Here is a 144,179-nt window from a genome sequence, read left to right as displayed (position 1 = left end):
CCGCGCCAACAAAGATTACTGTTTGGCGCCATCTTGTGACAAACACTGGACAACCACAATTAAGAATGGACAATTTTGACATTAATTTTAACATGTACGGAAAAACAAAAAATTTAAACACTGGATAGAAGAACGAACAATGACAAGACACAGAGAGCTTACTGAGACTGTACAAAATAGAGCATGACAGCTACGAAGCCAACACCAAAAAAAAAAAACACTGAAAAAAACAGAATGGGCATTAAAACTTCTCAAAGACTGGCAAAACAGAAAAAAAATGGAGACAGACAAGTATGAAGCAGAGGATCTTAATAAGGTATTACGATCATTTTATGCATCTGTGCAAAGTTTCGCGGAAGGATAAAAATGTTAATTTAAAACAAATATGCCAATAAAATGTTTCAAATTCATATTCATGTCCAGTTTATTTTCTTATGTGGCAAGTAGCCGTGTAATAAGCGGGATAATGTAGAGGCAGCCGGTAGTTATCGCGAAATAAGCCCCTTCAGTGTGATACAAGACTGATCACACTGTCGAGGCTTATTTCCCCATAACTACTGGCTGCTTCTACATTATCCCTTACATAGACCATAGGCACGTCAAAATATGTGTCTATATACATTTAAATCGAAAACTAAATCGAGGTGACATCTAGCCCTAAACATATATGGCCAGATTTTCTACTACATAATTTTGGCATTAAATAACGACTGTCTGGATTTCCTAAAGATGTGCAGTGGATCATCATCATCATCGGCGGTCACTCGAATCGAGTATGACTGTCCTCTCTTTTGGGTCTACTTGTGGTTCTTCAGATGGCTATAAAGGCCAGTCTGCGATCTGCATACTTTGGTGCAGTGTGGGCAGGGGTAGGTAGTGATTTTTAATGGTGGTTGAGCCTTTTCTTCTTTCTCCTTACGAAGCTGTCGCTTTGTCTCTGCGGCACGACGAAGTTCTGTTTCATGATGTACTGCACCATCCTGCAAGGAGTTTTTCCAGGAGCTTTTATCTAGTGCAAGGTGTTCCCAGTTGCTCGATGTAATGTTGAATTTCTTCAGAATGGCCTTGATGTTGTCCTTAAAAAGTTTCTTCGGCCCCCCTGTTGCTCGACTACCTTCTTTTAGCTGAGAATACAAAATTTGTTTAGGAAGACGTGTATTGGGCATGCGAATGACATGGCCTGTTCATCATAATTGGTACTGCATTATTGTGGTGGTGATTCTGGTCATGTTTGCTTCCTCCAGGACGCTGATGTTGGTGCATCTGTCCTCCCAACTGATCCTCAGAATCTTTCGCAAGGATCGTTGATGTTATTGTTCCATGGCTCTCAGGTGCCTGCTGTATGTGGTCCACGACTCTGCTCCATACAGCAGGGTGGGGAGGACAACAGCTCTGTCGACCAGGAGTTTTGTTTGGACAGATAGGTCTTTATCTTCAAAGACTCTTTTCCTGAGCCTGGCATAGCTCCACTGGCACAACTCACCCGGTGGTTAACCTCAGAGTCTATGTCAGCTTTTGTGGAAAGAAAGCTGCCGAGGTAAGGGAAGTGGTCCACGTTTTCAAGTGTGGTGTTACTCACTTTTATGGTTGGCCTGGTTGCTGACTGGTTGGGTGGAGGTTGATATAAGACCTGGGTCTTCTTGATGTTTAGTTTTAGGCCCAGGGCTCTTTACGCCTTGGCAAAAGCATTCAGAATGCCCTGAAGGTCTTTTGCGGAGTGTGCAGCAATGACGTTATCATCTGCGTACTGAAGCTTTGTAACGGTGGTGTGGAAGATTTTACTCTTGGCCTTGAACATATTAAGGTTAAAGAGTCTGCCGTCAGTTGTATACACGATTGGAATCCCCTGTGGCAGCTCCTCACTAATGAGGTGGAGTATGGCTGCAATAGGATGGCAAACAGGGTGGGTGCAATAACACATCCCTGTTTAACTCCTGTTTCCACTGTGAAAGGCTCAGACTCAGAGCCACAGTTGGCATAATTTTGTAATACATAATTTTGGCGTTAAATAACGACTGTCTGGATTTCCTAAAGATGCGCAGTGGATAATTAGCGCTGAAAAGGTGTGGTCTAGTTATTTTTGCAACTGACCTTATTGCATACGCATTTCTAGGAGTTTCCCTTTCAGATTCAACATTTATGGGAGGAGAATATTTAAATGATTCATGCAACACAATTTACTAATGTTTGCGTGTGTGATGTTACTTGTATTTGTGCCATTATTTAACACTGGAAAATGCATGTCTTAAATGATTTTGTGCTTCAAAAATCCTCTGCCTTTTACCACAAGCTTTCTGATCTCTGCCAAGCCTTCTCTTATCTGCAACAATTGCAGCCCTTTTTTCCAAAATGATTTAACACATGTTTTTTTCAATTTTAAATAATAGCACAAACACCAGTAATATCACTTACGCAAACATTAGTACATTGCGTTGTAATAGTAATCTTCCCCATAAATTTTGTGTTTGATAGAGAAACTCCTAGTAATGCATATGCAATAAGGTCAGTCGCAAAAATAAGTAGGCCACACTTTTTCAGCGCCAATTATCCACTGCCCGTCTTTAGTAAATTATAAAAAAATATTTTGCTTGTCGTTATTTAATTATGGTTTGCGCTGGCGCAAGCTGTTAGTAAATCTGCCCCTTTATCTTTATCTTTTTTTCTACATTGTAAAATCATTTTAAAAAGCATTTTTGTCACATCAACATACAACCCCAAATCAGAAAAAGTTGGGACACTGTAGAAATTGTGAGTTAAAAAAGGAATGGATACTTTACTAATCTCATAAACTTATATTTAATTTACAATAGAATATAAATAACATATCAAATGTTGAAAGTGAGATATTTTGAAATGTCATGCCAAATATTGGCTCATTTTGGATTTCATGAGAGCTACACATTCCAAAAAAAGTTGGGACAGGTAGCAATAAGAGGCCAGAAAATTTAAATGTACATATAAGGAAAAGCTTAAGGACTAATTTGCAACTTATAAGGTCAATTGGCAACATGATTGGGTATAAAAAGAACCTCTCAGAGTGGCAGTGTCTCTCAAAAGTCAAGATGGGCAGAGAATCACCAATTCCCCCAATGCTGCGACGAAAAATAGTTTTCTGAGTTTCTCAGAGAAAAATTGCAAAGAGATTGAAGTTATCATCATCTACAGTGCATAATATCATCCAAAGATTCAGCAAATCTGGAACAATCTCTGTGCGTAAGGGTCAAGGCTGGAAAACCATACTGGATGCCCGTGATCTTCGGGCTCTTAGACGGCACTGCATCACATACAAGAATGCTACTGTAATGGAAATCATAAACATGGGCTCTGGAATACTTCCAGAAAACATTGTCGGTGAACACAATCCAACGTGTCATTCGCCGTTGCCAGCTAAAACTCTATAGGTCAAACAAGAAGCCATATCTAAACATGATCCAGAAGCGCAGGCGTTTTCTCTGGGCCAAGGCTCATTTAAAATGGACTTTGGCAAAGTGGAAAACTGTTCTGTGGTCAGACTTATCAAAATTTGAAGGTCTTTTTGGAAAACTGGGACGCCATTTCATCCGGACTAAAGAGGACAATGACAACCCAAGTTGTTATTAGCGCTCATTTCAGAAACCTGCATCTCTGATGGTTTGGGGTTGCATGAGTGCGTGTGGCATGGGCATCTTACACATCTGGAAAGGCACCATCAATGCTGAAAGGTTTATCCAAGTTTTAGAGCAACATATGCCCTCATTTAGACGTTGTCTCTTTCAGGGAAGACCTTGCATTTTCCAACATGACAATGCCAGACCACATACTGCAACAATTACAACGTCAAGACTGCGTAGAAGAAGGATCTGAGTACTGAAATGGTCAGCCTACAGTCCAGGGGCCGTATTCACAAAGAATTTTAAGGCTAAAAGTAGCTCCTAACTGGCGAATTTAGGAGCAACTCCTAAAAATACTGGGCGTGTCACTCCTAAATTTAGGACTCCTAATTTTTTTCACTAAGAGTAATTCACAAAGCATTTTAGCCCTAAAAGTAGCACCTAAGTCTGGGACAGCTTAAAAGAAGTCGAGAGGACTCCTAACTCACTAAGACCTATTCACAAAGGATCTTAAAATGTCTTAGGTGCTGATCCTCCTTAACATGGACAGTTTCAAAAGCATTGCACATACTTAAAAGCACACTTTAATGTAAGCATATTGTTTATAACATTTGTTTCATAATTCATTACATTCATGGCAAGCAGGAAGTTTTTTTGAATTACATGAAACAATAATGAAATTAAATATTTAAAATTATAGGCATATCTGTTTAAAGACTGCAATCTCAACCCTCTACTGCGATTGTAATGCATACCACCGCCTCTCGCAGTCGTCCGGGGTCCGCAACACGGGAATGCTGCATTGATCTGCAACAAATCCTCTCCCATCAGTAATGCGCGGGTTGATCCGAAATGAGCGGATGCCTGAGGTCACCCGCGGATTTTTTGCGGTCCGACTTGCGGGCGGGTTAGTTGAAAACGTTGGTCGGGTGCCGGACTGCCGGTTGTTTTGTACATTGACCCGCGCATCACTTTCTCGCATGTCTCACGCTTAGTTTTGCTTGATATATCAGTGCCGAATTTCCCTTTTATTACGTTTCTTTTTTCCAGCACCAACTGGAACAGCAGCAGTAACTGATCCTGCATCCAGTTGGGCTTTCTTTTCCGTTTTGGCGAGTTCATAATCCACCGTCATTTATTTATTACATTAGGATTCTTCAATATGGGCAACATTTACTTGCTTTAAGTAGTCTATTTAGGCTAATAGGATGCCAATTAATCAAGCAAGTGATAATGTAATGTCGTTTTTTATTATTAGGCAATTGACGGTTTTCATTTGGGTATTAGGCCGGCCATTCCCAAACTGTGGTCCGCGGACCACTGGTGGTCCGTGAGGGTACTGCAGGTGGTCCGTGTAAAGGCTAAATTAAATATAAAATTTTTTAAGAATATGTTTTAAGAATCTGTTGTACTGATGTGATGACCAGTTATAGTTTTAGTGATAGTAAACCTATTTAGAGGTCCAGATAAATTCAGGACATATTTTATTATGAGTATTATAAGGTGGTCCGCGAAAATTCTTGATTACAAATAGTGGTCCACACACACAAAAAGTTTGAAAACCCCTGTATTAGGCTACCTTGATTTAATTTAATTTCATTCACGACTTTTCTTTAATATATGCATTTTGATGGCATTACTATTATTATTTTGTGTAGGACACAGACATATTTCAATGTTGTAATTCCTTGATTTGGTGCGTCTGTGTTATGTTACGCATGACAGCTGTCATCTAACAACCAATCACCGTGGTCATTGCGAGGCAGCTCGTGCATGAGAACTGACGTCATCCGTAGCAACGAAGACTCACTCTTAGTTTAGGAGTTATCATTTTTCCTTACTAAAAGTAGGTCTGAAAGGCGTTGTGAATAACTTTTAAGAGAAAACTCTTAGCTAAAATCTTTTAGTGCGATTTAGGAGTACTCTTAGTGGTAAGATAAAATGCTTTGTGAATACGGCCCCAGATCTGTCACCCAAAGAAAATATTTGGCGCATCATAAAGAGGAAGATGCGACAAGGAAGACCTAAGACAATTGAGCAACTAGAAGTCTGTATTAGACAAGAATAGGACAACATTCCTATTCCTAAACATTGGTCCTCCTTCAGCTGTTCCTTATATTTACATTTTCTGGCCTCTTATTGCTACCTGTCCCAACTTTTTTTGGAATGTGTAGCTCTCATGAAATCCAAAATGAGCCAATATTTGGCATGACATTTCAAAATGTCTCACTTTCTACATTTGATATGTTATCTATATTCTATTGTGAATAAAATATAAGTTTATGAGATTTGTAAATTATTCCATTCCTTTTTTTACTCACAATTTCTACAGTGTCCCAACTTTTTCTGATTTGGGGTTGTAGATTTTTATGTTACTTTAACTGAAAATTAAGTTAAACAATTTCAACTTGTTTGTATAAGTTATGCAAACTTATCACAGGTCAAAACTTAAAATAGTAGGTTGAATTGACTTGCAAAACCAAGTTGTTTTAACTTCATTCTGTATCTTATATAGTGCACATAATAGCAAACTCATCAAAACTATGGAATAACACAAATGTAAATGTAACTACAAACATATTTTTAAACATTTGAACACTAGTGTTTCTCAGCTTTTATAGGGTAATGTATAAATTTATTACATTTCCGTAACCACTTGAATAAGCATTAAATTGCTGTCAGTAAATTGTAAAGTGTTTAGTAAATCATTAGTTAAAGCTGTATTTATTTTGGGTCTCTATGTAGGCTGAGAGTCTAGGTGTGGAAAATCTTTCGGTGAAATTTTACTGTTATGTTGTTGCAGAACAGTAAAAGTATGGAAAAAAATAAGATAAGGATGCACGACAGATTCGATAAAGAAAACAATCTTGATTTAAACTTGTGCTTAGCAATGCTGTCTTGATTAATGGATAAGTCAAATCGCGCAACACTTGATTATATAATGCTGTTGTGTTTCGCTCTCATTTTGTTGATGTGCTTGATGAGGCTTAATCAGACGTCCTTAAATCAATGGGCTTAAACACACATGCACGCACACGCACACACACACAAACACAATTACTTCCCATGCACATCAGGGCGTTTTGAGCCACTTCCGAAATAAATACAGACTTCTACAAAGAAATGTAAACAGCTGAGGACATGTAAGGCCATTGAGTGCTGGTGGCAATATGTCACCATTTATATCTTGTAAACTTTTTTGATAAAACCACAGATAAATAATTTCAGCATAATAAATAAAGAAACCAAAAGAGCCATAGTATATCTAAATAACTAAATATCTAAACAAACTGGTTTTAAACCATTTAAAGTTCAAAACTGGGGCTGGCAGCCTAAACTTTTCTAAACTTGGTAAAAAATGTCTATGTTAAAATTTGCTACCATATTTTGTATCAAAATGTCACTTAAAAACTTCTTCAACCCTGAGGACCCTGTCCTGGGTCCAGAATTTCATATTTTGACTTAATATAAAATATTCTTTTAATCTTTGATGCTCCGTCATGGACCCCAGTAACACATATGAGATACTGTTTGAAAGCTTAGAGTCTCTACTTTCTGCAGATATGCATCACTTTGACATATCTTTTACTGTAAGAAAGTTATTTACACTTAATTTACACTATCACCCCCCCCCCCCATATTTTTTATATCATTTAATATTCACATATTTCATATTTGTCAAATATGACAAACATGGGCAAGTCTTATATCAAATGAAAGCTCTCATTCTCAGGAATAAGGCTACAGCGTTATTTTTGTTCTATTTTCAACACATATCCAACAATCGTCGAATGAATAATGAGGTAAAATATGGTCTTTTGTAAACATATGGGAAACTTGAATGTGAACTGCCTCAGATTTCACATATTGCCACAAATGATACATCATCTTTTATTTTAGGTCCTACTCTAAACAATGAATCCATTCACACCATTTTCTTTGGTTGTGTGCATATATAATCCCTTGCTATTTATTATATGTGCAGAACAAAAAATTAATATTTATATGAAAAATGTATTTTCACACCCTTTAGTAAAATGAGAATAACTTTTGAATGCGACATGCTAAAGAGTTCATTCTTTTTTTGGGTGTTTACTGTCTGCTGCTGGTAACAACCAGAACTGTCTGCAGTCTGCTAGAGCACCCAGAACCAGAGTTATACACTATCAAAGACAGTATTTACAACATAAAAAAGAAAATTTGGTGTTTCATCATATGAAAAACAACATAAATAACAAAATTTGTCACAAACAGCAGCTTTTTATGTAACCTCAAAGGGTTTTCTTTAAAATGATATAAAGAAATTGCATTTATTCCACTGTATGTGGTTATGGGAGCACTTCAAATGTTTTTAGGCAGAAATTGTATACAAAAAGGGTATTATTCCTCCCTTCAGTTGGAGTAAAATAACTTTTGCATAGATTATGATAGAGAAAAACTTCCTTTTTCCTCTGTAAGCTGACAATTGCTGGAATCAAACAAAACTGTCTGCAGGGACCTGAGATACCCAGGGCCAGAGTTATATACTTTCAAATAAAAACTTTAGAAAAAAACATCAAAAAGCGCCTATTTATTTTTGTGTTTATTAGAGGACTGATATCACATACAACCATGTTTAGCACTTTCAACAGTGTTTTATGTAATTTCAAAGGGTTACCTGTAAAATGATACCAAACTTTTGTATGTAAACCTCTGCATGTGGGTATGGGATGCGTTTGAAATTGGGTAGGCCAAATCCAGGCAAAAATCCCCAAAATAGCTTCAGGGTGTAAGAAGTTAAATATTTACTTTAACAGTTTCAAGTAGCTGTGAACTCTGTGGCAAACCCTCGGACTTGGCAAAACTGCGCACAGCGCCTATCGCTAAGGTCATGTTTTATCTCTGGATGAAAGTCAAAGTTGGGTTGGAGAATTTTTTTAAAAAAGTGTTCAGATATGTGCAGTATAAACAATTTTTGAATTATATGACACTATTTTGTTGCTTAATGAAATCTTTTGAAATAATGAACCTACAGAATGTACAGTGTTGCTAGTGCCTTGCTATTGCATGGATTTGTGTTGAGTATCATGTAAATAAGACATAAACATAAGCACAATTCTAGTGCAAGCATGTGCATAAAGGTATTGTTTTATATTCGATTGAGAAAAGGCTATACTCATGCATTTACATGTTTAACTCTTTCGCCGCCATTGACGAGTTATCTCGTCAATTATGAGTTAATATTTAACTGATAAACATGCCTTTCTGAACAAATTTCAAAGTGAAAGTGTAATACCGAATTTATCAAAAACGGAAGTAAAAAAGATTTAATGATTTATTTAACTGCCTTTATGTTTGATAGTCATTCTGAGTCTGATCTCTAACATAAATTCCTTTACAAAAACGCAATTTTTAAGCTTTTTGCTCAAAATGTTGTATTTTTGAAGAGAAATATCCATATTTCAGTGGTTAAATTAAGTTGAAAAGGTAAACATATAATGAAAGTTTTTTCCCCATTTTGTTTGTTTGTTTGTTTATTGTTTGTTTGAAAGCAGATGGTGTGTTCTTTCATTTGATATATTTGTATGTTTATATATTTATAGAAGATAATTTTTCCAAAAAGGCTGGCGGCGAATGAGTTAATTTCCTTCTGTTTAGACTGCAGATCAGTCCCAGGATCCCTTTAAATCCAGTCGAAATTTCATTCAGAATCAACCTCAGTCAGATTAATAAAGGTGTTTACATGAATACTTTTCAGTCAAATTGAACCATAAAACAAATTATAAATGGATTATTTCGTAGCATTTTAAATATGCTACTGTAACAATTTGAATCAGTAAAGACATTTTCTTTAAGTACAGTATAACAAATGTGTCAACTTCCCCAAGACTGTTTGTTATATCCAACTGATGATCTTCTTTTGTTTGGCACACTATTTAATTGGGTTCTTTTAGCAATACAATCCAACACTTTCAAATCACTGTAACTCAGTCATTATAGACTTGTTCTGGGTTCATGACTTTCCTAGTTTCTAAATGATCACATTTGAATACTGAGAAAGGTTTATGCCTGCTGGTTCATACTGTAAGATTTGAGAATTTCAAGGCTCTTTGATAAGCCTTTCCTCTCCGGCTGAAGCATCGTTTGACGCCTGAATGAGAGCAGCACTGCTCAAGGTTATACGCGTGTTGCCTCGAACATTCATTAAACTTTAACGAGAGCTACAATGCTGAAATAGCAAAGACAAGAGGCTTTCTGAGAATATCACACACAGCTTAACACCACCTTCTTGTGTCTCTTGTTGATTTGGATCTAACCAGTCTTTGATAAGTGGGATGCCTGCTGCTTTTACACAGCATTTGTTCAAAGCACATGTAGACTTTGGGGATTCTCAATTGGTGGGTTGCAGGTCTGAAAGCGGGTAAAAACAATACGATAAAATGCAACTTGCCATGTTATTGTGCAAATGGTAAAGTAAATGAGTCCTATAAATGTAGTTGTTGACATGAAAGGGTTTGCATCCAATTATATTTTGGTAAAAATTGGTTAATTGGTGAGACCCAATAGTTTACAAATAGCTTGCATGACAATAGTTTGCAAGACATCCATAAGCAACGATTTACACATGTAAGTCATTAGTTCAAGTTTTGAACTCTCAGAGAGCCCGTCTCACATGTTTTCTTGTAAACTAGCATTTTTATCAGGCTTTTATGTTTAGGCTTAGAAATGTCACTTTAGTCATTTAATTGGTATTCAACAATTTTGCTTGTCTTTTGCTTCAAAACCATCTAAGGGCATGCTTGCTTTTTTGGCAAAAACTAGAAAAAATATAGCTGCAGGCAGCAATTACCGGGGTTCAAGCGGTTTGGACCACAAGACCTTTAAGGATATGCCCGTGTAGATATTCTGCATTGTAGAAAATACATGATAAAAAAAGCATTAAAAAAATGACATAAAAAGGAATAATCCAAGATGACTCATGATTGTAGATGTAAGGTTGCAGTATTTTTAAGAGAAAATAACAAATAACTACTAGGTGGCACTATGACAAACTCGTGCATGTAACCTCAGGTCATGACTGTGTTACATCTAGCTAGTACCATGGCTATACACTTTAGTTTAGTGAAGAAAGAGTTGTATGCCCATTAGGCTTGCTCAATGTCTCAGCAACAATTCCGGACTCCAAGGAAAAAAGTTGCAGTCAAACTCAGCCTAAGTTATAAGCATTTAAATGATTTGTCTGACCACTAGGTGGCGCTGTGACGAAATTATGCATGCAACCTCAGGTCATGACTCTCATCACAAGTACCAAGTGTCATGTTAATATTTCATTCCTGTCCCCAGTTATAGCCAATAAAGTCCAAGTGGCTGCGCACACTTCAGACGTTTGCCATGGCATGTCGACCGTGAGTCGAAAGTTCAACTTTTTTATAATTATTGATATTCGAACTCCAAGGAACATTTTAGCACTAGAATGGTTCCGATCGGGTGAAAAACCAAGGACTAGTTTTTTTTTTTTTTTTTAGACAAAATAAAAGATTTTTAATGGTGGAAAAGAAATCGGAAATGTCCACTTGACATTTGCACAATAATTGTGGGAGTTATAAGCATCAACACGTTTGCTATAGGCCGATTGGGGTCATACTCTGTCAACCTCTCCCCAAATTGAGACTTTGGGCCCTATTTTAACGATCTGAAACGCAAGTGCGAAGCGCAATGCGCAAGTGACTTTGTGGGCGGATCTTGGGCGCTGTTGCTATTTTCCCGGCGGGAGAAATAACTCTTGCGCCAGGCGCAAATCAATAAGGGGTTGGTCTGAAGTAGGTTCATTATTCATAGGTGTGGTTTGGGCGTAACGTCAAATAAACCAATCAGAACGTCATCCAACATTCCCTTTAAACGCAAGTGCGCAAGTTCCATGGCAGGTTGCTTTTATTATGACGGATTTACCAGGCGCACACCAGGAGCGATTCACAGCCAAGGAGACCGACGTTCTTGTAAGAGCAGTCAAAGACAGAGAAGTTGTTTTGTATGGGGATGGGAGAAATCCGCCTAAATCAGCGTCGGTTAAACAGGCGTGGGAAGAAATAGCCACAGTTGTCTCATCAGCTGGCATCCCCAGGACGTTGCGCCGCAAGCGCTACAATGATGTCAGGAGACGGGGGAATCCCAAGCTTGCCAGCATAAATCAGGCACGCCGTGTAACGGGAGGTGGATCTGCCTCTACACAGCACCTGACGCCAGCAGAGGACATCGCTGCGTCCACCCTCACCGCTGAAAGCTGAGAAACGCAAGCAGTCCAACCCCAAAGTACACTTACAAATCAAGTTCACATACATTAAGGTTTCTTATAAAAACATTTAAATTATTATTTACATGAAAAAAACGTAATACAGCCACACAACAAACTGATGAAAATATTTTAATCGTTATTTGCATGAGAATTTTTTAACACAGCCACACAAAATAAATAAAAACTATCACCACAATGCTCACCACAATGATTTTCCTTATCTCATGTGTTATGATTTATGATTTGCAAAAATAAATGTTGCATCTGTGTAGATTAGATAAGCAAAGTGTGTGCGCGTTGTGCACGCTATACATTATGGTCAAGCTTGCGCCCTTAAAATAGCATAATGAACAATGCGCAACGCGCCACTGACTTTAGACTAGTTTTTTCCGGTCAGTGGCGGAATTGTTTTCTGAAACTGCAAAATAGCATCAGGGATGGTTTGCGCCAGAACACACCTCCTTTTTTGCGCTGAACCGCCCAGGGAGCGCAAGTTCATTCCCTAGTTTGCTGACGTGCGTCTGTGGAGGGAAAAACCCGCTGTGAAAAGGTGCAAAATATGAATGATACATGCATCACTGACAAAGTCAATTGCGCTGGGTGCAAGATAGGGCCTTTGGTCTGCATGATCTGTTTTATGGCATAATAATAATAATAATAATAATAATAATAATAATCTTGGCAATTACAATAAGGTTTCAGCCCTATGGGCTTGAACCCCTAAAAATCCCCTTCTTTGGACAAAACATAGTAAGTAGTGGCTGAACTAATAACTGAACTAGAAATATTGCAAATAATAAAAGTTAGAATTTAAGAGGTAAAAATGAAGAAAGTGAACCACACATTATGGGGCGTTGTGATGCACGTGGCTGCCACATTCGGGTTGCATTTATGTCCACAAGTTTAAGTTTAATTTTGTTTCCTAATCCCACGCTTTATCCCTCCAGTCAATCTTAACTGTCCTTTTAAATAAAAGTAAAAGGCTAAAGAATTTGGTTAATATAACTAATATATTCAAAACCCACTGAGTACCAATGCACTACATTAATGTTTTAGATATAAGCACAATCTGTAGACCCATTTAGAACTCAAGAGTGAATCTTTGTCTCATCTCTGGTGTAATATTTTATTAATATTTTAAATATTTATCTTGTTTTATCAACCAGTATATATAAAACAGGTTTTTGTAATCAAAGAGAGATCTCCTTGTTGACAATTTTCTCCAAAGGAGACACTCAAACAGCTCTTAGTGTTTTGCAGTAGACTCTTATCATCAGCAACCAAAGGGTGGACAGCAGATGGAATGACTTGCCATGCCGCTGGCCATGCAAGTACAAGAGGCTCTCGTCCCAGCACTTAAAGGCCAGGGTGGGCAGTGGATTGTTGTGAAGGGGAACTGAAGAGTGTGCAGGCTGCAATCAAGAAAACAGCAAAGCTAATGAAGGTTTACAAGCCCGGTGTTTTGATAGTGAAGGACATGGTAAATATAAATGAAACCTGTGTCATTTGTAAAATGGGTAACACCTTACAATAAGTTTCCAATTGTTAACTTCATGATCTGCATGATAAATAGGAACTGATGTAGCTCAGTTGGTAGAAGGTTTGATGTGATCATGTGTTTAATCCCAGAAAACATACATACAGTACTGTTACAAAGTATACTTTTAATGCACTTTAAGTTGCTTTATCTATATATATATTTTTAAGCGTATAAATGTACACTCTAAAAAATGAATATCCAGATGAAAACATTTATTTATACAGCTTCAATAAATGTGTTAAGTGTGGAGTGGATTTATTTTTTTTTTTTCTTTTTCGCTTGACACCAGTTAGTTCTGTGCTTTAATTTGACAGACCAATATAGATATTAATAATATTTTTGATCTGTGTTCTCAATTTGTTTACTGACTACAGCATCTGTTCCACTGGTACTCAAAGCCCATAAACAGGATCTCTAATATAGTCTGGTTCATGTAATGTTCACGGAAAAGTGTTTCAAGTCCCTCATTACCATGGCCCATCCACGGTGGTTTTTAGGCCCACGCTGAGGCAGAAATAAGCCTCCCATGATGAGGGAAATAAGAAATTTTGGTAAAGTGCCCAGATTCAATTAGATCTCCGTAGAGCTTGATAGTTTGTTTATGGGCTGGCAAAACAAATGCACTGACGCTTTACTCTTCCATTCCCTGATCGATTTATATTCATTTGTTACTGCTTGAAAATAATTACCATGTTTTATTGGCACAGGTCATATATTGATCTCCAATGTGTTAATTCCTTGTCAGAAATAATCCAGGGTAGGATCAAGAATTACTAATGCAAAAAAGACAACACATTATTTTGTTTAAACACTTGATAATCTCACTCCTTAATGCAATGCTGTGCATACTCACAGGCTACTTTGCTGTCAGGTCTCGTATTGTTTTCTTAAACAAGTAGTCCATATGAATTCTACTCCATATTTCAAGTCTTCTAGGGCCATGCAATAATTTAGTGCAAGAAAGGGATCCTTACGCTTTGAAAGACTCGTGCGGACCACTTTAATCATACTTTTATAGTATTTTTCCATCCTTTTATAAGCTTCAAAGCCCATTCATTGTAATTGCATTGAAAAGAGACACTAGCATCATTCTTCAATTCTTCTACCATTTGTGTCCTACAACATACATGCAGGTCATTCAGATTCGAAAGAACATAAAGGAGAGTAAAATAATAACAACATTTTTATTTTTGGTTGCACTGTTTTTGCATCAGATAGTCAGTGAATGTGGGCTGTCCATGGGTGTGCAGTCAAGGAAGGCTAAGACCATTACTGGACAGGCCGAATTGCTGGGAACAATACGATTTTTAATGTGGGAGAGCATAATTTATTATTCTGTCAGTGTTCAAAATATTGTGAAACTTCAGAATGAGTTGTTAATGCAAAAATGAATCATAAGGATACAATCCTCTTGGAAACAACCCTGCATCTTCAGTACGCAATCTTTCCAATCGATACACGTCTTCTTGTGTAATAATGGGTTAATCTGGGATACAGGATAACATGCTCCCTCACTATCACATACTCTCCCTTTTCGAACTGAGAGGCAGCATAGCACATAAAGAATGAAAATTTGCATTAAATAGGACATCTCTTCCAGCTCTCACACTCATGATGAAAATAAAAGACACAAGCAGACACCATCTTTCACATTGCCACAGACGAGGAACGTAAATTTTGAGTGAGTGGGAGAGACATGTGTGCTTATGGTATATTTGGAATCCAATCCGTTCCTGTTTCTAAATGCATGAGAGTTCTTCCTAAGTGATGAATTCAAGATGACAAAGGAAGCAATTATTTGAAGTAAGGACAGCAATAAGCATTCACTTGGCACTATTTTAAAGATATTATTCATTGTAAATGCATTTTCAATTGTTATAATATCTTTAAATGGCACTCTGCTAGTGTTCTGCGCATGCATGGTGCTTAGCAACCAGCATATATCCCTGCACTGGCATTTTTTCTTTCAGTCATTATAGTGAAGATGTCTCGTTCAGCTGAACTGCTTTTGGCTTTTAGCAAACCTAAGGGAAAATGTTACTGCTAGAGAGGTTGCATTTTTTGAAGTATAAATATTGTTTTACTGTACATACACTGAAGTATGCATACTTAATGTGCATATAGCTCAGACTATTTAGTCTTAAATAAGTTTAATGTTTTTGTTAATGTTGTAGTCTCTGACTTTAATCTTGGTAGAAATGTGGAGATCTGTTTGAAAACTAGTGGAGACTAGTGGGTCTCTTTCTGATGGGAAAATGCAGATGCAGACTCATTTTATTTCAATTTTTTTCCCATAGAGTGTCAGTTGAAAAATAAAAAAGCTCTAATTTGCGAATTTCCCTTTTTTAAATAAAGGTTGGAGTATTGAAAACCCAGGGCCAGTGTAAGTGAAAAAGAAGGGCAAATTTATATATGTATATATATATATATATATATATATGATTCACTCCTTGCATTTGTATTATTACAGTATAATATCATTATGCTATTTTCAATTAAATAAGATTCCTCGCATAGAAAAGCATAAATTCAGAGCATTTCAAACCTCTAGGTCTGTAATTAAAAGATAAGCTATTTATGCAAATGTTTGTTGTTTATTCTTTCATTTGCAGCAGTTCAAGCAAAGCTGGTGTGTGCAAATTTGGGAAAGGTGATCTTGGGAAAGTTTGATTTCACTTAATTTTCACTTTAGACCTTCAACTTACTTTACATAACTTTGCAACTTCATGTCAACTAACTCTCATTAATTTGCAACTACATGTCAACTACCTCTTATTAGAACATTGGTTGACTAGAGGTAGGGGTTAGGGTTAGTAGAATAAGTAGTTGGAAAGTAATACCCAGCTAACACAAATACGTAACTGTTACGTAACTGTCACAGGTGGGAGCGGACCGCCCCTGTCGTGGGTCATGCTCCTCCTTCTTTTCCCACCCCGAGGAGGTCAGGTCGGGATGCAGGTAAGTACACTAGGCTCATGGCTTCGGGCGTACAGGGATGCAAACAGGTGAGTACACTGAGCTTTTAGCTTTGGGCGTACAGGGATGCATACAGGTGAGTACACTGAGCTTTTAGCTTTGGGCGTATAGGGATGCATACAGGCGAGTGAATGGACGGGAGTACAAACTGGGCATAGGCTGGCACTCTCCACAACCACGATGCCACCACCAGGTGGAAAGGAGATTAACAGGTCTCGGTCGTGTATGTATATAAGGCAGCCGTCCAACGCCACCACTCCACTTTTCTAACACAGGGCTCTTTCTTCAGCCTTGGAGGTGATCACTGACAACACTGACAACAGCACAGCACTACAATTGTCCAAGTGAACACATTTCAAAAAGACTCACCCACAGCACTCCACACACTCAGTGATATAGGGTCAGAGTCACAACGTTGGGCCAGGTTTATAGTTTTGAATAGTCGAATGACTGGGGACAACCATATGTAAACGTCGAGGCCACGATCCTTAAGCTCCTCTTTCCTCTTCTCCACCGGTTCCAGCACGCCCACAGATCCTCACACGAAAGGGGGTGGCTCACACACTTCCCACGTAACACACTGTTCCTTTAACCACTGAGTACTTCCCTCTTTTGTGCAGATGTCCCATGCATCCGAGGCCTTGTTGACACCAATCGCTTCGTTGCTTTCGTCGTTAATTTCTCCCCTTAGGTCCATTTCCTTCGAACGTACACGATCTCTTCAAGATAAACAGTCACATCAGTAACAATTACTTCAGAATGAATGATTGAACACTTAGCTCCGTCTCTGTTTCAGCCCAATTCTCCGTCTTGTTTTCGCCCAGCCTGCAAATCCACATCAATACACACACTGACCACTTCCGTCTCACCCACAGCGCTCTTCAGACTCGTCTCTTCAGCCCCGTAGTCTCTCCGCTTTGCTTCTCCGCGAACACCGGATCAACGTGGCTTTTCAACTCCTTCTTTGAAGGTTACTTTTCATCCGCCATTGCCTTCCTTTTCTCCAGACGTCTTTACTCTGGGTTTCGGTTTCAGTTTTGATTTCCAGCTTCCCCTCACCCGTCCCCCTTCCGCAACAACCCAGCGGGCTCCCACAGCAAACTCACGGAACAGAGCTCTGCACCACTGCTGCCCTTTCGTTTCTTTAACGCCCTTTTTATGGGCCTCCTCTCCAACGCCCAATCCTCGATCGCCACACTCGCTTAACACACCTGATACAAATTTGTTGTGATTACTACCTTCCCCCTTTTCGTTCGGCCCATAAAAGTCACTCCATGACATAACGTCGACGTAATATGTTGACCGTGATGATTGTTGCCTTGGCATAATTTTACAACGTAATCTGCCTGTCGAGGTCACGTTATGTGAATGTCTATGCTGCACACATAACAGATCAACTAAGCAATATGACTAGGCATGTGGGCTATGTGTCATCGCGCACCAAATGACTCCGAATAAAAAACACAGACTTAACATTACAATGGGTTCCAGTGTTAAAGGCAGAATAACAGATTTGATCCTGAAACATTTTTTGTTATGCTGGTTAAAAGTCTCCTCACATCCTGATAGCAATCACTGTGATAAGTTGTTTAAATGTATTTGTAGAAATGTATGTCATCTGTGAAAGGCGTAGGACCAAAAAATATTCAACAAATCATAGATTTCGGTCCGAACAGACGTTTCCATTTTTGTCCCTCGTACGTAAGCGTAATTTGAATGCCCACCGCGCAAGCGAGTCCACGCAGACACCATACATCATCGGCGCATTCACGTGCGCTCACCTCCTGGTGTCTGTAAACAGTGAGAACAGCAAACTTTTCTGCTGAATTGACAACCAACACAGGAGGCACACAATGAAAGACATCTTTTATAACAACAACAGCAAAAACTGCCTGGATCAGCAAGAGCAAAAACCCAAATTAACATCAGTAACTTTACTGCTTTACCACGAGATGAAACAGCTGCAGGAGGCAAAGGGTCTGAAAGGGTCGTTGCCCTGTTTATTTTGGTAAGGTAGGTGCGCGATATGTTTGTACTGAGATGGATTCAAATATTCTACTTTGATGAAACGTTGTGTTGCTTATGAAATTTGTGTTCGTTTATGGATTAGCGTAACGATATAGTTACTACGTCTACACAACCGAACGTGTGCTAAACTAATTCTGATGTAAACCAGTTGTTTGGTTATTTTGGAAGTGTTATTCACTTTGTACTGCAAAGTTTTCTCACTGCTGAATGAGACATGAGATGTGACCGTCTGATCTGTGCGTGTTCATGTGTTTGGAAAGAGGCGTGACTTTGGATGGCGATTTGACTTGAGGGTGGGATTGGGATTTCATTGCTAGGCGGCTACCGTTAGCATTTTTCAAAATGTGTTACCCTGCCTTTAAGAGAACGCTTTACTTCTTGCTTCATTCAAAACAATCGCATACTAATGACGAAAGCATGCCCGGGCTCAGATTGATAAAAGTGAGTGGGTGCTTCTGTGGGAGTAGGGAGGGGGAGACAACCGTCCTGGGGCATGGTTTGGTTTGGATAGTGTGAGTGCGCCTTAAGAGCTGACACAAAATCAACTTCACCAGAGAAGTGTGTTTTTGTTTGTGAGGTAAATTTAAGCTTGTTCATCTTCCCAATGAACCCATTATGGGATGGATATAGTTTGTTTATCCAGGGTAGCAGCGAAGTTGTGCGTGTGTGTTTTTTTAAAGCTGGATTTCTTTAGAATTGGAAAGTCCCAACCGGGTCATCACAGGCGGTAAGTAAAACTGCGTATAAACAGCCAATATAATGTAATGTAGTAAATCATAAGCTGTCCAGAGATAGTAAGATAACGTTTTGTGTGTGTTTCTTGCTCGTGACTTGCTCTGCCTGTGGTATGCCTCCAGGAGCTCGTTTTTTACAGGAAAGCAGTACAGCTGATCTGTCTCTTATAAATCTGATAAAACTAAAGACTCCTCTGAGATATGAAGGATGCAATACTACTACTTTATAGGTACTCAAGATTAACTAGAGACTAGCAGAAAAACTGTGTTTTGTGACCTTTAAGCAGACAGTCTAATGACTGATATTGTTGACAAGAAGTTGACAAGTTATATAGTAAGATGTCTAAAGTGGACTATATCGAAATAGTGTTACTGATGTTTTTTCTTGAGTTCAGTTAAAAAAGAAGTCCAACCAGGATTAAAGAATTTTATGTTTTCAATAAATGTATTTGCATTTTTTTTTTTTTTTTTTGCATAAAAATGTCAAATGTTTCAATTTGTCCATTGTTGAACAGTGTTGCATTGAGGCAACAAATGCATAATTTTTTCAATCTATTTTAATTTAACAAATGTATTTGTTGATATTGTTATAGTGTTCAATTGTAAGCAGGAGAAACGTCAAAGTGTTTTTAAGGAAATCGCGTCACTGTAATGCCAGGTTTGCAATGGCTCCAGGTCTAGATACTACCCATGCGCAAAGTCCCTAACCCAGGAGGATGTCATTTTTTAATGGTTGACAAGTGGCTCTTTATACTGGAAAGTGGGACTAAAGCGGCCGTATTGACAGCTGCGATCTCCCTCATTCATAGCAAAACCAGTGATGCATCTTGGGTAAGATCAACAACTGATCAAGACCAGCATAAATTCTCTGACAGCTTTCTTTGTTCACAACGTTTTTGCACTTGTCATCACAAATTACTGTTTTACTGACCAAGTCATGATAATATGATGTAAATTCTAATATTTTTTAGATATAGATATGGATTTTACCTGCAGTGGTATCTGGTTCAAATGACATGATATACCTTAAGTGCCATCTTTAGTTAAATGAATGTTTAATTACTGAAAGTATCTGTTAAATAGTTGCAAATTGTATATTTGCACCTGCTAACAGTCTAATTAATTTTTTTTAAATCACGTTATAATGCAGACTGATCTCACCAAAAGTTGTGTTATAGTCACGCAAAATTTGATTAATTTATTTGTGTCACTGGCAAGAAATTCATCTTTTTTCGTGTCTTGAGCACAAATGTCTTTTTTATAGCACGAATTTCTATAAATATTTTTTTTTGTCCGTGGCACGACTTTCTTCTTCGTTTCATTTTATGTATTGTTTTCTCATAGTTTTTTCCTATTTTCTTACAATTGTCGCTTGGGGTTGGGGTTAGAAACACTTTCTGTTACATTTTTAGATATCCAAACCCCAACTCTAATCCCAACTCCAGACGAGAATAGTTTTAAAAGCAAAAGAAAAACATGTAGAAACCAAAACATATAATTACATCCAAACCCTAAATCCCAACCCCAAGCAACAGTGATTTAAAAATAGTGAAAAAAAATAAGAAAACAATACATAAAACGACACAAAAAAGAAAGTCGTGCCACGGACACGAGAAACTATTTATATAAATTTCTGCGAGTGTAATAAAATTTTGCGGACTAAAACACGCCTTTCCGTGAGATCATGTTGCATTATGTTAAATATAAAGTTTTAAGTTACAATCCTCACGAAGAAACACACTCACAAACAGAGGTGGTCTTAACATAGAGGCATAGGTAGGCAGCTGCTTGGGGCCCCCTACCAGCAGTCATATTGGGGGGCCCCCAAACAACAAATAAACCCTTATCATTAAAGTTTAAATTAGTAGTTAAAATGTATAGTTCATGTTAATCTGTCACTACACACATACACCCCCTTCTTTCACAATGAAAAGGACAGAGTGACAGGAAGTCTGGGAAAGTACAGGAAAATTCCTGAGTCAAATGCCTAGTTCTGCTAGTAATAGCCATAGCCCTACACTAATAAAAAATAATTTTGTGATTAAGTAAATAACATTACTAAAGAAAAAAACTTAATTGAACCCGTACAGTATGTTATGTTGGGGATGTCTTCCTCCACTATGGGGTGCTGTTGAGTCTTAATTTGGTGTTTCAGCAAATGTATAGATTTTTTTTTGTGACAAATCTTATATGTGTCTTCTTTGACACATATTTTGGGAAACATTCATATTGGAGTAAAAAAAAAAATTCTCTCTTAAAGATCGGATAGGGGGTCCCCATAAATACCTTCGCCTTGGGCCGCCAATTTGCTAAATCCGCCACTGCACACAAATGTGTGCATGCAAAAAGATAATACAAAATGTTCAAAGTTTGAAGATATTTCTGCACAGAATAAAAGCATGTCATATCACTTATTTCAAATGGGTAAATTATCTGAACCCCTGCTGCTGAATTCCGCTATGTTCACTACACAACAACACTTGCATTCTTACATGAATATTTTAAGACAACATTCTTCAGTAAAGCTTCTGTCACAGACATTGCGATAAAGTCATATTTCATTTAAGGCTCCCTAGCTTTTAATAATCCTGGCCCTTCCATCTAAAAAAGCCAGAGTTTTTGCTCATCATTCAAACGGCATTGATAATTCATGTGATATCTCTGGTTGTAGTTAATGGCAACCGTAGCGGCATACTTTATATGAATAGTAAATTATTGTAGTCTCATACACTTTATGTGTAGGAAGTAGTCCAAAGGCAAAGCCTGTGCTGTGGGACGGCACATTAGCATGATTTATCTGGCATGATTGATGGAGATGTTGGGGTTATTGGGTTGTTCATAATCTCCAAAACACATTTATATAGTTTTATCCTGTTTATCACGGCAGAATAATTAAACCATCAGAGCAGTTTTATGATACATTTTCCACATTTGAGTTGAATGTGTTAGTTCTGAGTTGGTTTAATCGATAGATGATTGTTGGGGTTTGCCAGGGTGTTGTTAGGCTCTTCATCGGCCCCTAGATGAGGGTCATACTAGGCTTAAATTGAAGTCTACAATTTAAAAGCAGATGTTTAGGGTTAGGGAAAGTGAAAAAGTATGATCGCATGTAAAGTATTTTACAATGACGATATTCCAGTTTTGTTGCAAAATATCAAACTGACAGTTATCAAAAGAACAGATGTCTCCGTTTGACGCGCTTCCCCTTGTCCGCGTTACAGATCCTTGCTTATGTGTATTCTGCTGTCTGTGTAAATAATAGACTCTCCATCTCTGTGATGGCTTGGTAATGGGTTGCACAGCTTCTGTTGTACTATATCATTCCAGCTATGAATAGAGATTAGAGTGGGCCGACTTCAAGCACCGCGATGCCCTTCCACATCTGCGTGCCGCAGTTTTACAGAGGTAAGACTGCAGCTGTCAAGTGGAGGTTTTCAAAATGAAACGCTGGCATGGCTGTTTTTGCTTTGAAGCCCCATTGCACTAAAATTGAACCGGTGACACTGACAATCAGCATGCGTGTTATCAGAGAGATAGCTTGTGCGCTCTTTTGTCGAGCCGGAAAGCATTTGAGGTTCCCCGCTGTACCGAATGGCTGAATCAAATATGCCCTGGCATCCAATACAATATACAGTACAGAGCTTTACAATGTAGCCGTTTTTGCCTTTCTAATTAATTGCAGGGCCAACCTGCCTTCGCTCCTGTGTAATGTGCCGCCTCAACATTCCGGGGATTGCGAGACGTTTCGGGCGTGATGCTTGCGGAGTTGGCATTGAGTATTGTCGCTGTCCTGACTTGAACCGAATATTTTCTCAAACCTCGCTGTGGTCGTCTTCCCAACAAAAACTCAATCAGATTAACTCCATTATTGAAATGGGAAGCTATAACGGAAAATGCTTTGATATATGGCGAGTTATTTTTAAGAAGGTTGGATAGCAGAGTGCAGTATGTGTGTGATTCTGTGTTTATGCAATCGCTTGCATGCCTTGTTAAGCAACATAACCCCAATTAACCTAATCGGTGATTCACCTCTCTACAAATTCCACTTCATGCTTTTTTAAATAAGCATCATGCAAAGGCATTAGGTATCAAGGATCTGACCCGCGATATTCAGAGGATTTTTTTATTCATGAGCATAATTAACTTTGACTGTAACCATGACCCATTCTTTCACCTTTTGCCAATAATAAGGTGCATTATAGTTGGCACAATGGCTCAGTGGGAAGCACTGTTGCGTCACCGCAAGAAGGTCCTTGGTTTGAGGCTTAGATGTCTTTCATTCTTTTTTTGGGATTGAATAGTGTCGAATAGCACACTAGACTCCTGGTTTTCATCAAAAATGTACTAAAAATGTATTCCAAAGACAATCGAAGGACTTACGGGTTTGGAAATACACTCGGGTAAGTGATTTATGACCAAAGTTTCATTCTGGAGTGAGCTATCTATTTAACTGTTCAGGAATTGAATAACTAGTACACTGACAAGCTACAATGTCAAAGTAGTTTTCCCCAACACAAGCCATTTTGCAAATCATTTCACTCATGCAGCCTGCTTATACAGAACTCATATCATGTCCAGTTTTACAGACACCTCTTCAGTCAGGCATCATTCGTCCCCTAGAGGCTTCACCCTGCGAATGTGACTGACTGTGAAGCGTAGACGACTTCTCCACTCCAGTTAAAGTTCTTGGTGTAAAATAACCAGGGTTTGATCCGGCATGACAGCTTTTCCCAGAGGAACAAGCCCAGCACATTACTACAGATCCATCACCTGTCCGCTGTAGGGCTCCGTCGTCCCGAAAAGCCCTGCCAGGTATAGAGGCATCTGTCAAGCGCTGAACGGTATGAGAAGGTGTGGTGTGCAGTGAGAAGGCCCAGGAGGACCGGTGTAAAGTTCATGCTGTCAGTGGAACGAACGATTTGTGTATGTTCATTTCACTTGTTAGAGGACAATGTTTTCAGTGTCAACTGACTTCAGAAATCAGAATTGCTTTGCTTGACTGACTGTGACTTATGTATCCAAATAAAAAACCCACCCCCAATAAATAAATAAATAAATAAATATATTGTGCCATGCTTTTGACTTCCTCCTGTCATTCCAAACCGGTACTTACTTTCTGCTGTGGCAAGATGATGTATTGCAGAATGACCTGAGCGGGGATGGAGACTGCTTAGCTCAAATTCAACAAAATACCATAAAACCACGTGCCATTGAAAGCCTTGTGTAGCCATACAATGGCTTTTTGACAAGGATAGGACAGCATGCTGTAGAATATGTTTAGCTATATTCCTGAAATCTTAATTTTTTTCATTTCAAATATGTCAGTAAGACTTTGAATATAGTGCACATGTTAAATGGACGACTTACAGTATATTTACTACTTCAATTAAGTTTGTCTGGAGCTCAACAATGTCACCGTTGATTACTTTTCCCTTCCTTTTTATCAAAAATGTGAAAAATGCTTAACATACTTTTTTGCTCAGACCTTCACATTGTAGGCTTTATGAAGGCCATTATTTTAGAAAGTAAATTATCATGTTGTATCCCAAATTGTAGTATGTTAAAAGGAGTATCCTTAAAGTTACCAGATGGCCTAGTATTTATGAAAATAAATGCAGATAAATGCACAGCTGATATTACATAAAACTCATTGCGAGATGAAAGAGTTTAGTGATGATCCACTAAATTAATATATGAAAAGTTTAGTTCCAAACCGCTATAAACTCAATAAAAAAGTTAAAGGCTCTCTAAGCGAATCTGCAAGACGTATAGTTATTGTTGACGTTTGAACTGTTTTCAAACAGACGGAGCGTAGCTAACTCCTCCCCCTCCCCCTCCCTTCCGTGCTTTCATGAACGCGCCCAACCCCCACCCCCAAATCCTTTTTGTCGTTTATTGGCTGGAACACTTTGTTTTGTTTTGTGCTGCTAGGTTTGGCCACTATGTTGATATTGCCGTTTGTGAAGCCTGGGCTGTCTACAGAGATCGCGTTTTTTTACAGTTTGATCAGCGGACAGGCAGCAAGCAGATAGTGAGGAGATGTTTCCGGTATGTAACAAAAAATGTTTTATGGTCTAAAACGCGTCAATTCACTTAGAGCGCCTTTAATTATTAATTTTATGCAAAAACTGATATCCACCATGTTATTCTGTCATCTTTTCTCTCTTTTGTTTTAAACCGTGACAAATGGCAGTCCTCCTTCTCTGCAAAATGCAATAAATCTGCTTAACCAATCACAGTGCACCATTCCACACATCGTAAACCATAATGGCGGCGCGTTGAATACACACCGAATCCTAGTTTCCTCATCTACTTTGTACTTCGTGATCAACAAACAAACAAAAACAAAATAATACATTTGATGACATTGATAAGTGTGTGGAGTTTTTTTGTGGCGGAGAAGAAACGTAAGCCATCATAATCGAATAATTTACGCGAGAGGCACTCGGGGGAAGTAAAAATGCCGGCTGTTGCTTGTTCTCACACGACAGCATCAAGCTACTGTCATGATAACAGATTGACCCCAGAGGATGAAAAACGTTCCATTATTTTACTCAAAGTCAACGAAAATCAAGCAGGACCAAAACATTTTACAGTAGGGTTGTGCCGATAGACGATAGTATCGTGTATCGACGATCTTCAGACATATCGGCAATGGCAGGCTTTCATGGCGATAGTCATGACGATAGTTGGCGAATGGTTATTATTATTATTATTATCATCATAGTTTTATATTAACACCCACAATTCATGCTTTTCCTCACATGAGGGTTTGTGGGCTTCACTTTACGTGGAGAGCTTGTAAAGAGAGAATTCCTTCTTGCACGTACCTGCACTTAATGCGCGCGTCTTGGTCTCCTTCTTCCACTAAATCCAGCGCGCCCCGTCATTAGCAGCTGCGCTTCTCTCTGTCACACGTGCACGCGCTCTCGCGTCTGTCCGAAGCAGAGGTGGAAAGAGTACTGAAAATTTGTACTCAAGTACAAGTACAAGTAGTTGCTAAAAAAATACTCAATTACAAGTAAAAGTACTGGTGTTAAAAATGTACTTAAGTAAAAGTACAAAATACCCCTCTTAAAAACTACTCAAGTACAAATTACTTTTTAGCCGGTGATATTTATTGAATAAATATTAAATCCATTGAATGAAATCAGAGATATGAATGGATTAAAAACAGGCAATTTGTGTTTTATACGAACAAACACATAGTACAGGAATTTTGTCTGTTTAAAGAATGTTAAATGATTTTAACAGCAGCTATATTATTTCATATTGTTTCTTCATATAATTTTTATCAAGTTATAAAAATGGTCTAATGTTATTATTATTAATGAATTATGATACAATATAAATAAGCTTGTTGGGTTATTTTATTTAAAAACAGATTTTTTTACATTAACTCATTCCCCGCCAGCCATTTTTCGAAAAGTTGCCCGCCAGCATTTTTTATGATTTTCACAAAAGTTTTACAAAATGCCTTCCAGGAAATTTTTCTTCTAAAAATATATATATCAAATGAAAGAACAGACCCTCTACTTTCAAACAAACAATAAAAAAAGTGAAAAACCGTTCCATCCTATTTTTTTCCCTGCTTATAAACTCTTAAATATTGGTGTTATTCTTTACAAATACACTTTTTTTTTTTTTTAGCAAAAAGCTGAAACAATTGCATTTTTTGTGAAGGAATTTAGTTAGAGATCAGATTCAGAACGAATATCAAACATAAAATTAGTAAATAACGTTTTGGCTTCAGTTTATCCATAAATTGGGTAAGTCCGCTATCTAGTGGACAATCGCGGTATTGCACATTAACATAAATTCTTCAGAAACACGTTTTATGCAAATGTTTTTTTTCTTAATTGACAAGATAACTCGTCAATGGCGGGGAAAAGAGTTAAAAATATTATTGGACAAGAAAGCTTTCCAAAAGTACACTACAATATGTACTGACATATGTGTAATTTAGACAGGCTGTCAGTGCAGTTACACTGCTACGCCAGTGGGACGCGGCAACAGACTAATTTGATAAAAGAGTCCTTATTAGACTGTTTATTATTATAAGATTACAACACTGATTCAATATGAATAATACAATGTTGACAATGACATGAAATTTAACTTTGAGCGCCATTTTACAATGTTAAATCTTTTTTTACGGTCTACGTGCTCGTCACCTAGGTAACTGAAGCTCATGTTTTAGGTATGTGACAAAAAATATAAATATATATATATAATTATAACCATATGATAGGTAATAAAAAGAACTTTAAAATGGTTTTTAAATTATTAAAATCGGATAATTATTAAGAAAGATATGGAATTTTTTAACTCGAAAATTAGGGGGCATTTTTGTACCCAATTAAAACTATAAAACTATGAAAAACTTCCGCTTGACCAAACACTTTAAAATATCATAACTTTCTCATTTCTTGGTCTATTTGCATAATTCAAACACCACATTGTATGTAATTAAAAGCCCAAGATTAAGATGACATCTTTTTAAAAGATATATATATAAATGTTATTATTTTTGATTAACCACTAATTAATGAAACCGAGAGCATCAATCCACGCATATCTTTCCATATGAAATCAAAGCCCTCTCAAATAAAAGCTGTATTTTTATATATTAAAGAAACATTTCATTGTTTCTTTAATATTTCTTAATTGAATAATAATGCTGGCGAGCAATTTAAATGGTCAGATATTATTAATACATTAATACATTAATTGATGATTATGTTATTTATCATTAATAATAATTCAATAAATGCATGCATGTTGCATGCATGTATTTATTTATATGTTTGACAAAATTATGCCAATAATGTAATCTAGAGATTCTAATCCTTCGTTCTGTATGATTACTTTAATAAATAATGCACGGATTAATGAAAACGGAGAATTTTTGGAAGCCAAAATGATTGAATGGGCGATTCTGCTTTTGACAACAACGTCACTTGCGGATCTTAAAAAAGCACATGCGAATGTTACAATCAATCCCAAACTTCACCTAATTCAAGTTAAATGTATATTCTATCAAAAGAATTTGGTTTGAAACAAAAAAATACTCGCCTTCATAGAGGATTTCAATGCCAAACACGAGAGAAATTTTGCTTCGCTTATAAATTTCTTCTTACAACAGCAATCTTGGAAATTCGAACGTGAGAATCAACGTGAGGAAGTAATTTATGTCACTAGTATATGGGCTTTAGAGGTATTCACAAAGCAAAGATATGACAGATTTCCTAAGTCAACAACGCGTCTGGTGCTGAATACCTGCTAGGAACACAGCCGTGGGAACAAAGCGCTCGTGCGTATTACGTCATTTTGTCACATACCTACATGTTTCAAGTGATGTTTTCAGGCAAATTATCGTGAGGTCTACCCAACATTAAAAACGAAAACGATCAAATAAATATGGTTATAAGTCTTCTTACCATAATGTGCTTTTTGAGATTAGAGGCTGAAGTATTGTAAGCCGAAATCACTGCAGATGGCAAACAAAGTTTGCATTACATTTACTCCTTTCCTTCCTCTGTTTGAACAACTCCCAGGTGTGGCCATGGGCACTCATCATCCGGTAATTCTTCTGAATTTTTTATTAATTCAGCGTCCATAACGCCAAAGTTCTTTGACATTAAAACACTAAATACAACGTCACAGTGAAGGACGCACGAGGATCGATTGAATAGCTCTCCAGAGACCGGGCTTTTTTCCGGTTCAAATACAAGGGTTTTTATTGGCCCGCCCACGATCAATTATTTCTATTGGATATCCAAATGCTGTCAAAGATTTGAATATTAATTTGATTCAAATTCTACAAGTACTTAGTAACGAATGTGATTTTCAAAGTAGCGAAGTACATTACTGACCTTAATTTGTACTTAAGTACAAGGGAAATTACAGACTTAAAAATGTACTCATAAAAGTACAAGTACACGAAAAAACTACTTAATTACAGTAACGTGAGTAGTTGTAATTCGTTACTTCCACCTCTGGTCCGAAGTCTAAACATAAACTAAAGTAGTAATCCTTATGTATTTGTTCAGTTTAATGCGTTTCATGCGAGCTGAGGCAAACTTTACTTTTTGTTTAAAATATGACCCGCTGCATATTAGCGCCTCTCTCTCACTCTCGCGTACGTGCTGAAAGCTGCGCTCTGTCCGAAGTCAGATCACTAGGTATTAATCCTGTTTATGATATGCATTTCAAGGAGTTGTAGCAACACTTAATATATGATTGTGTTTAAGATATGATCGCGTTCCGCTGGACCGATGCGTTTAAAAAGGCACCTCATGAGAGCACCACTGCTTCACACGTGTAGTCTTCTGCAACAGCACTAAACCAATGCATTGAATTGTTTGTATGTGCGCGCACGTGTGTGTGTGTGTGTGTGTGTGTGTGTGTGTGTGTGTGTGTGTGTGTGTGTGCGCGCGCGCAGATGCATGTTTGTACAGTTAAGTAATCATGATAGGGTTTTAATGACGCGCTCGCATTAATGGCATCAGGTTTAAGAAGGTTGCGGTCATGACGCTGTTGCTCTTGTTTTTGTCCACCCATCAAGTGACTTGTTATGAGTAAAAAATTAACAAATAAAAAAATGAGTAAACGTCTGCCCCGCCCCCCGATAATATCGTGTATCGCCGATCTCACAGGCTGACGATAGGACGATCTGAAAATAGGGCATATCGCCCAACACTATTTTACAGGTGATCGCTGTCAAAAAAGTTCAGCGACGACGTCCCAAGTATAACAGCAGCAATGACAGTGTTCTTAATATGACAAAGTAAGTGTTTTGATTAATGCCATTAATGTTTATTTTTTTATCAGTGTATACCACTAGTCAACTAAATGATTATAACATGGCAAAGATGAATGCACATTTATATATTGATTCAATAGATTTATAGCATTTTGAAAAATAACTTAAAATAATCACTTTTTATGATAAATCTTTCAAAACCAAAATATGGATTTGAATTTTTGTTATGTTATTTTAACCTTAATATGCTATGTGAAAGTTTATAACAGAAAATAGTGGTTTTCATTTTGTCACTTTCTTGGTATAAAAAACATGTTTTTACTGAAATAGTCAAAATGGATTTATTGCGTTTTGGAACCAAACTCTTAATATTAAATAAGTGATGCTTCACTTAACAATAAATTAAATGATATGTTAAACCTTAAATCAATAAAAAAATAACGAATGAAAAAAACCTAAAATGCAAAAGTGAGTTACATTTTAAAGTGTATTATTGTCAAGGCAACAACAGTCACTTCTGTTACATGTTAGTATGTCCCAGCATTTTCAAACTTATTTGCTACGGTACACAATATAATTTTAATACTTTCCATAGCAAAAACAATACAAATTGGTATTTTCTTTTCTCTGAAATTTAAATAATAATAATAATAGCGACACAGTATATAAGCCACAATGAACATCATCCACGGTGGAGAGTGATGATGGCCACAGCTGGAACGATGGGGGCACATCTCAAAGTCTTTAGTTTACATAAATATCAAAAAAAAAAGTGCTATAAGGGTACATGTGTGTCCTTGTCGCACCGCTGGCGATTTGAAGGACAGGCCGTGCGAAGGAGAGAAAGGGTAAGCAGCGCCAAGCCAGGTGATCATCATCTCCATGTGAGCCTGGCTGTGGCAGTCATACCTGCACCTAGAGCACAGGATTTGCATTTGAGGGGCATCAGGTATGCGAGGTTATGCTGTTTGGCCCTCCTTAAAAATGTATTCTGTCAGAAAGAAGAGGAACTGAGGAGAGGCAGTATAATTTTTCGCTAGGCTGTAGTTTGTGAAAGCTTTCCTCTGCATGTTTCAACTCTGTACAGTTAATAGCAACAAGACCTGCAAAAAATATGTAAAAATAGTTTCTGTAGCAAAAAAATGTTGCCAGTAGCCTTGAAGTAACTAAAAGTAAAGTTTTAAATGTTTTAAATTGATATTTTAAATTGATAATGAAATAATTTGAGCTTTTAAAAGGCTAGAATCACTAAACTGAAGTGCAGCTCAAGCTTACATTACGGTACATCACTTACATTTAAGTATTTTCTAATAAAGACAAAATAGCATTGTTTTAATCACTTCTTCACCAAGCCAAATGGCTATGAATCAAACTGCCTCCCTCGCTTCAGCCTCCTTACCTTAAGGGCTATGCCCTTCAAAATGAAACGGACATATGAATGAATATTTTACAAGTTGGCTTAATCGTATAAATGTATACAAAGTTAATCGTGCAGAAGCTCCACCCCTAACCCCAACGTCACTGGGGCAAAGGCAAATCGTAGAAAAATTTACGAATGTGGTTGTACAAATTAATCAGAATTAGCCACCTCATAAAATACCTTCTATAAAGTCAAGAAATAAGTTACAGTGAAAAGTTTGTGTTGCTTGGACATCATCTATTTACAGCAATGGAACCAAAAATATATCACTTTTTAATATACTGACTACACTAACTAAGCCACGTGTCTAAAATACTGCCCCCGGACATAATTAATGGTGCTATTCAAGGTCTCATTTTATATTAATGCCCCAACACAGCCATGAAAGCCTTGATGTCCTAAGTCTTAACCTGATTGATGCTTTATAATCAATTTGACATCTATTATTTATTTGCACAGCGCAATCGGTGACCACAGAATGGAGCGAAATACATCCTGACCTGACCGATATGTCAAACATACATCAGTAAGTGCAAAACCAGCATCATTTATTTTTAATTTTCTGGGTCAAAGATCAGCATTTTCATCATTTATTTGCACCGTTTGCTAATGAGGAGACCTTTTGCTTAATTGAAAAGCAGGATAAGTGCTTGCAGCGCTTCCTCATCAGCTTCATCATCTGTTCAGGCTTTTGTGTTGATGACATACGTTACTTACTGAATCACTTTATGTTTGTTTATAAATGTTTGTTTAATGGTTTCTCAGAGACCTTGTTAAAAACTCAAGACTTTGTCACTTGGTCTGTGTTTATTCCTATTGCAAGGTTTCTTTATATATTGTCACCTTTATCCCTTCAATTACCTTGCTGCGACACAAACTAGAGTTTTAATGGTATGTGCCCGCTGTATATTTATAAATACTTTATATGTAGAACACAAACTGAGTTTTTGTTGAGGAGAAAAGCAGTCTATGTGACTTGTGCATAGATTACAATGCTATTGAAGCCATTTTTTTTTTTTTTTAAGATTTACAATACACAAATGGTAATTTACTTTTTCTTTTACTTTTAATTTTTTAAAACATCTCTTGTGTTCAATGGAGAAAGTTATACAAGTTTGGAAACACAGGCTCTTTTGCATCAACTACGCTTATTTTCGCCATTTAAAATATGCATTGCTTTAATTTGTAGTTTGCACTAACATGAAAAAATTAAAAACAGCAATGCAAGTGAAACAATCTGTGCAGGGTGCATCTGGGTCACTGTGATGGAGAGAACAGTGAGGCAGGAGGGTAACTCAGAGAAGAGGCTCAGGGGAAAGAAGATTAAAGCTTTTGCGGGAGACTGTCGAGCTGCAGAAAAGAACGGTATGCAAATGAAAGGAAGATGCTGAAGTGAAACAAGTGACTACAAAACATTTAGGCTGCATGTCACCTGCAAGTTAATGTGACAGTGTTGGTACTGGTCCAAACCTGATTGGCGTTAGTAATTATTCATTTTAATTACTGTTTGTCAAGTTATCCCATCCGTACATTCTTTATAAGATGTTTTAACATAAGGCAGTGATAACAAACCTTACCCAAACATTTGACAGCAGTGCCAGCACCACAAGCGTGCCCAGTGGGGCGTGGGCCGGCCACTTGCGTCAATGTGCCCCTTTAATGAACCTGATAATTAAAAAAACTGCAAATTACTTTGGTTATACCATGAATACTGGGTACAATTAAGAGTATAATTAATTAATAATATGATACCAAAAATGCAAAAACAACCTGGCTGGTTCTTCACTATTCCACTAGTTATAGTGCTACATGCTGTACGAGTAAATATTAAGAGTTTGGTTCCAAAACGCAATAAACGCCGTAAAAAAAAACAAACACCAAAATTAGTATTATATCAGGTCAGTATTAAAAAGTAAAATCTTAATTTTACGCAAAATCTGATATAGGCCGTGTTATTCTGTCATCTTTTATCCCTTTTTTTCCAAAATGTGACCAGTCACGGAAAGTAGGGACACAATGTCACGGTGATCCGTGTCATGTTTTGTTTGTCTCTCCGATTACGTCACCTGGACATTCACGGACTGATTCATCACACATGTTCCCTGTTAAGTGTTGTGTATTTATACTGCTGTCTGTTTCTCACCTGTCGCCGGATCATTGTCGTAACTTCTTTGTCTGTTCCTGTTGGTTTCTGTATTGGATGTTCCTGTGTTGCTCCTCGTGTTTTGTTTCTGTTCATTTTATATTAAATGTTATTTATTTCATGGTGAACCCTGCGTATGCGTCCTACTTCCTGTTACCCAGTCGTGACAGGCGCTGTTTGGATTATCTATTATACTACCTCCCTATTTTAAATACAAACTTTTTCATGTGTTTAACGGAACGTAAATTACCGGAGTGTAATCGCATATACCCTTACATGTTACGATGTAAATAGTCCTCAGATTGTATATTCTATTACCATACGGTCATGCGAAATCTGATGTAAACAATAGACTATGTATCTATATTTCACGGATAATACGCATTTGTGGACAAAAATCATTGGATGATTCACACATCTGAAACAGACTGATTCGACTTGTGATCCCCACAAAGGTAAAAAGTTCTGTTTATTTTTGCATGTTGTCATCCAGACTTCTTTCACAAAATACTACATATGATGCTAGAACATCTGTATCTCAAAACGGCTTTAAGGGGGTATGGCTTAGCTAAATGAGATGTAAATGAGCCCTATTGTCTCTCCAGGCAGGGAAAAGGGAAAAGTTTCTTTCTCAATTTTCTCGGCATTCTCTTTCTTGAATGTGTTATATTCAAATGGCCACAACTTCTCCAAATCTGTTTGTGAATAACTCAAAATGCCCCAGATCTGACTTGTGTGTCACGGTTAATCCGTGTCATGTCTTGTCTCTGTTCCGATTGTTATCACCTGGACATTCATTGATTAATTACCTGCCTCATCACACCTGTTTGTCATTTAGTCTGTGTGTATATATACCTCTGTCTTCTGTTTGCTCACTGCTGGATCATTGTCTTCGATACCCTGTCTGTTTCCTGTGTTCATGTTCCTGAGTTTCTGTATTCACCTTGTCAGCCCTCGTGTTTTTATTATTAAATGTTATTTATTTGGAACCTTGCGTTTGCGTCCTGTCTCTCCTACCCCAGTCGTGACAGCGCCGTCGAAGACGTGACGTCCTTTAGGGATGTAACCAATCGCTCGCTCGTTCCTCCATCAGCCAGTGACTTCATGGAAAATATTGATAGACAAAACATGTAGCCAATTATATAACGAATTCAACGATCTCTGTGTAACTTATATGTGTTTGGACTCATGCTGCGCTTTAAGAACTGACAGAGAGATAATAACAAGAGCTCTCGCGGTACTTTGATGTCATTCGACTGCGGCGCCGCATAAAGTCAGTGACGCGCCTGACGTACAACGTGCCTGACTGTTATTTGTTCTGCCCTAGCTTCTTTTATTTTTCTTTTGTTTTGTGCACTGAAGCTTCGTTTACAGTCTGTGGAGAAGCACGCTATAAGTAAAAAAAAAAAAAACTTAGCAAACATGTCTGAGGAACAGGGCAGCCGCGTCACTACAGTCACGTGTCTTCACGCTCGAGCCGGAAGAGAAGACAATGCTGAACAAAGTCGTAATTCTTGCTATTTTTGGACCAAAACTGATTTTCGATGTCACATGGACTACTTTGATGATGTTTTTATTACCTTTCTGGACATGGAAACCGTACATAGATTTTCAATGAAGGGGACAGAAACCTCTCGGACTAAATCTAAAGTTAAAACATCTTAAACTGTGTTCCGAAGATGAACGGAGGTCTTCCGAGTTTAGAACGACATACGGGTGAGTCATTAATGACATTATTTTCAGATTTGGGCAAACTATCCTTATTTAGTAGTCACGCTGTTCCCTTTGGGGGCGGGGGCGAAAACACAAGCCGCTTATACAGTATGTAAATATACACACAGACAATGACGCCCCCGCTGCACGCTAGAATCTCCGGAAAAACAATTTGATATCAACCGCAAAATGTATGCTTTTAAATATACAAAAACTGCTATCTCAAACATGGAGAGGCTTCTTCGTGATCTCAACTAACAGATTCTGCAATAAAACGAAAATCACAAAAAAAATAAAAAACTTTGTTTCTTATTATCTCGAAACTTGTGCTGCCGACGTGTGTCACTGGTTTCCGTGACGGGACACAAATGCGTTAAACGCCAGTCCTCCTTTTATGCAGAATGCAACAAATCCGCTTAACAAATTTTACTTAAAGTCAACGAAAATCAAGCAGGACCAAAACATTTTACAGCTGATCGCTGTCAAAAAAGTTCAGCGACGACGTCTCAAGGATGACAGCAGCAATGACAGTGTTCTCAATATGACAAATCAAGTGTTTTGATTAATGCCTTTAATATTTATTTTTTAACCATTGTATACCACTAGTCAACAAAATAAATATAACATGGCAAAGATGAATGTACATAATTTATATATTAATTCAATAGATTTATAGCATTTTGCACACAAAAAAATCTTGTCATGGATTAATTGCATTTTGCGGAAAAAAATCAGTTTTTATAATAAATCTTTGAAAATCTAATAATTTTTTATGTTATTATAACCTAAAGATGCTACGTGAAAGTTTGAAACAGAAAATAGTGGTTTTCATCTTGTCACTTTCTTGGTATAGAAAACAAATTTTTTAACAAAATTAGTCATGGATTTATTGCGTTTTGGAACCAAACTCTTCAAATATAGACACAAAATTTTGATTTTATATATTTTATTAGCGTTTTTTTTTTTTAGAATTTAGTGCTTTGTAATAATAATAATAATAATAATATTAATGAAAATAATACAAATAATAAAAATAATAATAATAATATACTTCTACTACTACTAATAATAAAATAATACGGTGGTATGCCCCCCAGTGAAACATGGAGGCCCCCTCATTCTGAATTATCTTGGGCAGATTTGCATAGACTTGGTTTGAACATTGTGGGAGGAGTACTTTGTCAACTGTACTTAAATATACATATTGGGGGGGGGGGGGGTTTGGTTGTATTTTCCAAACTGAAAAAATTATTCATTCAATTTACTTTTTTTAAGGTAAGGGGGTGCAATCAATTTATTTAAGCTACATAAAAAAAGAAAAAAAACTTTTGTTTAAATGTAGCTCAAATAAATTGATTGCAACCACTTACCTTAAAAAATACATTTGTTTCAGTGTAGTTGCCCCATCTTTCCTGGAAATGACGCCCCTGGTGGAAAATCACTGCAGTGTAATTCTGTGTGCTTGGCAGGGCCGTGCACAGACCTTTTGAGGGGCATGTGCTGAAACTGAAAAAGGGCACCCCCTCCAAATAAATATCACTTAATAATCATCTTAATAGCTTTATATTTATTCGCTATTAATGATTGAAAAAAATCACTATTAATGAATGAAAAATGACATTTTATGATAGCTTGGCATTATACAGTGCAAACGATATCTGCCCTTTTAAGGCTTTAACAATTTACATCCTGGGTGTTTGTCTGTATTAGGCCTATTTGTAGTCATGTGTTTGTGAAGTGCTCTTGTGAACTCGCTCTTATTTAATTGTAGAATATATAAATTTAAATTTTTTCCTCTGCTTACATAAAGTTACATTAAAATATGTTTGAAGAAAAAAAAGGTATTCTGTTTGTTTTATAAGCTCATTTTTATTATTTGGTTAACATGTTTTTGTGATTGATATGTGATTGAGAAGAGGGGAAATAAGAGATTAAAGATCAAAATAGGAGATTATACTATACTATAGCCATACCATTAGCATATTCAACATGTATCTCTGCCTACCTGGCAAAAACTGTGCTGAGGACCAGGAACCTTGGTCTTTTGAAGGTGCAAATAACTGCATTACTAATAAATATACTAAATACTAAGTAGACTTAACTCTATGCAGTTGATTTCAGAATAAAAAGTTATGAACCAAATAATCATACAACAATCATACAACTCCCTTGACTAATTCAATGCATAAGATACATGCATATACAATAAATTATATCCAGATTGCATACTATAATGAGTGACAGGCAATATAATGTACATACTTGTATCCTTTACACGTTTTTCGTCTCTATCCAGTTTTCCCAACTGGGCATCTGATGTCTACGGGGCCAGTCACACCAAAAGCGTTTATGGCAGTTGCAGGCGCCTTTTTTGAATGATATTCTATGGGCAGGGCGCGTTTGCGCGCTGTTTATGCGCGCCGAGCGCCTTGCGGTTTTTTGCCCCTTGCCGCGCACGCGTTTTTGAAGGAGCGCTGAGAGCGGAGAAGCGCCTGACGTCATTCGTGTCTTTCCATTGTCCAATCTAATGAGGGGAGAGGCGGGCCTTACGTTGTGGTGAGGGAAGTTTACAGTTGCTTTGAAGAACTGGACACCACTCGCTCACTCTCTCCTGTGTGTTTGTGCACCTCTCATCCTTAAACAAGGTCAGAGCAAGCGTCCTCTTTTTAAAGTTTCTGCTGATATGACAGTTAACAGCAAAAGAGCGCTCACGCTTCAATATTTGATTGACAAGACAGCTGACTCGGTGGTTGCTTAGCAATATGAAAAGCCGCGTCGCACTGCTGTTTTTTTTTTTAAAAGGCAGTGCGTCGCGCCTTGCGTTTGCAAGCGTTTAAAGCGCTTTTGGTGTGACTGCAGCCTACGACCTTTCTAATCTGATATGTTTTTGGTGTTAATGTAGGCTAGACATTTTAACGATTTTAACGATTGAGACGCGTCATGCAAAAAAAGCGGTAAAAACCCGACCGTGCATTCCGTATTGTTGTCACGGGTGCCCTTCACATGGGTGAACACTTGTTTAAAAACTGCTCGCGCTTTGTCAAAAACTCAATTTGGTCGCAGTTTGGAGCTCTTAGTGCCCCCTGATTGCCCACTCGACCAATCCCGTCTATGGATAATTCGGCTCTGCTCAAATTTATAAAACATGCGCCGTTATATACATACTAGTGTTTCTTTCGTAATGACACAGCATTGTACTCAAACAACAAGATACTTATTTACCATTGCAAGATGTTCAGCTGCCTCTGACTGCTGTGGAACTTCAGCTCGCTGCACTCAGGGGGCGGAGTTAAGATGTTTGACAGACAGTTTGAGCGGATCCAAAAATATTTAGTTTTTTAATAATTTTACTTGATAAATATATTTGTAAAACACACAGACAGAGGTAAATGTTTAACAATAGCATTAATTTATATATATAAAATAATAATAATAAAACACCTCCAAAAAAGGGCACTTCGGAGTGTAAGGACAAAAAGGGCATGTGTTCTGCACAGGTTGAGCCCTATCTGTGCACGTGCCTGGTGCTTGGCATAAAGTTTCATGGAAAGCCACTTGCTGGAAAATCTCAGAATTGGATCTTACATGCCCCCTCCCCTTGCTGACTGATGTTTTGGACTTGCAGAGAAAAATGAAACATAGCTTTGTGCTAAAATCTGCTGGGAAATTCTCAGATGACAGCTCGGCTCATAAAAATGCTATGTTGGTCAGACTAGAGACCTGCTTGTCCATTCTTGAGCTGTTTCACTACTAGATGAGATGAGTGGTCAATCTAAATGATGATTAGATGACCTGATACTTTTGATACTTAAGTGACATCGATTTAAACAAAATGGTCTGGGTGGATCACATAAAAGCATGTCTAGGAAATATTTCCCCCCTCAAATTCAAAGGAGGGAAGAAAATTACATTTCACAAAATGACCTCATGGGGAAATGTACTGTAACTATTTCACAAGGTGGCACTTTCTTAAAAAAACATATATACTCACCTAAAGGATTATTAGGAACACCATACTAATACTACACCATACTACACCCCCTTTTCCCTTCAGAACTGCCTTAATTCTACGTGGCATTGATTCAACAAGGTGCTGAAAGCATTCTTTAGAAATGTTGGCCAATATTGATAGGAAAGCATCTTGCAGTTGATGGAGATTTGTGGGATGCACATCCAGGCCACGAAGCTCCCGTTCCACCACATCCCAAAGATGCTCTATTGGGTTGAGATCTGGTGACTGTGGGGGCCATTTTAGTACAGTGAACTCATTGTCATGTTCAAGAAGCTAATTTGAAATGAGTCAAGCTTTGTGACATGGTGCATTATCCTGCTGAAAGTAGGCATCAGAGGTTGGGTACATGGTGTTCATAAAGGGATGGACATGGTCAGAAACAATGCTCAGGTAGGCCGTGGCATTTAAACAATGCCCAGTTGGCACTAAGGGGCCTAAAGTGTGCCATGAAAACATCCCCCACATCATTACACCTCCACCACTAACCTGCACAGTTGTAACAAGTCATGATGGATCCATGTTCTCATTCTGTTTACGCCAAATTCTTACTCTACCATCTGAATGTCTCAACAGAAATCGAGAATCATCAGACAACATTTTTTCAATCTAAAAGTGTCCAATTTTGGTGAGCTTGTGCAAATTATAGCCTCTTTTTCCTTTTGTAGTGGAGATGAGTGGTACCTGGTGGGGTCTTTTGCTGTTGTAGCCCATCCGCCTCATGGTTGTGTGTGTTGTGGCTTTACAAATGCTTTGCTGCATACCTCGGTTGTAACGAGTGGTTATTTCAGTAAAAGTTGCTCTTCTATCGGATTGAATCAGTTCTCCTCTGACCTCTAGCATCAACAAGGCATTTTTGCCCACAGGACTGCTGCATACTGGATGTTTTTCCCTTTAAACACCATTCTTTGTAAACCCTAGAAATGGTTGTGTGTGAAAATCCCAGTAACTGAGCAGATTGTGAAATACTCAAACAGGCCCGTTTTGGCACCAACAACCATTCCACGCTCAAAATTGCTTAAATCACCTTTCTTTCCTATTCTGACATTCAGTTTGGAGATTTAAGAGATTGTCTTGACCAGGACCACACCCCTAAATGCATTGAAGAAACTGCCATGTGATTGGTTGATTAGATAATTGCATTAATGAGAAATTGAACAGGTGTTCCTAATATTCCTTTAAGTGAGTGTATATATATATATATATATATATATATATATATATATATATATATATATATATATATATATATATATATATACTAGAAAAAAAACTGAAAAAATGGGTAACATTACTAATCCAAACATGGGCGAAAGAAAATTATACTTAAACACATAAATGAAAGGACACATTTATACAAAGCCACAGTATTATGATGCCATTATATATTCTCATACCAAATGTACATCACGGCTCAAAATTATTCAAAATATAGGTCATCAGAAACTGCGATTTTGGTATGAGTAAAGGGGGTAAATTTAGATCCTCTGTGACATATTAAGCCATGGCCCATCGATTGCGAAGCCTTCCACGTGGACGAAGCTGCAGGCTGACCCTTCCCTGTTATTCTTCTAAACACCCAAAGCCATCATCTGCCATCACTGTGAAATGTCAGAAGCTCATTAGACCTCCTACATTTAAACCTCTTTACACAATGAGAGAGGGAAATAGATAAAGAGCGACAGCAACCATCATCTCGCCAAAGGAGTATTGGAGCGCACATGCAGAAAACCTCACCCTTTGTGCAAGCAGTAAAGAGTCCTGCAGTGTCAATTTAACACCCTGTGTTTACCAGCATGTCAATCTGTTTACAACCAGTCACTCGCTTAGTCCCCAGCAAACTGTAGTTTTTATAAAATCCCTGTGAAACAAATAGTACTGATTATTTGGCTATTATCCATGCGTACATGTGTGTCTATAAGAATACAGTGCCATGGGTATATAATTGTATGAAAAAGCAACAGTATGCTGCATCGTGAAATATTTAGTTTTGAATGTAACAAAAACAGCATACGCTAGTACCACAACAACATCTGCACATTGCAAGTCTGGGACTCAAAATTGCATTTATACCTAGCAAAAAAAAGTATTTGAAAAGGAAAAGTAAGTAAAAAAAACTAATCAAATAAGCAAGTTTTTATGTTTGAGAGAGAGCACTGTGTGCTTGAAATGGAAGCACTATGAATCATTACAATTTAACAAGCAACTGCATGCCGTCATTACAGCAAAAGTGGAAGAAAGTGAAATTTTTAAAATAAATATATTTTTAATTTCCAGTTGAACCTCACTCAAATAGTGGAGCAGACAATCAAATTTCTATTAAAAATAATAATTTGCGGAAAATTAACCTTTAAATAAAAAAGGGACTGTAATTACTTCTAGGTGGACATAAAAAATGACAAAAATAAATGGTCCTAAGGAGGTCTGTAATTATCTGGGTTGATGAGTATTTCTCAAGAAAATTTAATAAATAGTATACTGTAAGCATTGGAATTAGTTATTAACATTTTGAAAGCAGCAATTAATTCTGCTTTCAATTTATTCTTGTTTTATAGACAATCTATTAATCGGCAGAAAGACAACGTAAATTGAATTCAAAATGTGGTTACTTGGAATGTAAAATTAGTTTTGTGGTTATGTTTCAACAGGCAAGGCCACCTTCAAGACAATGGCTGCCTGGCCAAGTGCCTCTGGATGAGTAGCTCACCCTTCAATTCCACCAGCACAACAAGGACATCGCTTCTGTTTACGTGTTTATCCCGACGGAGACGTTAATATCCTCTCTAGTTTGAATTTGTATTTTAAATAATACCCTCTCTGATGTGTCATAACCAATCTTATTGAGTCTGTCTACAGCACATAAAACATCATATTGGATAGGGCTTGTTGTCACCTTTCTACATAAAGAAAAATCACAAGTTATTAGATTTTTTTTTATAAAACGCATAAGCAGTACTTACAAAAGAAAGATATTGAACATTTTTACTATTTGCACATGAAAATGATGCAGTTCAATAATGTTTATCTTCTGTAAAAATGAGGTTCTCCCCATTGCTATGGAATAACAAGTCAGGTAAATCTAAACAACTGGGCAATATGCTTTATGCCCAGCTGCACTACCTCCTTGTTTCCTGTCTGCCATTATTGGACAAACTGATTAATCCAGATGTGTCTGATTATTGTTGTTGTGACTACTGAGGTCAGGCACACCTGGATTAATCAGTTTGTCCAGTAATGGCAGACAGGAAACAAGGAGCTGGCTGAAGTTCAGGAAGTAGTGCAGCTGGGCATTAAGACAATTATAAAGCACAAATCACAAAAAATACAAAATATTAGAGCATTTAAAACTTTATAATAGCTTTCTCCAATATTGTAAATGTGTCAGCCAGCTTTAACCTGGCACTTCTTTAAAAAAATATTATTGTCTGTAGTTAACCCAGACATTGAAATGACAGCTGTTGCTTACTTGAGATGCAATATGAAGATTTGGAACTTGGAACCAATTTGGCCCAATTTTTTATCAAAAATAATAATAATGAAATAAAAATGGAAACCAACATACCAAACAATACAATACACAGCAAAAAAAAAAACTCAAACTTTAATGACACATTTGGCTCAAAATTAATAGTTAAATTAATAGTTAACCTAATGATTGATTTTAGCTCCAGGGCACCAGTAGTAACTTTATATTTAGCCAGTGTGACTTGTCAAGTGACGTGATGTAGAGTTGGTCTGCAGTGTGATATCTTATGCTCTCATAACATTGGCGGATCCGGGAAAAGGTGACAGTCGAGAGTCTGTGACAGGGACTTCTCACACATCACTCCTATATCTCTCATTCACTGTAGGTTTACAGGATGGAATCTGTTCTCTGTTTCTCTTTTGCCCACTCATTGAATTGTATGAGCAACTCCGAAATGAACTTCCTCCCTTCCATTATAGCTCAATTGTGCTATCACTATGCATCAATTGTTTATTACAAAACATACAAGCAGATCTATCTATTTATCAGTTACACATGTTTAGTGTCTTTAGTGTTTTCAGATATTACGCTTCTCAGTTAAATGCGGGGTGCATGATTTTTGAAAAACACTTTGTAAAAAGACAGTCAGGCTACCAAAAGACACTTGTAGCCAATTAGCAGTAAGGGGCGTGTCTACTAACTGACATCTTTGCCTGGGTTGCCTATGTGTGGGGTGGGTCTATCAAAGGAAGGTACAGATTCTATTGGGGTACAGTAGGGGCGTGTTTGTCTAGGTGATTTCAAATATCAAAATTGGCTTTCAGAGATCATACACACTGCCTTTAAAGAGATAGTTCACCCAAAAATGAAAATTCTGTCATCATTTACATTTGAACACAAAGGAAGATATTTAGAGAAATGCTTTACCGAAAATATCAAACCGTTTGTGGACCCAATTTACTTCCATAGTAATATTTTTCCCTACTATGGAAGTGAATGGGGTCCACGAATGGTTTGGTTACAAACATTTCTCAAAATATCTTCCTCTGTGTTCATCAGAACAAAGACATTTATGTAGGTTTGTAACAACATGAGAGTGAGTGAACTTTCCCTTTAAGGATCCTAAACACTTAGAAATAAAGGCTGTCACTGGGTGTGTCTGGCTGTCATTTCAAAAGCCTTCCTAATGAGTGTATGTTAGTATATAAAAAAAACTTGATATCAAATGTATATATCTGTATCTAAATGGCTCATATATCTGACCTTTTTGAAGGATATCATCCCACTGGTATCTTTTTTAAGAGTAAAGTAGTTACAGAAAAGACACCTGCAAGGCACAATTGACAATTAATCATTTACGGTAAATTTGTTTGTTAACCCTTTTCCCCGCCAGTGTATTTAAAAAAAATTGCCAACCAGCGGCAGCATTTTTCATGATTTTCACAAAAAATTTTATGCTTCCAGAAAATGTTCTTCTTTGAATATATAAACATACAGTATATAAAATGAAAGAACAGACCCTCTGCTTAAAAAAAAAAGAAAAAAGTTTCATCAGTTCTCTTTTTATCACCTCTCAAATATGGGTAGGTTTCATCAAAAATTTTAAGCAAAAATCTGAGAATTCCTTCAGAGTGATGTTCAAAACATACACAGACATACAGCTGTTTGCCCTATGGCGATACTTCAGGTTTTATAAGTTGCGGAAGAGAGCCTTGTGGATAATAGCGGTATTACGGAATGCCGGAAAATTTCCGGCGGAAATACTCGTCATTGGCAGGGAAGCATTTTCTCTTTGAAGAGTTAACTCGGAGAAAGATCTAGAGTTAATGACTTGTAAGTATTGAAATTCATAGTCGTTTTTTAAACAACATGTACACTCATTTGGAGGTAATTTGCGTTCAGTATTAAAACGGTAGTTTACAGAAAAATGACAATTACCAATGATTTACTCAATCCCCTCAACCCATTTGAGATACATATGTCTATCATCTTTTAGACTAATAGAAATTAAGTTATTTGAGTAAATGTCCAGGCACTTCCAAGCATTGTAATAGTAGAAAACATGGGTCCACGACTTTCAAGCCCAAAAAAGGGCATCCATCCTTCACAGAAGTAATCCACATGGCTGCGGGGGCTTCAGGCGTTTCACACAGTACGCTGCTACAACTTTTCTTGTGTATTGAAAGCGTTTTGTCCAGCATTTAGTGCAAATATGTTTATTTTAAATGACGCCTGCCACGAAGAGCCATGTCCGCAAAAGGAACAGAATTTTGGGTGCATGAGCAAGGCGTGTAGACCAACTTCGCTTCACCTCTGTACCCGCCCCTGTTTTGCCGTTTTCCGCATGTCTCCTATTGAAAAGTAAGACAAGTACCTTGTGAAACACCCATAATAAAGGCGTTCTGAGGGCAATTATTTGATTCTGTAAGAAAAATATGTAAAACTTTATAAACTATAATAAGTAGCTTGATAAACTAGCACATAATAACTAATGTGAGTTTTAGCGTTGAACATATAGCAAATCTCTCTCTCTCTCTCTCTCTCTCTCTCTCTCTCTCTCTCAACATCAGGATCTCCCACACACACATAATTTCAAACTGGCCATAACGACCATCTGTTGTAGAATGAAATGCCTTGTTTAATGTACAATAACACTTAGCCAATCATGGCAGCTGAAAGCCCTAAACAATGTTAAAACCGCCTGCAAGTTTAACCAGTTTTGGGAAAGGGAAAAGTTTTCATTCTGTTAAGGAGTGCAAGACTTTGGCACTTCAGTCCATGGACCATTTCATCGGCAACCAGGGCTAAACAAACCAGAGCCAAACTTTTCTGCCCGCAATATGCCACACTCTTACTGTGATTCCACATGGCAGCTTTGCCTAAAGCGCTACAGTCATTCTTTATTCCTCTTTGCAGAACGCAAGACAAAGGAGCGGTGTGTGTGAGAGAGCTGTACCTGTTCAAAAAGTCAGACGCCAGAGGCTTACGATTTGTGTGTCCCAATTCTGTCTTTTTCCTCTTCTCCCCCCAGCTGCTCGGCATGCTAGAATATGTATTACGGAAGTAAGATCTCACACAGTGAAACTGATTCATACACCGGTATGCTCATACTGTGCCCTACTGTACGGATTGTTTGTCTTCCTGCACGAAAGCCCATTTGCCCAATAGACGGTATGCATCTGCAGTCCACCTCCTTTAGACTTTACCACATAATGTAAGTGATCTACTATAAAAGAAGTTTCTTTTAAAAGGATGTTTCTGATGTCCAAGAGAAAAGAAACATAAATGCATATTTAAATGCATAATGTAGTGACTATTTTGTTTGTCTTCTAAAATGTTGTTGTACAGTACATTGTTCGCAGTACGGGTTATGACTTACAAGCAATTTTTCATTTTGCACTCTGACTTTTTTTTTCGTGCACGAAAACTAAAAAAGAAAAAGAAAATATGACCTTTATAAAAGCATAACTTCTGTTTATATTAAAGTTAAAAAGCAAAAAGTGCTCTGACATATGAACTGCTGGGATAATTTTGGACAAAGTCCAAAAATGATTATACTTTCTAGAAAACTTCAAGGACCTCAATAAGTCAAATTGTGGAGTAGATTAGCATTTGCTTATTCTGTCCATGAATAGCTTTCTATATGCTCATAATAATTTTAAAATACTGTGAACGGTTTAACTACACACATAAAAAAAAAGAAGGGGTACATGAAGGTACAGAAGTTGGCACTTTTTCAAAAAGTTAACTTTTGTACCTAAAAGGTAGCTTGGCTAACACCAGACCAGTCTCGTAGATAATGAGACGTGGTCTGGGAACCCTATGCTCATTTTCTCGTATTTGAGGCGTGGTTTACGAATTCCCAGAGCCGTTTATTGGGCGCTACGAATGTCTATCAAATGCGTCTGTACTTAACTCATAGCCATTCATTTCAATTATACCAGATGACGAATGTAGAGCGACATCAATTCAAACGTAAACAGCTTTTATCGGTACGTGTGCACCCAGCTGAAAGCTATGCAACTAAACTGGTAGCTGTATATTGGTATTGAAAAGCAACACAATTTAGTGGCACTGTGACAACCACAGTACAGGCATAATGACAATATGATATTAAAAAATACCACTTACCATTTATAAGTTACTTGTACTTCGTCTACGATGATGCCTAGCAGGTTAGTCCTATAAAACTCCGTGGCTGTCATGTCTTGCAATATCCAAACATCCTACTTGTATATGAAATTGTTTAACGCCAAAAGTTGCTCTTTTTTTTAAAAACTTGCGTTCAAAACTGCATTGAAAAGTAACTTTGCGACTGCTCCCGTGTTGGATAAACAAAACTGCTTCTTTGTGTCGCATAGACGTCGTCATCGTCTTGATGCCCCCTCCCCGTTCTTTGATTGGTTCCCTATTTCAGGGGCAAAAAAGGTTCATAGTTTCCATGCTAGACTTGCAGCATGAATACATTTGTGTGCAAGGCAGCATGGGGTAACCCAGGTTACCTAAAAGGTGCATGTTTGTAAATTAAAGGTACACACTGGTACCTAATACGTACATATAGGTACCTCAGAGGAACATATCTCTACCAAAATTGTATATATTAGGACAGGGGTGGGCATTCCTGGTCGTGGTGGGCCACTGTCCTGCAAAGTTAAGTTTTAACCCTAATCAAACACACCTGAAAAATCTAATCAAAGACTGCAGAATGACTTGGAAATGACATTCAGGTGTCAGGTGTTTGAATAGTGTTGAAGCTAAACTTTGAAGGACAGTGGCCCTCGAGTACCAGGAATGCCCACCCCTGTCCTAATAGGTACCAATGTATACCTTAATGTACAAATTTGCACCTTTTAGGTACAAAAGTCCCTTTAGCATCAGGAATTCCCATCCCTGTACTGTCCCAGTAACTTTTATACCGTTTTTTTTTTTTCTGAGTGTACATGTTGTTTTTCCAGAAGAAAAAATACTGTTTAAAAACATTTCATATTTCTCAGAAATAACGTGGATGACATTAACAATTTTCTACAATCTTTTCCTTCTTCCTTTAAAAATCTACTCAAATCAAGGAACTACATCCAAATCTAGTTTTATATGTTGAACATCCTGTTTCGCGTTAAATTACGGAAGTGAATGAGTTGCCATTTCTACTTGACATTAAAGAACAAAAACATTTCCGCAGCGATAAGAAGAAACATTTTCAGTAGGTAACGCGAGTTCCTCCTTATATCTAGACATCTTTAAGCTAAACAAAATTGTATTTTTGTGTTACTCCGTTTACTAAATAGTAAGACAGTAAAAAATAAAGAAAACCACATATCTATGCTTACAACTCAAGACTCAAACTCCTCACTGTGAGATGTTATTTACGACACATCCACTCAATGGAAAAATTGGTTTGACAGGCTTTATAAAAGCATACAAGCCAAGAAACCAACTTCACCATAATTGTAAGTGACAGGGGACAAAGATCAACAGTTTCATTCGGCGGTCTGTTGTATGCTCCAGGTGTGACCTTTCTGAAGGGAATTGTCAGATTATGAAAACCTTGAAATGAATTGTCTGCTTTACACCGATGGGCGATGCAATGTTCCTTTTCCGCCTATTTCTCCGACTTCCCTAAACTGGAAAGATTCATCCTTTTTATTAAAAATGAACTGCAATCGTAGAGTGCACCAAAGACATTGACAGGTATGGTATTTACTTAGCAGGAGCCGTAACAATAAGAGAAACAGAGACTTCAGTATGTGAAAGCTCACAGTATTTGCATGCCATTGTGTGTTGAACTGCAGAAGGGTTTGAGTTTCAACTCTGATAATAATGTGACAAGAGGACTGTTACCCATAAGCAAGCGTGATGTTGGAATGGGATTCGGCATTGATGTGACCCTCATGAGAAAATAATTCAAAAATCATTTGAATATGTCAATGTCACAATCAAAGCTGTTACTGTTTGATGTTGTTTTTGCATTCTCAAGTCAGGACAAATTTTTGAGACGTGAGCTTGTAGGCTGTATGAGTTACATAATAAATAAATAAATAGTACATTGGTGCATTTTGATGATGCTTTTACCTGAACCATGCAGATTTAAATTCAAATTGCACGTTTTATATGATTTATGTGCCCAATCCTTATTATATGACATATTTTACGTCCACATATTTTACACCTGTTGACAACGCGGATGTGCTAATTTTGACTCCTTCACATAGTGTTACTACATCTGAATGAACAGTCCATTGAATATTGCTGTTGCATTACTCAAACATAAATGGGATTTTAGATCATGCATCTTGAATAAGTGTTTATAATTAATTCATTATAACACGATTTATAAAAAATTATTGTCAGAAGTCTACCACTGCCTAAGCGGCCCACCAGATGACGCTTCGTGGACCACTGGTGGGCCACCGCATAGATATGTATAAAGGCTAGATGTCTTACAGCGGAGTCTCTAACGTCATCACCTGGCGGTCATCTTACCTCAGACATCTCGCTCACTCGCAGCATTGAGTTTAATGATGCAGGTACTTTTAAATTACCATAACTTGCTCAATTGTCCGATTTTCAAACGGTTGTTTTTACAAACGTTATTGACATGGCTATAATTCAGGATGCTTTAACATGTTTCATGATTTTTTTTTGTTGTATAAGTATGCAGTGTCATAAGTACATCTTTGACGTTTATAACAAACCAAACCGTTTGAAAATCAGTAAAAATTATGCAAGTTATGGTCATGTACCTGCATCATTAAAACTCAATGCTACGAGTGAGCGAGCGCCCTGGGGTAAAATGGCCGCCAAAATGCGGACGTTCCACTCAATTGGCCAGCAGCGCGGGCGAGACATCTAGCCTTTATACATATCTATGGGCCACTGCCCATTGGTTGAGAATCACTGCACTACATAAATAAAGTTGCTTCATAATGCCATAGAAGAACCAATTTTGGCTTTATGGTTCCATAAAGAACCTTTAACATATTTCTGTTGAACCAAAGATTTTTGTAGTCTTTGTAGACGAAATTTTTTTTAAAGGGGCACTCCACTTTTAAAAAAAATAGGGTCATTTTCGAGCTCCCCTAGAGTTAAACATTTGATTTTTATCGTTTTGGAATCAATTCAGGTCTGGCGGTACCACTTTTAGCATAGTTTAGCACAGTTCATTGAATTTGATTAGACCATCAGCTTCACACTTAAAAATGACCAAAGAGTTTCCATATTTTTCCTATTTAAAACGCAACGCCTGAAAATAGTCCCCTTGGTTACTTTCAATGGCAGGGGAGTGCAAAATATCATTGCGTCTCCTGCTGCCATGTTACAGCAGCAAAGTGCTTGATTATTACGCCAAAATGAGAGTATAGTTCCTGGCCACATCTGCCTAGAAAATCACAACTTTTAATTTTTTGTCGGTCTTATTACACGATGTAACTACAGAAGAGTCAAGTTTTAAATAGGAAAAATTTTGAAACTCCTTGGTTATTTTTGAGCGCAATGCTAATGGTCTAATCAGATTCAATGGATTATGCTAAACTATGCTAAAAGTGCTAGCGCCAGACCCGGAGATCAGCTGAATGGATTCCAAAACTGTAAAAATCAAATGTTTATCTCTAGAGGAGCTAGAAAATGACCATATTTTCAAAAAAGTGGAGTGTCCCTTTAAAGAAAGGTAAGAAAGAAATGGTTCTTTGGGTAACCAAAAATGTATTTGTGAAATTATTTTCTATGACATATTTTTAAGAGTGCAATCTGTTTCGGTACAAGACAAAATAGAGCTGCCTGAAACTAATTTCCAGACTTTCAAGGTTTTTCCACGTTTCAAATGCTGGACCTAAAATGAATTATTATAGTCAACTAATGAATAATGTGAGATATTATTTCTCATTTCAGAGCTGCTAGCTCAATGCGCCATGAAGCTTCTCGTGTCACAGACAGCTGCGCACCGGGTCTGATAATAATCAGATTCTCCACAGACAGGCTGGGATTAGTATACTCAACAACAGTGACTTCAAAGCACATGTAATTCCTCTGTAAATGAAAACTCTAAATCCAATATGAAGTTGTAAGTCTGCGGTCTTTGTTCTGTTTACTGTAGTTTTGCTGTTGGTGCTATTGAGGGTAAATACTCTATGTACATGCTAATGTGCCGGAGTGGGATATACAGCGCGAAACAGAACATTGGATCATGGATAGCAATATTATAAGTGCCTATTGCCATCAGGGGCTGTGCATTAGCATATGATAATACGAAATAAGTTTTCACATTGGGTTTTCTCTGAACTTCATATCTTATTCATGTGGTGTGAAATACATGCAATGCAGTCTCAGGATATTGCTACTTATGCAGTCAAATTCACATGCTGGATTGGTAACACTAACCGCAAATGATTCTACATCTGATGATCGCAAAATCCTTTTCCTTCAATCGACGTGCTGTTTGTTTACAAAGAAAATATCTCATTTGTGGCCTTGGTTTTGCTCACAATGGGGTCATATACTTCATTAATTCTACCATAGATAGCAGTTTACTGCAGAAACCTACTAGACCGACAAACAGGTAGATAAACTAAAATGGAAACGGATACAAATGCGGACACAATGTCAGGGGCTGTACCCTTTCAAAAAGCACAGTTTTGCACCTAAATAATTACCTCAGATGTACATTTTGGTACGGGAATGCTTATTAATACCTCTAAGAAACATCAAAAGTATACATATCTGTATCTAATGGTACGTTTTAGGACCTTTTCAAAGGATAATGCCCCAGTGAGAGCAGTTGTTGTTTTTTCTAAGAGTGTAAGGAGGCATAATGGTATAACTGCACAGAGAAAAATGATATATATCTTGTTTTTCTTGAGGAAAACTGTGCGTGTACATAAAGGACTGAAAGGTATTTGATTTCCTGCATACATATCACAATAATAAAACACATTTGTCAAAACTAACCACAGATGTAATTTATACTTTAATATACTTTTTTGTGGGCTTGTGGAAATGATCTCGTGTTTTCTGATCTTTCATTTTGATATCAAAGTCATGCAAAGACATCCATACCATTTAAAATACATCTTTTTGATCATTGTATAGATAAGCATGTGTAATACATGGTGTAAATATTCTACCCAGTCTCATGTAGATGCGTATAAATAGCACAAAGTATTGCGACGTATTGCACGAAATCGTGCCCGAAATCATATGATACACCAGTCCTGCCCATTCACTTAAACGGTGCATCTTTTTTTGTCGTTTTATTTATTGTTTTCTCATTTTTTTTCTGTTTTTTAAACTATTTTCGCTTGGGTTTAGGATTAGATTTGAGATTTGTTTGAGGAGATTATTTAATATACAGGTTTTTCCATGTTTTTGTCTATATATGGTCGCTTGGAGTTGGGGTTAGAATTGGGGTTTGGGTTAGGGTGTCATTTTTATATAACAAAAAGTTGCTCTAACCCTAAACCCAAGCGAAAATGTAAAAAAGTAGCAAAAAAAAAAATTAGAAACCAATAAATAAAACGCCGTTTAAGTGAATGGGAAGGACTGGCGTATCATCATATGCAAGACAAAGTGGAATTTGGCGTATGTATTGCACAATCTTCACACTTCGTGGTTTTTATACGAGACTGGGTTAAAATATTTTAGACCTGCTGTTTTGTGAAATACAATTCTGCATTAAAATCCATGCTTTGCTGTCTAAGCATTTACCAAATAAAGTGATTTTATATCATTGAAAGTCTTCATTACATAAATGCACTCTAATGGTAATGACAAATCTAAGGACAGCATGTTCATTGTTATGATAAGTACTACTTGTGGTCTTAATACAGCTATTGGAAAGCTATACCTGCGTGACTTTAATCAGTCTGTAAACCCCTCCATAGATTTTTTTCATTGATTTAGCCATAAAAATGCTTTTCTAAAATGTTTTTGAAAGAGATGTCGGAGCGACTGTGCTGACTCAATTGTTAGTTGTGGCCATTCATCGTTCCACCTTCTTTATCATCATCATCATATTTCTTTCTCTGCCTTTTTCTATCCCTGTGTCTCTCTGTCTCTTAAAATATAATGTATGGCATTGAGTGACATGCCTGCCAATTTTTGGAAAAATTTACTGGTGCATCCTTCAGCAACACAAGGTTTTTTCGGTTGAAATAAGGAAATGGCCTAAACTATAGGCTACTTTTTAAAAATTGATTGTGAAGTGAAGAGTGTGACCTGCTGTCAGTCATGTGGCCTCTAAGGCTCTCATTAAAACCTCCAAATATTTACAGCTCAACAAATACAGGGCCAAGGAGAGTCAAAGTCACTATACTGTATCAATGCAAATGTGGTAGTTTAGTAAGCAGGCCTGATATTAACTCTGCTCTTTTAGTATTATAAAACAGTATGATGACAGACAGTAATACCATGAGTAATTTCGAGTCATTTCATGGTTGTTATTAGGGTGCTTATGGTGGTTGTTACTAGTTTCTACCGTAGGATGTTCTGGATGGTTGCTAGGGTTTCCGGAGTGATCTCCTAATCTAACATTTGCTTTTGGCATATTTAAATAATTGGTTCTGTGCAGACTCACTGTGTTCCCTTTGCACGTTTTTCTATCCCAGTTGTCTATGTTGCAATATTTATGTTCTGAGCTTGTTTGCCATTCATTTTGATTCTGAAAGACAAATAATAAATAAATATATAAAATGAAGCAGTGCATAATGCATGACAAAATGGAACGTCTCAGGATGATGGAACACAAGCACCACGACTACAGGTTCATACCAAACAAGAAATAAATGCTCTTTGAATTCAAAAGCCTCTTGGGATTTCCTCTCTAGTATAACTGTAGGCCTTATGTGACCTTGCTTATGCAATCCAGTTTTTTTTGTGATTTACTGTTTTTCTACATAATGTAATGAACATATAAATGTTAAAATAATCTTGATATATTTAATATCGACTGAGTAAGGTCATGCCAAAGATTGAAATCAAACTTTGATGCTTCTAATCTCATACATTATGCGACTATATGCGATATTTAATATAGGATTTCAAAGGCAGAGTAACATCTATCCCAATTACAGTAGGTCGGTTTCGATTGTCTGAACTTTACAAACAGTATGTTTATTTTGAGAGTGGTATAGGATGTATCTGCATGTTTTAAAGGGCACATATTGCCGATTCACGTTTTTAAATTTGCTTTGGTGTGTAAGTGTGTATTAGTTAACGATATGCAAAAAGTACAAACCCCAAGTAAACAAAGAAGCAAGTTATCATCTCCAACTTAAATCTCTTTTCTTGGACTACAACAAACATGCGGAGTGTAGGAAACAGTTTACTTTCTGAGACTGGTGATGTAGCCAAGACCGACATTATCATAATTCCTCCCGCCTCAGACTTCAGCCTTAATAACATCAATGTAAAATCTACAGTAAGTTACTGACAGCTAGTTGCCAGTAATACCCAGTAATACTGTAATTTCTACAGACATTTTTTACAGTGTAGATAAGTCCATACATACCTTTCTCATAGCCGGGCGTGCTGTAACTCTGTCTGACGCAGCCCCCACTAGCTTAGCTTAGCACAAAGACTGGAAGTGAATGGCTCCAGCTAGCACACTGCTCCCAATAAGTGACAAAATAATGCAAACATTTTCCTATTTATGTGTTGTGATTTGTATAGTCACACCGTGTACAAATAGCAAGGTCATATGAGACACAGCCATCTTTTAACAGTATACATACTGGGAACTATATTCTCAAAAGGCAAAGCACTGCTACTTGGGCGGAGTAATTTGCTCGCAGCACCCGAGAAGCCCCTGGTGAGGAGCAGAGAGTTCGGTCAGAGTTGTGCAAATCACTCCACAGTATGTATACTCTTAAAAGATGGCTGTGTCTCATTCACTTCCAGTCTTTGTGCTAAGATAAGCTAACGGGGGCTGCGTCAGACAGCGTTACAGCACGCACGGCGATGAGAAAGGTATGTATGGACTTATCTAGATAAGATAGATAGATAGATAGATAGATAGATAGATAGATAGATAGATAGATAGATAGATAGATAGATAGATAGATAGATAGATAGATAGATAGATTTCTTTTCTTTTTATTCTGCTGGTAGTTTTGTCCTAAAACACTTTGATCCCTAATCCCTTTCAAACAGCCATTCAGACCATCTACAATTACAGTACCATACCCAGCCAAGCTTGTGAAATCCAAACAATTTCACCGCAATTTTCCGTAGTTTGCTTCCATGGCAAATATTTTGCTTGAGTACTGCCAACATTCATAAACCAGGCGAAATCTCCGTCTGCCATTCTGGACTGTGTGACAAATGACACCGCTTCATGACAGGCTTGCAAAGTCTAATGACGATCTCCCACTGCGCAGCCACCCTCCAGACCCACCAGCCTGTGAATCCACATAACATTTACCACCATCTGAAGATTTAGGAGAGAGTAAGTTACAAAAACGGCGATACGACAAAACCTCATAGCGTTAAGAGCATATTTAAAATGAGTTAATTGGACATTTATGGGATGGATCTGTAAATTATTAGATTTCTATTTCCACCAATCAGAGCTCTTGCATTTTTCACCAAAGGAAATTACTTGACCGTTGATACCTCCTGTTCTTCTTGAGCAGCACCCAGCTGACATTTAATACAACACCATGGGCTATAATTAATTTTTCATGGTACGGTGTATTCAATAAACCCCCTTAGGCTCGCACCTCTCATTTGTCTAATGCATATCCTATTAGTGATGACTAAGTATTAGGCAAATCTTTATTTACAAGCAGGTAAGAACATTTTTGCATGACATTCTAGTTAAGGCAGTACTGGTCAGCGTCCTTGAACATATAATCAAACAGATTAAGATACAACACAGTCAGTTAGAATTATGCATGCTAATGCTAACATTGCCCTCCTGATGGACAGAATTCTCTTGTCATTATGAATGATGTTGGAGGTACAGGATATTGATTTCTCTTCAGTTATTTTCCCCAGTGGGCCACTAAACCTGGTTATGACATCGTCCATTTTTCTACATGGATTCATGGATGTTATACATCAAATGTGTCCCTTGAAGTGTCTGTGGAATATATAGTGAAGCCGTTCCGATTGTATATCACTTCACATGTGAGTCTTAGACATTAGAGAAGAACTTGCCTTTGCACAAGGTGAGGGTGATGTATGGGGGAATCTTTATGTTGTATTATTAGTGTTAATGTCACTTACCTTTACTTATGACATTTTTTTTCTTTCTCAATTGTATTAAAAAGTAAACTTGGTCATAACTACATCATCCAGGCATACAGTACCTGCAACAGCAAAATAACAGATTGTCATAGTTTCGGTAGTAACTATATCTAAAGAGCTCAAGATGCAAAAGCGCCACCTCTGTCAAACACAAGATACTGTAATAATATTAACCTAATGCTGTTGGCATGTGTTATATTCAGCCTGATCTCATGAATTTCTGTGTTATGGTCACGCAATATTTTGCTCATTTATCCGTGTCATTGTCCCAGATCATCGCATTTTTCCCGTTTCCGTACCACATACTTTCTTTTCCATGTCGGTTTCACATATTGGTTACTCAATTGTTGTTCCTATTTTCTTATCATTGTCCCTTGGGTATGGGATTAGAACGACTTTTTGTTACATACAATGACATCCAAACTTCAACATCAGGCGACAATTGAAGAGTCTCGTTGCAAAACAAGATAACAAGATTTGTCAAAACATATTTATTATTATGTTATCATGTTATTATTTTGTTTTATGGTGCTACTTAGCTGTATTTTTTAAGGTTTTTTGAAGGTTTAAATCAAAACAAACCAACTGTAGTTGAATTGATATTAATTGGAATGAACAACCAAAAAACGAGATTTCTGAAACAAAACGTCTCGGTTACGGATGTAACCCTCGTTCCCTGAAGGAGGGAACGGAGACGTCACGTCGTGACCGACGAATTGGGAACTCGCTTAGAGAGACCAATCTGCTTCGAATACTACTAAAACGCCAATGAACTTGGCATTGAGATATTTGCATAATGCTGGCGCCGCCCCGCCAGGTGCGTATATAAGCAGCAGGTGCAAATAGGGAAATTAGCTTCTTATTCGCTGAGAAAGCCGGAAAGTGTGACCGGCCGTAACAGCAGGTGGCAGCACCTGTGGCGACGGGACGTGACGTCTCCGTTCCCTCCTTCAGGGAACGAGGGTTACATCCGTAACCGAGACGTTCCCTTTCAGTCGGTCACTACGACGTCACGTCGTGACCGACGAATTGGGAATCCCTACCAAAACGCCACTAGGGGCTGACCTCTTCCAGTGTCTGCGTAAAGCCCTCCGGTTCCACTTAAGGATAAGGAGAATTAGGTTTTAAGGCAGAAGGCCGGGCACTAGATGTTCCTTTAACCCCACAGAAGTGCCAGCGACTGGGAAGCGCCCTACCTGAGCGGGATAGGAACGCTGCGGAAGCCACCACCCGTCTTAAGGGTTAATGGTGGGCGAAAGTCAACCGTAGTTGAGGTAAAATGACAGCCGTGGCTGTGTAAGCAAAGCAGTGCTCTGCTAAGGGAAACGTGGGCTAGTAGGATTAACCCCAGGGAAAAATACTCACAAAGGAACCCGGTGGGACACAATGTGGAGCCCGAGCCAACACGTAGGTTCGCGAGGATGCAGCTAGTGAAGGCTGACAGCCAATGCTCCGCAACAAAGGCTGCCAAGGCAGCGGAGGAAGAACAATTCAAACCATTACGCATTTTTGTTCTGAAGGCCTTCCATACTGACACAGTTATGAAGCATCAGATGGAGGCTGCAAGCCGACCTGTGAGACTGTTCTCCGTGCTCCCCCTGGTGAGGAAAGAACACGAGAGGATACAGGCTCAATACGAACACTGTAAAATCTAATGAACGTATTAGGTGTCGCCCAACCAGCAGCTCTACAGATGTCTGTTAGCGAGGAACCACGAGCTAGAGCCCAAGATGAGGCAACGCTCCGTGTGGAGTGCGCTCTCAAATTAAAGGGGCAAGGAATACCCTGAAGATTATAAGCCAGGGCGATAGTATCAACTATCCAATGAGGCATCCTCTGCTTAGTGACAGCTTTCCCTTTCTGCTGGCCACCATAACAAACAAAGAGCTGGTCTGAGGTCCTGAGGCTTTGCGTGCTATCCACGTAGAGTCGCAGTGCGCGTACGGGGCACAACAAAGCCACGGTTGGGTCTGCGTCCTCCGGGGGCAGCGCTTGCAAGCTCACCACTTGGTCTCTGAAAGGAGTCGTGGGAACTTTGGGCACGTAGCCTGGTCTGGGCCTCAATGTTACGCTTGAGGCAGCAGGACCAAACTGAAGGCACGAGTCGTCAACAGAGAATGCATGTAAATCCCCTACTCTCTTCACTGAGGCCAAAGCTAGCAGGGTCAGAGCTTTCATTGATAAAAGCTTCAGACTCGCAGACTGCAAAGGCTCGAACGGGGGGGCCTGAAGGGCTTTCAGCACCATGGACAGGTCCCAAGGAGGAATAGAAGGAGGGCGCGAGGGGTTTAGCCTGCGAGCGCCTCTTATAGTGTAATAACCAAATCATGCTGGCCAACTGATCTGCCGTTGATAAGTGAGTGAGTGACGAGCAGAAATAGCGGCGATATCAACTTTAATGGCGAAGGGACAGCCTACCATCTAACCTATGTTGAAGATATAAAGCACAATGTTAATGGGGCATTCTCTGGGGTCCTCGCATTGCAAAGAGCACCAGGTGACGAAAAAGGTTTCATTAAGCGCGTAAGCCCGTCTTGTGGACGGTGCTCGAACCGCGTCGATGGTGTTAGATACCGTTTGCGATAAATCACCTAAACCTTGCGCGCGCTCAACGACCATACATGGAGATCCCACGGGTCGGGGCGCGAGTGCCAATGTGCCCCTTCCTAAGAAAGAAAGTCCTTCCTCAGGGGAATCCGCCAGGGAGGGCTGTCGCGAGGAGCATTAACTATGAAAAACCAATTCCCAGTCGTCCAGTACGGACGATTAATAAAAGGCTCTCCTCGTCCTGCCTGACTTTGCACAGTGTCTGTGCGATTAAGCTCACTGGAAGAAATGCGTATTTGCGCATCCCCCGAGGCCAGCTGTGTGCCAACGCATCCACGCCGAGGCTGCCCTCGGTTAGCGAATAAAATAGGCGACAGTGGGTATCGTCCGGCGACGCAAACAGATCTATCTACGCACAACCGAACTTCTTCCAAATTAGCTGGACCGTCTGGGGGTGGAGTCGCCATTCGCCGGGGCGCGCAGCTCGAGAAGCGCGTCCGCTGCTGTATTGAGCGAGCCCGGAATGTGAATGGCACGAAGGGACCTCAGATGCTTCTGACTCCAAAGGAGGAGATGACGAGCGAGATGCGACAGGTGACGAGAGCGCAAAACCGCCTTAACGGTAAATAACGCAACAGTCGCAATGTTATTGGTGTCGGCTAATACATCCTTCCCTCGCATCTCCATAGCGGAGCGTACAAGTCCCAGATATACAGCGCACCGCTCGCGGCAGTTGGGGTGCTATGCACACCCCTGAGACTGCAAGCCCGTCATACGTGGCGATCATCCCGTGCTAAGGGCATACATGCTACAGAATGCCAGGAGACCTTTCAGGGGGCATTGTCTATCGGAAATGCCGGGTCTACCACGGGGAAGTTGGAATGACACGCAGGTGTAATGTTTACACGGTGTATGCCGGTGCGCCACGCTCTCCTCGAGACTCGATCGTAAGCCAACGCTGAAGCGGTCTCATATGAAGCAGCTCGGGCGGTGTCACAGCCGCAGCATGCTGTCATATGTCCAGGAGCTTCTGAAATTGTTTCAGAGGGACCGCGCACTTCCCTCGAATTAAACCGAGGCAAGTCAGAACTGACTGGTTGCGCGCTCTTGTAAAACACGCCATTTAGTCGATCGAGTCTAATTTCCATACTGAGAAAAAGGATCCTCTGCACGGGGCAAAGGACTCTTTCCCAGTCGACCTGAAGATATAAACGAGCGAGATGCCGAAGCATTAACTCTGTGTTCGCGCACGTCTGCCAAGAACGGGCTATTGTAAGTCGACGTACATAAAAGCAGAATGCGAACAACCCTCTCTCTGATATTTTAAAGCCGTGACTAGCACATGGAGACACGGAGAGAGAGAGACAGCTCGAATGATGTACTTAGTATTAATATGCCCACCCCACGACGCAGAGCGAAAAACGGTCTAAAGCGAGGGGAGATGGACACATAAAGTACACGTCTTACAGGTCTAAGGCTGCAAACGATCTGAATATTGAAATACGAGCCTCGGCGTTATCGTCCAAAAGAACACCTTTGTAGAGCCGGTGCGTAAATCAAATCGATCGTAACCCGCCGCGTATTTTGGGTACTATGAGATAAAGGCTGGAAAAACCCTATCATCATCATCATCTCGGTAAGAGGGACCGGCTCGATACATCCTTCGCCAACAGGACATCGACCTTTGCACGCAGTACATGTGCACCGGGCGCTTTCACCACAGTGAAATGAAAGCCCGAGAATTTTGGGGTGTGCCGGATCTTGTAACCGAGGCGGATTGTGCGTAAAACCCAACGAAACGGGCTGGGAACTGAAGCCAAGCACCCAGGCACCGTACGAGGAGAATTAACGACACTACCGAAGTACCCGCGGTGGGGCAGCGAAGCGAGACAGGTGGGACTGCCGGTGCGTCTGCTGTGACAGCATAAGCATCTACAGTATGTGTGTGTAACACTGACCTGAGCCCGCTGAGGGTGACGGTCGTCTGGTCTCCTCAGCGGAGAGCACAGACTCCGAGGAGGGTGCTGGTGGTCCCGTCTCCTCAGCGGAGAGCTGGAACTCCTCAGGACACCCGCTGGCGACAGAGGAGAGGGAGGAAGAGCACGTAAATGCCCGCTCACATCTCTCTCGATCCTCTGGAGACCTGGAGAAGGAATAGGAATGCACTCTTTTTGTGGTTTTGTGGGTGCCGGCTGAGAAGCCGGCGGAACAGAACAAAACGAAACCAAAGATTCTCCACCCGGCCCTCTACCGGTGGAGGGAGCGATGCCATCACCGTCTCCCGTAGAGTGATCCCATCCGAATCCAGGTCGCCCGTCTCAGGGCCGCTTCGATCTCCGTTTACCACGGGAAGCTGCCGACGGCTGTTCCCCCTCCGTGGCCTGGAAGATGTTCTAGTGGGGGGGGTGGAGGCAGCCGCCGCAGGGCGCCCTCGGCGAGGAGCAGACGGGGCCGCCGGCGCTGGAGGGCGAGATGCAGGTCGCTTGCGCCGGGGCATGATCTGAGCGATCGCCTCCGTCTGCTTCTGGGCGGCGGAGAACTGCTGGGCAAAAGACTCCACCGACTCACCGAAGAGACCAGCCTGGGACACGGGAGCGTCTAAGAACTTGTTCTTCTCCGCATCCGACATGTCCGCCAGACATAGCCATAAGTGGCGTTCCTGGACCACCATCGTGGACATGGCACGACCAATCGCCTGCGCTGTCACCTTCGTAGCGCGAAGAGCCAGACAGTGGCAGCCCGGAGCTCCGAAAGGACAGGCGAGTCGTGTCCTCCCTCGTGCAGATCCCTCAAGGCCTTCGCTTGATGAACCTGCAGCAACAACACAGTCTCACACCCATGGCGTCAATATTTGACGACACTTGACCATGCGTCAATATGTTGACGCGGAGGGTATACCCTCCGCGTCACTTTTTGACGAACTGGGGACTTCAATACTATTAGGTACGCGAAACTAAACAGTTGTCGCCTGACATTGGGGTTAGGGATAGGTTTGGGTAGGGATGTCATTATGTAAATCTAACCCTAAACCGACGCGAAAATGGTAGAAAATGGTAAGAAAATAGGAAAGAGAATTTCGCGTACCTGATAGCATTGAAGTCCCCAGTTCGTCAAAAAGTGACGCGGAGGGTATACCCTCCGCGTCAACATATTGACGCATGGTCAAGTGTCGTCAAATATTGACGCCATGGGGTGAGACTGGGTTGGCAGCAACGCCATTGCGTGCAGGGCTGAAGCCGCCTCTCCACATGCCTGGTGGGCAGCGCCCGTTAAACCGGAGGACTGTCTGCAGGCACGAGAGGGGAGGGTTGGGCGGTCCTTCCAAGAGGGAGCGTGAGCCGGACACAGTTGCATCGCGACAGCACGCTCCACGGGAGGGATCCCCGTGTAACCCTTAGCGGCTCCGCTGGTGAGGGAGGTGAGGGGGGAGGGCTGAAACGGCCGTAATCTCATGGAAAACGGCGACTTCCAGGTTCTAGTCAGCTCCTCGTGCACCTCGGGGAAGAAAGGCACCGGTGGAGAGGGTTGTGACACCCGGGCAGCTCCAAAGAACCAATCATCCAGGCGGGACGGCTCGGGCTGAGGGGGGGGAACCCACTCTAACCCTACGGTCTCCGCCGCTCGAGCGAGCACGGCCACCATCTCTGGATCGAACTCCGGCGTCCCAACCCGACCAGAGGGAGGAAGGGCGTCGGGGTCCACGTCAGGGGGAGGAGGCCCACCCTCGGATGCTGCGGCGTCGGTGGACCCGGAGGGAGGCACAATGGATTCTAGAGACATCGTAGAACACGACGCTGAAGTCTCCATAGGCACATCAACCGGCTGTGGATGAGGAGGCTGAGAGCATGAGGACGAATCCCCCGACCGGCTCAGCACAGTGATGCGGAGGTCGTCCTTTGAGAGCTTCACAGCCGCACCGTGGCGGCGTTCAGCACTCGCATGACGAGGGTTGCGCTTTTCCCGGAGGAAAGACAACCGTCTCCGCAAATCCACAAGGGACATGCTCTCGCAGTGAGAACACTTACCCCCAGCGAACGCTGCCTCTGCGTGCTCGATGCCCAAACACGAAAGACAACGCTCGTGACCGTCCTTCGGACCCATGTATTTGCCGCACCCAAGATCGCACGGACGAAAAGCCATCCTGAAAAGGACGCTGATGTCCGGAAATATACGAGAGAGTGGCTGCCTTTAACAAGGCACAAAGCTCTCTCGTATCACTCTTTTAGGGAAATTCACTCAGATGCTTAGTTGATGAGCGCACAGGAAGGCAACGCACACACTAAACTCAAAACAATAAACAGATGTAGAGCCGTGGAATAAGCGAAGCGTCCGCTGTGGTACTGCTAGTACAACCAACTTCAGCAATCAGATCCCAACAGAGTAGAGTAGCTTCTCAGTAGCAGATACTGCAGGCTTTCGAAGCGAATAAAAGCTAATTTCCCTATTTGCACCTGCTGCTTATATACGCACCTGGCGGGGCGGCGCCAGCATTATGCAAATATCTCAATGCCAAGTTCATTGGCGTTTTAGTAGTATTCGAAGCAGATTGGTCTCTCTAAGCGAGTTCCCAATTCGTCGGTCACGACGTGACGTCGTAGTGACCGACTGAAAGGGAAACTTAGTTATCTCGTTTTGCAACAAAACTCTTCAATTGTTTAAAAATCTGGAAAAAATTGTATAAACCAATAGTTAAAGTGACATCCTAACCCAAACCCCAAATCTAACCCCAAGCGACAATGGTTTAAAAATAATACAAATAATTGAGTAACCAAAACCTGAAACTGGCACGGAAAAGAAAGTCTGTGGTGCGGACACAGAAAATGTGCAGATCCGTGAAAATATAACGGATAAATGAGCAAAATATTCCGTTACTATACCACGGAAATTTGTGAGATCAGGTTGGTTATATTTTCATCAAATACTTTCGTTTCAAATCTGCTTTAATCTGGGCTCAGGTAATTTCAGAAATACTGGTTTGTTGGCAGAATCCGTTAAACCTGTCGATTTTTTTCAGCAAATTCCACAAAAGATAAATGTGAAACGACCATGGATAAAATTCAAACTTGGGCGCCTTGTGAGTACTTGGACCTAAATACAACCCGAATGTGGCAGATCACAGCGCCCCCTAATGTGTGGTTCAGTTTCTTTGAAGTCTTACTTTTTTCAATTGTAGTGTTTTTAGTTGCATCTTTAGTGATTTTGCAACTCATTACTATGTCTTGAAAAAAGAGATTTTTTTTTTTTGAAGTGGAGGTCTTTGCCAATGAAAGGTGCATGGACTTCGACAGTTTTGCAGCAAAAGTCAAATTAGTAAAATTGTCAGGAATCACGAGGCGGAGAACCCAGATGCAGACGTCTAATACAAAACTTTATTAACAATAACATAAAGGCCCAAGAGGGAGCAAAATAACTGACAGGACAGGAAACATGGCATGTATGAGACAAAACGAACCAGCACAACACAACACAAAGGCAATAAATAGGAGAGTAAATGATGAGGCAGCAGGTGACATGAATTAAACAATAATAGGATAATTAACAAGAAGACAAGGGGGCGGGGTCAGAAGACGAGACAGGGAAGCACACAGCACAAAAGCCATGTGCTACCACACAAAATGCATGGGGCTGTCATGATCCTGCCACAAGAATCAAAAACAATGACAGGAAGGCAGGACCATGACAAAAATACTAAGAAAATGCCTAAAGTGACATTGGTGAAAATAAAGCATTTACGGACTATTATACCACGGGTCTGTTGAATGCTGAATTCTGATTGGCTGAGAAATGTTCCGTGTGTATGCATTAATTTCTGATAACCGCACACCTAACTTGTCAAATGTCTTAAAAATAGACACCAGAGCAATGTTTGTGGTAAACATGGTATAAGAGGAATAATTAACTCCGGTCCTTTGAATTATTTGAAAATAATGCACACCCGTCATGCCGCATTGCACCTTGGGTGTGCATTATCTTCTTATAATTCAATGGCCCGTCGTCAATTATTCCTTACATAACCTTTACATTGCCATTAAAGTGAAATACTGCACCTACAAATAAGATCATGATAAAAGAGACTCATTTAGAAGACTCTTTATTTCAGTATATAATGTGGTTATATAAAAAATTCTCAGCCCAGTATTATCGTTGTTTCCCATGGGTCTTTACAATACGCACAACTTTTAGCCCTATGAAATAGTTGCATATTTTTCCAGCCTTTGTGCATTGAACTCTTCCTCACAGTGGGCATCAGTAGTCTATGTTAGCTTCATCCTATCGGCATGATGTGCATCAGAGAGCGAGTTATCGGTCTGGGTATAAAATATTAATACTGAGTGCACTGTAATAAATATCACTGATGCTGAACACAATTTACATTTCTGCCATCATCATCAGTCTAGGAAAAAAGCATAATTATTTTTCCATGCGCTCTGCACGGCTCAAAAAAGATTTGAGGGTGAGTGAGTATCGGAGTACCTGAGCTGCTTATGTTAAAACGCTGATTTATGATTTTACTCCAGTAGGGCTTAAGCATGGGTCACATCTTTGACAGCCCTAAGAAGTGCATTGAATAGCTGGGAGTAGCAACAACTTAAGTATAGCTGCCCATCTAAGTGACAGCGAATCATTTTCGTATGGATTTCATCATGAGTTGTCAAACCATCACCTGTATATACTGACAAATGTATTTTTACAGGTCACAAGAATCCAGCTGGGCTATTCCTACTCCTAAAGCTAAATCACATGTCAAAACTTAAAAAAGTAGGTTGAATTTACTTGCATAATTAGGTTGTTTAAACTTCATTATGCATGGTTTAACAGTGATCGAAGCATTATGTCAGAGATACGCATGTCATGTGAACATAGGAAAATGGACAAAAACTGCATTAAAATAAATATTGTTGTAATTCAGGACGTTTAAAATGTAATATCCATTTAATATTTGCCCTGTGAAATGAAACAGCTCAATTTTTTAATTTTCGGTTGGCTACATATACAATATGTTTACAAACACATGTGTCAGTGTGTCATTACAATTAATTCCTGCGTTTTTTCCACAGGCTACTCAATATAATTCATTCCTCAGAGATCGTATCTCTCTCTCTTTCTCTCTTTCTCTCTCTCTCCGGAAAACTCTGAGTGATGCAGATTTCCGAGTAGCGCTCGTGAGTCCGTCTCGGCTCTTTCCGCCCGAGCATGGCGCGCGCAAATGGGAACTCGTCAGAGCCGCACACTGACGTTTCACAAGCACAGAGAGAGGGGGAGAGAGAGAGGAACAGAAAGCATCATTACTTCATCAACACCTCACAGAGACAGTCGAGAGCCTTAAGCACCTGTGTGCAACTTCAGGAGCGAGTTTTGCGCCAGAGTTGCAGCATGTTTCCCACTCGGCGTTTTGAGTCCAAGCGTACTGACATGGTTTTCGCTTAATCCATTTCTGGAGGACGTTTATTTTATTCCAGCTAATGTGAGATCGCAATTTTCATTGGAATGATGTGGACCTTACATGACGGTGTTGGATTTGTGCTCTTTTCCTGTTTGTCTATTCAAGTTGGATTTTCTCTTGACGGTAAGAATGATATATAGCCTATCCTATATTCTGCTGAAATTCATTGCCGTCCAAAAACATCCCGACTTTTTTTTTAATGCGCTGAATCGTTCAACACCCCCTACTCTAAAATGCTAAAATGTGTATCTAATGTTGGTAGCCTACCTTAAAAGGGTTTTATTTACATTATTCTTAAGATCATAAATGAGTGATAAAAGTTACGTGAGCCAGCTCGTGATGCGAGGAGTTACAGAAAAAAATCAACTGTTGATTGCGGATAACTCAGTCGTTGGCGTTATATTGTCTCTTTAATCTGTCTTTTCTTTCAAGTGAACTGATGCTATGTCACTTGCCAACATTATAGATAGTAAAGGGGTAATTTTGAAGGGACAGCATGCGCGACTTGCATCTCAAGTGGGGGGATGCTCAGATTTGGGCTTCGTTAAACGGACTGCGGTTGTTTTTCAGCACCACGGACAGCGCTCATTAATCGCGCCCTTACAAAAGCATGACATTAGTGGAAAGCCCTCGATTTTTATGTTTATGTATTACTTTTGCGTTTTATAAAGAGTGGTACTGTTTCATAAACAGATCGATGCTTGTCTGGAATTGTCATTAAAAGAAAATCAAAACATTTGATTCGTTGCAAAATCCCCCCTTTTGGATGCACAATTATTTTTATTCGTTTCTTTTTTAGTCTTACGTGTTTTGAGCAACTTTGAAGAAAAGTGCTACATACAAAATCTGTCATGTTTATGATTTCAGATGATATGAGTACTTTCAGCATTCTGACGGGTTAAAATGACTGATTGTGTAGGACTCCCTCCCTTTATTATTATTATTATTATTATAAGGTTAACTTGTTAAATCTCTCTTACAGGGACGTTTACCGATTTCCCTACTAACATCACTGCGAGAGAAGGACAGAACATTGAAATGGCATGCGCATTTCAAAGCGGTTTGTCCTCGGTTTATTTAGAGATCCAGTGGTGGTTTGTCCGTGCTCCAGAGGAAACGCTTACAAGCGAGGAGGATGAGGACGACAGAGAGGTAATGACGTTTAATGCACGGGGTTACGCATGGGTTAATTGTTAGGACTCGGATCCATACGTTTCCAGGGTTCAGAATTTTCCTCTCTAGCGAATCTAATGCATACAGTATTGAAAAACAAGAGTTTTTAAACATATGCTTGAAATTTTGCGTAATACATATCTTTATGTCACTACTCCCACCTTTCCCCAACCCCTTCAGTATGTTACGCACCACTGTATCCAATCAGCTCATTTGACGCATATGCAAAAGTTTTAACTGATGAATGAAGTAGACTTAAAGTGACTGTTTGTAATGGGCTACTGTGTTGTTTTAACAAATGATTTTGGTAAAATATAGACAAACTTAACTTTTGGGTTTAAATTGAACTATGCTGGTTATTTTTAACCCTTAGTTGGGTCGAAAAGAGACTGACCAACCAATGAGTTCATCCAATGGTACACTGAAAAAATGATTCATTCAATTTACTCAATTGTTTAAGGTAAGTGTGGCAATCAATTTATTTAAGCTACATTTAAACAAACAAAATAGAAAAAAACTATTTTGTTTAAATGTAGCTTAAATAAATTGATTGCGACCACTTACCTTAAAAAAAAAATGAGTAAACTGAATGAATCATTTCATTTTTTTCCAGTGTAGGTTCTAATATAGACATTTCTGGGGGTTAATTTAACCCAACAGTTGACTTTGTCCCTTTTTGACCCAATTAAAATAACACAGCATTAGAGTAAACTATAAACTTTTTTTTTTGGTTAATTTAACCCAGTGGTTAGTACATTTTACCAAAGCATGAACTGAAACAACCCAGCATTTTTAAAGTGCATTTTGCACTTAAAATCCTTGGCTGTTTCAACCCATAGTTGGATCAAATATGGACAAACCAGCGAAGTTAATCATGCAAAAACTATTCTCAAAAAGCAATGAAGAAACCTAACCCTTAACCCCACTCCTAACTCCAACGTCACAGGGGTAAAGGCAAATCATAAAAAAAAATCTACGAATGTGTTCGTACAAATTTTCGTGAGATTGCGTTGGACAAACCCAACCGTTTGTTATAAATAACCCTATTATGGGTTCTTGTTATCCAACTATGGGTTAAAAACAACCCAGCGTTTGGCTTTAACCCAGCTGTTATGTTTGTTCATATGACATTAAAACAACCCAATATTTTAAGAGTGTATCTCTCTTCTGCTGCCAAACCTGCTAACTTTAACTTGTTTTCCATAAGTTCCCTTTGCATTTCCATTCATGCCACATAATTTACAAGTTTAACTCACTACAGTATGTCAAAACATGTGCATTGTGCACAACACACATCAAACTCCTCGTTTTGTTTAACGATTCTGTCTTACACGCAGAAGTCTGATTCACTCTTCATGATTCATACCGAATGTAAGACCCCTAAGGCTTTGAGATCCACAGCTAAATTGCTGTGACACACTCATTTGGAGATCACTGGTCTATTTTGAAAGGCGAGACGTAGAACGGAGGCCTATCTTGGAAAAACATTGAGCTTCCATGCATGTGCATATGAGCTGACACTGGCTGAATGTCAAGAAGTCTGTGTGTGGCTGCCTGCGTCTTTGTTTTGGGACATCTCGCGGCGAGCGTGGTCGTTGTGTGATGTGGCGTGACACGTTTAATGACGAACTGGATTCCGGAACGATTGTGTGTGGTGTGTAATGTCAACAATTATCAAATCTGAGTCACGGCTTGAGTTTTTATGTACGTGTCACTGAGGTGGTTTTATCTTGTCAAAATGCTTCCTAAAGGCCTGAGTTTTGGCAGGTTTGCGAGATGCCTTTGGAAACTGAATGGCTGTTGGTAAAGGTATATTCTGTTGAATTAGTGCCATTGCCATTAGAGTCTAGTTAGCATTCATTCGCTCACTGTTTATTTTGTGAGGGCATTTGGCACTCAGATGAGTTTTTTGTTTTTTCGTTTTTGTAAATGCCTTTTGTTCACTCAGACTGCACATAGTACCGTTTTCCCTGGAGGAATCTGCTGATTTAATACTGCCATAACCGAACCACTGTTGTCTCTCATCATGCACTTATTGCCAAGGCTTTGATCCATGGGATCTATCAATTTGGAACGTGACTGGCAGGTGTTGTAGTGCAGTATGTGGCATCATGCAATGAAACTCATTCTTTTTAGACCATTGTGCGTCAAATGACACGCAGCTGAGACCCAAAAATGAGGATTGAAAAGACACCGAATAAAAAGATATCCACGACAAGTCCGAATAATAAGATGGGTGACATCCGCAAAATGGATTCTGATATATAATATAAAAGCGTTCACCTCTGTAGAGTGGCTATTAGGAATGATATGTGGGCTTCTGCACGGCACGGTGGAGGGAGACTCGCTAGGCTGCAGTGGTGCCATCTCTGTCACAGTTATAATGTATAATGGATATGGTCCATACCCCGAATCTGCAGGCGTCAATATATTATGACTGTGGCTGTTGCTGACAGTGTGGCTGAAATCGAAGTACAGAGAGCCGTCCGAGTTCACATTTCTATTAATAGGGATGAATGAGGGACAGTGGATGCTTTTCTGTGTAATGACACATAAGGATTCAACCCTTGCTAGGCCAAGCTGCCCGATTATCGTTTCCCGTAAATCTGTTAAAAATCTCTTTACATGATCGATATTGCTACATTGGATAAATCGTTGTTGTTATGTGCTTTTATGTGTATTTGTGTATGAAGCTGGGATGTGTATTTACCACAGCAAGACAAGAGGCAATTTATCAATGCAGCTACAGTACATCCCACATAAATGCAAATGATAATGCAATTTCAAAAGTGCTCATCTACTTTATTTACATACTTATGGGAGCACGGAAGCATTGCAGATTCTGGGCTCAAAAATCAATTGTTCTCACTTAAATTAGCTGGATATTTTCCATGCAGAAACTTAGTTTCTCAGTTAACTTTATTTTGCTTTAAATTCTAAAAGAGATGCATGCAAGAGATTCAATATTAGATTGATTTATGTTTAACTTCTCTGATAGACCATTGACTGTGAGAGGAACAAAAGGGGGAATGCAAGGAAAATAGGAGACCCATCCTAATTTCCCACAAACATATTTTTACTTTGTTTTGCATAATAACATGTTACTATACCTTTCTTGATCCTTGTCTTTAACTCTTTTAGGGGATAAATTACCATTGGCATCTCCGATGAGAAAATAACAGTTGTTACTGCTTTAGGATGAATAGATCTATCAGTGTGATCATAATACGCACACACAGAGTAAGATGTGAGACAGAAGCGTGCCCAGTGAGCCACAGCGAGTCTGCAGCATGTTAATGGAACATGTTTCTTGTGCCGTATAATTTCGCTCCTTGAGTCTTGAACAAGTTTACATTATACTGTAGTTTATCATATCCTATACATGCGAAAACTGATGAAACGTCAAGTGTATGTAATATGCATACACATATCATATTATCTTATCTAAACATATATTATCAGGGTGTTGTGTGTGTGATATTATGTGACATATTTTAATAGTCTCATTGTTTGAAATATGTAGCACCACAGCCTTAGCTTGACAGAACATTCATAGTAGGGGAGAGCGGGGTAAGTTGTCACATTGGTAAGTTGTCACACTGTTAAACTTTGTGTTCAGATGTGTTCAAGATCGCTCTAAACTAATCTTCTTATTTTTTTGGCTTAAAAGTAAAAAAATGCACTTTACATTTTATTTAATACAACGTTGTTACACTGAAAAAAAAATGATTCATTAAATTTACTCAATTTTTTAAGGTAAGTGGTAGCAAACAATTTATTTAAGCTACATTTAAACAAACAAAAAAATTAGAAAGGCCAAACAAAACAAAACACTTTTGTTTAAATGTAGCTTAAATAAATAGATTGCAACCACTTACCTTAAAGAAATTTAGTAAATTGAATGAATATTTTTTTCAGTGTAGGTATGAATGTTAAAAATTATTATTTCGCACAAAATAGAGGAGACAATGACGTGTCTTTTGACGCTTTAGCTGACTTGCTATGTTGAACTAACGCTGAGATTAAGCCAATATTAGCACACCGTGAACCGCAAAATGCACAAAAAGCACCATTCGCATGTACCGCGCACAACTCTGAATTTTGCCTATTTCGTGCAACTTAGACACGCGAATGAGGCGGAAACGTGTCTTCCGCGCCACGCCAAACGCCTCATCCGAGCCGCGAGACCTCCAGAAGCGCGTCAACGCGTCTTCACATTGACTTAACATTGAAATCACTCGCGCTTCACGCCTCTAACGCGGTTGGTGTAAACGCAGCATTAAAGTTAACTCAACTCAAACCATTTAAGTAAACCGGTTGCATTAGACCAGAGGTCCCCAACCACCGGGTCGCGACCCAGTACTGGGTCGTGGACAAGTTGCCACCAGGTCGCAAGAACGTCCCGAAAAAATGTGTATAATGGCCACGTAATAGCTTAATCGGGTATTTTGTACTGTAAGAGCCGACTTCAAATAACATCAATCATTTCCACTTTTGAACAGAGCCGCGCTCTCTCTCTTTTTCTCCGCCTCTCTCTCTCTACAAGCGCATCAGCGATCACATTGCTGTCATTAGAGTTTGAGCATACAGTACTTCTAAAACACAATCGATCAAAGAATTGCGGAGGTATGACTTTATGAATAATTTGCAAATGTACGTCGCAATGATATACATATGCGGAGACGTTCAAATGTGTGACAGCGCAAATGACTGAAAAGTAATTATTTTATTCTTCTTTAAAACAACTTCAGAATTATCCATCGATCGTAGCACCATGATCAAAATAAACTATTAGGCTAATAATATTTTAACGGCTACACTTTTAACGTAGGTTTTGAAAGGAACCTAAACAGTCAATCATCATTAAAATCATATGGTAAACGTCTACGTGCCTCTGCGCCCAGCCGCAATTCTTCTGGCATCTCTCCTCCTTCACTGCATTTTTCTTCGCTTCTGTTACTTGGAATTGGGGCTCGAGCGCGACCAAGATTCGAGCTGCCTTCGAGAACAGCAAGCCAAGTTCGTTTAGGTTTCATTAATTATAATGGCCAGCAAACTAGTAAAAACAATGAAAGTAAAAAAACAATCTCACCCCCCGGTCCGCGAAATTTTTTAAAAGCTGAAACCGGTCCGTGGTGAAAAAAAGGTTGGGGACCCCTGCATTAGACCATTTAAGTTGTGTAAAACACATACATTTGAGTACTGTGAACTTAAACAAATTGAGTCATATGCAGTTATGCACTTATATTTAAGTTCACACTACTTAAATATAAGTGCATTATTGCACATGACTCAAGTTCCCAGTACTCAAATTTATGTGTTTTAAAACTTAAATGGTCTAATGCAACCGGTTTACTTAAATTGTTTGAGTTAAGTTAACTGTTAGGTTTTACAGTGTACAAAAGTAGGGCTAGCAGGGTTTCATAACTCTGGGTAAGTTTCAGGGATAACCCCCCTTCTAAATTACAAGTGTGAAATGATCCTTATAGGGTAAAAAGCAGGGTTTAAAACAAAGATAACCCAGGCTTAAGCGCAGTGTGAAAAGCCCTAGAGTTAGTATTTCCAGTTGGTGTTTGAATTTAAAAGTCAATAATCACAATTAAGTTGTGTTTTTCTATTTAGATAATCTAGTGTAACAACTTATCTGCCGATGGGCACAAATGAACAGTCTCTATTCAACAGTCTACAACTCCGTAAAGAGATAAGATTTGAAAATGTTATGAATACAACACATGTGCCAAAGACTTCCTCCTTTCACTTGATATGAGATTTATACCATTGTGATGTATGGTGCTCAGTATGTGAAAAGTGTGACATCTTACCCTGTATTACCCTGGCTCCACCTGTACCATTACTCCACTAAAATCCCCCTAGTGCCAATGGCGCCCATATAAATCCCATGTAAGAAGAACTTGCTAGACCTTCAATTCTGATCATCACACCCTTTATTTCTCCTTCATTTCTGACCAACACCAATGTTATCGATATAAATGAAGGCTTTTTAGAGCCCTAATTTCCAGCCACTCCTGCTGATAGTTGTGCTCTACAAAGAACGGACGTTTTGTCATTTAAGATTTCGCACAAATTCACTCATCCTCCCAATCAAAACGATGGCTTGATCTAGACGGCGTACTCCCTACAAGTTCAGCTAATGCAAAATCTATACCGTCCAGTCTGCTTCTCTCTTCAGCCCAATTACCACTCAGTCTTCTGTCTAAGTCCCCCCATCAGACTTTTAAAGACAATAAGCTTTGAAGGTCAATGAAAGCATGTGGTTCCAATAGCCGCATCCATCAGGCTGAGCTATTGTTAGGACAGGACACATTCATAATCAATGTAATGCTGTTCTGATTAGGCTTTCCGTCTGGTACAGGGGTTGGAACAGGCAGTGTCTGTTTTTCCCTTGAAATTGGATGTTTCAGTCCTTGTACAGTGCTAAGTTACATCGAAAAAGGTGTTCAGGAAACAGCACAAAAGGAACAGTAAGACAAATAGGACGCTAGCCAGAGGTGTAACATTTACACTCTAAGCTTTATTACTGGGTGTAAATAATGACAATGATATTTCACACCAGTACGGCTTAATTGGAAACCTTGTGTGGCGGTTATTACGCTGAGTTCATTCAAATGCACTAGCATTGGTGGGCTTTAATAAAAGCATGTGTGACACTTACAACTGCATAACACAATTAAAACACATGAAATTGCGTTCAAATCTCAGACATCACTCATTCTCAGTCTTTAACAAGAAAATGCCAAGGTTTCATTGATTCAGACGTCTGTACGCAGCCGCATCATTTTGTTATAATATCTGCTGGCTAATGCAATGTGCACAAGACCAGTACATTTATAATGGGAAATGTGTCTGTTTGCTTCACTTCACTTGTTAGCTATACTTGGTAAGAAAGTTTTAATCCATCTGGGCGTTAGCACTAAAATTGATGTCCAGGTATTGAAAATGGTTGTAAATAAACTGAGTTGAGGTGTTGAGAGAGACCGCTAATTTCAAAGACTTGGAAAAACACAGTCAACAACCACTATTTTTAAATGGAAATAATAGACTGAATTATCACTAGTAAAACTGCATAAATGAAGTCTCTACGGCTTCTACTATTACCAATAAACATATTGCATTTGGCTTTAAACCAGGCCAATACTTCTCAGTACAATCACAGTTATCGCAACAGATATTGGCATTTATTTATATGAAATAAAATAATAAAGCTAAACAACTTAGGGTTGGTTTCCCAAACGAGGTTTAGATTAATCCAGGACTAAGACTTCATTATATAAGGACATTTAAGCAGTTTTTACAAACCATTTAACAAACATGGCTTTAATAAACATTACTGGGGTGCATCTTGAGATGAATCAATGGCATTGATATAGATATTTTTAAAGGATTAGTCCATTTTCTTAAAAAATATATATAAAAATATATACAGATAATTTACTGCATGTCATCCAAAATGTTGATGTCTTTTTTTCAGGTGAGAAGAAATTATGTTTTTTAGAGGAAAACATTCCAGGGTTTTTCTCATTTTAATGGACTTTAATGGACCCCAACACTTAACAGTTTTAATGCAGTTTAAAATTGCAGTTTCAAAGAACTCTAAATGATCCCAAACGAGGCATAAGGGTCTTTTCTGGCGAAACAATTGTCATTTTTGGCAAGAAAAAAAAACTTTGAAACCACAACTTCTCGTCTTCCTCCAGCTGTGTGACGCGCCAGCACGACCTCACGCAATACGTCATCACGTCAAGAAGTCACGGATGATGTAAGGAAACTACGGCCCAGTGTTCACAAGTGTGGAGAAAGAAGACCATTCAGACGTTTTTGTGTGTTGAATGATAATAATTAATGTCTTTGTGCCAGTTTATTGTTTAAAATGGTCGGCAAATGTGCATTTTTATATATGTTACACGTGTCCTTTCCACGACATTCTGCAATTACGTGAGGTCGCGCTGGCTCGATACACACCCGGAGGAAGAAGAAAAGTTGTGGTTTAAAAGTGCATATTTTTTTTGCCAAAAATGACAATGGTTTCACTAGATAAGACCCTTATGCCTCGTTTGGGATCGTTTAGAGTCCTTTGAAACTGCAATTTTAAACTGCATTAAAACTGTTAAGTATTGGGGTCCATTAAAGTCCATTAAAATGAGAAAAATCCTGGAATGTTTTCCTCAAAAAACATAATTTCTTCTCGACTCAACAAAGAAAGACATCAACATTTTGGATGACATGGTGGTGAGTAAATTATCTGGATTTTTTTTTACAAAATTGACTAATCCTTTAAATTATGGCAGCTCAAACATGCATTTAAATTTGGGACTAGGATAAGCCCTGTCTGTGAAACCACCACTTAATGTGTAATATTATAAATGTGTTAAGACTTGGAGTGACTGGAAGTGAATATTGCCAAATACCCAAGATATGGATGGCTAGCTTGGGCAGATATTATTGCTGGCTCGTACAGAAGATGTCTTAACTACACAAATATTCAAGTAAAAAAAAAAAGCTTTATGTTAATAGTTATTTAAAGTTAACTGTGTATTTGCCTAATTACTTTATTTTACAAGCAACATATCAGTTTTATCAATTTTATACCTGTAAATCTTGCAGTTTATTTTACAATATACTTGTACTGAATGTGGTTAAGGTTCAGGTCATTTATAATGTGAAAATTGTGCGTTGCTCTAGGGAAATAAGTTTGAATTGAAGTTGATTTGAACATCTCTCTTGGCACGAAAAACATCTTGAGCTTTTTTGAGGAGACTGAAGTCCTGAAGTCATTCGATTAGAATTAGAAATTATGATTTAATTTCATTTAGGTTTAAGAGATCTTGCAGCTGCCTGCTCAAGTGGAAGGGGAGTTCACCTTAAATACTTGACACTTCAGCTTATACTTAAATACTCTTTTTTTAATACCACATACAAGTTTCCTGTATTTTCTGGTTGTATTCTAACACAGAGACTAAGAAATGAATATATATGATCACCAATCTAATTGTAGCATGGTGGTCTAAGACTTTTGCACAGTACTGTACATATGAGTGGTGTTGGCAGATATGAAGCAGACAGTCTACTAATACTCGAATAACTAATAGATGACATGTATGTGCAATATTCCTCATTGTCAAAATGTCAAGTGTTATCACACCTGCAATACGCAGGTGTTTCCTGTTGTAAGTAACGTATTATAGATCCATGAGAGCTGAGATTTTTATTGCATGGACTAATTCTTATCCTCTACAGCCATGGATGATGATGAACATTTGAAGAAGGCTTTTAAATGGCATCTGAACTCATCCCTCACGGGCAACTTACTAACCAAAATAAGAAATGCAATGCTTGCCCTATTGATGGCACAGTGTTTGTTTAAACATCTTAATGAACACTGACATAAAAACCTCATTTTCATTGACGAACTGTGATAACCAAACAAAGAAAAAGCCCCTCTGAGGAACGAACAGTTGGCATCAACTGATCCCCTAAATGCATTTAGCCGGAATAACTGGCATGAAACCCTTTTGGCAAAAAATATTCAAAACAAAACAACAGAGAAAAACTTTTTGTGGTTTGATTGCTGATTTGAAGTGAATCTTCAGTAGATATGTGTGTAGGCAGTCGCTCTTTTAATCTCGACTGTGGGCCGTTGAGGATTTGGAGATCCCAGCATAATGGATTTTTTCCAAAACTGCCATACCCTGATGAAAAAGAGAAATGCTGCAACCGGCTTCCCGGAAAAGGAGAGAGAGAGAGAGAGAGAGAAAGAGAGAGAGAGAGAGAGAGAGAGTAAAAGGGCACAGGAAAGTGGAGTTGCTGGACACACGATCATGTCGAGGGAGGGCGAGTCGGCATCCGTGTAATGTATAGAGGAAATGCCAGCAGCACAGTCCAATTCAATTTAGAGGATCAAAACAAAAGTGCTTCCCTTTGAAGACACTGAGAACCGTGGGCTCCAATTAGTGTTGAATGACTTACATTTGATCTCTGTCCCCCACCCGGAATGCAACCAACTTTACCGCAGGTCCACACGTGTTACCTGCTAAATCATTTTTGTGAATATTTGCTTTGCACGACGTTGTTTGGAATGAACAAAAGAAAAAGACCAGAAAGCCATCTGTGGATTTCTTGTTTGGGAGATCTTCAATATTTTTAACTGAATATTTTGTCAGTTTCGTTGTTTTTCTTCAGTGGCTCTCATCTCTTTTGTTGTGAAACTGGCCTTCGATTTCCAGATTACAAGAATCTCACCTCAGCAGGAAATTACTAACGGATTTTAAATGATTGGATTCCCAGAACAGCCAACTTTTGATTCCACTAAAGGATTACACGAAGACAGCGTATTAAATGGTACATGAACTTCAAAAAGAAACGTGGAGGAAATTACTATTCACAAAGCTTTTAACATATTTTTGCAACCTTTTTGTTCAAATACGCATCAAAGTTACATACATCAAAGTTCATCATAATTTTACTTTTTTTTACACAGTTTGAAAATGCATCCAGTAAAAATAAATATATACTATATACATACTGTACATATATATGTTTGTGTAAATGTCAGACTTGAAAATGCCATTTGCTTAGCCGAATGTTTGTTCACAGCATGGCGACTTTCCTTGTCAGTTCCTTGTTTCCACATTTTTTCTGAAGGTCAAATAATATAAGCTTAAAGGAATATTCCATTTTCTTAAAAGAAATATCCAGATAATTTACTCACCACCATGTCATCCAAAATGTTGATGTCTTTCTTTCTTCAGTCGAGAAGAAATTATGTTTTTTGAGGAAAACATTGCAGGATTTTTCTCATTTTAATGGACTTTAATAGAGCCCAACATTTAATACTTAACTCAACACGTAACAGTTTTTTTCAACGGAGTTTCAAAGGACTATAAATGATCCCAAACGAGGCATTAGGGTCTTATCTAGCAAAACGATTGTCATTTTTGACAATAAAAATAACAAATATACACTTTTAAACCACAACTTCTCGTCTAAATCCGGTCCAGCGCGACCTAACGTAAATGCGTAGTGACGTAGGGAGGTCACGTGTTACATATATAAAACGCACATTTGCGGACCATTTTAAACAATAAACTGACACAAAGACATTAATTAGTATCAGTTGACATACAACAACGTAGGAACGGTCCTCTTTCAACACACTTGTAAACACTGGGGCGGAGTTTCGCGTTCGTCCTCTGTGACCTCTTGATGTCATGACGTATTGCGTGGGGTCACGCTGACGCATCACGACCGGATTTAAACGAGCTTTAAAAGTGTATATTTGTTATTTTTATTGTCAAAAGTGACAATCGTTTTGCTAGATAAGACCCTTATGCCTCATTTGGGATCATTTAGAGTCCTTTGAAACTCCGTTGAAAAAAACTGTTACGTGTTGAGTTAAGTATTAAATGTTGGGCTCTATTAAAGTCCATTAAAATGAGAAAAATCCTGCAATGTTTTCCTCAAAAAACATAATTTCTTCTCAACTTAACAAAGAAAGACATCAACATTTTGGATGACATGGTGGTGAGTAAATTATCTGGATTTTTCTTTTAAGAAAATGGAATATTCCTTTAAGCATGCTTTCAAATACAGAACTAAAATGTAAAAACTTTATTTTCATTATAATCTAACTGTGGATCATAATTCTTAATATTATATTTCTTTTTTCTAAAAAAAATTTTTTTTAGAGATTCATGGTTATTAATGTTAAATTAGGCTCTGTATGTGTCTATGCATTTTTTTCCAAAGCAGGTATTCATCAAATCTTTATTAAACCACGTCAGTCTAACTTATCTGCCAAGACTTTAATTAAACATCGGTGAATGATTTATATAACATGTGGGATTTACTTACCTATAATATCGCTCCTACCACTCTACAAATCCTTAACCTATTCTAGATAATGATCTCCTCTGAAGCAATTTCCATCTTCATTCCTCCGAGTATGTTTCTATTCAAGTGCCACTGAAAGACAGAAACCTACAGCTGAAGGCTGCAACAGTTAGCCATGACTATATGGAGATGAGACCCATGAATGTTAACGGGCCATCGTAAAGGAGATAAGTTTCCTGACGTAAAAATTGGCAGATCACATAAAGCATAGACAATCCCATTTGAGGTGTGGTATAAAATGACTCCCATCTGCCCTAAGCAACACATAGAGAGTTCATTCAGGTCTTTTTCCTTTCATACTTTGCCCCCATATAAAACAAGTGAGATTTCATTCATGGAAAGCCACAATGTGTTTAATATACAGTACTATGTTGTTTTAAACCTATAATTGACCATATACTGCTAAATTATACAACAGTTCAGTGTTCATTTCATTAGATTTCAGATTTGCATTGATTATACAAACAGCAAAACTTTGTCGACACTACGAGTAACTAAAGCTGTGTTGCTCCAGGCTGTGTACCATGAAGATCTATATAACCTGGAGAAAGCTATCTGATATCATTCTCATTGATTTCAGTTCCCCAGCCAGCACAAGGAAATACGTGACCTGTCTGAGCTGTAAAGTGCCATGTGACTATTCACTCTGGGAGAAGGGAAATGACAATGTGATTTTGTCAGCCAATCAGCTTTGCCATACAGTCCAAAACCATTTATTAGTGGCCATCCTGAGGTGTTATGTCGACGGATGAGACAGTGAGAAAATATACTGGAAATTATTCAATTTATGAATCCAGAATGGTATCAGAATGGCAAAACGTCTACTATTATACAGTATGATGAAATATTTGCAATTTTGTTGCTTGGGAACAACTGAATGGCTGTTAGAGGGGAAAAATGCTTTTTGGCAACCAAATGGTGGGGTTATGCCATCTACAGTGCCAGCAGGGGCAAACAGGCCTAGGCTTACCAGCCAAACTCTGAACTATTGCTGTGGGGTACACTTGTTTTGTGGGGGGGGGGGGGCATGTGTGCATGTGTTTATGCATCGTTTAAAATAAAATGCATATTTTTCATATATTTTATCTTCATTCTGTACTTCTGTTTCCATCCTCATTAAAACCAGGCTGTATAGTTCTTGTGTCTATGAAGCCCCTCAGTCAAAAGTACTTAATACGTTTAGAGATAGGTTAACTGTACCCGTGTTTTGTATTTGGCTTTGGAAAGCCCCATTTCCTGCATGTCCCCGGGGGCAGGGATTATGTAAATTTTAGGGTTTGTGATGTCACTAACCCAGGAAGAGGCTAAGTTATAGACCACTTTCGTGTTTGCAAACAGAGCTGACGTTTTTTTGTGGGCGGAGCCAAACTGGTTGCAGAAAGTGACAGCTCCGCAGTAGCGGTGAGAAGTGTTTTAGCATTAAACCGTGATTGTTATGGATCCGAAGTCGGATTCCCCTATGTTTCCCTTTGGTGCAATGTTTCTTATAGCGTTTTAATCAAGTTACGTTTATTTTTTAGATAAATAAAAAGTTTAAATGGCTTGGCTACTGATATGCATGTATGTAATGTATATGTATTGTTCTTTTTTGCTAAATCAATTATTTTTACAGTCTGAATCGCTAAAGTACATATAAAGCAATACTATCATAATAACGTTTATTAAATATTTCATAATTTTCCTGTTTTCTATCATTTCTTCCTTATATTTATAGCCTACATGTCTGTTGTAAAACTTTTATAAAAGTATTATGTTTAATCACAAATTAAAAAGGCCTGTTTATATATTAATAACACTTTACATCATGTGTGTGTGGGGGGGCTATATTTATATATTTATTAAGTATGTAAACATAATAATTTTAGAACAAACAGGAAGAAGACATAAGCTAAGATATAAGGAAATTAAAAGAAATAATAGAAAGTGAAAAAAATATGAAATATAAAAAATTGTGATATTATTGCTTTTTCAGTATAAAAAACATTTATTCTGAATAAATTAATAAATGTAATGTGATAAAAACACTATAAGAAACACATGGAGGGAACAGACTTCGAGAGAACACCGGACATCTTCTCTAATTATTTTCTATTCTAATTATTAAAAGATTTCCAGATGATTTCCTCGCTCCATTCTGTCCGTTTAAGGGCTTATTTTAATCATAAACACCTACGTTTATCTTCAAATGATGTCTTCGACGATGGTATTCTATAAAAATGAAAGCCATCTTTTTTGGCATTCCTATTCTGACACTTAACAGCACAACAAGACATTTTCTAGTGAGTTATCTTGCTCGTTTCACTCGTGTCTCATTCATTTCCACTGTTTTTCTGCAACCACATTGCGCGCAGCTTGCAGTGACGTAACTGTGACGTCTACATGAAATTAGTCTATAGGCAATCCAGCCGTTTGCTGTAGTTTTTTAGAAGTGATTAAGAAGCAAAGATCTCCCGTTGCATTGAGCATTGTAACCTTGCGGATGTTGTACACACGAACTGCAGTTAAAGAAGTGAATTAAGAATCAACTTCACCTTAAAGGGTCACACTGCTCTTTTCACTCCATTGACTTACATTCATATGCATGGTACTATGTCAGAAAGGAAACGCAAGCTTTTCACTCATTTCACTGCATTCCAAAGGTCAGGTCTAGTGAACTCCTGTGAAATTCACATGAAGGCGTGACCAGTATATGATCAATACGATTAAAGCATGACGTTTTCAGGTGGAAAATAACAGTATTGCCCATTCCTGTTTTGTAATAAATAATAATAAAAGCAACTAAAATGATGCAAGCATCTCAGAACTCATCATCTGTGAAAAAACTTATACTTTAGTGCATGATATTATATCAGTTTCCTGCTTATACAGGAAGGGTCCGTATATATACCAAGGGTTGGTATAGAAATTTTGCATTTTAAAAATCTAGTTTAACCAGCAAATACAGATGTAAAGTTGCTTAGCTGGTAGAGCATGACAATGACATTGACAAGATTATAAATTTGATTCCCAACACACAGCATTTATAAACATACTCAAACTTACAAAAGTTTTGATTAACTCTTTCCCCGCCATTGACGAGTTATCTTGTCAATTAAGAGAAAACATTTGCATGAAAAAAAAAATGTTACTAATGAGTTTTTATGGTTATATGTAATATCGTGGTTATCTAATTTATAAAAAAAATGAAGAAAAAATGTATTTATTAATTGTATACTTTGTGTATGTTTTGATAATCGTTCTGAATCTTTTTGTAAAAAAAAATATTTTTTAAGAAAATACCCATATTTAAAAGTTTATAAGCAGAGAAAAAAATATAGATAGGATGAAACGTTTTTTGTTTGTTTGTTTGAAAGCAGATGTATTTTATTTGTATGTTTATTTTTAGAAGACTATTTTCCTGGAAGGCATTTTGTGGAAGTTTTGTGAAAATCACAAAAATGCTGGCGGACAAGCTGCAGAGGAATGAGTTAAAAACCTTCTGGGCATAAAACATTATAATTATTTTATTACAAATAAAATAAGGTTTTGAAATAGATCCAAAATCCAAACTTTGACTTGGACCAAGTAATGAAGCTGCCAATAAGAGTCAAGAATTTATGAGAACTCCCTCAACACTATTTTATAGTATGAGACCATAAAAGCAGCTTGAAAATGACATTTTTACAAATCCTAGGGAAAGGGTAGTGCACTCTGCACAAATATAAACATATTATTTAGTTATTTATTTATTTTATAACATTTTTGGGAGGAATATTATGCTAAATGTAATTCATGGCTTGATTTAATTTAATTCAAAATAATATATGCCCTTGAATGTCTTAGCTAAATGCCTGTATTGCCTTTTTCATACATGCATCCCTTCATTAATTGTTCATTGTAGTTTGGTATTCAGCTTTAACGCTTTCCAACAGACAAACACAATAAGCTTAAATTAATAAGCACTCAACGGGATATACTTTTGTCAATACTTATAAAAAATCACAGGCTGTGCTGGAAAATGGTGAACAGGGCTAATGACATTCCCAAAGGCTAACTGAAGTCAGGTGTCCCGATCGATGAATTGAGATTAAAGTAGCGAGGTCGGAAGAACCGGCCTTGTTTAAATGTTGAGAGCATAAGCACAAAGGACATGCGAGCTAGTAAACCATGCTGAACTATTGAGTGTTGCATAAAATTTGTCATTGCAGAACATCAGGTAGTTGATAAGCTTAATACGTGTATAGAGGAAAACTGAACAGTAATTATTGCAGGTAATCTTTAGTTAAACTTGCAGGAAAAATATTACTTTTACTATTTCATAGAATATAAAAGGTTATGGAGTTTCTTTACTGGGCATTTGAGACTGAAAGCAAACAATAATGAGAGAATCACTATTAAAAATAGAATATTGTCTAACAGTTCATAAGGGTTCTTTCATTCCCTTTGTTGCATTATAATAAAAACAGAAACACTGAATCAAAGATTATTACACTGTAAAAACAGCTGGGTTATTTTTGACCCATAATGGATAAATATTGGACAGAACACATGCTGGATTAAAAATGACCCCATGTTGGGTTGTTGTAGTGCAACCATGGAATATAAAAACCCAGCAGTTGAGTTGAAATAACCCAACATTGTGTCAATTTTAACCCAGCAGTGTTTTTCCCCAATATTTATCCATTATGGGTAAAAAAAAACCCAGCCAGTGTATAAAGCCGCACAGCTATTGAACTGAAGGTTAACCCTTATATTATGTTCCTGTTTCAGTTTGACCCATTTTGATTTTTAAGCTGTCGGAAAAAACAGTTAACCTGTGATTTTATTCTTGAAATTTTGTGACTTTCTCTCATTAATGGCAATGAACAAACATGCAAAGTTTGGACACGCTGATACGTTTTGAAGTGTACCCAAATAATTTTGTAACAATTTTGATGTTCAGGGATCAAATTGACCCACATTTTTATTTGGTTCCAAAGAAACTGTACAGACCCAAATTATATATATGTTTTAGTGTTTGTTGCTATATTGGTGTTTTACAATCCTGAAATGGGGGTAAAAATTCTTCTCCTCACTCATTTCAGTTTTGAAAAAAACTTTTACAGACACAAAGAGGGTACAAGTGCGCTATAATTTCTATTAACAATGTATATGAAATACTACTTAAGTTGTCTTTTTCTTTCAGACATTATGTCACTTTTTCTTATTTATGGCCATGACATGCATGCAAAGTTAGGATACACTGATGTGTTTTGAAGTTTTTTTTTTTAAGATTTTGATGTTCGCGGGTCAATTTGACCCCTTTTTTTTTCAAGGAAACTGTAACTGAAACACACCTGAAATACATTTATTGCATATATGTTGGTGTTTTACTACTCTGAAAAGGGACACGTGAGCTTTTCTTCACTATTTCAGTACTGATATAGACTTCCTCAGACACAGCAAAGTAAAAGTGAACTATAATTTCCATTGTATATAAAATACTATGTAAAGCAGGTACAATACTATGTAAAGCAGATGAATTCAGAGCCACAGAAAATCCAGACAGGTGATTACAGTTAATGCCAGTTGTGCCCCACAAAACATGACACCAAAACAAGCACCATTTGTGTAAAATGCAAGAAGACAGAAAGCACATGCTTGATGTGTGCACATCATATAAACAGTGATACTGTATCTTAAATTTGTACAATGAGTTTACATGTTTACATTAGAGCATTTGCGTTTTAAAACGGCATTTTAAAATGAAAACGATCCTCGTTTATACTGGCATTTTAAAAAGAATCTTCATCCACACTATACACCACCATAAACGCATGAAACATGACCAATCATGTAACTGGGCATGCGCATAAAAGTGTAAAATAACTTATTACTCTAATAATAGCTTACCTGCACGTTTACGCAGCCTAGGGGTGTGCGATATTGACAAAAATTCATAGCTAGATCCTTTGCCGGCCACTACAACAGACACTATTTTTTAACCTATAAAAATGTGTTTGGGAAAGTCTTATACTGTTCTATCTACCCCCTACAACATATTAATATGATTAATAGGTTAATTTTTATTTTATAACTAAACAGAAATGTCTTTATGATTTAAAAAGAAAGCATTCAAGTGAACAGTACTAAACAGTAGCGAACTTGAAGCAAAAAATAAATTTTAGCAAATGCAAACTTCTATCAAACATAGTAAGAGGTGAAGTATTAATTTAGCCTACCAGAAATGCTTATTGCATTAATTTTTAAAAGTGTGCGAGGTCCGTGCACGTCCTCCGCTAGCAATACACAAATAGCTAAAAGCGCAACGCCTAAAAGAGCATTATATATTAATGACGATGAGCTTATTGTTTTTATTAATTTATATTCACAAAACTTATCAACAAAACATCGATTCAAATTAAGAGACAAATTATCTGAAACGAAATTCATTTTAAAGTAGCAAACAAAACTTACATTAAACTGGAAAATAATTTCTGACCCATTACAATTCTCCCTTCATATTAGCCTTTACAACGCCTATATGGCATTTAAAATTACAGTCTATCTTTCGTAAGCTAACTAAATTTAAACAAAACATAAACACTTACTGTTCTAGCTCCCCCCTACAACATATTAATATGATTAATAGGTTAATTTTTATTTTATAACTAAACAGAAAGGTCTTTATGATTTAAAAAGAAAGCATTCAAGTGAACAGTACTGAACAGTAGCGAACTTGAAGCAAAAATAAATCAGCAAATTCAAACTTCAATCAAACATAGTATGAAGTGAAGTATTGCTTTAGCCTTTACCAGAAATGCTTATTGAATTAATTTTTAAAAGTGTGCGAGGTCCGTGCACGTCCTCCGCTAGCAACACACAAATAGCTAAAAGCCAAGCGCCTAAACGAGCATTATATTAATGACGTTGAGTTTATTGTTTTTATTAATTTATATTCACAAAACTTATCAACAAAACATCGATTAAAATTAAGAGACAAATTATCTGAAACGAAATTCATTTTAAAGTAGCAAACAAAACTTACATTAAACTGGAAAATAATGTCTGACCCATTACAATTCTCCCTTCATATTGGCCTTTGCAACGCCTATATGGCATTTAAAATTACAGTCTATCTTTCATAAGCTAACTACATTTAAACAAAACATAAACACATTAAACCCAACAATACTCAAACATTCATATAAAACAGACATTATCTATAAGGATACATGTTAAAACTATCCGATATAGCGTTTATAATAGCTGGTTGGTAGATGTTTACTATTTTTGGCAAAACCTCCGTAACAAACCAACATTTACATGAATAAAATAATTTTTACTTTGAAAATGATGCGCTGTCACGTTAACATCAGCTGTTCGTTTACATAAGACTCCGTCTATGTTCATTTACACTCAGAGCAACGTCTGAGTTCTCAAACTAAAACAGGGTCTTCAGCGTTTGCGAACGAATCCGTTTATGAGGGTCGAAAACGGTGATGTAGTGTAGATGAAAGGCGTAAACGTAGCAAAAGTAACGCGTTTTAAAGGATAAACGCATTAATGTAAACATAGCCTGAGCCTCAAGAACAAAAGATGAGCCTGTTTAGGAAAAGAAACGCTTAAATTCATTTCACAGCAATATTGAATTGTTTATTTAGGATGTTTAAACATAGGTATGTTAAAAAAACATGTTGCGTTAAAATTTAAAATGTTAAACGTTACAGCAATTTTTTTTTTTTTTTTAAACAAACACGTTACAAATTGTGGTTAAATGCATTTATAAAAATCATACTTTTTGATATTAAAGGGATAGTTCGGCCAAAAATTATATTAAACCCATGATTTACTCACCCCGAAACCGTCCGAGATGCATATGTCCATCATTTTTCAGACGATGACATTTTCAGTTATTTTAGAAAATGTTTTAGCTCTTTCAGTTATTCAAATGTGAAGTTACGGGGTCCACGACCTCCAAGTGCGTCCATCCTTCAGAAAATAAATCCAAACGGCTCCATGATGATAAACAAAGGCCTTCTGAGGGTAATCCGCACAGTTTCGTTGTAGAAAATCTACATTTAAAACTTTATAAACGAAAGTAACTTGCATCCGGTAATGCCGCCATCTTAGTCGCGTCCCCATTCAAGATCAGAGCTTTACGCAGCGTACGGAGGCTACTCTGCTGCTGCTCTGTGCACCCGTCCTTCGAATTTGTCATACGTCACTAGGAAAAGTGCGTACACTACGCTAATACTCTCTACAGAGGAGTCTAAGATGGCGGCGCTACCGGAAGCTAGTTATTTTCGTTTATAAAGTTTTAAATATGGATATTTCTACAACAGCACTGCGCAGGTTACCCTTAAAAGATATCATCCTGGAGCCGTTTGGATTTATTTTGTGAAGGATGGATGCACATTTTTTGAACTTGAAGGTCGTGGACCCCATTACCTCACATTTAATTAACTGAAAGATCTAAAACATTTTCTAAAATAACTGAAAATGTGTCTGTCTGAGAAACAATGGACATATGCATCTCAGACAGCTTGGTGGTGAGTAAATCATGGGTTTAATATATTTTTTGGCCAAACTATCCCTTTAAGTGTTTGTAATGTGTAACAAATACTGATACTAAAATTGGCATGTTCATACCTAATTCCTTCTTGTTTTACACAATGAGATATTTGGGGAATTGCATTGAATCCAGTGCGGGTCAATTTTGGGTCAAATTTGCTTAGTAGGATATTGGAAAGAAATATTTTGATGTGAAAAATATATTTTTTCTTCTCTGTCTATTATTACACAAAATAGATATTTTAAAAATGGACTGCGGTAGCACCGTAGCACATCTGGCAGTTCACACATGCTCATCTGGTGTATTAACTTAACAAATTAAGTCATGTCAACTTTTTTTTATCAAAACTTTAAATAGTGAATTAAAGCCAAGTTGCTGCATTTATTTTCACCGTGAGCTAATGTTCAAATATATCTGCCAAGCTTTAATAGAATCTGAAAGTTATGGACTCGCTAATGTATTCTGTGTGTAAACCAATTTGAGTAGGATAGAAATGTATGTTTAGGAGCGATTCACTATTAAAAGTATTTTTCTTTTTCACAGACTTGTTATATTATAATAAAAGTAGTAAACAGTGCATTAAAAGCTTCAAAGCACGTCCACCTGATGGCTGGAGATGAATTTGTTGGGTACGACTTAATGACAAAACATAATGTGATTTGGAGAAATATAAAATTAGCTTCTGTGCGTTGACATTTTTATACGATTATTTTCCTTCCGTATCTCATTTACATTAAAGCGATTCAATTTGCACTCTGTAAGAAAGAAAATCTCCAACCCCTGCTTGTTTTTATGCTTTTTGGTAGCAAATATGTCTCTGTTGTTCAGAGGTCTGCCTTGCATTGCCAGGTAAACCTTTCAAAACATGAAATCACACACACACACACCTTAGAAGTAAGTCAGATCTTGTCAGGTTGACTGGGTTTCTCACATCTCCAAAGAGAAGGTAGCAAGGCTGTTGAAGATATAGAGACCGAGTTGGATAAAGAAAGCCAGATGTGCTTTGGGATGCAGGAATACCAGCACTGTTCCTTGTGAGTGAAAGAATTTGTCTCAGTCTGTCACTCCGGGGAGACAGTCTGTCTGGTTAAAAGCTGAACCCATCAATAACATGGCTGTCACCGCTGGTAACTACGACCAGTCGCTGTGACACATCTGTGGGTACTAAATGACCTCAGGCAGGGGAAGCAACACCCCTCCTGTGATGGTGAATTAAAACGCAATAAAGTGTTGTGGGATTTAAAAAAGGAAATATATGTTTGAAATACTAAATAAATATGTATGGAGCCCTACACAATATGTTGTCTCGCTACAATTCATAACAATTGTATGAGTTAGAGTTAATACGTTTTTTTTCAAATGATTATACATTTTTACACACTAAAAATGCTGGGTTATTTTAATCGAAGCGTAGGGTCAAAAAGAGAACAAATCGATTCCAATGTGTTGTATTTTTTAACCTATACTGGGATGTTTTAACCCATTGATGGGTCAAATATAAACATTAACCCAATGGCTGAGCTTGTCCCTTTTGACCCAAAGCTGTGTTGAGAATAAATAACCCAGAGTGTATGCATTTTCTGCTTTCGCCTCAGTGATGCTGCGTTTTGGGGTGGGGATATGAGTGTGGGTTTATTCTTGCCTTTTTCAGATAATTTTACATTTTGTGCTATTCACATTGTACGAATTCATGCAAAATCAGCAACTAGTAAGGGAGAGCGGGGGAAGTTGTCACACTTTTCACCCTGTCTAACATTTACTGAGCACCATACATCACAATGGTATAAATCTCACACCAAATGAAAGTCTTAGGCACATGTGTTGTATTCATTAAATTTTTATATCTTATCTCATTACGGAGTTGTAGACTAATGAATAGCTACCCAGTCTCACAAAGTTTCGTGATATAGTCACGTTTTTTTTTTTTATTCTTTTTTGTGCTATTATCACGAAATTTCGTGTTTTTTCGTGATCGTATAACAAATTCCTGTTTTCGTGTGATTATCACGTATTGGTTACTCAACTGCTTTTTCCTATTTTTAAACCATTGTCGCTTCGGTTTAGGGTTAGATTTGGTGCTTGCATTAGAATGTCACTTTATATATTGGTTTATACTATTTTTTCTGATTTATTTTTTTATATGTCGCCTGGCGTTAGGGTTAGAGTTGGGTTTGGTTAGGGATGTCATTTTATGTAAATCTAACCCTAAACCGAAGCGACAATGGTAAGAAAATAGGACAAAACAGTTGAGTAACCAATACGTGATAATCACACGAAAACAGGAATTCGTTATACGATCACGAAAAAACACGAAATTTTGTGATAATAGCACGAAAAAAAGAATCAAAAAAATACGTGACTATATAACGAAATTTAGTGAGACTGGGCTGTGAATAGAGAATTTTGACTAGTGACAATTTGCCCCATTGGCGGGTAAATTGTCACAGATTATCTAAAAAGACGCACACTACTTAATTGTGATTATTGATTTAATTTTTTAAATTCAAACCAGAACTGGAAATATTAACTCTTAATTACTCTTTATTCTAAACCCTGCTTTAACCCTAGGTTAAGGATCGTTTCACACTTGTAATTTAGAAGCGGGGTTATCTCTGAAATTAAATGAAACCCTGCTAGCCCTGCTAGAGCATCTATTGTTGGAGTTATAACAGTGTGACAACTAACCCATGTGACTAACCTCATCTTCTTCATTCTATAATTTAAATATAATTAACCTTTTAAAGCTATAGAAGTGATTTTTCTTTTTTCTTCATTGTTTGATTATCATAATGACCAGGGCCGCCTTAACCTAATGTGAGGCCCCGGGGCTAAGAGGTTTTGTAGGCCCCCCTTCCCTTCGATTTATAGTCTAATTTTTTTTTAAGTGTAATATCTAGGTAATCTACATCACAAAATGCATTAGTTTCTTTCGAGACATACAACAGTGAGTTTTCCCTCTTTGAGCCAGAAAACGCTTAGGTTACTCACGTAACCCCGGTTCCCTGAAATAACGGGAACGAAGCATTGCGTCAGTTAGCTGACGCTATGGGGGGGGAAACTCCTGTTTACTCCGTGACTGAAGCCTATTGGTTAACGTCTGTACAAAGTACAGACCAATGACGTTTGAACCCGCGCGCGGGAGGAACGCGTCCCTATATAAGCGCGGTTCAATCGTCAGGAGCTCATTATATTCGACTGAAGCGCGCAGCCGAATAACACTCGCTGCGTAGACGTTTGTAGCACGGCAAGAGACGCAATGCTTCGTTCCCGTTATTTCAGGGAACCGGGGTTACGTGAGTAACCTAAGCGTTCCCTTTCAATACGGTTCACTTCGCATTGCGTCAGTTAGCTGACGCTATGGGGGAACGTAATCCCATCACGCCGTGCATACACAACGTACTGAAGTGCCTTACCGGAGAGACACTGCGTGTGGCCCTATACCCGGCATATTCACAGCTTTAAAAGCAAATGTGTAAGCACCATATAAATTGTTGACGCGCACACGGTGGGGTTTTAAACGCACCGGGGGCACATAACATAGCACAAGACGGCGAGGTACCGAGCGCGCCGCGGCTGTGCGAGATAAGTAAATTCAGAGTCACGTTGGTGAGCTCGCTGAGCGCACCGTGGTGTACACATAAAACGCATGAGCGTGCATGATTGAGCCGAGAGAACCTGCGCTCGTAGGGCAGGGACGTCTAAGCTGTACAATCTGACAACGTAGACGGCGAAGACCAGCCGGCCGCGTAGCAGATATCAAATATAGATATAGATACCCCTGTAGACCAAGTTCATGAAGAAGCCAAACTCGCACAGAGTGGGCTCTATATAGGACATAGCTCATAGAGGGGCGTGAGCCGGTGCGATGGTTTCAACGATCCATCTAAATAACCACTGTTAGCAACAGACATACGTAGTGAGTGATCTGCGCAGCTCACGAACGGCCGATCTGACTATAATATGCGGCAGAACGGTTCGTAGCGTGGGATTATACAGATACCACAATAGTATGAACCCAGGTGCACCCTCGAGCGCATCGGGATGCATATAGGTAGTATTATAGTGCACAGATCGGTGAGCTTTCCAAGCGCGCCGTAAATGTGTATTGACTATAAATTGCACGGGCACAGGTGAACACTTGAATACATCGTGAATGCATATAGATGAATCAGAGTGTTATAATGCACAGGCCGGCAAGATTCTCGAGCGCGCCGTCATGTGTTCTGATAATAAATTGTGCGCACACGGGTGAACTCTTCAGTGCACCGTGAATGCGTATAGATAAATCAGTGCACAGAACGCGCCGTGAATGTGTACAGATATGATTGATGAACGTAACGGTGGGCACCCAACGCACCGTGAACGTACACAGATGAACAACAATGTATGTGTCACAAAGCATAACACAGCTGTGTATACAGGTGAGCTTTCCCAAGCGCATCTTATTGTATACCAAAATGTTATAGCGTGTACATGTGAGCTTCTCTAAGCGCACGGTGGACGCATATAATTAAAAACCATATCGTGCATACAGGTGAGCTAATGGGCGCACCTTTAATGCAACAAACCTCAGTAGTGCGCGAAGCAGGGATGTCGAAGCTGTAAACTGACAACGTGGACGGCGGGGACCAGCCGGCCGTGTCACAATTGTCAATGAGAAACCTCTAAGACCATGCCCATGCTCTAAGACAAGTGAGCATAATTGTCACGGGAGGTGATAACGTCAACGATCCATAAATAGCCTGTATTGACAGGTGCTCCAGTGAGTGATCTGTGACGCAGATGAACAGCTGATCGTCTGATGTACGTCAGACGTATGTGTCATACAGGACCTTGGACAGTTCCAGAGCGCTGTGCCTCGGGCACCGTCCGCATCTGAGAAATGACAGGCTTATGAATAAAGTGAATGGCCAGCCGTAAAAGCATGGTTCGCTGTTACCGCCGCCGTCCGCATCTGAGAGATGACAGGCTTGTGAATTAAATGAATGGTCGGTCGTAAAAGCGTGGTTCGCTGTTATCACGGCCACATAGATATAGGTAGGGGAGAGAGCCGCCGTGCCTCTGTAGTGAGGAGAAAAGTGTTCCACCGGCGATTCGCGGGGGGTTTTGACTTTCAAATGTCACTAGACAGAATGGATCAGACTTTGCATAAGGACGCCTCGTGAAAGGGGTCCTAGCAGCTTGTGTCAATGTGTCATAAGGCACGTAATGTAGGTCGTGTCCCACGGATGCCATCTCCGCACGCCCATCGTAATGGGTTAATATTGGTAGTTAAGCATGAGATGCGTATCACTCTGATTGAACATAGCTTATAAAGCGATGCAATGAGTTTATAAAGGAGATGACTCGTCAGCTTGTTCAGGGGGCGAGATCTCAGTCTGGTTCGGTAAATAATGAAACCACCGTAGATTGCCCGACCGCATTATCACAATAACACGGTCGAGAGTGCTGCAGTGCTAAATCATCCTCTTAATGTACCGTATTCACAGTACAAGGTGATTTATATGAGACAAACGGCGTTCCACGCGCCGAAGGCTGATTGCCGTCGTAAAGCGTGTTCAACCCACAGCAAATGCTGGGCTAGCTCGTAATGACAGCACTTCATGCAGCCGTGTGTAACTTAAGCAAGCTTCCCGGCCGTCAGCTCGGGGCGGGACCTTTGCTTAGTCAAACTGAAGTGGACTTATGAACAGAATGCCACGATATTCAGCTTTCTGAGGCTCGTTAGAGGGGTACGTGTGCCCGTCTTAAACGAGATGCCGCGCGCGTCTGACTGTGCGCGCGCTTTAAGCTTTGAAACTTATTGTGGCGGGTAGCAAGCTCACTTGAGGTTGATATTACCCTTAATATCTCCGAGTATTGGAGCGGAGGTGTGAGCGTCTTCGGATCCGCTAATATAAATCAGCTATATGGCCGAAAAACGTCATAAACCGCTTGGCTGTAAGCCTTTGAGTGGCCGTCCGGAGAGGGCGCGATTCAAACGCTTGGAGCCATGCAAAAGTCTGAGGCTGTCCTTCCTCTAGGAAGAGAGAATAACAGCCGTAAGACCGTGCTCGTTTGCGCCATCAGCATCGTAGCGGAGAAACTGAGGTGGGCTGCGAGCGAATTTGGCAGAAAGGTGTTAGAGACACCGTACAGTCGTGGGGTGTCAATACACAGTATATGGCCAAACCGGGGTTTTTTCGGCTAGCGTCGATAGAATTATGGACAGCGGGCCGTGTGTGCGTATTACTGATTGCTTGTCAGTAAGGCGATAAAGTGTTTAGAGACACTGTACAACCGTGGGTGTCAATACACAGTATAGTAAGCACGGAAATTACTCTTTTTAGAGGAATTAAATACCGTTCGCCACTATAGTGAGGTCGCATAGCCGACAGTATTACACAGTATGTTTGGATAAACAGCACACAGAAAACATTTCAGGGCAGTCCAGCCGAGGCGCGACATAACCCCTTTTCTCCCAGACAGTTTCGTTCTCTGTTGATGCAGCTGTGCTGCGGAGACCAGAGCTCAGCCGTTCAGGTGCACAAGCCTCAGTAGTGACGGTGACCGAACGGCTCACGGAGCAGGGTAGTATGTCTAGGTGGTTTAATGTCAGACTGAACCCATCGCAGAGAGGAAGTCTGCCGTGAGGCCCGCGGTTTTGCCGTTTATTAAAAGGGCAGAAAAACCGGGTATATATATAAGAATGTACCAATATTCAGCGCACTGATATAGGACGGGACTGAATAAAGGGAGGTATTCGGGCCTCAGTATATTATAAACAAATTCGTTCTGCCTCTGATTCCGTCTAAACCAGAGAGAAATTACCAGGCAGACAAAGAATGAGCTATCTGAAGTGAGATCGGCTCAGGCCAGTAAAGCTCTATAATAAGTGTTTTAGCGCTCCAATAGAGGCGTGTCCGCCTTATCGAGCAGACGAATGAGATCGTGCCGCTCCAGGAGGGGAGGGGCATGAAGCTCTCTTATAATGAGTGTTCTTGGTGCTCCAATAGCGGCGAATCGGCCCTATCGAGCAGACGAATGAGATCGCGCCGCTCCAGGAGGGGAGGGGCATGAAGCTCTGTAATCGTTGAACACTGGACAGCTGCATTTAGAGGCAGCGAGCCGTAATACCGCGTGCTAGCTAAGCCGTTAAGAGACCTCACCACTGTGGGGAAAGGAGCGAGGGACTCCGCGAGCGTGGAGCACGAGTGGCTGTGCTATGACAGAGACAGGGGCAGACCGCCCGTGTTTGCTTGTCGTATGCATCTATCCAGGTCTACGGTTCCCCGCTTGTTCATCTCAACAAGAGAGGAACGGCAGAGGGGAGCAGCAACACAGACAGAACAGCCATGCGTCGTGACGGTATCACCCGATGCACTCGGGGGATTAATATATGTGCCAGAGATCTCGCCACTGAATGTAAGAGGAGCGAAGGGACTCTGTAAGCATGAACGGTTGCGGTGTGACAGAACACAGGGGGGGTTAGTCCGTGTGTGCTTGTCTATGCATCCATCTAGTCTCATGGCTCGCCGTGTGTTCATCCCGGCGAGAGAGGAACAGCAGGGGGAGCACGAAACATGGATAAGACAACCAAAGCATAAGCGCGGTCCCGGCGTGGGAGGTGCCAGACCGGTAACGCGCTCGGAGGAAATTCATAGCAGAGAGGCTCACCGAGCCGCTGTGCTGGACGCTATTACAACAGCGTCTGCTCTTTTAGCTTATAGCTTTATATTAAAAATATTGATCTTACCGGGCGGCCGCAGGGGAGACCTCGTCAGGTGTGTCCGCTGCACAGGGCTCGTACCACGGCAAGCGAAGGCTATCTTCGGTTCTCGGCCGGAAAGCGGCAGGGGAAGACGCTAGACCTGGACTCTGCTATCTTCGGTTCTCAGCCGGAAAACGGCAGGGGAAGACGCTAGGCCTGGACTCCGCTGCAGGGCTTTTGTCAACGGCGAGGTAAGGCTTCTTCTTTTTCTTCGGAGCAGCGAGAGGTTCGCGCTGAAGGAGAAAATAATGAGCTCCTGACGATTGAACCGCGCTTATATAGGGACGCGTTCCTCCCGCGCGCGGGTTCAAACGTCATTGGTCTGTACTTTGTACAGACGTTAACCAATAGGCTTCAGTCACGGAGTAAACAGGAGTTTCCCCCCCCCATAGCGTCAGCTAACTGACGCAATGCGAAGTGAACCGTATTGAAAGGGAACACCATAATATTGTTATTAACATATCACTGAGCCCACTTGAGCATAAACACAAGACACTTTATTTAACAACCACACACAGCAACACGTGGTGATAATAAAACCAAAATGTGTGAAAGTATATATGTTTATAAGCTTTATATATATATATATAGTTTTTGGAATATACAAATTTGCAGAAAATTGCCACTCATAACTAAATGCTCACCACAGTTTTAAAAATATAATAAGTTAAAGTTAGGGTTAGGGTTAAAATGCATTAATGATAACAAAAGATAAGTCTTTATAGACAGAATCTTGTTAAATGCATTAATGATAACAAAAGATAAGTCTTTATAGACAGAATCTTGTTAAATGCATTAATGTTAACAAAAGATAAGTCTTTATAGACAGAATCTTGTTTTTTAATCAGTTATTTATTTTGTAGGCTATTGAAGATATAGTATGCATTGTATTTAGTATTTATGCATACATAAGCATGTAAAACGACCAAGTATGAATATGCACAAGACAGTCAGGGAACATACCTGTATATAAGATCTTTAGATAATGAGATTATAAAGGTGCTATCAGGGGATGATCATTTGAGATGGTCTTGTCACTCTTTACTTTCTTAGACTTGCACCTTTACCGTTGCGTCTCTTTCTCATCTTTCTAAACCAACAGATGTATGTACTGTGAGCTAGCGTCGCGTCAAACATCGCTCCAGCTGCGCACGCGTCACTTATATAAACGCGAGTAAACTTAAACTTTATAACAACTAATAGCATTATGTGCGGGAACTCCTTTCTTAATTTAGCGGCACAGTTTCTTGTGCACTTTTGGAGAGACTTCTGCATGCCAGAGACTCAGCTGCACGAGCACAGAGAGAGCGAGCGCGCGCGCACGAAAGAGAGAGAGAGACCTGCACCTCACTAGTGCTTATTATGAAATTTCAGAAATTACTCTTTCATTTGATGATGGATTATTTCCCGTTTCTCTGTCACACTCAGTCTAACGTGCAGGAATGTCAAGTTGACAACGCGCACTTAATTACATTACGCGGAATAAAAAATATGTTACGTCTAACATTTTATTTCACGTTAAGTTACAACGGACCAATCAGCAGCCATGTAACGTGCAATTAGAATGATTGACAGAAAACCTGACAAGTTACAAAACAATATGACCTTTTCAGCTCATCATGAACGCAAACTTGGGAGGCCCTTGAACTTGGGAGGCCCCTGGGCTTCAGCCCAGGTAAGCCCGTGCATTAAGGCGGCCTTGATAATGACACAAACATGAGCAGATTTCATAAGCGTACTGCCACTTTAACACAGAATAAGCACGGATCCATCCTGACAAACACATTTGATTCCTTTCTGAACTGTTTGCGTTCACTTTAAGACATGATTGTTTTTTATGAGAATACTTGCCAATACTGTGGTATTTCGAGATAATTTTGCATAAAAATTCTGTGTTTGCATGCTTTTTTATTTTATTTATTTATTTAGTTAATTTAATATGGACATAGCAATAGACATTGGACGAACCAGATGCATTGTGTTATAGCACGTGTGCTAATTTTCAACACCCGTCCATAGGAGGCTTTTACAACTAAAAAACAAACTAAAACCACAGTATACTAAACAAACACAGTTACACATGAGAACAATTTTGGCCCGTTTTAAGCCACTGTTTTAGCTCTCTGATAAAGATGTTAATATTGGTCTGCAGTTTAAATCCAGTGGGGAGAGAGATCCATAGTGTAGCCCCTCTAAAGGAGAAGCTAGATTGTCCAAAAGATGTTCTTAGCTTCGGGAGCACACAATCCCCACTAGCTGAGGCTCTGGTGGAGGGTCTAAGAGAACCCTGACGCCTCTCCATGAGGCCCGAAAACAGTGGTGACACACAATTGTTCAAACATTTAAAAGTCAATTTCAAAACACTAAAATTTATAACATTTTCAAAAGTAAAAAGCTTGTGTTTTTGTATGATATCACACTGATGCCATCTCATAGGTTTTTTATCAAATATCTTAATTGCCTGTTTATAAAGAGAGGTGACTGGTTTTAGAGTGGACGCTGATGTTTGTGACCATACCGTAATACAGTATGACAAATGCGAAAAAACCATAGCATGCATAAACAATAAAGCCGCGTGATGTGACAAATGCCCTCTAATAAAACGAAAACAATTCAAGTTTGATTTCACTTTCTTGCAAACATGGTTTACTTGACTTTGAACAAGTGTTTGCCCAAAATAATTCCCAAATATTTTTATATTTTGGAAACGCATGTCTCCGTGTGTGCGCTATGAATGTGTCAATTTTGCCTATGTGTGTGCGTCTGCACCATTTTCTGTGTGCACAGAAAACAGCTCACTTTAACATCATCTTGTGCTTAAATCATTTAAAATGGCTTGAATGTTAACATTTGCAAGGTTTAGAAACATATGCAAATGATCAACTTTCTATAGGATATAATTCATTCTTTATTTCTGGATGATGTTAATTTGAGTGATTATTATTAAAGAGATTATTATCATTTATGCATGATTTCTCCGGCTTTTCCACAAAAATATTTTGTGTCTCTTCTGACTGGGTGGACCAGCCATCAATCTGAGTGGGCCAGTGCCACCCTGCCCCTTATATAGCCTCGCCACTGGTTTCAACCCAGCGTTGGGTCAAAAAGGGACGAGCACAGGCATTGGGTTAAATTAACCCAAAAAAAATTATATGAAAGAAGCACATTTAAACCAATGTCAAGTAGTGGGATTGAAATGCATTAAGTATTACACAGCCACATTGAAAGGCAAAGCATTGTTGAAATTATTATTTGATTCATTACAATGAGGAACACTAAGCAAATTGGTTATTCAGCATTTATTATATATTAAATAATATATAATAATGTTAGTTAATGCCGAAACTTTTGTTCATGTTCAACTTATTTATGTTAACAGTTACAACTTTTGATTGTAAAAATGTATTAGTAAATACTGATTAAATTAATTATATTTAAAATATTGTTCATTGTTAGTTCATGTTAGCTAATGCTTTAAAGAGATAGCTCACCCAAAAATGAAAATTATGTCATCATTTACCCCCCTCCCCCCAAGTTGCTCTAAACCTGTATGGGTTTCTTTATTGTGTTGAATACAAAAGAAGATATTTTGATAAATGATGGTAAGCACACAGTTGACGGTACCTATTGACTTCCATAGTAAATAAAACAAATACTATGGAAGTCAATGGATACGGTCAACTGTGTGCTTACCATCATTTATCAAAATATCTTCTTTTGTATTCAACACAATAAAGAAACCGAATACAGGTTTAGAACAACAAGAGGGGGAGGAAATGATGATGAACTTTTCATCCATCCCTTTAACTTACATTAACAAATGCAATATTATTGTAAAATGTTACCAGTTTATAATTGTATAATCCTTTTAAAGGTCATTCTTTATTTTTTTTACTATCTGGTATTATTCAATACCCAAGCCATTATGTTGCTCAGGCATTTTTGTTTCATTCAAATATTATTCAATCTTATCCCCTTCTGACATCACAAGGGGAGCCAAAATTCAATGACCTATTTTTTCACATGCCTGCAGAAAATGGTTTACCAAAACTAAGTTACTGGGTCCTTATTTTTCACATTTTCTAGGTTGATTGAAACACTGGGGACCCAATTATAGCACTTAAATATGGAAAAAGTCAGATTTACATGATATGTCCCCTTTAAACTTTAATGAATATACATATAACCTTGAAAAAAAGGAATCAACCATATTTATATTAATTCGAAACATAGTAAAAATTAGCATTTAATTACATATTTCATAATAGAATGTGATGTTATCTTCAATAAAAACAACTGGGAGGATACTTGTGAAAAATGGTGGTTGTTACTCTCATGCACTGTTAGTTAAAATCTTATTGTGCAATGAAAGTAAAGACGTTAAAATAGGCCTGTATAACTGGTGACAGGATATATCCTTCATGTTGGTTTCATTCAATGACCTTGTCAAAGCATAGAAACAGCATTATCATTGTACTTATTTTCTCATTCAGCCATCACAAGGGTTTGCCCCTCCATTAGGACACCATGATATGGCATTATGCTTTTCACTTTGCACATAATACAGACCTTTAGTGAGTGGATGTACTGAATGCAATGGTAGAAAGCGTGTCTTTGAATAATGTATCATGTTATGTACATATCGTTGGAATAATAAAGCATGAAATAGAGGGGAAATGATTGCTTTTAGTCATGTGACAGTCTTTGTAAAACGTAAAAAATTATAAAATTGAAAGAACTGAAGCTTTTAATGCAACTGTATTCACTGTAGTGGATTGAATAAATGAATCTGTATTTGATATTGCAAGTATGGTGCTTAGTGTACTAAGCTAAATATTTAATTAAAATTAAATATACATTTCAATTCATCTGAAAGTTCAATAAACTTACTTAAATCTTATTTTACAAGGCAAACATGCATTATGTACTAAGCTTCAATCGGGCCTATTAACATGCATAGAGCCTTCACATTGAAGATAGTTACGTCCATTGTAATTTGAATATTTATTAATACTTAAATACACTTCCAGTGCCAAAAAATCAATCATCAGCACCATCTGATTCCTATCAAATAGATAGCAGTTGTCAAATACAATCATTTCTTTCATATACAGTACGTATACTCACATGATGCCTAACACCCCTTCTGCCTTGTCAAAGACCTGAATTATTCATGACTCCCACAACAGTGTGTCTGTTTGCCCGGCAGTAAATGATACCAACCCTCTGGGCATTAACAAGCTTTCTCAGCATAACAAGTATGTTGGTATAGCACATTTGACATGTTTCAACAATCTGTCAATTGTGGAGAGGCAGTTTAAACAGTTAAAGGCATGCAGTTTGTAATCTTTCATGACTTGGCGCGTGTAACACTTTTGTGTGTATGAATGCGGTTGGGATTGGGTTCAATAGGTTTAGACACTGATGTTTGGAAGAAAACGCTTAAGCTGTTATGGATGTGTTGCAAATAAAAATCTATTCTGTGACATATAACCTGATATTGACTGAGTAATGTCATGTCAAAAACTTAAATCAATATGAAATCAATGATTGAAATTAAACTTTGATGTTGCTAGTCTTTTAATTCCATTATGAGACTTTAAAGGTCATGTACAGTGTTTTTGTCTATCTGATGTTAATATTGAGTACCTATAGCAGTATTACATTCTTCATATCTACGAAAAGTCTTTTGTTTTATCAGATTTATAAAAGACAGATCAGCTGTATCGTTACTGTACTAAAAAAATAGTCACGAGCAAGCAACACACAAAACATTATCCCACTATCTCTGGACAACTTATGATTCACTACATGTTCATGTAGTTTACATTATATGCACTTATAAGATTGCCAATAAAACATATTTGATGAAGTTTTACTTACCGCATGACTCCTGACTCGGTTGGGACTAGGGCTGGGGCAATACCACTTTTCAGGTCTGATGCCAATGCCGATACCACAACCTTGAGTATGTGTCGATACCAATACTGATCCAATACCATCTCTATCGCACTTTTAATCAATAAAGCTGCAAATAACACATTTGTTAGCCATAAAAATGTAAAGAAAATGTGTGAAGTAAACCATAACTTAAGTATAATAAACATAAAAAGTATCTATGGGCAGGTCTCATCTATTGCTTATGCTACGGTTTCTACTTGCCGCACTTTACCGGCTTTTACGGCATGTTGTTAAGGTCCGTGTTGGTATCAGATCGGATTGTACTCCCCGATTTCTACAATATTTGATCTGGCCATTTTCTCCAATATCGGACTTATATTGATACAGAATATCAAATCTGCCCACCCCTAGTTGGGGCCGCCCCATTTTAACAAAATGAAACTTTAAACAAACACACACGCTGCTACCACGGATAAACAAACTATACACATTGTTTATATGATGCTGGGTTCTTTGGGAAGCTAAACAAGCTAAAATGTCCCTCACCAACAAAAACACACTTCTCTGGTGGCGTTGATTTTGTGTCAGCTCTTGGCTGGTGTATGTGTGTTATTGTAAAGTGCCCATATATGGACTTCCACTGTACTTCCTGCATAGAAGAAATAAAGCAAGATTGTTACATATGAATCTTTCATGTTCGGAAAAGTTTGCGAAACTTTTATGAACCCTGGCGTAGTGTATTCAGCACAGAAATATTATCATGCGTCATACGTCCAACTGCTTTTTGACACTTTGCCTGTATTAGCATGGGGAATCCAACTCTTTAACAGTGTTTATAAGTCAAAATGCATGAAATAGCTTTAGACCCCCACTCCCTAAACTGGATTTTACAGTCAGGGTCACATATTGACTGAAATATATTATTGGGGAGAACCGGGCAAAAGTAACCCGGGACAAAAGTAACAAAACGATTTTCTCCGAGCCCTGATAACATTTGCATCCCAAACTATGACAGCATCTTTTGCATGCAACACTTGACCGAGCTGACAAATATTGCGTTATTTACTTACCGTTTTCCGCGTGTATATGCAGAAAGGTGTTTTCAAACATGATAAGTAAATTCCTCAAGCGGTCATTTTTTCCTTATAACGCGTTGTGTTTCTGGTTTCATGTGTTAACGTACTGATCAATCTACAGCTTATTTAGTGTTCTAACTAGGGCCGGGACTCGATTAAAAAAAATTAATCTAATTAATTAGAGGCTTTGTAATTAATTAATCGAAATCAATCACATATAAATATTTGACCTGAGAACATTAAGAAGTTATTTTTTCACATGGATATTTAGTATACCATGAATAATGACTGAATACATAAGCTTAAGCAACAAAATATTGTTTATTTTTGTTCAACCAAGTCATTGTACTCGGAGTCGGGCTAATGTCCACGCTAGCTGCTATATGTTTTGCATTGAGATGATACTTGAGGCTTGATGTGCTGCGGTGATATGTGAATTCCTTGTTGCATAGCTTACACACAACCATGCTCTTATCAACGCTTTCTTCATTCATGTTCACTGTGGTTTGTTGTTGTCTGAAGTCATGAACGCTAGTTGGTGCTCCAGTATAATCGGTCCGCCGAAACTCATCCAATGAGAAATGTTCCACGGTGCAAAAATAAGTGCGATTAAAATGCGTTAAAAAAAATTTTAAGCGTTATTTTTTGTGTAATTAATTAATCTTTATTAACGCGTTAAAGTTCCGGCCCTAGTTCTAACACATTCCAATGTTTGACCTCTCTAAGTTTATAAAAATAAAAACGAAAATCGGGTTTAAATTAGAAGAGATCATGTCGGGACAAAAGTAACACTTGTTACTTTTGTCCCACTGCTAGTACTGTTGAATATGTTGAAAATTTATATTATTCTAATTTGATTTAATTTTATTTTCATAGTGTTTAAACTGTTGATTTTTTTATTCTCAACCATTTAAGTTTGTACTTGCTTTTGAAACATTTGATAAAACTGAAATTTAAAATGAAAATGTAAATGTAATTTCATTATTTTTTACAAAGATAAATTACAAAATATGTTTTCAGTTACATTAACAAGCTCATAGTCATGTATATTTACTAAAACCAAGTGTAAAACAAAAATCAATCTTGTTTTGTTGTGTTACTTTCGTCCCTGCAGGTGGGGTCAAAAGTAACAGTGCGCTACCTATGTTTAATGTGAAATTATACTGAAGTCGTTTTGATAGACCACACTTGTGACTTATTGACCACAGCAAACATATATCTTGGGCTTAAACATTATCTTTTAAAATTACGTTTTTCTGAAAAATTGTACTTTCACCCCCGCTCTCCCCTACAATATTTAGGTATATTTTCATAGAGGATGGTGCTAGCAATGGTAGAGACATGGGTTCGATTCGAAAAAAAAAAAGAAAATTGCACTGAAAATACAGTAAATGCACTGCAATTTGCTACATATATATATATATATATATATATATATATATATATATATATATATATATATATATATGCAGATTAGTGTTTGTAAAATGCAAAAAAAAAAAATCTAATGGCAAAGACTTTGATGTTCAATAGAAAAGTTATTCACCTGTGAAGAAAACAAAATGCATTTTACACACAAGGAGATGAGCGATATGATTTATACGTCAAGCTCCACAAAGGTGCCATAAAAATATTCTGAAGTCATATGATATATTTGTGTGAGGATCAGGTCACATTGAGCTCCAGTATAGTATGTCTTCAAACTTGAAAAATATTGCAGGACTCATATAAGTTACTACCGTTGATATTTTATGGTGCTTGTTTTGTGCTCCTTGAAGCTTGGCAGTAAAAATCACCATTTACTTCTGATGCATGAAAAAAACAGAGACATTCTGCCTTTAGATCGTCTATTGTGTTTTAAAATTCAAAATTATATTTGTCTAAAGTTTGGGGTAATGTGTTTTATGTAGTCAAGGTAAACCCATTCAACTAAAATAACATATTCATATCTTATTAATGCAGGTGCTCGGCTACAATGTGAGATGATGTGAACAAAACAAGGTTGGGGTGTTTAGGAATAGAAGATGAGTGACAAAAATACCTTACTTAAAAGGAAAAACATGTTATATTTATTTATATTATGGTTGTGATATATTGATACCCTTATTGTGAATACTATAAATTGGTGTATTGTTTTAAGGGTGCATATTTTTTAATGCACTTAGTTTGACCATTGTTCATCTATTCAAAATGGTAAACATCAAGAACATTAAAGCACTTCACGATACTGGATAGACAAATAGACAGATGGATTAAATGTCTAAGTATACATACAGTAACTTGACCTGACAAAAACCTATTCAGGGTCAAAACAGAGACATTAAAGTGGAATGTCAGCAGTATTTCTCTCTTTCTCTCTTTTTTAAAATTGCAGCCCTTTTCCAAGGACTCATGAAAAGATAATGAAAACATTGGCAACATTAATTGAACGCTGTCTAAGATCTGACGACAGTGATGAATGTGATGAACAGCTCTCTGATGACTGCCATTAAACATAGATCTTGACACATTTATCGGGAAAACTGCCCGAGTGTGTGAAATAACTTCATTAATCATTACCTACGCTGTCTCAGAAAGAGAGATCCCATGACTTCCCCGCACATTACTCGCCTTTATGTTTCAAAATCTGCAGATGCCACACATTTGTTTGATTGCGCGGACCCCAGATGTCATTAAAAGAGGAGAGGAACATGTTCCACATGTCCCTGCCTCGCCAAGCGTGTTACCACGCGCTGCCTCAGCTGTATTTCATCTGGTAAAGGAGTCGCTTGGCCATAAAGCGAGGCCATCGTAATGCATCACTGCTCTGCACTACATTCACAGAGCATAGAAGAGCAATATAATAACTTGTTGAACTTCAGCCAGCTACAGTATAAGATGATGAAACTGCTCGCCGAACGGATATGGAAATGTGCGTTGTGCGGTGCGTACGTGTGGGAGAAACTGAGAGAAAGTTTCAGGAGTGTGTGTGTATCTAATCATATTGTTTGCCGCGAGTACAAAAAAAAAGAAAAAACACTGTTCAATATCTCATAAAGAGTGAGATACAGATTCATAATAATGATATCCCCGAGGTTCAGCCGCAGATATCCGGGGGCTTAATCTCCGTCTCTGAAGTGAAACATGCTTGACGGCTCAGGCCATTCAAGTGAGATATGTTTATATCTTAATATAGATGATGCTATCCTTCTTCCCTGACATTAATTTACTGTCTGGGACCTCTGAGCCTCGTGCATTATGCAAAATAATTGCAGGGGCACATTTTACAAGAAGTCAATTTCGGCAGGCGTGAAGAGCGACAAGTTCCTCCTAATGAAGAGAGTGAGATCGCAAATGACTAGTCAAAATCACAGAAGGTATTAGCCCAGCAGGCATATCAACAAATGAAAAATAAAATAATAAATAAAATATGTTGTTTTTGTTTGGAACATTATTCAACTTTTTCGGTTTTATTGTATGTGCTTAGTTGCACAGCATGAGGAGAATGAGCATGAGCAGGTGGTGTAACTAAAATAATACAGTACATATTTCCCAAAACACTGCCATTGGCGTTTAAACATTTCATTAATATTCTTTCCATAAAGTAAAGTTAAAGGAATGTCGAAGGTGAGTTTTAAAGGGAAAGTGCACTCAAAAATGAAATGACGTGATAGCTTTGTGTTAGGAATATGTCCCATATTTTCTAATCTCTTTCATACATTTCTTGTATATAAGTATATAAGTATATAAACTGGTCAAAAAGTGTTTTAATACATTTTAAGGTCAGCATCTCCAAATAAATAGGCTCTAGCATGTCTTAAAACTAAATGTAGTGGCAACATTTTTAGTGGTTGTGTCAATTTTATATTGTGTTAGTAAATATCAGTCAATATATGAAGAGAATGGTTCCAAAATGCAAAAAACACCATAAAAAATGTGTTACAACTAAAATCAGTATTGTACCTGGTCAGTATTAAAAAGTAAATTCTTCATTTTATGCAAAATCCGATATCCGCCATGTTATTTTGTCATCTTTTCTCTTAGTTTCCCAAACCGCGACAAACGGCAGTTCTCCTTCTCTACAAAATGCAATAAATCATCTTAACCAATCACAGCGCACCATTCCACGTATTGTAAAAATTTATGGTGACACTTTGAATACACACAGAATCCTAGTTTTCCTCTATGATTTTGTACTTCGTTATCAAAAAATAAACAAAAACAAAATATTTTGATGGCACTGATAAACCTGTGATGGTTTTCTGTGGCGGGGAACAAACGTAAGCCATTAAATTCGAATAATTTACTTGAGAGGCATTCGAAAAAAGGAAAATGCCAGCTGTTGCTTGTTCTCCCGACAGCATCAAGCTTTTGTCATGCTAACACATTGACCCCAGAGGATCTTATGAAAAACGTTCCAATATTTTACTCAAAGTCAACAAAAATTGAGCAGGACCAAAACATTTTACAGGTGATCGCTGTGAAAAAAGTTCAGGGACTACGTCCCAAGGATGACAGCAGCAATGACAGTGTTCTTAATATCACAAAGTAAGTGTTTTGATTAATGACATAAATTTTTTTTTTTTTTTTTTTTATCAGTGTATACCACTAGTCAACTAAATGAATCTAACATGGCAAATATGAATGCACATTTATATATTGATTCAATAGATTTATAGCATTTTGAATAATAAAAAAATCATGGATTTATTGCATTTTGCGGAAAAGTAATCAGTTTTTATAATAAACCTTTGAAAATCAAATTATGGATTATAATTTTTTTTGTTTTTATAACCTAAAGATGCTAGGTAAAAGTTTGTAACAGAAAATAGTGTTTTTAATCTTGTTTCCTTCTTTTGTATAGAAAACACATTTTTTACCCAAATTAGTCAAAATGGATTTATTGCGTTTTGGAACCAAACCCTTTATATGCCCTGTTCACAATTTAAAGAGTAACTAAACCCTAAACCAACTTTTTTTAGTTAATGATCTGTAAGAATGAAGCTTTATTAGTGCTGTTCATTGATTTTAGTATGTTTTTTGACATTTGGATATAAAGTGCCCTATTTTAGCGATCTGAAACGCAAGTGCGAAGCACAAGTGAGTTTGTGGGCGGATCTTGGGCGCTGTTGCTATTTTCCCGGAGAAATAACTCTTGCGCCAGGCGCAAACCAATAAGGTGTTTGTCTGAAGTAGGTTCATTATTCATAGGTGTGGTCTGGGCGTAACGTCAAATAAACCAATCAGAACGTCATCCAACATTCCTTTAAACGCAAGTGCGCAAGTTCCATGGCGGGTTGCTATTATTATGACTGATTTACCAGGCGCACGCCAGGAGCGGTTTACAGCCGAGGAGACCGACGTTCTTGTAAGAGCAGTCAAAGACAGAGAAGTTGTTTTGTATGGGGATAGGAGAAACCCACCCAAATCAGCGTAGGTTAAACTTGCGTGAGAGGAAATAGCCACAGTCTCATCAGCTGGCATCCCCATTGTTGCGCCAAGCGCTACAATGATGTCAGGAGACGGGGGAATCCCAAGCTTGCCAGCATAAATCGGCCACGCCGTGTAACGGGAGGTGGATCTGCCTCTACACAGACGCCAGCAATTCAATTCAATTCAAAAAAATAAACGTTATACAACCACACAACAAACTTATGAAAATATTTTCATAATTATAATAATGAACAATGCGCAACGCGCGACTGACACGCAATTGTTTTTTGAAACTGCAAAATAGCATCAGGCATGGTTTGCGCCGCAACACCCCTCCTTTTTGCGCTGAACCGCCCAGGGAGCGCAAGTTCATTCGCTAGTCTGCCGACGTGCGTCTGTGGAGGGAAAAACCCGTTGTGCGCCGGTGCAAAATACGAATGATACATGCGTCACTGACAAAGTCAATTGCGCTGGGTGCAAGATAGGGCCCAAAGTGTTTCAATACTACAATATATGGTTTAAAAACGTCTGAGTGCTGCCCTCTACAGGTTGAACGGTGGCTACTGCAGTTGAATTTTCCGATTGGATGTTGGGTCCAAAAAATACCTTTTGATATTGCCAGTGGGTGGAGTCAAGCTCTGACCAGGGGTTTAGTTACGCTTTAAAGTATAAACTTTTATTTTATAGAAAGGTGTTACTTTTACAAAGGTGTAAACTTTTTTTGTGCTCAGTGGAGGATGTGTCTTGTGGGTCCATAACAACATGAGTGCCGGTGATTGTGTTTAATATCATTTTTGTATTACTGTGCCTTTATAATGGAGCTGATGTTGCTGTTAAGCTATAACACCATGTGTAGTAATGAAATAAAGTGGCACCATTTGCAGTGCAACCTAGATACTGCTTAGAGTCCGCAGAAAGTCAATGCTTGACACCAAGAATCAGTATTGAAATTCGAAATTCATTAGTCCACATTTAGTTTAATTGAATTTGATTTTAATGGGAGGCTACTGGAGGTCCAACTAAATGGCCGGCGTGTTATAGCAGAGATAAGAGATCTCCACATAATGGAGATCAACGGCCCATATTAGCAAAATGTCAGCTGAGTGAGTAATCAGGATCCTCTCCTCTTTCAAAAAGAAGAGTTACCGGCGGTTGTATTATGAAGGAATTGTATCTTCAAAACAATAGTTGTGTTTTTATTAAATATTTAAATTATTTTTATAATATTCTTTATTTATATATTTATAATATTCTTTTAGCAATATTGCATTTTTTCTCGTTAAGTATAAAGTGGTTTAGATGTCTTCCTTTTTATGAACATGAATTTCCTGAGAGTATAAATTGATTTTTTCTCTACATTTTATCTCTCTTTTTTTCTTTTATAGTGGATAAAACTATTTGAAATTCATTGATCATATTCTCAAAAGAAATAATGCTCAGCCAAGCCAGGACTGGAGAATCACAAGGCCATATCTGATAAAAGTAGATGTTAGATCATTAATCTCAAATCTATCAAAGAGTTAAATAGAAATACTTTAATTTTGCCTAACCTCCTGCTGTGCTGTAGCACTGGTTTTGTTCTGCGAGGTAAAATATTAAACCTCGTTCTAAAGAGTTTCAGGTTTTCAGACCATCTTAATTTACCTACTGACATTGATTTTCATTATAGTAAAAGTTTTATTATAATAAAAGTCCACACCACAAGTGAATTGTGCCAATAATTTTCTGTCCTCGCATGCACTCGTTTCCAACTCCTAGCTTTCATCTTTTTTATTTCATGTGGCAGTGCCTTGGTGGTTGCATTGAATCCAGTCAGCCTCTGCAAAATGCCATTTGTCCCTTTTTTAAATATAAATAAACAATGCCTACTAAAATCAGCCGCTTTTAAATCTGGGTTGGAACGTTGTCGGCTGGCTCATGAGGCGGGAGGATTTTCTTTAAGGTCTCTCTCAAAAGGTTACCTCAGATGAAGTCTGAGCGCATAATGCTTTATGAGAGCTTCAGGCAAACATGACATTATTGGTGTTAAGGATGAACATGTTTACCATGGATCTAATCTTTTCCTTATTGCTTAATTTAAAACCAATTGCCTCAGACCTCGACAAGATGAAGTTCAGGCGAAAGCATTACTCCTATTTAGGCTGATGGATTTTGCACTGATTGTTTTTTGATGCGGTGCATTCTGAATATTTCAAACTCCTTAAAGAGCCGAAAATGGCTCCTGTAATGCCATCTGCTCTTGTGCCTGTTGAATCATTGTTCTGTTTAGTTCTCGAGACGAAAACACATCTCACCGTCTGTATGCGTTCCTGTTCCCTTCCACTGAACAAACAATTAACCGAGCCTTTGAAACATTCACGTTTTTAATGGCGTCATGGGAACCCAAGCAAAAATCCAAGGTCGACATTATCCATGAGTGAAGGAATAGCTTGAATGTTTCTCCGATGTATTTTCTGGCTTTTTCGTGTCTGTTATATGAACAGCCATAAAAAGTGTTCATATTTTTGTGTTCTTCTTGACCTTCAGATGGAGATGATCCCTGAACCAGACCCCGATGAAGAAGGGACCAAAATAAGTGTGAGTTTTCAGTATTTGGCTTTGTATGAGATAAATAATCTGAATAATCTGAATGTGCCGAATACTCTGTATTTTATCTAATGGACACAAACTAAAACCTGAGTTCCTACTCAGTAATCAGCTGCTTCACACCATTACAAACCAAATGACATAAAGACATTATATAGCTATATTATTATTGTATGATTATGTTAGACTGTAGATGTATTATTATAATGAATACATTATAAGTAGATGAGCCACATTTGAAGATGGTCCATTGGCCACAAGAATCAGCTCTGAAAAAATGGTCGCTAGCTGTCACTGGGGCGTTACCCTTTCAAAAAGTACACATTTGCACCTAATATACTTCATATTAGTACCTTAGAGGTACAAATTGATATCGAAGAGTGCATATAAGTACATCTAAGGTACATTTTGGTACCAAATGTATGCATATCTGTACCTAAATGGTACTTATTGTGATTGTTAACTCTTTCACCGCCAGCGTTTTTAAAAAAAGTTGCCAGCCAGCACCAGCGTTTTTCATGATTTTCACAAAAGTTTAATGGTCTTCTTTAAATATATAAACATACAACATACCAAATTAAAGAACAGACCCTCTGCTTTCAAAAAAAAAAAAAAAACTTTCATCCTACCTTCAGTGATTCTTTTGTAATCAGCTTTTGAATATGGGTAGGTTTCTGCAAAAACCCCACATTTTGAGCAAAAAGCAGAGATAATTCCATTTTTGTGACGGACTTTTTTATAGAGATCCCATTCAGAGCGATCTTTAAAACAGACACGGACATGCAGCCGCTTGCCATAGGGCAATACTTCCGGGTTTAAAAAGTTGCGGAAGGGCGCCACCTGGTGGATAATAGCGGTATTGCGGAAAGACGGAAAATCTTTTCATTGGCGGGGAAGGGTTTTCTCTTAATTGACGAGATATCTCGTCAATGGCGGTGAAAGAGTTAAAGGGTAGGGGAGTTTTTCATTACATATAACACTGTAAATGTATCTGAGGATTTGTCTTTCAATCTCTTCACAGACAGTTAAGGTCCAAGGCAATGACATCTCCCACAAGCTGCAGATCTCTCGGGTAAGCAAGAACGACGAGGGGCTGTACGAGTGTCGCGTCACGGATGCTAACTATGGAGAGCTCAAGGAGTACAAGGCTCAGGCCTACCTGAAAGTCAACGCCACAATCCGACCCCGTAATCGGGCCATTAAGAAGACCTCGCCGCTGCACTTGACTGATAAGAAACCTCGCAAGAACAGCTCGGCTTTGGGCCAAGACACCAACGGCATGAGCTCGGACCAGAGGTCTCAGTCCACTTCTACCTCTCAGTCGTCACAATCCAAAACAGTCAAACACAGCACAGGGTCAGGTAAGGTAAACCCTAAGGGTTTTTTTCTATTTCTGTCCTCTCATAATAAAATAAAAAACTTAAAAAACTAGAACAATTAGTTACTGTAATATGAGAAAATGACTGTAAGATTCATTCTGTAAGGTGGAGAGTGATCATAATTGTAAGTAGTTAGTTTAAAACTTATGAGCTGGAAACCTTATGCCGAACTCTGTGCTAAATATCACACAACACTGTAAGGGTCTGGGTCTTGAGTCTATAACAGCTAATGATGCCAAGGAAAATCACCTAAATAGCATTTAAAATATGTGCACTATAATGAATGTTTCAACAAGATTTTGATCACCAATTGCCAGTGTAATGAGTTATACGTTTAATGAAGCCTGTCCTCCTACAAAAAACGCTTTTGGTCGCTATTGCAAGCAGCTTATTATGTCCTATACACTGTAAAAGTTAAAACAACTTGGCTTTGCAAATCAATTCAACCTACAATTTTAAATTTTATGACTTGTGACATAACTTATAAAAACAAGTTCAAATTGTTTAACTTAAAGAGCACCTATTTCATTGCTAAAAACAAAGTTTTTTGTGTATTTGGTGTAATACAATGTGTTCGCGTGGTTTATGGTTAAAAAAACACATTATTTTTGACATACCGTACATTTTTGTAGTTCCAGATTTCGTTCTCTTCGTGAAATACACAGATTTGAAAATCTCTGTGTCCCTGATAGGCCAGCTGATCTGTACGTTGTGATTGGCCTGAATACCTCAGATGTCAGCTGGAAACGCTTCTTACCATGTTTGAGAGATTCGCTCACAATGCAATGCTAACAGGAGTTAACTTACAGGCTGTGAGACAAAGCAGGAGAAATTATGATAATGTCGGTCTTGTCAACATCAACAATCCCAGGAAGTAAACTGTTCCCTATAATCCATATGTTTGTTGTAGTCCAAAAAAAAAAGAGATTTACGTTAGAGACGATAACTCACGTCATCGTTTACTTTGGGGTTTGTACCTTTTGCATATGGTTAACATGAGCTAATACACACTAAAGGAAATTAAAAAACTTAATTTGTAAGTTAAAGTAACATATTTTATATACACTGTAAAAAAATCCGTAGAAATTGCAGCTGGGTTGCCGGTAATTTACCATAGATTTAAATTTATGTTATTTACTGGCAACATTTTGTTCAAAGTTGAATGAACATTTAACATTTACAAGTCTTTGTCTTTACAGAGTAAAACTAAAAAACAGCATCAAGCAAAACGTTCTGGGAAACAAAATCTGAAGCAAAAAACTGAAAAAGGTTGATGATGATTTCTGGTTCCCAGAATGCTTTGCATGAGGCTGTTATTGTATAGTTTTATTCTGTAAAGATAAAGACTTGTTAATATTTAAAATTTATTTAACTTTGAACAAACTCTTGCCAGTAAATAACATAAATTTAAATCTACGGTAAATTACCGGCAACCCAGCTGCAGTAATATTGTAATTTCTACGGATTTTTTTTACAGTGTATTTTTTACAGTGTAGGTACTAGAGTTTTTAAATAATGTGCCCTCCAGCTGCCATGAAAACAAAGACAGCGCTGTGTCATAATGAGGCAATGACATTGACTCAAATGACATTGATCATTATAACCTACAAAAAAATTCTTTTTTTTATACATAATGTGTGAACTTTTTACATGGTCCCTTAACCACAATTTTTTATCTTTAATTAGCAAAATTGGCTTTTAGATGTTTTTACAGTGCATTCAATGTATATATGTTTTATCAGTTCAGTATATGTGCTGACATTCATTTTACACAGAAGCGAGTCTTTTGCCTTCATTGTGAGATTCCTCTCATGCACTTCAAGCATACAAGTGTTACAATTGTAATGAAGGGTATTCTTTGTTCCTAGTTATATGATACAAGCTGAAAATGAAAAGAATGCTTATGCTTATTTGCTTATGTAATAAAGTCTGCAGTGGGTTTTATTTTAACTTTAGCGGTACCAGAAATAGAGTTTATTTATTATGCAGCAATATAGTCTATAAACCAGGGGTCTTCAATTAAAATTGCTTGAGGTCTAGTAAAGGAACCATCCTCCAAGCCGAGGTCTGGACAATTATGTACTGCATGGAAAAACATAAATTGACGGCTTTTGCCAGACTAAAGAAATTAGTATAAATGTTTGCTTTTATTGAACAAAATGTAATACTGAATAATGTCTCTTCATGTGTATTTTCTTTCTTAATTTGTTCTGTTCCTTTAAGTCCATAAAAATGTAAATAAGCTCAGATGAAAATGAAATAAAACAGGCTGAACTGAGTTTAAACATAATCTTCCTAGTTAAAAAAATCCCATTACATTTATATTAATTTGCACATTATTCTGACTGAGAACTTTAGTGGGAGAAATGGCTTTGGCCTTTCCAGCTAACACTTTAAATATATTTTCCCTCAATTCATGTCTTTCTTTTCCATCTAAAAATGTTTCACATGCAGCATCCATGCACTATTTCCCCATCTGTAAAGGGCGTGTTATGCTTTCCTAAAATCCACTGTATTTTCAGTGAACACTATTAAGGCTTGTTGTTGGGTGGTGAGTGAGTGAGGACCCGTGTGGGTCGCTCATACTGGGCTTGTAGTTCATTTATTTTTCGCACCCTTACCTCGCACTGCTGAGGGTAAGTTTCTTCAAAGTGTCTATGTTTAGCTTCGTAATGGCGTTTAATGTTACCACTTTTGACAACCGGAACAGACTCCGAGCAAATGAGGAAGAATAAATGCATATTTTTCCACCCACCTCGAAAAACTCAGTTTTTAGCACCAACTTTCCTAATTTATGACAATGTCATTGTTTTTTATTCATCGAACTTTGTATTGGTGTGCGCAGCTCTCTGCTCTCTTCACGGCACATCTGTCTGTGACTGTTCGCCCCATATTGTTGAATAACGTGAATAGCGTGTCGGCGCACAGCACTCAAACCTGGATTGATGTAGGACCCAAATAGCGTTACTGAGCTGACCTTTAGGTGCCTGATATAAAAAGGATTTTATAATAATGTTTAAAAGTATTTGCCAGTTATTTATTTCATTGCGTCAAAAGGCTTAGCGGTCCGGATGGATGCATCTCGCGGTCCGGATTCGGATGGAGTCCACATTTTTGTGACCCTTGCTATAAACCATTCCAAAAGGCAATAAAAGCTATAATTTTACTCATTATTTCATTCATGAGTTCTGCAGCCTGATAAAAAAAAAATATTATTTTTTTTAACAAAATTTGGATTGTCTCAATGTTTCATATCAGATTATGTTAATTAGTACCAAGGGATTAACATGGAAAATCTGATTTATGTGTGGGTATAATTTGATATGCAACTTATTAAAACGTTTGTGACAGGCAACCTGTACACCTGCAAGGCAGCAGAGAGAAAACTACTTGGATTATATTTGGCCACTTTTATATATCTATTTACATTTGAGCCTGCCCTCCTCCGAAAACCGCCCCCATAGGTTGTTAATGTAAGCAGTTTATTACAAACTATAGTTAAATTTTAAAGTGTCTTCTAGCTGGCGTAAAACAAACAGCAGTTTTGTGTTGTGCATGTGATGTGTGAACTTTTTACATGGTCCCTAATTCACCATTTTCCAATATTTAATTCGTAAATGTCACATTCACACATTTGACAAACACTATCCAAAGCAACGTACAGCACTCTGAATGTATAAGCAGTAAGTGTACTCCCTAGGATCGAACCCCTGATCTTTGCAATGCTAATGTGATGCTCTACCAACTGAGCTGTAAAATATGTATCCTACATGCCAGGAAATACAAAGGAATATGTAGTCAAAATTTAATAATATGTGTGGCCAATCATGAAGATTTAAATTTGATTGCACGGAAGTTCTTGTAAGTTATAATTTGAAAAGGTCAAATGAAGGTCATTTTCATTATGCCATATTGCGAATTTGTGTAGGTACTGTATAGCATTTCCATAATTACTTCTTACCACATAGCTTCAGCAAATACTACTGGGTTTTCTCAACCTTAGAAAACCTTCAGTGGGTGACATCAATGAGCTGTAATTATAGATGATGCCATTCTGACATGACTCGTAACCTTCCTTAAAGCTAATCAGATGGGACTGGTAATGAATGTATAGATGCAATGCATAATCGGCGGTGCATTTTGGCTCGGAGTAAAAAGGGACGGCAGGAATGATTAATTATTCCTTGCGAGCAGCAGCCCGATGCGATTGCTTGTTTCGGGGCGCTCTCGTTCGGCTTGATCACCTCGGGCCAAATGAGATCTGGCAGAGAGGAGCAGAGGGTCGTGAGCTTTACTCCTCCCTCCTCCTGCGGTCCTCTTCCCAGATATAGAACCGAATGAGAAGCTGCCCGATGCCCCCACCAACCCGCGGCTCCGAACATTGCCGCACTCGGTCTGTCGAAGAAATCCCGTAAATGTCAGTGTGATTTAGTGAATATTTCATTTTTCATTTCCTCTATGTTGCCTTGTTTTCAGGGTTTTATGGGCAGCATGCATTTTTAAGTTTCTACTCTGTCGGTAGTCTACGTAGGTATGCAATATCAGATCAGATCTCTTTCCAAGTTTTCAGGCCTTGCATCTAAATTGATCGTTCGGGAAATATGAGAAAGAAACATTTAGACTCAACATACTGTAAGATCCAGTACCATAATGTGGGAAAATAAACTTACCACGCCTGGCAACATGCAGGATACATACAAAAATGTATTATTATTGTTTTAAGGTGTCTTAGTGGAGGTTTTTCCTTATTTACGAGGGCTAACATTAGCATCTTAATGTTTCTGTACATCAATAGCTTTTACTATTTCTATATATCTATATTTCTTATGCATTCAGTTTCAAAACACAGCTGTCAGCATGGGACTTGTTTTTGTATATATATATTTAAAAAAAATACTTTAAAGAAGGGTTGGGCTTTGTAGTGCAGTGTAAATGAATCCCTTTCCATGTTGTAAAGGCAGTTTTCAGTTTGATTTATTAGAGAAGGCTTTAGTCTTTGTTTATCCATATCAGGAAAGCTTCCATTTTGTGGTGCCTGAGAAGTTTTGGGAAAACTTTATAACAGTTTTTACTTGGTATATATGTTAGTAAGTAGATCTATAGCAGGTTAATAAAGTCAGTAAGTTAGGAAAACTTTATTATGTTACAGTACATACATTTTGCTCACATATTATTGTAGCGCACTTTGTGCTAACACAGTGTTATGAGACCTTAGCCATTATTATGTTTTTAAGCAACTGAAAATAGCACAAATGTTAGGGCAGGTCAAAACTCTTCCAGGGACCCAAAACCACTTAGACCCCTGAGGGTTAGATGTAACAGGTAAAAGCTTGTAATTGTGCCTTGCTGTTATAGAGAGCTGTAGGGATGATGTATTTTTGTTGGCAAAACCCTGTTAAAAAAACATAGAAACCATCACATAAATTCTATTGAATTTAATGGGAATTTTATTGATTGTAATGGAAATTATAAGGTGGTGTGTACACTAAGGCATTTACACCTGTGGCCGTCGTATGTTTTTAATGGTTTCCAATAGAAGCGCCATGCTTTTCCAAACCGACAGCAGCAGACAAGTATTGTCCACTATGAGCACCAGCGCTCGCCATTTTTCTGTGCTCAGCACTGTTCAACTGAAAATTTTTTAACTTTGGGTTAAATGTTAAGCTCGTTGACGTCACTTTTCACTCGACCGTCTAATCACAGTGGAGGAGAGGCGGGACAAAACCACAACAAACAACTGGTGCATCGTTCGACGACTTGTAAACAGAACAAAAGTATAATTGCAACCAAAGTGCTTAGCTGAAAAAAACACCATGGTAAGCGCCCAGAGTTGGCATCCCCTGGCGTTTTCGGTCACGTTTAAGCGCTTTGGTGTACACGCGCCCTAATGGTCTTTGTGGTTCTCTACTGGTATGAGTTGGGTTCTATTGATGGGACCATGAAACAGAGATGGGGACTCGAGTTTGAGACTCGGACTCGAGTGTGACTTAAGTCGCACACACAGTGACTTCAGACTCGACTTGAGACTCGTCCTCAAAGACTTCAGACTCGACTCGGACTCGAGCCACGCGACTCGTGAACAACATTTATTTTTAGGAAACGTCTGATGAGCTCGCTGTTATTCCCTTCCCTCAGTTACCTACATCCTGCCCACGACGTAACACGTGATGTATCTGCTCCGTGCACGCGGCCGCAAACATACATGTCGACTGCACCAGCAGCTGCTGTGCCATTCATCTGAAGCTTTGGGTAGTGCTGTGACGGACCCGCGGTTCGGCTTGCATCCGATTCGCAGATTAATATGCAATTTAAATAGGGTAAGTTTATCATTAACATGTTTCTAAGGCTTGCAATTGTTTAAATGGTTAAACAATTTAACCGCAAAAAGGCGCTCAAGTGAGCAGATTTCTGTGAGCACATGCGGTTAAATGTGTCCGGTCCAGCTCCAGTCAGGTCCAGAGTTGCGCTACTTTGTGTCATATGTAGTCCATTAACATACATTTGCTGAATAGAGCAATGAAAAACAACACTACGTTTTTTATGTGAAGCGACTGCGGCATCTTCTTCCTGAAGCGCTGTTTGGAATTCGCCCTTCGCCTGTGTGTGAGCACCGTTTAAGTGCCCTCAGTAGTGCACATACAGAAAGAAGTGTTTCAAAAGTTAAGCCAACATAAAATCTTTCTTTTCTTGACAGGGCACATACACACAAAATGATCTCACAGTATTCTTTTTCTAATAAAAACATTTTAGTTTATGTCTTAAGAAACGAGTCAGAAACCAGTTTGTGCTTATTTGTTCTTAAAGAGACAGTAACTCAATTAACCTACTTAAATCTGTGTCATTTATGTTAATCAAACAACCCAAGACAAACAGAAAATCACTTCTATTGCTCTAAAAATAAAAATTAATAATATTTAATTTGTACAATAAAGACAGTGTTATTATCCATTTAATTTATTTCTGTACCTAATGCTAATTTTAGAACTTACTTAATGTGCAACTTTGTTCTTTTTTATAAATGTTTGTAATTTCTTTATTTGTTATTAGAGTTTTTAGACTTGTGAGCATCTCTGCCATGAAATCCTACTGGAAAATGTCCCAGAAGCACCACAAAATGGATTTTTGTAGTAATTTAAATGGTAAAAGCAAATAGTTCCTTATGCTATTTTAATTTAAACCAATAGAAATTCTGTGATGGTTTCTATTGTTTATTTCAGCAGGGAAGTCAGTGGGTTATTTGAATGGGGTTTTGGTTAAACGCCTCAAATAAGATCTTGGGTTAGCACAAGCTCAAGATGTTTTCTTATTTAATTCTACAATATAAATTACACCAGTAATACCCCCACCAGTATTTAAAAAGCGATTGCTAACAAGTTACATATGGGACTATAGATGTTGTTAAGGACTTGAAGCGCAATATTCCATGAAAACTTAAAAAACAATGAAACATTTCACAATTCCCCAAAAAAGTCACATAAAAGTCATGTGAGAACTGCTCGGAACTAAGTGCTTCGCCTCAAATTTCTTAATTTTTTCGCTGACGAAAGCAGAGTTGTGGAGGGCCGCTTCGCCCTGGTTTCAGTGTTTTGGAATGGGGTCGGAAATGACGGGAGGGTGTGAGTCACCCAGATTTACTTCCCCCGGTCTGCATTTCACCCAGGCATACGTTCCTCTCCCACACAAAAACAGAATTTTATTCAAAATATGTAAAATTCAGCGAAATTCCGCGTTAACACTAGATTCCGTGTTAATTTGCCAATTCTGCGATTCCGTCCTCGATTCCGTGATCGCGGAAATTAAAGGGCCCTAGTATATATATATATATATATATATATATATATATATATATATATATATATATATATATATATATATATTTATATATATATATATTAGAGTATATATATATATATATATATATATATATATATAGCTCAAACATGCATTTTAGTTTGGGACTAAAATAAGCCCTGTACTTGAAACCACCCATTTGACTTTTTGCCAAGTTGTAAAGCTAACTTCCATGTTGCCCTACAAATATGCATCATCCTGCATGTCTCTATTGTCATTTATCATTTTAATGGAATATTATTATTATCATAACATGATGTTATAATATACAGTATGAAATATGCATTCATCATTCCATTGTAAAGACAACACCTTTAAGACATTAAAGGCCCATTAAAAAAAAATAAAACACTCCAGCTTTGCTCAATACAGTAGATTATTAACTCAGTAATGTATAATCGAAAGTCTGGGACACAATATTTATAGCAATGATTAAGTAGGTAATGTTTTACTTCTAAGAGACGATCAATGTCCTTTCATTTTTCCCACAGGTACGAGGATAGCCACGAGTAATGGACTTGCTGTTCTCCTCCTAACGTCTGCTCTTGTGAGGGGATCATTGCTATAGTTTCAAGACTGTGACTCTTTCCCAAAATCCTCCTATTTCAAAGCCAAGAGAAAATGCCTGCTTTTGGATGGAGCGGATGGCACAGTTGTTCCTTACTTCAAACCACTACACAGCACCCACTGTTGTATAACGATCGTCACCAGAAGCACCTTTCTTTCGAAAGCCTACAAAACTGCCATACCGGACACGTGCTTATTGCTTCAAATCCAACAGAAGACAAAAATGGATACAGACTCTTATGGGATCTTGCACCCATATATATATAAATATATATAAATATATTATTTTTTGTTTGATTGGTTGTTTATGTTGACCTTTTATCTCCAGCTGTGAATTTAATACATTGCTCTGAAGTTTCGGAAAAGTCTATATTTGTGTAAAGGATATACGGTATATAAAAGTATTTGATTTAAAATCCCCTCGACTATGTACAGAAGACCTTCATTCTAGTGTATTCATATGCAGAGACAGCCTTTGAAAAAAGATAAGAGAAAATGACAGCACCACGGCTTTAGTACATTGTGTCTGGGTCGCTTATTGAGCCATGCTTAACTATGTGGTAAATCACAGTGTGTATTCTGCATTGAGCTGCAGTGATTTGCATTAATGCAGATGTTTTTTGCTTAAATGTATGTTTCTTTTTTCTTCGTTTGGCATAATAAATGTGAGTACTGTATAATACCTCTGCCATGTTAGTAATGTTGTTCACACTAAAGGATAGTAAACATGCCCGCATGCCATGCGTGAGAGTCACGTTGAGGTAAAACTCAAGTACACGAATCCACTTGTGAGCAAAGTTGCCCAGGACTGGAAACTGAATAACATACGGCATACGGCCATGTTAACGGCATAATGGAATTTCAGTTTACTTCATTTCGTGCTGTTATTTTTTAAGAGCCGAGGGTCAGAGAAATTGTTTGAAATAAATGTCCCCAGCTTTCGACCTTCAAATCACTAAAGCTGTTGCATGACCTTCAGCGCTATTGAATGTTGTGATTGTGCCCTTATAAACATCTCAAGTCTGACTCACCTGCGTTTAAGTGTTGAAGATGATTGCCTTTCAACACTCAAAGCCACTGTCATTTCCACAATGTGTTTACTGTCTTCAAAATCACGTTTGTATCAGACCGTAGGATTTACTATATAGCTGAAAAAATCAATATGTGGAGGTGGTTAGTGAATGGTTTTCTCTGTTTATTTATTTTTTTACTAGACAAAGATCAGCTTATTTCTCTTTGTTGCTGCTCTAAATTATTTTTATTTTCATAAATCTGTGCAGTTTGGAGAATGCAGATTTAATTTGCTATAACTCAGAATCAACTTTTTGCAAAAATTTGCCAATATTTAGATTTTTTTGTTGTTGTTGTTCTGTTAGTAAAAATGTAGCCTTGTAATGGTGTGTGCACATTTAAAGCACATTTAATTGCTTGCACAAGTAAATCACACACAAGTCAAAGCTGATGCGAATTGGGGATGTGATTGCTGCTAATGCGCATTATTAGCATCAAACGTACCTTCGGTTTAAGTAAAAAAGCTTAAGAGCTTATTGACGCATCGCAACTCATTGTTTTCATTCATGAAAGTGCTGTGATAAGTAGAGCTCAAATGCAAAACACACTAAACGCCACCTCTGCAAATATGAGATAATAACTTTAAACAAATGTTCTCAATATATGTTCATCAAATAAGTTCAGCTTAATCTCGCCCTCAGGCCATTCAGAAAGGCAGCTTTCTTCCAACAAAGTCCTCTAAGTACACAGAAGACGAATGTGAATCAGCTGTGGATCACATTGAAAGTTTCCCTTATGAATACTTTGACCTGAATACAACCCCACATGCATCACAGCTCGCCCTAATGAATGGTTCAGTTTCTTCATTTTACATTGTTTCGAGTTGCATCTTTAAAGCTCTCATAACACACGCTGTTTCTGCATATCTGATGTTAATCTGGAGTACGTATAGAGTAGTAATACATCCTTCATATCTGCGAAGAGTCATTAGTTTGATCAGATTTGTAAAAGACAGATCAGCTTTACAGATTCTTTCCGATAACGTACGAAAAAAATTGGAAGGAGGAGTTACGAGCTGCGGGAGGAGCGATTCAAGAATCATGCAACACTGACTTGGATAACTTATGATTCACTACATGTTCATGTCATTTATATAATATGCACTTACATAACACAGAAGTCTTACTTACCGCATGCAACTAATGACCCAATTGGGACTTTTCATTGAAATCCAGTGTTAATCAAACACACACGCAAAATTTTCGCTGCTACCCCAGATAAACAAACTATATCCATTGTTTCCATAATGCTGGCTTTCTTTTCCTTACATCCAAAAACACACTTCTTCTTTCGTGTCGTTGTTGAGTCTTCATATAAAACAAAGCTGTCGCGTAAAGTGATGCCTTTAACTTAGCGTCCTCGGTTCTCACTCTCCCGCTGATTGACATGTGGCCGTGGTTTTCCAGAGAAGTGCCAATAAAAAGAAGTGATACGTATGGCTTACACCTGAAATTTCAGCTAGACCCGTATTCGAATCTGAAACATGTACGAACCCATGCGAAGTGCATTCGGCACAAAAATACTCTCAGGGGCCAATCACACCAAACGCGTTTATAGCAGTTGCGGGCGCTTTTTTAATGATATTTTATGGGCAGTGAGCGTATGCGCGCTGTTTATGCGTGGCGAACGCCTTGCGGTTTATGCTACCGGTCGCAGCACACGTTTTTGAAGAAGCGCTGAGAACGGAATGGCAGCTGACGTCATTCGCGTCTTTCCATTGTCCAATCGAATAAGGGGAGAGGCGGGCCTTACGTTGTGGTGAGGGAAGTTTACGGTTGCTTTAGAGAACAAGACTCCACTCGCTCACTCTCTCCTGCGTGTTTGTGCACCTCTCACCCTCAAACAAGGTCAGAGCAAGTGTCCTCTTTTTAAAGTTTCTGCTAATATGACAGTTAACAGCAAAAGAGTGCTCAAGCTTCAATATATGATTGACAAGACAGCTGATTCGGTGGTTGCCTAGCAACATAAAAAGCCGCGTTGCACTGCTCTATTAAAAAAAGGCAGTGTGTCGCACCTTGCGTTTCCAAGTGTTTAAAACGCGTTTGGTGTGATTAGCCCCTAACACGTCCAACTGCTTTTTTGTTTAGCATGAGGAAACCAACTCTTAAACTGTGTTTATAAGTCAGAATGCATGAAATACCGTACACCCCCCCCCCCTTTATGATTTTGAAATTGTTTACTACTTTATGTCTTGTCCAAAAGTGATTATTGCCAAATATTTGCCAAAAACGCTTGCATGCACATAGAGGGTTTTGCATGGAAGACTGTCAAATTTGTTAAATACCGATTAAATGACTAAAGCCTGATAAAAAAATATATTTACAAAAAACAACAACCTGTTAGACGCAATTAGAGGGTTTTGCATCTGAATTCTTCACGTAATCTTTCAAGTAATCTAGAGAGAGGACTGCAGTGCGAATTTGCTCTGCTTTTGGTGTGCGCACACCATAATAAAGGTGCTTTGGTAGCATTATTAAGTCTAAAATTTACCTGGATGAAATCTTAGCGGCAGTGAACACGATACAATAACAACAAACAGAACTTAGGCTGACATTAAAAGATCCTTTGTGTAGCAATCTAAATCCCATGAGAATCACAATGCTGGTTCTGGTTCATCAAGGCCATGTTGCAGCTTTTCAGCAACACAGCAGAAGCAGATATTTATGAAAAGCAAATGTATTTGTGATTCATATCCAGAACATATACTACCAAAAGTTATATATTACTAAAGATATCCCATGATGCACCCTAACTTAGAAGCGAGTGGACATACTACGGCGACATTTAAAAAAACACTGTGTTATCTATCAAGACAAGAAAAGATGCAAAAAGAATTGGATGTTTTGAAAAGAAATGTAATATGCACTTGATGGAATCCATTTTCTATTTGACATTCTGCTCTTCTATTGATGTCTTGTTGTGTTTTTATATAATTTAACCAAAGAGAGCTGAGATGGGCACATTGCAGTAATGTTTACAAAAATTCATAAGACTCCCATGTATTATGCCAGATCTTTGCTCCGTTTTAAAACTTATTTTCTCACACTATTGTTTGTTCTTCAATTTTGGCTTTCGAATGCATTTGCATTAGGATTCAAATTTAACACACAATCTCTCAGTAACAAACACACCAACATTAATATTTTTCCAATGCAGTGCAGATGAGTATATGAATATAAGGAGTGATAATAATAATGAACAACATGCACTACATAAGAAATGTACCTTGTAATTACATTATGATGTGGCTGTGGTATCATCCTGGTTCCTAAATTACAAAATATGAGGTCAAGTTACAAAATATATGCTGTGATATTTCTTTGAATTATGCAACGGGTATCAAATTGTACTCTTTATAATTGGAAGACAAATCATAAAACCAGCTGTTGTACATACAACTGTCGTCAGTTTATTATCATACGTGGCTTTTTAGAGGAACTCCCCTACCATATTAACCTTTATTTATTTATCCAGGCAGATCTACATATAACTTTGGGTTACTTTAAGAGAGCACTTTAAATAGGGCACACAATGTTGATCAAAATTTGTGTGCACTGTAAATAGACAAACATTTTTTATCGATCCATCAGCTGCATTTTTCCCTGGACAGCTGTGGTCATCTGTTGGATGTTATAAGTAACCATTTTATTTGAAATTATGAAAATCGACTTAAAATGACGGTGTTGAGTTCATTTCATGAATAAGTTTGACGTATTTGGAGTCGACATATTTGATGCCTTGTACATTCTGTGTAAAGTCACTGTAAACTGAACAAGCAGCATGATTTATTTCCATTTCTAATTCTTTCCTTTTTTACTCGGAAAGGAAAATGTATATGTGTATGGAATTACAGTTACCATTAAATGAAAGTACAGAAATTAAATATGTGTGTTTCTGTGTTGCCATCTGCTCAATGATCTTTGTGGAAAAGACTTAGTTGTTGGGATATTTTTCGGATGTGTCTCTATGTATAACAACTTTTGGAAAGCTGAACCGAGTATCAGAGATTATGTTTGACAAAATTAAAATGCTTGACATTTCATCACTGGGGCTGCAGTACATATAATCAAAGTAAAACTATTGTTGCTTCATTGATCTCTGGATATTATCTTGGATGGTTTCAATTAAAAGTGTGTTGATTTTTGCATGCAACACTGAATCCATTGCATAAGCACATGGGATTTAAGTAATTTCTCAAATCTGATCCCAGGATTTGCATTTCGGAAAGTTCAGATGCCACACGGTGAATGAATATGTTAGCATTTTCCCATATTGTTGGAGTCAGTTGAATGCCGACAAGATTATTGAAGACACAAAGATGTGCTTTCACTTAACTGTCATCGCTGAGCAAAGCTAAGCTAAGTTTGTCATAAAGTAAAGCAAAATGAGGCAGATTTGAAACTTCAAGGGCTGTCTACATTGTGAGACAGTCATCATAATGTACGCGCTGAATAAATTTGCCAGAGCCGTTTTGTTTTATTGTTGATAAAGTGTCATGCTGTTATGTATCATCTGCAGATTCACTTTATGGGATTTGATGTGTAAAACCGGACAAACAAGAATCTGATCAAATGATGGTTGATTGATTGGTACAAAAAGAAAAGACACAACACGCTGCTGTTAAACTGCTCAGACGTTTCAACTCTTTACAACATTTACATCTTATATTGTTATTCGAAAGCAGTTTATTCGGTTTTGTACACCTCAAAACTGCAAGTGGTGAATAGCCTACTCTGTTTGACATTTATTAAGTGTTATATTCATCCTGTCCTATGTGTTCATGATCAGTTGCTAACATATTTAAAGTAAATTGCTCAGGGGGGTGTGACAGTTTTAAGGATTAAATGTTTCAGTGTAGAATCAACACATGTTGTCTTATGTTCATTTTTTTTTATTTTATTTTGAAATAAAGAATGGTAAGTGTATGCAAAACCAGGTATATATGTCGACACTTGATTCCCCTGATTTTACCATTCTATCCAGCTATTATCCTGTTTAAATATTTTCCCGTAATTTTCACATATTTTTAAAATGTTAAATGTCACTCACTGGGGATATTTGATATGCTTGCCACACTGGCCTCTGGTAAAGCAGACAGCATTATATAAAACATTTGCTGTAACATCTCACTCAAACAACATAATCTCATGGAAAGTTGTGTTATAGTCACAAAAAATTTGATTAATTTATTTGTGTCCATGGTACAAAATTCAGCTTTTTGAGCATGAATGTCTTTTTCGTGTCATTATTAATAACATATATAATTTTTTTAATATGAGATTTTATTTACAAATTTTAAAGCAAAATCATGTTTATTTTGTCTGAACTTTGTGTTTTGGCTTAAAGTCACTATAAAGTTTTTATTGTTTTTTTTCCATCACAAAAGGTTTGCATTTTTTACAAATGAGCTACTGAAATATTTTAAAGCAATATTTTGTGTACATATACAGTATTTACTAATGTGGCAAATAGCTGCATTAAGTGGGATAGTATAAATCCAGCTGGTTATTTTTGCAAATAAGTTCCTTAGGATGATGCAAGACCTTGGTAGACATTGCCATTTGAAAATAAGGTAAATTTCAGTGTATTTTTGTAACTGCGACAGTTTTTCTTCAAATATTCTTCTTCTTTGGCGGGTGTTTTTTAAGTGTAGATTGATCTCACGGAAAGTCATGTTATAGTCACAAAAAATGTGATTAATATATTTGTGTCAATGGCACAAAATTCATGTCTTTTTTGTGTTACTCGCACAAATTTTTATAAATAGATTTTTGTGTCCGTGGCGCGACTTTCATTTTCATGTCATTAAATGTATTGTTTTCTCTTTTTTTTCTCTTTTTTTAATCATTGTCGCTTGGGGTTGTAGTTAGATTTGGGGTTTGGGTTAGGATGAACTTTTATGTATTGGTTAATTTCTACATGTTTTTCTTCCGCTTTTAAAACTATTCTCGCCTGGAGTTGGGGTTACAGTTTGGGTTTGGGTTATGGGATGTCTAAAAATGTAACCCCAACCCCAACCGACAATGGTAAGAAAATAGGAAAAAAATGGGTCTCATTTACTAAACATGTGTACGGACAAATGTGTTCGTGAAATATGCATTTGGGCGTTTTAACTAAGAAATCATGAAATAACAAAAAACTTTCATACTAAAATTTATTTTAAATGTACGCAAAAACATAAGAACAACTTAGACCACACATACGCAATAATCATGAACAAGGAAAAAGAATCCTATAATATATATCTGTGTTATACTGTATATTTTATATATTATTTCCTTGTTCATGATTATTGCAAACGTGTGGTCTAACTTGTTCTCACGTTTTTGCATACATTTAAAATAAAATTTAGTGTTAAAGTTTTTGTTAAATCATAATTTGTTAGTTAAAACATCCGTTTGCGAACAATTTTGTGTGTACGCATGCTTAGTGAATGAGAACCAACGAGAAAACAATACATAAAATGAAACGAAAAAGAAAGTCGTACAACGGACACGAAAAACTATTTAGAAAAAATTGTGAGTGACACGAAACAACACTGTAAAACATCTCAAGCTGGTTAAACGTAGAAACAAATTTTATCTGCTGCCTTAAAAATGTGAGTTAAATATACATGAAGATATGCTTTGTTTCAACTCACAAGTAGTTAAGACAATGTGTAACTTTACGTTTAACTTTTTGGAAACTTACAAACATGAGTTTAATATATAAAACTTTTCATGATTATTTAAATAAATAGAAAGAGTAAGTACACATAACTTAATGAGGCTTTCTTGCTTTACAGTGAAGCATTCGTGCTCAAGACATGAAAAAAGATGAATTTCGTGCCATGGACACAAATAAATTAATAAAAATTTTCATTACTATAACACGACTTTCCGTGAGATTAATCTACACTTAAACGACACCCGCCAAAGAAGAAGGATGGTCAAAAAAGAAGAACAGCAACATAAAGAAGAAAAGCAAAAAATTTTGTAACCCAGTTAAAAACATGAAGTTAAAAACATGAAGTTAAAAACATGAAGTAATAAGTGATGCTTGTAGTATCATTTAATAAGAGTATATAAATAGTGTGATTTTAAAAAGGTTTAAGTTAATTTAATAAGTTATGTTTAAAAATGTTAAAATCAGTTTAAAAATGATTGTATGTTTATTGTTTTAAGTAAAAGTTAAAATATTTCTGAAAACTGTCTAAACCAGCATTTATGGAGTTAATGATGATCGGCAGTAGAGGGAGGGGTGTGGTTTAGCAGCGTGAGAGGTGAGAGTGGAGGAGAGTGGAACAGCAGAGTGAGCGTGACACAGAGAGTTTCTGAGTTTAAAATGTAAAATTATTAGTGCACAAATCAAGATGTAACTTGTTTCTGATGATTGTTTGCATGACAACCAGATTAAAAGAGTGACAAGGTGCATATTGAGAAACGGGAGGAATTTCTACACAAAGTTCAAAGACTGTTTACTTTTGTGCTATTGCTAATGCTAACGCTGCGTTACTTTTGAAATGTATGCTGAAGTCAGTTCATCACAAGTGAACGATATTTTCTAGTTAAAGTTTGGCTCTCCGTTGAACAGTTTGAGGAGTTTATCTGCTGTTTTTGATCTGAAGACAGAGAAGAGGACTCATACAGAGTTTAAAGCAACCAGGACTTCGTGAGTTTTACTAAACGTGGTGTTAAAATGGAGATCGAGTTCGTGTAGTATGGCTGATCGGATGATGAGACTGCACCCGTGACTGTTGGTGAAAGGCTGGGACAGAAACATTTGCTGCATCCGAAACCGCCTACTACATACTATATAGTACGCGAAAAGCAGTAGGCGAGGCGAGTAGTAGGGATGGCTCCCGCGAAACTGACGTTTCGACACTGTGTCGAGATCCCGAAGCGTAAATGTTTCGAAACACTGCTCCGAAATGTGATTCGAAACACCCATGTCACGTGATGAAGTGATTCGAAACACCAAGCGGTGCATTTCACAAGTATTTCGAAAGGTGGCGTACCTGTCGAATCTGCTTCGAATCTTAAACTGACAGGGTAGGAAACAAAACTGACAATACCTCATAGATGCGTTTTTGGCAAGATCAAATACTATAAATTACTGAAAAGAAGTAAATTTTCCTCATAGGTATGTAACACTTAGGCTACTTACAAAAAATGCATGCCAGCAACAAGAGTCCTTTGTGTGAGAATGTTTTCAAAGGCTGGAGAAATTATATGTAAAAAAGAAGCTGGTTGAGTTTATCAACACAGAACAATTTATATATTTGAATAAAGATCTTTATATGTAAAAAATGTGGCATATTATGGTTTGATATATTTTATGAATCTCTTATTATTTATTTGGTATATCTCTATTCTATTTTTTTCATTAAATAGACCCGAATAGCCTATAGTTATCGACAATTGTGAGCCTAAAAGCTCATGTAGTTGTCAAACAGATGTTAAAACAACAACAAAACTATTTTATTATGATGACGTAGCACATACATGTCCCAGGTTCGATCCTAAGATCTCCGAATGAGAGTCGAGAGCACTATCCACTCTCCCATTCTATCACTTGTGTGTCAATCAAACAACATGTGGGATACAATTTGTCAGCGCTCGTCTAAAATCTTGTCAAGGCTGCTTCATGTAAAGACATGCAAACGACCGCTAGGTGCCACTGTGGAGGCGGTTTCGGATTGATGTTTCGAAGCCTCGAAACATACGGCACAATTGATTCAACTGTTTCAGTGTTTCACGAAGCCTCGCTCTGCCCACCACTAGCGAGTAGTATGTCCGAATACATAGTATTCGAAAAACAGTATGCGAAAAGTACCCGGATGACCTACTACTTCCGGTTAGATTTTGCAGTGTGCATACGATGGACGCTTCACTATCCCATGATGCCCCGGACGAGGAGTTATCCAACGAAGAAGAAGAGGCACGCGGCTGTTTTCGCGCTGAAATGACATGACGTGATGACGACGTATGTCACGTGATGTAGCAAGATGGCGGATGTAGTACGTTCGAATCTCATTCATACTACCAGGATTCATACTATACAGTACCTACTGTTTTAACGGCAAGTAAGTAGGTACTTCATCTAATTCAGTACCTACTATACAGTATGCGGTTTCGGACGCAGCCAGTATCTCAAGGTACCTTTCATTTTGTTTGCTCGGTGACGAGTGAAGCGGCCATTACGTTTTTGGGCCACTACGAACACGAGCAACGCATCAGGCCTGCTACGGTATTTTAGTTTAATAATAACTTTGGTTGCCGGCTTTAGATTGCATTAAGGTGTGTTGTGGGCCCACAAAAAGTCTGATTTAAGTGATAAATGTATATAGAGGTTTTCTAAATTAATCCATTTGAGGGTTAATAGAGTTTAAATTGTTTTCTGTGCATTTATACATGATACAGTATTGACTGTGTTTACATTTGTTGTTTTAAAAAGAGGGTTCATAGTTTACATTGAATTCTGTGCATTTGTATGTTACAGTATTGACATTGTTTACATTGTTGTGTAAGTAAGAGAGACTATTCAATTACAGTATTTTCATTTGAAAAAAAAGGAACATTTTATGTTGAAGGTTTAAAAAGAACAATTATATTTTTTATTTAATTTGTTTATTTCTTTTGAGATAATAATTTATTTTTTGAGTAAATAACTAAGAGATATTTTCTTAAACTTTGTGTTGTGTTATTTTATTATTTACTTGGAAAGAGGTTATTGTTTTATTTGGGGAAAGACATACATAGACACACGGTTAAAATCTTTATTAGTAATATAACTTAAGAAAGTTAAATTCGTAGTCAGGTAAAGAAAACATTTCAGGAGTATATTTTTAAAGAGAAATCCAAGATAATATCTAAATTGAGTTAATAAGGGTTAACACATTTAATTAATACATTAAGAGAACCCAAAAGCCCTGCCCTAGTTAATATAAATACTGAGGGGAGCGCTACATTTTGCAGTTACAAAAAATACACTGAAATTTACCTTATTTTCAAATACCAATGTCTACCAAGGTCTGTCATCCTAAAGGTACTTATTTGCAAAAATAACCAGCTGGATTTATACTATCCCACTTAATACAGCTATTTGCCACATTAGTAAATACTGTATATGTACACAAAATATTTCTTTAAATATTTCAGTATTTGTAAAAAATGCAAAAATTACAACTTTATAGTGACTTTAAGCCAAAACACACAGTTCAGACAAAATTATTATGATTTTGCTTTAAAATTTGTAAATAAAATCTCATATTAAAAAAAAATTATTTGTTATGCATATTTATATTGAATTTATTTTGTAAGTATTAAACTGCACCAGTCAAGATGACTACCGTACACAGATGAGTCTGTGTTATTATTTTTATCTATGTCGTCTCTGAACAGTCAGAATGAAGCATTTCAGAGATCCCTGTAGTGATTCAAAATAAAATGGCATTGAATAACAAATACCTGCAGTAAACACATAAAATACTGAAAAAATATACTAATCTACTACTCAAATAATCTACTGCTCAACAGTATGAACTTGTAAGACAGACTCAACATTCACTTCTTATAGATTAAATTATATTATGTTAGAGTAACTGTCAAATGTGGTCATTGCATTCTGAATTATGTCTTATATTTCGAAAGGATCAGATGTTTGGGTCTAATCGAGTCCTTCATTTCAATGCAGGGAACAGAGACACAATTATAAAGATGAACCCCAGCCTCCACGCATTCCGGAGCATCCAAAGGTTAATAACATTGTTCAAGGACATAATATTGAGCAGAATACCAATATCAGGCCACAGTACACAAGTTTTCATGGGTCACAACTGTGACCTTTGTTTCATCCATACAGACTCATTTTAAATATGACAAAAAAATAGTAATTTATTATTACAATGCTTCCTTTATCCACCATCCACACACATGAACAAATGAGATGCTTACATTTTTGTTTGTTCTCATTAAAAACAATCAACTTGAGCTGACATTGATATAGGGCTCTTTAATGGCACCCTTCATGTTAATGGACCGTGGCTTTCCGTCTACAATGAGATCATTCTCATATACAAAAGAGGAAATACGAAAAACAACACGGGGAGGGGAAACAGAGTTACGTCAATGTAGATCAACCAAAACAAATTTCCCCCCGTGGCGCATTGCAAAGCACAGCATTCGCTGCTAAACACATCAAAAGAACAATGTAATGTTTAAAACAATTTGCATGGTACAGAAACGCCCTTGCCGTTGGTTTCACATGGCTTAGAAACATAGACATGTTTATCTCCATGTGTCTGACACAATGCTGAAATTCAATGTTGAGAAATTAAAGCTGCTGCAAGTCATGAGTGTTTGTGGGAGATATGGAAATGAGAAAGGTTTTGATACAATTGGGTGATATTTATTTGTGTTTTTGAAGTGAAATGGGTTTGGAAAACATTACAATGTTCTTATAAAGATTTCCAAATCTTTCTGAATATACAATTTAATGTCACAGAAATAAAATGTGCTTGTGGTATTAGCTGTCAAAAATATTTCACCAACAACATTTCACCAGTTTCACTAACAATTTTAAAAAAGGTATTGTAATGTAAAAAGACACGTAGGGCCCTATTTTAACGATCTGAAACGCAAGTGTGAAGCACAAAACGCAAGTGACTTTGTGGGCGGATCTTGGGCGCTGTTACTATTTTCCCGGCGTGAGAAATAACTCTTGCGCCAGGCGCAAATCAATAAGGGGTTGGTCTGAAGTAGGTTCATTATTCATAGGTGTGGTTTGGGCGTAACGTCAAATAAACCAATCAGAACGCTATCCAACATTCCCTTTAAACGCAAGGGCGCAAGTTCCATGGCGGGTTGCTATTATTATGACGGATTTACCAGGCGTACGCCAGGAGCGGTTTACAGCCGAGGAGACCCACGTTCTTGTAAGAGCAGTCAAAGACAGAGAAGTTGTTTTGTATGGGGATAGGAGAAACCCGCCTAAATCAGCGTCGGTTAAACTGGTGTTGGAGGAAAGAGCCACAATTGTCTCATCAGCTGGCATCCCCAGGACGTTGCGCCAAGCGCTACAATGAAGTCAGGAGACGGGGAAAATCCCAAGCTTTCCAGCATAAATCGGGCACGCCGTGTAACGGGAGGTGGATCTGCCTCTACACAGGACCTGACGCCAGCAGAGGACATCGCTGCGTCCACCCTCACCGCTGAAAACCAAGAAACGCAAGCAGTCCAAACCCAAAGTGCACGTACAAATCCAGTTCACATACATTAAGGCTTCTTATGAAAACATTTTAATTATTATTTACATAAAATAAACGTAATACAGCCACACAACAAACTTATGAAAATATTTTAATCGTTATTTGCATGAGAATTTTTTAACGCCGCCACACAATAAATAAAAACTGTCACCACAATGCTCACCACTATGATTCCCCTTATCTCGTGTTAATATTTTTTATTGTAACAATTTATGATTTGCAAAAAATAATTGCATCTGTGTAGATTAGATAAGCAAAGTGTGTGCGCGTTGTGCACGCTATACATTATGGTCAAGCATGCGCCCTTAAAATAGCATAATGAACAACGCGCAACGCGCCACTGACTTTAGACTAGTTTTTTTTGGTCAGTGGCGCAATTGTTTTTTGAAACTGGAAAATAGCATCAGGGATGGTTTGTGCCGGAACACGCCTCCTTTTTTGCGCTGAACCGCCCAAGGAGCGCAAGTTCATTCCCTAGTTTGCCGACGTGTGTTTGTGGAGGGAAAAACCCGATGTGCGCCGACGCAAAATACGAATGATACATGCGTCACTGACAAAGTCAATTGCGCTGGGTGCAAGATAGGGCCCAAAAAGCCACATTGTGAAACTTGAATTTCACAGACACAAGAGAACGTGTTTTCTGTGCACTTATGTGCATCTCTGTTTCGAAACATTTCCACAACTTAAAGTTAAAAACTTGCATCTCTAAATGAGCGTACTGCACAGTGTCATAAAATAAAAGTAACTCCTGAAAGTTAACACTTATTTTTTCATAAAAGTATCTATGAATATAAATGAGATCACTCAAAGGGGGTGCACACCAAAGCTTTTACGCCCATGGACGTTGTATGTTTTCAATTGTTTCAAAAAGGCCAGTGTCTAGTGTTTTCTTTTTTTACTCTGTAACCTGCCGCTCAATGGTTTTTCTGCACTTAGGGCTGAGCGACGAGAGTAAAAAAAATATTAATCTTTGGGTGAAAAGCTCAGCTCGTCAATGTCATATCTCACACACCCGTCCAATAACAGTGGAGGAGGGGCGGGACAACAACCGCCGCATCGTACAACGACTGATAAACAAAGCAGAAGTATCACAGCAACCAAAGTGCTAAGCTGAAGAAAGCTGGCAGTCGGCTCAACAAAAGTTGGCTGTTTGCGTTTTCAACCACGTAAAAAAGCTTTGGTTTGTCTCGCCCCTCAGACAATCTCAGATTGTTGCACAGTAGGCAAGGACACATAAGTCATGCAACGCAAGAATTTAAGGAAACAAGAGGCCCTATTTTAACAATCTAAGCGCATGGTCTAAAGCACACGGTTAAACGGCATGCCCAAATACACTTTTGCTAATTTAACGACAGGAAAAATGGTTTGTGCGCCTAGCACACAGTCTAAAAGGGTTGTTTATATTCTTTTAATGAGTAATGGGTGTGTTCTGGGAATAATGTGCAATAAACCAATGAGAGTCTCATCTCCCATCCCCTTTAAAACCCAGTTGCACTCATGCCAAGGCGGATTCCATATTTAGATGGAGGAATTTGTAAACTGAACAACTAAGAGAAAGAAAAGACCACCAGTTTTAGATTGATGTTAAAAATAGTGTTTTTTAGTTGTATTAAAATTTTAATTTTTGTATTAAAAACTTTGGTTCTCTTTAAAAGTTGTTTTCTTTCAGTCATAGAAGTAAAATTAGCAGGCTTTTAATTGTTGTAAATGTATGGATAGCCTGCATGATCTGTGTTATCTCAAAGAATAATTTACAAATATGCAAGAAAATATTTTATTTGTAACAAACAGGAGATAAAGAATTTACAAACATGTGGAGAGTCGAAACGTTTCAGCACTTGGACAGCGTACTGAGTGTTTTGAAAAGCATTACTTAAAAAAGGTTCTCATCTTAACATATTCAGAGGTACAAAGCCATCATATAAAATTAATCCATGGGTAGCATTTAAAAAAAAAAATATTTATAAATAAATGCAATATTTGCATTTGTTTAAAGCAAAACATTCACTTACCAGGCTACAGGTGAAGCAGCTCTTTACACCTTCTAACGTCTCGTAATTGGTCCTCGTTTTTGTCCAAGAGACTCAATAATAATCTTTTACATTTTAATCCTTTCATTTTTATATTTAAATACATTTGTTTGCTGTCCATGTGTGTAATAAGTAAAAGTACATTTTCATCTAATTTAAAGGCGCTATTACTAACGCACTCTTAAAATAACAAAAAAATATTGCACCTCAAATGAGCAACACGCCAATGAACCTAAACACACCTCGTTTTCAGAACAGCACACCCATGGAAGCACAAATGGGCACAAATGCATTTGCTATTTAAACCACATGACGCTGGACGTGAAAATGCTAACTGCACTGGGCTGAACTAGCAAAAACACTTTAGTCGTGCATTGTACTGGGTGTACGATAAGGCCCAAGATATTAGTATGCAGAGAATAAAATTGTTTAGATTCCTGTAATGTCAGGATATTGACAGTGTCCAAAAGAGGAAAGCTCACATGACCTATAATAAGGCCTCTGAGTCAGACTTAGCTTCAGGGATTCTGTCTAATTAACATTTTAATTAACACAAAATATTGTTAACTCAGGGCCATTCTGTGAGCTTCAACTTACACTGTCTAATTAAATGTGTTCACCCTATTCAGTTGTCCTAAAAAGTGCAAGAGAGAAAAAGAGAAAACAGATCTAAAGTCTAAAGCAGATTAAAAGAAAGAGAGAGAGAGAGAGGGAGAGAGAGAAAAAGATTCTACCAGGCATACCAACTGTAATGCAATTCAAGACTAAATTTTAATAATGCCAAAACATCTTATTTTAAAACTCATTTTGTAGCTGTTCTCTTCTTGTGAAATCTAAAGGGCAAGCCCTTTTACTATAGTAACAAACATGATGAATCAGTCCGAAGTACTTGAATATGTTGCATTTGTACCTTTACTAAAGTCTGTGTTAATTTATTTATTTATTTTTGGTGTAAAAATGTCTCATATCCAGTCTATTTTAGAGTTGGCTGTAACACTGTATAATAAATACTGCAGCTATTGAAAATATATCTAATTAAACAAAATCCACCCACCCACACATACACACACAAAAAAACACAATAAAGCTACTGCATCACTGTATCTGTGTGAACATGCCTGTCAAACCTTCACTGTAACTTTGTCTTAACCAATCACATGCGTTTGCGGTAGGGCTATCTATTTGTCAGAGCATTGAAAAGTTTTGCACTTGATAAAATAAGACACATCGGAATTTATTTTCAGTTTGTCCAATAATGGCTTTTCCACTTTTTAACATTTGCAAACTCTTTGTATTTATTTATTTACTCACCAAATGATCAATTTGATGAGTTAATGATTCTCTTCATTTACTCCTGCACAACACATTTGTGTGCACAGTGGTTGGCTGATGACATTTCCCACCCGCCTAAAGTAAGATACTAGTCCTGCAAATAGACTGGATCTCATTCATATTCACAAGAATTTTCCATACATAGACACTGAAACGTACAATATAACAGCACTTAAAATGAAACTTTTTTTTACATATGCACATATTTGTTAATACAAATGTGTGATGCCACATATATGCCATTCAGACCACTCAAGTTGAAGCATTATTTCTACGTGTAATTGTGACAACTTCAGTCCAGTGTCTGTTGAATTTTAACAAAAGCAAACCTTAGGAATGAAAATAAAGTCACGTAAAAGCAATGTAAAGACTGAGAGCATGTTAAGACAATGAAAAATGTGATTAATAATTCAGGGTTATTCCCATTGGCAGCCAGTGACTTTTGGGCGCGCACGATGCGAAGCTCGTCACAACATGTATTTAGCCCGTTATGTGTGTGACCCATCATTTCAAAATATGTGATCGGTGTGTCATGTATATATGTGCTTCACATGTCATGTTAAAATAAGTGCCTGCTGCAGATGCTTCAAAGGGGTTTATGTTAAAAGAGATGCTCACGTTTGCCAGATACTCGCTTAATCTCATAATCAGTGTCTAGTGTAAATTTAGCGTCTTGCGATTTGGTTATTCCACCAAATATTCATTTTTAAACTGTCCCTAAAATATTTAAAACATGAAACAAGTATTGTGTTTTATTTGCATTATTAAACAATTTATTGTCCCGTATCAATTTTCTTCAAATAAACACAAACAGGGCCAGAGTGGGGCCACTTTTCAGCCCGGGAGTTTCAGGCCCAAGACTGGCCCACTTTTTCCATGGTGGAATTCCAAATTAGCACTTTTGCCAAATTGGATAAATGAAGCAACAGTTCAGCACTTACTTTTGTGTAGTTTTTATTAATACCATGGTTCAACAAATAATGTAAAGGTTAAATAATAATATACTTATTCACTACAAAAAATAATTAGTAATTAAAATAAAATAATAATAAAAAGTAATTCCAATTATTCTAATATTTAAATCAGGAACGCCTGACCAGGCAAGTTATTATCGGCCAGTAAGCATTTTACCAGTATTTTCAAAGGTGTTCGAAAAAATTGTGTATGGTCAGCTTATGACTTTTATACGTAAGGGATAATGTAGAGGCAGCCGGTAGTTATCGGGAAATAAGCCCCGACAGTGTGATCAGGACCCGACGCGAAGCGGAGGGTCTTGTATCACACTGAAGGGGCTTATTTCCCGATAACTACCGGCTGACTCTACATTATCCCGCTTATTACACGGCTACTTGTCACATAAGAAAAAAAACTGGACATGAATATGAATTTGAAACATTTTATTGGCATATTTGTTTTAAATTAACATTTTTTATCCTTCCGCGAAACTTTGCACAGATGCATAAAATGATCGTAATACCTTATTAAGATCCTCTGCTTCATACTTGTCTGTCTCCATTTTTTTCTCTTTTAGCCAGTCTTTGAGAAGTTTTAATGCCCATTCTGTATTTTTTTGTGTGTTGGCTTCGTAGCTGTCATGCTCTATTTTGTCAAGTTCAGTCTCAGTAAGCTCTCTGTGTCTTGTCGTGGTTGTCCAGTGTTTGTCACAAGATGGCGCCAAACAAACAGTAATCTTTATTGGCGCGGAGCGATCTTACTCGTAAAAGTAGTACCGGCTATGCGTTATTATTTTGGAGCGGTTATTATTCGAAAAAAACGAACCTGCAAATGTCTCAACTGACCAATCAGAATCAAGCATTCCAGAGAGCCGTGTAATAAAATCTAATAACATTCTACACCCATTACAATTTGGCTTTCGTCCACAATATTCCATCGAAACAGGAAATTGTTTTCTCGTAGAACAATTTAAATCTGCAATAGATAGTGGAGAAATTGTTGGCGCTGTCTTTTTAGATCTTATGACATTCTTATACATAAATTGTCCAATTTTAACTTTTCGCCAGTAACTTTGTAGTGGTTTAAATCATATCTCGAACAGAGAGATCAGTGTTTGGTGGTTAATAATGAAATGTCTACATTTTTAAAAGTAAATACAGGAGTACCGCAAGGGTCCATTCTTGGGCCATTGCTTTTTACATTGTATATTAATGATTTGTCAGACTTCTGTCTTACAGCAGGACTTCAAATGTATGCAAATGATGCAGTGGTTTATGTGCAAGGGAAAAATGTGCAGGCAGTTTCTGAAGAACTTGCGAAACATCTGCAAAATGTGGTGGTGTGGTTTCAAAACGCAGGTCTGCTATTGAATCTCCCGATTATCCACCCCGGGCCGGAACACAAATACAATATTATTTTAATTATTAGGTATGTGGCAGTAATGTTTTTGATAGTTGACATAATGAAAGGAAAAAACAATCATTATACTTAAAGGGGTCATTTCACAAGACTTTTAAGATGTCAAATATATCTTTGGTGTCCCCAGAATGTGTATGTGAAGTTTTAGCTCAAAATATCATATAGCTCATTTATTATAACATGTTAAAATTACCACTTTGTAGGTGTTAGCAAACATGTGCCATTTTGGATGTGTCTTTTTAAATGCAAATGAGCTGATCTCTGCACTAAATGGCAATGCCATGGTTGGATAGTGCAGATTAGGGGCGGTATTATCCCCTTCTGACATCACATGGGAAGAAAAATTTAAATGAACTATCTTTTCACATGCTTGCAGAGAATGGTTTACCAAAACTAAGTTTTCTAGTTTAATAGAAGCACTGGGGACCCAACTATAGCACCTAAACATGAAAAAGTTAACACTGAATATTTAACTTACACCCTCTGGGATACTTTATATATGTTGTTGTTATTGGGGACATAAATATCATTCCTCTCTGGATCCCTAAACCGCAGGTTATCTTAGAAGACCTTGCTTTAAATGAATGTTGTTTGCGCAATTATTTGTTTTGAGGACATGGCAGGAAAATCTATAAAGGAAATATTCACTGCCCACTGGAGGTCCATAGTATTGATTGAGAACATTCCCTTTGCTCCATAGCGTCTGATCATTAAGAAAAGGTAGAATGTCAGATCCTATATTTAATTTTAACATCACACCTTCAGCTGATCAATAACATTCATAGCCTGCTGGAAGGGGAGATTTGTGGTAGTAGTTAGTCTAAATAGTATCTATTAGTTGGTGGTAAAAGGAAACATTAGTATAAAAATTAAACGTGGTAGCCAGCTGTTTTGCAACTAATAATTGTGTATTTCCACAATTTCCAAAAGAAACCAAGAAAGACGTAAAGCTTTATAAGTTGAAAGAAAAATCTTAAATTAAAATGTACCAAAACTTGCAACGTATTCACTAACACCCACAATGCAGTTTATCCAGATGCACAGGTGATGCTGGTGTCATATTTTGAAGCAGAAACATGTGTCCTTTATATGAAACAAAGTCTTTACATAAAGGACAGCACACGGTTATTCTTCTCTCAGTATCTGAAAACAATGCTGTTAGGTTGATTAAAAAGGATGGTCAAGTGAAAAGAGCCACAAAATTGAAAGCATACTGTGCTTTGTGTTTGATTATTTGTTTATTTGTTTGGTTTAACGCTTCAGTCGTTTCAGTGGAGCCGTTTCCTCCCTCGGGATTACTGTGACCATCAGAGACTGTGTGTGATGAAATGGCCACTCAGGCAGCCAATGAAACAGCACAGATTTTCTTCATACATTGACTTACTGTACACTTCAACAGTGAGGCAATGAGGCTGCACTTTCTACTGGGTTGTACTACCATAAAACAAGTGAATTTTGATGAATAAACATACAGTATTGAATTCAAAATGAATTACATTAAATTGATTTATTTAAAATATGCACGGGAAGCTACGGTAACTGCCACAGGACAAAAATGTCATCGTTCGAGACAACGTATATGGACAAAACGCGCTCTATAGGACAGTTTGTCCATTTAGGGCTACTGTAGAAATATGACGGCGACTTCCACGTAAGCGGGCCCGCTGTGTAACGGCTCATACTAAGGTAATAAAACAATACACTTTATTATGTAAGGTCTTTATACACCACCAATGATATTATGTATATTATATTGCATTTCTGTCAAGAGATCCTTCCAAAAGTCCCACATTGCACCTTTAAAGACGTTACAGAATAAGTAATTTTGTGCTAAAATATGCAAATTAAGGTCATTTATTTGTGGTCGAACAATTGCTGCTTTTAAAGACCAACAAAGCCTTTATGTGCAGTAAGGGTTGGTTGAGTAGCCTCGGGTAAACTCTTTAAACTGTAATACACAGGACTGGGAATCCATTCGTGTTCTCATTAGAGAAAATTCTCTGCAGTTGAAATAGTTTATTTTAAAACGCAGTTCTCATGGAGAGAAGTCATTCAAGCACCGAAGAATAAGCAACCCATGAGATTACTAAGGACCTTTTTTGTAACTATTATTCCTCAAAGGAATAAGCCGTTGTTGCAAGGGTAATTGACTCGTAAGGTAGAAGTGGAGGCATCAATACTTTACCCACTGATAATATTCTTGAAGTACTGGAACAAGATTTTAATCAGTAAACAGGCCTGCTACAAGTGATGTGTCATTTGTTTTACGAATGTAAGTGCGTTAGAAGAGTATGAGTGAGCAAAAATTTGTTTTGCTCTTCAAATATGAGCTTAGTCGTGTAGTGCCCTTACGAAAATTAACCACGGTTTTACTTGAGTAAAAAAAAACATGATTACTATACTTTTACCACAATAAAACCATGCTAATTTTCGTAAGGGTGGTATGGACCTGCATCATGGAGGTATTTAGAGGAAAAGTTTTTGTTGTTGTTAGAATATGAGGAGATCAGATGCAAACGTCTGTCAAAAATGAGATGATGTTGACCAAATGCACTATATTTGTTTTTATATAAAAGTATGTATATTCACTAAATACGTTTGCTTCAAATCTGCTTAATCCCGCCTCAGGCCATCCAGGGAAAAAAGGCATTTTAATATCACATTAAAAATCAAATTTTTATGAAAATCTCACATATAAATTATGATCTAAATTTGATTTGGATATTGATCTAGATGTTATGTGTTGAATTCGGCCATTTGGTGTTTAGAAAAAAAAATACATAAAATAGTTACAGTTAGGAAATAAATAATTTCGACCAGCAGATGCCAATAGAGAACCATTCGTTTTACTGGATGTGGCAAACTGCTCAAATTACTACTTAAGTGATACATTTTGTGAATTAATGTTTATTTAAACATTAGAAAGGACATTAAAAATAAATATTATTTCATATAGTAGAAAAAATAGTGGGAGAAAAGGCATTGTTGATGCTGGAGCTCAGAGGAGAATGGGAAGACTGATTCAAGCTGATAGAAGAGCAACTTTGACTGAAAAACCACTCGTTACAACCGCGGTATGCAGCAAAGCATCTGTGAAGCCACAACACGCACAACCTTCAGGCGGATTAGCTACAACAGCAGAAGTCCCCACCGGGTTTCACTCATCCTCACTACAAATAGGAAAAAGAGGCTACAATTTGCACAAGCTCACCAAAATTCGACAGTTGAAGACTGAACAAAATTTGCCTGGTCTGATGAGTCTCGATTTCTGTTGAGACATTCAGATGGTAGAGTCAGAATTTGGCGTAAACAGAATGAGAACATGGATCCATCATGCCTTGTTACCACTTTGCAGGCTGGTGGTGGTGGTGTAATGATGTGGGGGATGTTTTCTTGGCTCACTTTAGGTCCCTTAGTGCCAATTGGGCATCATTTAAATGCCACGGCCTACCTGAGCATTGTTTCTGACCATGTCCATCCCTTTATGACCACCATGTACCCATCCTCTGATGGTACTTCCAGCAGGATAATGCACCATGTCACAAAGCTCAAATCATTTCAAATTGGTTTCTTGAACATGACAATGAGTTCACTGTACTAAAATGGCCCCCACAGTCACCGGATCTCAACCCAATAGAGCATCTTTGGGATATGGTGGAACGGGAGCTTCATGCCCTGGATGTGCATCCCACAAATCTCCATCAACTACAAGATGCTATCCTATCAATATGGGCCAACATTTTTAAAGAATGCTTTCAGCACCTTGTTGAATCAATGCAATCAGTTCTGAAGGTGAAAGGGGGTCAAACACAGTATTAGTATAGTGTTCCTAATAATCCTTTAGGTGAGTGTATACTGTATGCAGCTGATGAAATTGAATGTTATTTTTTCCTAAAAGTTCATTTTCCTTTCAAAGCACCACACCCCAACATAAGAACTTTGCTTGACCAATGATGAGAGTTTCGGGAGCGATTATCTTTTTTCCTGACCAATAGCAGATAGCAGGAGAAACAGTTCAGAATGACAAGTTTACAATTATGATTTCTTATTATGCACACAAACATGTCATTTCCTTCTGACTGAGCAAACTAAATAAAGCCTTTCATTTCTAACACACCACAATCCATGGAAATAATGAACCAATATCATTCGACCTCATCAAATGTAATGTCATAACCCAGTAAAGTATTCCTCTGCTCCATATTAAGTTAAAGTTTATGCACATGGATTAGCAGGATTGGTTATAGATTTTGTCTTGAAGCACGAAGCATATCTCTATGCCAAGTGCACCATGGTTCGGAGGGTTTTGAACTGGCACAAAAATCACTTTTTCTCGAGCTATAGTTGTTTGTGCCCTTTATCCACTGGAGGTAATACAAGTGAATGTTGGTTTACAGAGGAGATGATCTCCCTTAGAGAGTTACGAAAATTGCTTCTTGACAATACATATAGCAAAGAGCCTTCCAGAACTCTTAAGATCATTAAAGCGAGGTGATGCATCAGACGCGGCGTCTGGCACAAGCAGATTAACCTCAGTGTTTTTAAAAGGACTGTCTCAAAGCTCTCTCTCCTCACATTGATTTGTCTTTCCCTGAGTGCTTTTTTGTGTGTGTGTTAAAGCAGGTAGCTGTGCATTTGTGTGTGTGTGTGAGAGAAAGAGAGATAGCGAGTTCAGCAAAGAATGCGTAATGTGCAAAAATAGACAGATAACAGGGTTACGGGTAACAGGGTTGCAAAAAATAGGTTTGCAAATTTAAACTAAATTAAGTCATCACTCAGTAGAGGCTGTAGCTTTGAGACCAAATGTTATTTTTTAGTTATGTATTCAAAATTTCAAAATCATTGCCATACAAGAACATTAAAATTTAAACAACTGTTTTTTAAGAAATAGAGTAACAGGGTTGAATGGTTGAGTTTTATGAATACTTTATCCTTTGTTAATGGGAAAAAGTGAACATTTTTTTTTTAATTTTTACTTCAATGGTGTCTCAGTTGTAAAGGATTTGCACATGTTTTGTAATAAAATGTACTTTTAAGTTTTGGTTTTGCCAAAAAGTCCGACAGACCCACCTGATCTCACAAGAATTCATATATTTTCACGAGTTGGC

The 144,179-nt window shown here is 38.0% G+C and overlaps 1 protein-coding gene across 1 annotated transcript; it reads left to right on the top strand.

Moving 5' to 3' along the window:
• Nucleotides 1-65,696: 65,696 nt before the first annotated feature.
• Nucleotides 65,697-123,165, top strand: vstm2a (V-set and transmembrane domain containing 2A). Its single transcript, XM_065294812.2, has 5 exons — nucleotides 65,697-66,006; nucleotides 66,866-67,035; nucleotides 110,162-110,212; nucleotides 111,243-111,582; nucleotides 119,943-123,165. Exons 1-5 carry the CDS (start codon nucleotides 65,928-65,930, stop codon nucleotides 120,017-120,019), a joined length of 717 nt encoding a protein of 238 aa, XP_065150884.2. The 5' UTR covers nucleotides 65,697-65,927; the 3' UTR covers nucleotides 120,020-123,165.
• Nucleotides 123,166-144,179: the final 21,014 nt, after the last annotated feature.

Source organism: Paramisgurnus dabryanus, chromosome 22, assembly GCF_030506205.2.
Source record: "Paramisgurnus dabryanus chromosome 22, PD_genome_1.1, whole genome shotgun sequence".
In the NCBI taxonomy this organism is placed as follows: domain Eukaryota; kingdom Metazoa; phylum Chordata; class Actinopteri; order Cypriniformes; family Cobitidae; genus Paramisgurnus; species Paramisgurnus dabryanus.
Note: the sequence above shows the minus strand (reverse complement) of the source record. Positions and strands in the feature narration are given on the sequence as shown.

Excerpts from the sequence above, each read along its gene's own strand:
- vstm2a (XM_065294812.2), top strand. The coding sequence starts at position 65,928 with ATGATGTGGACCTTACATGACGGTGTTGGATTTGTGCTCTTTTCCTGT. Across the intron at positions 66,007-66,865 it reads AGTTGGATTTTCTCTTGACG|GGACGTTTACCGATTTCCCT; the intron begins GTAAGAATGATA and ends TCTCTCTTACAG. Across the intron at positions 67,036-110,161 it reads AGGATGAGGACGACAGAGAG|ATGGAGATGATCCCTGAACC; the intron begins GTAATGACGTTT and ends CTTGACCTTCAG.